The sequence below is a fragment of the Silene latifolia genome, chromosome 2 (genome assembly GCF_048544455.1).
Source record: "Silene latifolia isolate original U9 population chromosome 2, ASM4854445v1, whole genome shotgun sequence".
NCBI lineage: Eukaryota > Viridiplantae > Streptophyta > Magnoliopsida > Caryophyllales > Caryophyllaceae > Silene > Silene latifolia.
The window spans coordinates 54,520,807-54,664,985 of NC_133527.1; the positions used below are offsets into that span (position 1 = coordinate 54,520,807).

The window sequence follows — 144,179 nt, forward strand, 5'->3', positions numbered from 1 at the left end:
AGTAGGGAATGATATATCTTATCAAGGTGCGCATGAGAGACTTCCAAGAGAACCACCGTACTACTCCACTCGTCAGCAAGATATTGAGCAACAAGCTTAAGACCATGAAACTAACCGTTAGTGCTCAAAATATCATCATGAATAGTCTCAAATTGGTGGCATGAAAACTCAAAGAGGTGGGACTCATCAAAAATGGGGGGTTCATCCCACTTAACCTCTAAATTAGTATCACTAAGTCCTCCATCAACCTCAAATGGATTAACTACACCCTATGTGGAAGGATTTTCAAAGGTGTCTAAAGACTCGGACAAAACCTCATCCTTTTCACTACGATCGGGCTCAAGATCATCCATGGCTACTGTGTCATCTACTACAAGGTGGTTGCCTTTAAACATGAGTCTCTAAATGGTTAATTGGAAGCACAGTAGGGGGACTTTTAAAAGAAAAAGTCGGACCACCATCATCGTCATCCAATAATTCAAAATCATTAGGGGCAATAGACTCACATTGGAAAGGCGAAATAGTAAAAGGAGAGATAATAGGCTCGCGTTGTAACACCCCTATTTATTCAGGAGCCTTTAGCTAGACATTACCAAATAAATAGGACTGTTACCATCTCGGTTTCCCGAGGTAGTGAATAACAAAGTACAACAAATCAAAGTACTTTAAATTAAAACTTTAACGATTACATGTTTATTACAAATTTAATCAACTAAAACTTAATATATAATATTTACAACTCGCAGCGGAAATAAATAAAGTGATATAAATTGTTCTATGTGATCTAGACTTCAACTATGGTCCAAGTCGAGCTCTCTTCCCAATGCTCCCATGTCAGCTAACTCAAAACCTGCTATTTAAATCTGCTCCCCATTTAACCGGAAATATTAAATGGTTCACCACAGGATGCCATCAATTAAAGCAGGCATCAATTTTGTTTTGACACAGAAGCAAACACGTCAACCAATGGTTGAGTAGGAAACTAAACAATGAACGAGAATAAAACAACCTGCAATATCACTGGTACACAAATAAACTCTACCACCACAATCCCGTTCACTCCACACCACCGCACACAGCCACTTCTAGACACACAGTCATACTCCACTTCTAGACACACAGTCATACTCCACTTCTAGACACACAGTCATACTCCTCTTCAAGACACACAGTCATACTCCAAGACACACAGTCCAATGGACACACAGTCCCGCCTCAGACACACAGTCTGGATATACTGGACACACAGTCCCGCCTCAGACACACAGTCTGGATACACACAAACTCAACTCCCAACTCCAAGAACAATCAATAATATTGACATAAGGCAGAAAATCCAGAAAGATAACAAAAGATCGCCGTAAACAGTTAAATACAACCTTCACCTATCCACCGCCTCATACATTTAATCCATCTTTAGCAATAACAGAAATAAGACAAGATTAAGTAGTTTCCTACCTGGCGAGCAAATCCAAATAATTAAAGTAATCCGATCCGATTATAATTCTTCACAATCGTCATCTAACATAAAATATTATAATTCAATTATTTATTTATTATTACTTTTCATTTTTAATTATAAATTATATTCATTATTCAAATTGATTACTTATTATTATTATTAATTATTAAAGGTTACGATATTAAAAACCCGCTTACAAAATAAACCCGAGTCACCCAAGTCAAAACCCGTCACAAACAAATAAGTCAACCCATAACTAATACCCATAAACAAAACTCCACAAACACCCAAGTATCCCCGTGAAAAAAACCCACGACAAAAACCACACACAACCCGTCGAAACCGTGTTCAACACCCCCCCATAAAGACGCCCAAAAACGCCACCACAAGCCACCACGACCACCACCTAGTTCTGCCACCTCCTAGCCCACACCACGACGAGCACCCACGACCAAAACCACCAGCCAACCCCCTACCAACAGCCCACAAACACCCTGCTCTAACAACCCTCTTCAAACCGTCTCAACCAACACCACTCCCTCACTCACCATCTTACACCATCACCACGACCACTACAGCCACTCCCACACCGAACGGCCACCACTATTGTCATCCCTGGTCTATTATGGTTCTAATGGTACCCTCCATGCCCACTCACAGTCAGAAACACGGCTATAGTGCGCGTCTAAAAACAGCCGCGTCAAATCCTCTATTTTCGCGTTTTCCGGCCACCACCCGCAAAAACCACCACCTGCCGCCACGCCAACACCAACAACATGGTCGACTACCTCCCCCCATCACAACCCTACAATGCCCAGGTCAAGACTCGGCCAATTAAGGGTTCAATTACCCACTACAATTACCCACGACCTAACCCGCAACACCCCCTGACCAGCCACCTTTAGCCGCCTGCCACCGCCACCCTAGGCCATCCCTGACACCACCACTACACCCATTCCAACCCTTGAAACCCCACGAACCACCTCCCAAAGTTTGGTCTCATTTCGTCAAGGTTTGGGTCAGTTTCTAAGTGTCTTAAGATCGTCTGACATTCAGCTGTTTAAGAAAATAAAACAAGATTAGAAATTGTTACCTATTAATTATCGCTTGCTAATCCCGTCTCCAAAAGCTCCTCCTCTTAATTTGTGATTTATTTCTCAGATTTAATAGGGTATTTATAGGGTAGGATTATAGAGAATGCGAGTAGGAAACTATATAATTTACCTTATTCCAATTAATATAGGAATTACTATTATTATAATTATCATTATATTATTATTATCACAATTATATTATTATTATTACATATATCATAGGTAAGATTCCCTTATTTTATCTTTACTAATCTATTATTGTCATAAATTATTATTAGTAATAATATAATTACTACCTTTCCATATTATATTATAATTATTTTCCGATGCAAATCCCGATTATACTCTAAACTTTTTATACTAAATTTCAATCCAATTACTTAATGTCACATGGTCCAATACTCAATTATGAGCTAAGCCCAATTCCCGACTTGTTTTACTTATTTTATTATTTAATTATCGTCTTATTTGTAATTCATTATTAGAAATGCCTTTAATTAATTATTAAATTACATAAACTATTCTCATAACTTATCATTAAAATACGGGGTATTACAGTCTTCCCCCCTTAAAATGAACTTCGTCCCGAAGTTCGCCATAACTACAACCACAACATTCACAACATCACACCATTCAACATTACTAAGCAACTTCGATTATCAACTAAATCAATCTCATCAAAACAATAATTCAAGATTTATGTAGTATTACACGCGTACTCTAGCTTTCTTTTGAGAAATTTATTCCAAACGAGCCTGAACCACTTTGAGCTCCTCTCCGATGCGCCATAAAGCTTGTTGGCAAGCTACCTCTCGAAACTAGGCAGCCATAAACTTTAGGAAAACCCACAGCTCATCCCCACTCTTATAGTAAATACTCCCACAACTCATGTAAAGAGCCAAATCACGGGACTCAGAATCCATACCTTCAAGCATGACCTGAGTGATGAGGCTGTCGCAAACCTATCAAAAATAAACCAATCGGCTCCAACTAATATAGCAAAGGTAAGTTGGGTATCGTACTCCACAGGGAGGCTGTCACTATCTACTCATTAACTAGTCTGTTCACGGTCACAATTGGGGGTTTGATTTGATTTGTTTTATCTAAACTAAAAACTGAATTAAAAGCAATGAGAGAGATAACAATAAAACCAGCAGGAAAGAGATAAAAAATGTGATCAAATAGAGAGAGAGATGCCAGGATATCGGTTCACCATGATATTAGACGATTCGGTTAAGATAAGGTCAGTCGGTCTGATGTGAGAAGGGTAGAGGAGAGGTCCTTCCGGTCCGCTATCCGCCCTAGGTTCTTCCTAAATAGCTTTCGCTCTAATTTAGGGTAGTCTATTGCTCATAACAGGTCTATTCGTTCCAATCTTCCGATCTAGGCCTAAATTTAACCGGGTTAACTAGTTTAGAAGCGTGCACTCAACTAAACGATTACAATTAAATTGCTATAAAATAATTCTCACATTAAACCTCCTAATCTAATTATAACATTATTGTTTTACTATCATGGCTCCCCTAATCCTAGCATTAAGGGATTTAGCTATGCATATTCATGATGAAACTAATAACGGTAGAATAAATAATGGTAAACATGGTAAAACAGTGAATTAAACAAAGTTGTATAAACTGAATAACGATTCTAACAAACTAACAGTAATAAAAGTGATGTGACCATAATTAGCGCATATTTAGCCCCCGAATTAGCCTTGTTCCCATGCTTTTTAGTGCATATTTGGGTCATTTATTGTCTTTAGTTCTTTGTTTTGCATATTCTTTGAGATTTTGATCCCTTGGTAGGAAAGGAGTGCAAATCTTGCATTTTCATGGCAAAACGAGACTAAATTGATCGAATTCAATGACCAAGCATCAAGGAGAGACAAGATTAGAAGGCCTTTGTACATATTATAGTAGATGAGCAATATTGAGAAAGGATCCTTGAGTCCCCGAGGAAATCCCCAAGGAATTTATGAAGAAAAGGGAAGAAAAGAAGAAGAAATGTTGCTGAGGCACAATCTGTGCGGATTGTCTACAATCCGGCCGTCCTCCACATGCACAATCCGTGCGGTTTCATCCCAAGACGCTCGGGTTTGCAGCCACCAGAATCCGCCCGGATTCACCTGAAGCCGCTCGTGTTCCACCGCCAGAATCCGCCCGTCCCGACTCCAAAGCGCACGGATTCCTGTACAGCGCAATTTCGTCTTCTCCAAGCTACAAAGAAAGAAGCCCTTCCTTCGAAAAATACCGGCTCCTCCATGCTCAATCTAAAAAGTGTAATTACTAGTTTAGCCCTTAGTTAACCCTAATGCATCCCCCTAATTTCCACTATAAATACCCCATTAGTCTAATTAGAAGAGGATGTTCTTCTTATCAATAATTAGAGTAGTTAATATCAATCAAATCTCTCTTTAGTATTGTAATCAACAATTAATCAAGTTCTAATACAAGTTTTATTTCCTTAATCTCTCTTTTGTTCATCCTTTATTTTGGATAATTGAAGATTATTTGGGTTATTATTGGGAGATTGACAACCTCTCAATCAAGCATCAAGTACTTCTTTTATCTTTGCTTTATTATTGGAATCATTAGTAGGTATAATTCTCTTAATCCCTCTTTAATTATTGTTAATTACTTTCATTTATTCATCATGTTTCCTTTTGTTGGTATGATTGACAACCTTGCTAGCATGATCAACATGATAATGAGTGAGTAGTCTCTTAGCCGGGGTTAATGGTGTTGGGAAATGTGTCCTCAACAATAGTGCGATCATGTGATTTAAATATCATTATTAAATCTCATTTTAAAGAATACAATTGGGAAGTAATTTTGTTACTGTCAACTGGTCAACATATATCGGTAATGATTGGCTGACTAGAGTTTGACATTACTGTCGTGTGACGGTGGTGATCAGTTGACCCCCTAGGTCATACCTATAGGGCAATACTCTTAATTGATCATTTAATTAATCGTATAATGTTACGAGTTAATTAAATTACTTGAAAAATTGACGGACGATTTTGGAAGTAAAATTTACGTATCAAATTGAAATGTGATTAAATGAGATACGGTCTGAGTAATTGAATTGTATCATTACTCGGATGAAATTATTGTTTACAGAAACAATTAAATTTGAATGAATGATTATAAATACGATTTATAATTGGTAAAAATTTTGGTACAAGTAATTATGAAATTACTAAGTCGATTTTTGTATATGACGTATTTTTATTAATACGTTGATTTTTAATATGTTAAGAATACATAACAAATTTATGTTACATATGACATGTGACATATTGACAATTGACAAAAAATAATATGGAATCCATATTATCAAAAGTGCCGAAATTAAGGGGAGATTTAAGCAAATATTGTGTTTGTTTAAATTAGTGGTAAACATCATGATGACTTACTTTAGTAGCCATGCAACCCTAGTTTACCTTGTGAAGGCAAACAAGAGCATGTATTGGGCCTTTTTCTTCCTCCTCTTCCCACTTACACGGTTTGACAAAAATAAAAAGGCAAAGTGTTTTGTCTTATATTTTTAGTATACACTACATGCATGATAGTGTAAGATTTATTCATTATTCATTCATCTAAAATAAGAATTTTAGTAAGAGAAAATCCTCCATAATCTCCCTTCTCCTACCCGGTTTTAGGAGTGAAAACCAAACAATTTTTGGTTCAATTTTTCTACAAAATTAATATTATACTAGATCTTGTAATATTGATTTAATTAAGAGAAGCCTTGGGTATAAAGCTTAGGGAGAGATCTTATACTTAGATCTTGTTCATCCATTATTGGAAAGCTCAAGAACAAGAGAGAAAGGTGATCTCTCTTGTGCCCATTAAATCGAAATATCCAATGTAAGAATATGATTTCTTCTCTTTTATTATATTGTTTGCATGCATAAAATCCGTATTTAATTTTATGACAAATTAATTTTAACATATATGAGTATGTTAGTATGTATATGAATCTACTTTTCTTTCAATCGGTATCATGAGCCACGGTTGTTTGCATGCAAATTGGTTAAAAGTTTTTCCGAGTTATATGAATAACAAAATAAAACTTGTAAAATTTGTGTTATTATGATATATCACGAAATAATTACATGCATGTTAATATTTCTGGTCCTAAAGTGTTTTAGGATTTTTTGGTTAATTTTTCGGATTTTTATTGTTCATATTTAATAATAATGACATTTAAATGTGATTTTATGAGTAAAAATGTCATTTTTGGTCGAAAATTGGCTATACTTCGAATTTTCACTTGGTTTTTGGATATGTTGTTACATATTTTATTTTGAGATAACCTGTAAATTTTCATAATTTTTGCACTTGTTATGCTCGAAAAATGAATTTTTCATTATTAAATTCGGATTTAAGAGAAAAATAGGTTAATATGAGTTAAATTTCGAATCTGGTCATAGAAAATTTATATGTTGTCACATGCAATTTTACAAGATGTGTGTAAAATAATTGGCTATAAAGAAGTCTTTTAGCATGATTTATGAATTTTTGAAGAAAAATGGCATAAATAGTGACATTATTAATGAAAATTAATAAAATATAATCTATGACTTAGGAAAAACGTCTAATGTTGCATTTTATTATATTTTTCAGATCTAAAATTGAAAAGTTAATGAAAATAATTTTTCCATGTTTTTATGATTATTTTATTAAATATCGATAAACCGCAACATTGTTTTTCCGGAAAATTTTCGAAATTTTTAACCTAAGATTTTGAACATTATGAGAGTCATGGAATTTTTCCAGAATGTTCATGAATTTAAATTTCAAATTTTGAATTTATTTGAAATTTTTAGATTTATTTGAAGTTTAATAGCTTATTTTGTATTTTTGGTCCAATTATGAACAATTTTGTAAGTAAAAGTTAATTATGGTCAAATTACTAGTGGAGACTATATTTTGAGTCCTAAGAAGTTAGGGTAATTAACTTATGCATAAATATGAGTTTATGTATTTTTGTGATTATAAAATGTTGAAATCACGCAAATCCGTAAAAACCGAGTAATATACGATATTGGCTAATTAAAAGGCGATTTAGCATAAATTGAGCATGTTCATACATATTATAATGCTGCATTTTTCTTTATGATTGTCATAATCTTAATTTATGTAATTTTGAAATTATGTAATTTTACTTAGTATGGCCTTAGTTTTTTAATTGGTATTTCCCGAAATGTATGGGAATATCGATTCGGTTGTAATTTTATTGTGATCTCGTATCACCGTTTTGTAATTTAATAGATTTATTTTATTTTAGTTACAAATGTATAATAGGAAATTATGTAATTTATTATGTAATTTTATTCATTCCGGAGTTCCAAAAGACGGATTACTTCAAGAATGGTGATTCATAAAGACGGTGTTACCTCGAGATGCGTGTCACAACCGAAGTTCAAGGGACCAATGGAGTTGGTTTCCGAATATGTAATAGTTAAATAGTTTTTCTATTTTAGGAAGGCCATACTAGGATTTATTTATCTTTATGCTTGCATTTTATTTTATGTCACATGCATCGCTAAATCGCCATAACTAAAACATGCATTGTCATTTTATCGAGTTTATCGACCGTGTCAATTAGAATTATCGTAGTTCACCGCTTTAGTTCACTTAAAACGTGATAGATAATAAATTGACATGACCTCTCGCTAAAACAATTAATTGAGACATAGCCTTACCAAATAGTAGAAACCATGAAAACCTATTTCGTGAGGGAGTGCACTCGGCCCTACCGGGGTACAAACCTTGTTACGTAGGGGAAGTGGGTGATAAATGTCAATCCACCGAGTTCATGTTGATGAGGGTTTGATCGGCCATACCGTGCCCAAGTTGATGTGGATTTGGATCATGGACACATTTATTCGAAATTTGGATTGAGCTCAACGGAAGTATTCGCGACCGTAGTTGCATGTGTTCCGGGCTATAGATAATTATTAAAGTAATTTTATCGACCAAGAGTTCTAAAAGTAGAATCGATTAAAGCGTTAATCCACCGAGTTATATTGATAAGGGTTTCATCGGCCATACCGTGCCTAAGTCGATATGAATTTGGGTCTTGGAATCATTTATCATAGTTGGGTAGAGGTCACTATGTAAATGCTATACTTGTTTACAAGTATTAATAAAACGATAAATGTTAAGTTTTCCACTATTCCGTTGTTATTATTGTTCTATTTCTTTACCACAATTCATATACGATATCATTTCGATTTTTGATTCAAATCTCCATTAAAATATCGTAACTAAAGACAAATATGAGTTTGCTTCTAAAACCTCAAATGAACCATTGCTAAGGATCTCCTGTAAAGAGTATAGATTAAAGTTATTCATTATCAAACAGGTTTTTGATTCTTGACTAACACATCTACTTGCAATGGATTGTTTTTCATGTACTTAAATGCATTAAGTACATCGAAGCGATAAAATTGTTTTGGTAATTAGTTTTGTCAAGAACTCGTAATTGACCAAAATAACGCAACCACTTCAATGAAAGTTTTTAAGACTAAAACGAACAAATGAAGAGTGTTCTTCATGAATTCAATTTTGCTTCTCAAAGCAAAGACTCATTGAAATGAGTGGGAGCATTCTCTTAAACCGTTAAGATGAGGACGAGGTTCAAGAAGTAAAGATTATAATGGAATTGATACAAGGTAATGTTAAAGGTAAAGTTGTTGAGAATAACAATACTAAACCTATCAATCCCGACCGATAAAGTTTCCATTGTCTTAAAATGTTGGACACGAGAAAGGAAACTACCCCAAATTATTGAAGAATCAACAAATTAGTTGTGGGACATCTAATGGGACCTTCTTCTTTAAAGATGTTTATTTGATTAAACATAAAATTTTGCTAGTACTACTTCGTCTATATTAGAAACCAATGGAGGTTTTCATCATTATGTTTGACACATAAGATGATTAGAATATGACGACTAGCATCAATAATGGCGAGAGATAGAGTAATTGTGTACTCAATCTAGTTTTTGGATTTGGAGTTGTACTTAATTGTGACTATTAAGTACATAAACTCTAAATAAGAATACAAATTTGTTAAGATACAAAAGAGGTTTCACTTTTGTGACCCTTTACACCATGATTTGATGTATGGCTAGCCCATCATCAAGGTGATTATATTCTAAACCAAACTAGAATGATATATCATGAAGATGATGTAAGACTCAAATTGGTAACCCAAGATTAAACCTTAAATTTTGGAATAATGAACGCAAAGAGTTATCGAGTACTCTTGAAACCATTAGATTGTTAATGGTGTATGCGTATCTTGTATTCAAAGCAAGATGTCTCGTGCCTTTTGGTTGAAAAGGAGATCGAGTTTGTAAATCATCGATCCAAAATAGGTTGATCATTTTCTTTTACCAACGATTTAAGTTGACGATAATATGTTCACTTAATAAGGTAAATAGAGAAATCTTTGAAGAATTTCAAAGAGTTCAAGGAATCACGATTTAGTCGTGATGGGATTATCAAAGTGAAGACTTTGATATAAGCCAAAGGAAATGTGATATAGTATCACAAGTTAATCTCTCTTAGCACGCATTATGAAATAATGTGTGGATGGATAAGAAATCAAACGCTATTCGATATGGTTTGGACTTCAATCAAGTTACTTTGAGTTACTTGATCCTTTTGGGGATTTTATCATTTTTGTCTAAATTATTTTTCCACTAAATCAAATCATATGAGATATGAAATGGTAAGGGTACCATGTTTGTAAGCTTTCACAAGAAACAAATGCTCATTTTTCCCTTTCTATTTTCACGAGTACGACGGGTTTGCGGCTCATGAAGCTGTCTTTCTAAAATACAAGTTTATTTTTAGAAGACAGAGTGGGAGAAATTATTCAAAGAGCCACAAAGATATTATGTCGCAAGAAACTGGTCTTTCTTGGCTACGTGAGAAGTTTTGTGTAAAACGTTGTCGCAAGAAACTGGTCTTTCTTGGCTACATGAGACGTTTTGTGTAAGACATTGTTTCTTCAAAACCTAGGAGGTTAAAATTCGTCACTTGTTAAAAATGATGAATTCATGTTACTTTTAAGAAAGTAAAGAGCTTATAACTTACAAAAGAAATTGTTTGATTCAAGTTGATTACTTCTAGAAGGTAATCAACAAATGACTTACATAAGAGTGTTTAAGTCACAACTCAATACTAAGGCTTAGAGCCATGAAAATCCGAAATAAAAAGGCTTGATTAGTTGCAAAGGGTTTTGCAGTAATAAAGAGAGATTTCAAGGCTTGATTAGTTGCAAAGGGTTTTGCACTAATAAAGTGAGATTTCAAGGTTGATTGGTTGCAAAGGGTTTTTACACCAATTGAAATGCTTAAGTCTATTTGGATCTTCTTAGGGATTGTGTTTCATTATTATGAAATACATAGTGAGTGAATCTAAAACCCACTTCTTCAATTAGAAGTGATGTATTCAATACATGTCTTGAGTTTTGTAGATTCTTGCAATCCCAAGACAATGTGAAACTTAAGAGAGGGTCTTAAGTAGGACATCAATGAGTTGTAATCAACATTTTATTCATGTGATAAAACATTTCTCGATAAGTCAAGAAGTTGTGTTTATACATGGGTTTTAGTGGGAGTTACGGAAATTTTAATTAGTCCGATATGTGGATGACATATTGATCATTGAGAATGATTTAAGACTTTTGGAGTATTATAATACATCTTTAATATCCGGATCTATGAAGATAAATCCACATGATATTAGCGTCAGTAAGAAGTCTTATGTTGATAAGATTCATGACTAGTTCAATTAAATTGAACATATTTGATTGATTTCATTTGCTTCCGCTGCCAGATCAATTAAATGAGTAATGATGTATAACACTTCATATACTTTGAGTATGATGAATTGTTTTCAAAATCGAATTTAAGTAATCTTTACCTGGTATGTAAAGATTACCCTTAAGTGCTTGCAGAAGCATTAAGGAAGTAAAGCAAAGTGTTTATGATGCAATTTTGTGTAAGGGTGTTACACAAGTGACAATTGACAATTGAGATTGCGCATGGTTTCCGACAAAACCATAATCAAAACACATCAGGATGGTTAAGATACCATTGTGGCAATATTAATTAAGAAGTAGATTTTCTAGAATCGTTCTAGGCAATAAAGAACAATGAGAGATATTTATAACGGAAATTGAGTACACTTGCAGTCATGAGATGTGCAAGAGGATGAGTCCCGCACACTGAGAAAACAGTGGGAGCTATTCTTAGGCTAAGAGGGCCTATGTCTTGATTGGATCTCGACACGTACTCAGAAAGTTTTGTGATGCAAATGTATACATTACAAAGGAAAATGAATATGTAGTAAGGTTGAGTAAGGTACAAGAAGTTGATAAAACCTACTAACCGAAGCCTTCTCAAAGGCTAAACATGATGAGTCATGTCATTTCAATTGAATTGAAATGAACAACTACGTACAAGATCAAATTAGATTATAGAACATGAAATAGTAATCGAGCATTGACTATTCATGTGTGATAATCGCATTTGTCGTTCGAGTTTTATTTTAAAACTCTTTTATTATACTTTGTTACATCCAAACGGGTTGTGGAGACAATTGAACCCCGTTAAAGTGAACACGGATTAACATTGTATTCGCCCATAGTCACTTGTATGAGGTGACGTCTCGAAGTGACTAAAGTGTGATGCGATTGATGGCAAGTTCAAGTGCCATACAGTCATGTGAGATGACTAGTCGATCACATAGGCAGATGTTAGGAACACCTTGTCGGGCCTTATGACCGCTTATAGAGTTCTGGCAAATTTATATAGCCTGGTCGTGGCGAGAGCTGCTATAGTATTCTAATGAGTCGATTCTTTTGACTAAAGACTATTCACCTAAGATGGCTCGGTTTCGATTAACTTTGATTTGTGTTACTACGACCTTCGTAAATGGGGTCAAATGGGCATATTTTGGGTTATGATGGCTGTGGCTAGTCGAAGGGAATGAGTGCGATAGGAATTGTCCATCCCCTTGTCAGGGTTAAAACAATATCTCAGGGCCACTCGAGGAGTAATGAACTGGAAATGCGTGGCCACGCTCGGAAGGTATCCAGAGTGGATAAATCCGGTCAATCAGTTATTCTCCAGATCGAGGAAACCATTCTTGATATGATCACTTGCAAGTACGACCTGAAAGACACCTTGCATTGAGTGGGAGATAGTAATAGGACAAGAGAATTGGTGACGCACACTTGTCGAGGACAAGTGGGAGATTGTTGGGAAATGTGTCCTCAACAATAGTGCGATCATGTGATTTAAATATCATTATTAAATCTCATTTTAAAGAATACAATTGGGAAGTAATTTTGTTACTGTCAACTGGTCAACATATATCGGTAATGATTGGTGACTAGAGTTTGACATTACTTGTCGTGTGACGGTGGTGATCGATTGACCCCTAGGTCATACCTATAGGGCAATACTCTTAATTGATCATTTAATTAATCGTATAATGTTACGAGTTAATTAAATTACTTGAAAAATTGACGGACGATTTTGGAAGTAAAATTTACGTATCAAATTGAAATGTGATTAAATGAGATACGGTCTGAGTAATTGAATTGTATCATTACTCGGATGAAATTATTGTTTACAGAAACAATTAAATTTGAATGAATGATTATAAATACGATTTATAATTGGTAAAAATTTTGGTACAAGTAATTATGAAATTACTAAGTCGATTTTTGTATATGACGTATTTTTATTAATACGTTGATTTTTAATATGTTAAGAATACATAACAAATTTATGTTACATATGACATGTGACATATTGACAATTGACAAAAAATAATATGGAATCCATATTATCAAAAGTGCCGAAATTAAGGGGAGATTTAAGCAAATATTGTGTTTGTTTAAATTAGTGGTAAACATCATGATGACTTACTTTAGTAGCCATGCAACCCTAGTTTACCTTGTGAAGGCAAACAAGAGCATGTATTGGGCCTTTTTCTTCCTCCTCTTCCCACTTACACGGTTTGACAAAAATAAAAAGGCAAAGTGTTTTGTCTTATATTTTTAGTATACACTACATGCATGATAGTGTAAGATTTATTCATTATTCATTCATCTAAAATAAGAATTTTAGTAAGAGAAAATCCTCCATAATCTCCCTTCTCCTACCCGGTTTTAGGAGTGAAAACCAAACAATTTTTGGTTCAATTTTTCTACAAAATTAATATTATACTAGATCTTGTAATATTGATTTAATTAAGAGAAGCCTTGGGTATAAAGCTTAGGGAGAGATCTTATACTTAGATCTTGTTCATCCATTATTGGAAAGCTCAAGAACAAGAGAGAAAGGTGATCTCTCTTGTGCCCATTAAATCGAAATATCCAATGTAAGAATATGATTTCTTCTCTTTTATTATATTGTTTGCATGCATAAAATCCGTATTTAATTTTATGACAAATTAATTTTAACATATATGAGTATGTTAGTATGTATATGAATCTACTTTTCTTTCAAATGGGTGATTAGGGGAAACCAACATGGGGAATGATTCATGCTTAAATTAATATGCTTTCATGGTTTATTTGCTTGCTTGTTTTGATCTCAACTCATGCACATGTTATGTTTGATGAAATGCTAAGCCTATGAATCCTTGCATTTACCACCATCTCCTATCTTTTCAATGAGACTTGTAAGATATAACCCAACTCGAGTCTCATTAGACCATGCATGTTGTTGAGTAGGGAAGACTAAGTCGACTTGTAGGTGTTGTACAATCTAATCGATTCGGCTCTGGGACCCAAACTTTCCTAGGATTGTAAGATATAACCCAACTCAATCCATCACAACAATAATTGCTTGCTTATAATTTGAGAACATGTTTGTATGATCAATTCCCATGAATCCCCTATGACCCCATGACACCCTAGTGCTTTTTATCAATTGTTTACAACCTTTTTAATTCATCTTGCTTGTTTATTTCCATTGCTATTTAGTTTAGTGACCTTCTACATCAACCCAAATTGTGACACCCCTAAGACACCACTAGTTTCAATAGAAATCTCATTTCAATCCCCGTCCCTTGGGATCCGACCTTTACTTGCCTTTTTACTAATTGTAGAGTTGTTTGTGAAGCTATAAATTGTGTTTTGATTCGGACGTGACCCAACGACCACATCTATTTAATTGTGAACACGAAACGGACCGATCAAAAATGGCGCCATTGCCGGGGACGGTGTTTACTTGATTTAGATTTTCTTTTAATGTTATTAGTTGTGTCTTTCTTCGCCTTGGGGAAGTAAAACTCCTCAAGGTTTGTTCTAATTGTTTTCGAGTTGTTTGATATTTTGCATGTCTAGAAGGTCACAAGGTGATTTGTTACCTTTTGACCATGAAATTGAAAGAACCTTGACGAACAATAGGAGATTTGCTAGGAGGAATTTGAGAGGTATTAGTGAGGTTGTTCAACCAACTATTGAGTTCATCAACCCTTTTGCAAGAGAAGGAGAGGAGAATCCATTACAAAATACCCCACAAAATCAACCTACAATGCCTAAATTTTCGTCACATTCCGTACCCACCGAGGAGAACCTACCCAATGGTACTCCCACACCACAACATCTAACCGGAAATTTTATTGCCAAATCCGCCTTTATCCAATTAGTCGAAAGGAGCCAATTTGGGGGGATGCCTAGTGAAGACCCTCATTCTCATATGGAAACCTTTTGTGACTATTGTGATGCGATTTCTCAAATCGGTGTGACTCAAGACCAAATTCGATGGGTCTTATTTCCTTTTTCTCTAATCGGCACCGCGAAACAATGGTTGAAGGGCCTTGACAAGGCCACTCTCGGAATAGATTCTTGGAAGAAGTTGGCTCTAGCTTTCTACAAAAAGTTCTACCCACCGGAAAAGACTAACATGCTAAGAGCTCAAATTACGGGTTTTAAGCAAAGGGATGAAGAATCTTTGTAAGAAGCTTGGGAGCGGTTTAAGGGAATTTGTCGCTCATGTCCTCACCATGGACTTAGCGAATGGTTCTTGGTACAACAATTTTGGAACGATTTATATGAAGATTCAAGGAACATTCTCAACATGGGATCAAATGGAATGTTCACCGAAGTTGATGACAATCAAACATGGAACAAGATTGAGGAAATGGCGGTCCAAAACTCACAATATAGTAGACCTCGCAAGGCTACTAGAGGAGGAAGGCATGAAGTGGACTCCGTTACTCAATTGGGTGCTCAACTTAGTGCTCACATTGACACAATCAATTTGAAGTTTGAACAAGCTATGGCTAAACTTGAAGAAGCCTCAAAATCACCAAAGCATCATGTTAATGCCATGACGGCATCCTCATCAATCCCAAGTGGGATATGTGAGAATTGTGGAACTTTGGGACATGACCAAAGTGAATGTAGGGGAACAAATGAACAAGTGAATGTTTTCCAAGCATACAAGAGTGGTACCCCTTATTCCAATTATTACAATGAAAACACCAAGTTTCACCCAAATCTCTCATACAAAAGCCAAAATGTTCAAAATCCTCAAACAACTTACACTCCACCTCCCATGAGAAACCAAAATCAAAGACCCTTTTACAACCAAAACCAAGGTTACCAAAATCAAAATCCATACAATCACCAAAATGACCAAGGTTTTGATGTTCAAAAAGCGGTCCTCCAAATGCAAAAGAATCAACAAGAGTTTTTCACTCAAATGCAAAAAGATAGTCAAGCAAAGGAAACCACCATCAACAACATTCTAGCTCACACCAAGATGTTGGAAACACAATTGACTCAACTAGCATCTTCAAGCTCACAAAGACAAAAGGGGCAATTACCAGCTCAAAGTAATCCCCCAAGACATGAAACGGTTAGTGCCATTCACTTGAGAAGTGGTACAAGGTATGAAGCACCGAAGAAGCAAGTTGAGGATGAAGTTGTGGAGGCTAGTGATAAGGAAGAAATTGTGCAAAACTCCAAAGATGGAGAATCATCAAAAGAAGAAATTTCAAAGAGAAATGAAGACAAGGTCAAGGAGAAGGAGCCCATTGTGATTAGACTTCCTTTTCCAAGTCATCAAGCCAAGCCCAAATTTGATGACCAACTTGGAAAGTTTATGGAAATTGTGAAGAATTTGGAAGTCTCAATTCCCTTCACGGAATTAATCAATCACGTGCCGGCCTATGCGAAATACATGAAAGACATCCTCACAAAGAAGAAGTCGATCTGGAAACTTGAGACTATCGCCTTCACTAAGGTGAGTAGTGCAATACTTCAAGGGAGTTCACCTCCAAAACTAAAGGATCCGGGAAGCTTCTCAATACCGTGTACCATTGGCGACACCACGATCAACAAAGCCTTATGTGATCTAGGGGCTAGTGTGAGTGTTATGCCGTACTCGGTAAGTAAAAGGTTGGGAATGGGAGAGCTTAAATGCACCAATATCACACTCCAAATGGCCGATAGATCGACGAAGACACCATTAGGGATATGGGAAGATGTCCCCGTGCGAATTGGGAAGTTTTTCATCCCGGTGGACTTTGTCATTGTTGATATGGAGGAAGACTCCAACATTCCAATCATTCTTGGAAGACCCTTCTTACACACCGCGGGTGCGGTGATTGATGTAAAACATGGTGAGCTCACTCTAGAAGTGGGAGATGAGAGTATAACTTTTAATCTTGACAAGACTATGAGAGCTCCCCGTTTACATGAACCGTGTTTTATAATCGATCATTATAGTCGGAAGGATGAAAGGAAGAAGTCGGAACTCCAATGGAAGAAGAAAATTGAAGATGCTCCATTCAAAGAGCAAGTTAATTGTGACAAGGAGAGCTTGCAAAGCTCACCAAAATCAAACAAAGAAGAAGAAGATGGCCTCATTGGCCAAGAAAAGGAAATGGGAAAGTTGTCACCATCAAATCAAGAGATTTTCAATGATCAACTTAATGAAGTTTGTGGTCTTTGGGACGACGAATTTGAAGGGATTTTTAATCCCTACATTGGTAATGCCATCGATCAAGACCGACAACAAGGGCCAAGGTCTATTGAAGACCTCTACCATGACAATGAACAAGCTTTTGATTACTTTTTCAAGGTGTTGAGCAACATCAACAACAACTTGGACATGCCCCCTTGACATCTCATCAAGAATGAGAGTTTGGTGGAGTCCTCCCTAAACCACCATTTATAAATATTTCTAACTCCCTAACTTGCATTTCAATTCTTGTATTGCATTTTTGTTATTTTTGGATTTTTATACTTTGATCAAGTTAATTGTCATGTTTGAGAGAAGTGAGGGAGGGATTAATAATTTCAATTAATGTGTAGTGCTTTAGCTTAGTGTGGGGATGACAATTACCTAGGCTATCCATGCCTTAGTAGTGCCCCCCCACAATGAAGAACACAAGATATGAAGAAGAATGGAAGAATGGCAAGGGATATGCATTGTACACGGATGGAACTGAATCCGGCTACAAAGGGGTCGAATCCGAGCGGATTCAGGAGAATCCGCCCGTTTTCAAGAAATCCGAGCGTGTTGGGTAGAAGACGCACGTCCTGAATTGAGCTGAAGTTTTCAAATTTTTGACTGTCAGCAAATCCGAGCGTCCTACATCCTAATCCGCCTGTCTTTGAAAATCGCCCGTCTTGAAAAGAAGACGCCCGTCTTCTTAGCTGAGGAAAACAAGAAAAATTCCTGGACTGAAATCCGCCCGTCTTCAGGAGAATCCGCCCGTCCCGTGTCTGCGAATCCGAGCGTCTTCACTAAAAGACGCCCGTCTTTAGGCGATTTTTTCCCAACCCAGAAAAGGCAGAATCCGCCCGTCTTGAGCAGAAACCGCACGGATTGCCCCTGCAGTTCGAATTTTTCGGGCTTTATAAAACCCCTCCCACATTAATTTTTTCATTCCTTCATTCATAACACTACTCAAAACCCTCAAAACCCTCATCCTCTCCATCACAAAAACAAACTTCCTCAACTACATTCACCAAAATCAAATCAAAACATCCTTTTAATAACAAATCAATCAGTCCTTTTTCAATAAAAATCAAAACCAAGCACAAAATCTTCAACCTTTGAGTCGATTTTTGAATTCATAAAGGCAAAGCCTTTCATCTTTAAATCGATTTGGGTGCACTAGAAATTGAAGATTTTTCACTCTTTCTTAGTTAATTCATCAATGACAAGGACTAAGGGAGCAACAAAGGCAACAAAGGCAAAGGCACCAAAGGCAAAGACACTTTCACAAAGGCAAAAGACTCTTCAAGCGAAGAAAGCATTGGCTATGGTGGTAGCAAACCCAAACTTGGAAGTGCAACAACAACAACAACAACCTCCCATGGGTGCAACAACATCCACTACTCCGGAAATTGATCAACTTGCAAACTATCCGGAGGTAACTTTCATTTCCAAAACCCATAGGGACACTTTTGGTAAGTTTGCTAGAAAATCATTTCAATCCACCAAGTTTATATGTGAAGATACCTTAGAAAAATTGGGTGTCCTTGAGCAAACTAGAGCCTTTTTCAAAGCCATGGGGTTGGAGAAATTGTTTGAATCAAAAGAATTGATATACCCCTCCCTTACCTTAGAATTTTTGAGTTCTTTGAAAGTTAACATGGTTGAGACTATGGAGAACCTCGAGTTTCGTCTAGCTAATGTTAGTAGACGTATCCCCTTTAGGGGATTGGGTAAAGCTTTGGGTCTTAGTGATGAACCGAGTTATATTAAGAATGTTGGCAAATATGACCCCGACCCTCTTTGCGAGGCAATTTCCGGAAGGAAATTTGAAGACTTTCATGCGAGTCATGCTCTTTTAGTCCACCATCCGGGCATAAGAGTATGGCACAAGGTCGTAGGGAGCACCATCAATGCAAGAAAAGACACCAATCATTTCACCAAACTCGATTTTGTTCTCCTTGAGTCGGTTTTGAACATTGGAAGAGTACACACCAAGCCTTTCAACTTTCTAAGGCTATTGGTGGATAGATGGCTCAACATTGATTGTGGGAAGAAAGGCACTACCGTTATTGTAAATGGAGGCCTAGTCACTATCCTAGCTAAATACTTTGATCCTAACTTCAACAAAGATAACAAGTATTAGGCGAAAGAAGGTGGTCATCTCGTTGATTTGCATACTATGATACACAAGTACAAGTAGGTTGCCCATAACCCTCTTGACACCAAGTATGGATGGCTCACTAGTGAGGCTAGTTCTTTCACTTTGCCTTCAAAGATTTGTCGATTGAGTGTCCACCGGACCAATTATCTACTTCCCCTTTCAAAAGAGGCCGAGTATATTATCCAACAATAAAAGGGTGAACTTGAAATACCCTCCTCTTCCATTGTCACACCACCTTACCCTTTTGAGTATCAAGAGTTCAAGCCGGAAGGAGTTGAAGCAAGAAATGATTATTTGACTCTTCTAATGCAAGCAATGCATAAGCAAGCCTTTGAGGATCGGAAAAATGCTTACTTAGCTCAATATCCACCCCTCTTACACTTAGCTAGGCAAGGACTACTTGACCCATCATGTCCTTTGCCTAGTTGGGCGGATAAGGAAGTCCTATTTCCGAGTGCATCTAGGGTAGTTCCGGGTGACAATGAGGTTGTTGGTAATGAAAAAGTTGATGATATCATTTATGAAGAAGCTAGTGAAGAAGGAGAAGAGGATGATGAGCAAAATTAAGAAGAAGGTGAAGAAGCAAGTGAAGAGGGAAGTGGCAATGAGACCACTTCTAATGAGGATAATGATGATAGTGATGATATGACGGAAGATTAGCAAGCTTTGGAGGCTCCTACCCTCTCAAGGTTTGTCTATTTCTTTCTTTGTTCTATTTATTTATTTTTCTTGATCATTGTTGGAGTAGTCCTAGCACCATTAAGGACTCACACCTCGGTACTTTTTGAGGTGTTCTCATTTTAATGTTCCCACTTTCAAAATCCAAAATGACAAATTAGTTTCATGCATTGCATAGTGTGTGCATGAACTACACCCATCCTTGGACATTAGCAATAGTGTCTAACTCGGTTTGGGGAAATTAATGCATACACAACGGGAGGTAATCTAAATTATCCTCTCCGTCATAAACAAAAACCATGCATCATGTAGTGTAGACTAGTGTAGATTGCATCTAGTGTAGAATCATGCATCATGTTTGCATAATTTCCCATCATTTTGGCCATTGAGGACAATGCCCATATTAGTGTGGGGATGGGGAATTCTAACTTAACTCTTATTCAAAATCCAAAAAAATTGTAACTCTTATTCAAAAATCCAAAAAAAATTGAAAAATTTCGAAAAACCATAAAAATTTGAAAAATTGAAAAACCCAAAAACATGTTTTTTCCTTTTGTTGCATAGTTATATTGTATATATTGTATGTATTGTGTTTGTTCTATCCTTGTTCACATTGATTGACTACGCCACATCCGAGATATGAGGATCATGAAGACCGCATGGTATGATCTTTCCAATCTCCTTTTTCCTCTTTATGGTAATGACTATGTGGCTTTATTTTGATTGATGCGGTATAACAATGTGAATTTAGGACTTGCATTTAGTTTATATGTCATATTAGTTGATAAAATCACTTGCATTATGATGTTTATATTAGTTGCATCATTGCATGTAGTTGCATTTAGAAAAAAAGTTTTGAAAAGTGCCTAATTGAGAACTTTGACAAGAGCAACTAAGCCATTACAAATACTTTTTAAACTTAAGACTTTGCCTACTAGAATGGTTGTAAAACACCCTAGATAGTGTCATACTAGTGTCTTTTGACCCATGACCCAAAGCCTAGTCAAGGGTTTGCATGTGAGTCACCTATCCAACCCCGTGATGCGATGTGAACTTGGTTAACTTGTCTAGGTGACCTTGATTGACCTTGTGGTAAGGCAACCCAAAAATATTTTCTATCAATAAGCTTGAAGTGCTCATTTCAAAGAATTTTGTCATGTGGAAGTAATTTAATGCCAAAGAAACCTCAAATATTATGAAATGCTGAAATATTGAGAAATTTAATTGTTTTGATGGAGGCGTACCACTTCGATGTGCTTTGGAGCGGGATCCATTGAATTGGGCCCCCACACGGTTGTGAATTCGGCCGCCCAGAGACAGAGTGACTATCACCCCGAAAAGCTATTGTCTAGAGGTTAACCGGTTCCCTAATAAGCGATTGGCGAAAGCAAAGGACACTAGCCCGGAAGGGACAAACCCCATCTTAAATTTTTGAAATGTGAAAGTGAAATGAGGACAATTTTGAATACTAGTCATATCCACCGTTGTGTATAAAGATTTGAGCATTTCATTCCCAAAAAGCCTTTTGTCAAACCACTTTGTCGAGCTTGGGACGATCCATGACCTTTACTTTTGTAGAGAATTCGAGACTTGTCATGTCATATGCTACTAGCATCATAGGGATCATCATTCCACCACCATCCGATCGCTCTTGACGAAAGCATTTGGAAATTAAGGACAAAAGTAGTCTAGTTTAACACCATTTGGAGGTGATTTAGTGCTATCCTCTTAGCCTTAGTAATTTGTTGAACTAGTATTTGTGAAGGATTACATGCTCTTAAATTTGTTCTCTCTTAGTTTCCTCCGCCACTTGATGAGGAAGTGGCTATTCCTTTTGTAGATGCATCCATTATTTGATTTTGTGTGCTTAATGTTTGGATGTGTCGCCATTTTGGCAAGACCCACCTTGCCTTGCAAGAAGGCATCCTACCTCATGGTTGTCTTATTGTGAGTTGAAGGGGCGGAGTGAGACCCGCTAATTGTCTCATATCGGCTATGTTATTAGGTTAGTTTAAATAATGGTTCTAGTCTTTGTCACCTCTTTACTCGGGACGAGCAAAGGTTCGGTTTGGGGATATTTGATGTGACCATAATTAGCGCATATTTAGCCCCCGAATTAGCCTTGTTCCCATGCTTTTTAGTGCATATTTGGGTCATTTATTGTCTTTAGTTCTTTGTTTTGCATATTCTTTGAGATTTTGATCCCTTGGTAGGAAAGGAGTGCAAATCTTGCATTTTCATGGCAAAACGAGACTAAATTGATCGAATTCAATGACCAAGAATCAAGGAAAGACAAGATTAGAAGGCCTTTGTACATATTATAGTAGATGAGCAATGTTGAGAAAGGATCCTTGAGTCCCCGAGGAAATCCCCAAGGAATTTATGAAGAAAAGGGAAGAAAAGAAGAAGAAATGTTGCTGAGGCACAATCCGTGCGGATTGTCTACAATCCGGCCGTCCTCCACATCCACAATCCGTGCGGTTTCATCCCAAGACGCTCGGGTTTGCAGCCACCAGAATCCGCCCGGATTCACCTGAAGCCGCCCGTGTTCCACCGCCAGAATCCGCCCGTCCCGACTCCAAAACGCACGGATTCTGTACATGCAGCAATTTCGTCTTCTCCAAGCTACAAAGGAAGAAGCCCTTCCTTCGAAAAATACCGGCTCCTCCCTGCTCAATCTAAAAAGTGTAATTACTAGTTTAGCCCTTAGTTAACCCTAATGCATCCCCCTAATTTCCACTATAAATACCCCATTAGTCTAATTAGAAGAGGATGTTCTTCTTATCAATAATTAGAGTAGTTAATATCAATCAAATATCTCTTTAGTATTGTAATCAACAATTAATCAAGTTCTAATACAAGTTTTATTTCCTTAATCTCTCTTTTGTTCATCCTTTATTTTGGGTAATTGAAGATTGTTTGGGTTATTATTGGGAGATTGACAACCTCTCAATCAAGCATCAAGTACTTCTTTTATCTTTGCTTTATTATTGGAATCATTAGTAGGTATAATTCTCTTAATCCCTCTTTAATTATTGTTAATTACTTTCATTTATTCATCATGTTTCATTTTGTTGGTATGATTGACAACCTTGCTAGCATGATCAACATGATAATGAGTGAGTAGTCTCTTAGCTAGGGTTAATGGGTGATTAGGGGAAACCAACATGGGGTATGATTCATGCTTAAATTAATATGCTTTCATGGTTTATTTGCTTGCTTGTTTTGATCTCAACTAATGCACATGTTATGTTTGATGAAATGCTAAGCCTATGAATCCTTGCATTTACCACCATCTCCTATCTTTTCAATGAGACTTGTAAGACATAACCCAACTCGAGTCTCATTAGACCATGCATGTTGTTGAGTAGGGAAGACTAAGTCGACTTGTAGGTGTTGTACAATCTAATCGATTCGGCTCCGGGACCCAAACTTCCCTAGGATTGTAAGATATAACCCAACTCAATCCATCACAACAATAATTGCTTGCTTATAATTTGAGAACATGTTTGTATGATCAATTCCCATGAATCCCCTATGACCCCATGAAACCCTAGTGCTTTTTATCAATTGTTTACAACCATTTTAATTCATCTTGCTTGTTTATTTCCATTGCTATTTAGTTTAGTGACCTTCTACATCAACCCAAATTGTGACACCCCTAAGACACCACTAGTTTCAATAGAAATCTCATTTCAATTCCCGTCCCTTGGGATCCGACCTTTACTTGCCTCTTTACTAATTGTAGAGTTGTTTGTGAAGCTATAAATTGTGTTTTGATTCGGACATGACCCAATGACCACATCTATTTAATTGTGAACACGAAACGGACCGATCAAAAAGACAAGAGAATTAAAGGAGCAAAAGAAATTAAATTGAGTTAAAGAGAGTAAAGAAATTACAAAAGTAAGAGAAAAAGGAAACAAGACTTCCTTTATCTTCACTACTACAAATCCAGGCAACTACAACGCCCCTTTAACAACGAATATTCACGAAAATCACAATAGACGTTGTAGAATGTATGGCGCGAATTTTACTAAAATCAATTACAACGGGTATGGTTATAAAAACCGTTGTTATTCGTTTTAACAACGGGTCACACATGAACAACCGTTGTTAATAATTTGGCGCAAAATTGGCGCAAAGTTAGTGAAAAGTAATCACAACGGTTATTTTTGAAACCCGTTGTTAAAACTTATTTAACAACGGGTGTTTTCTACAACCGTTGTTAAAACATATTTCACAACGGTTGTTGTTTAATAACCGTTGTCAATACCTTCCATACTATAAACCACACAAACTCAAGTCTGCTGCAGCCACAAAACACAAACCTTAATACACAAACACAAACCCAAAGAAGAAACCAAACACAAACACAAAACACACACTTTCTCATCGTCTCTTTCTCTCTTTCTCATCGTCGCTTTATCTTCTCGCCGTCACTTTGTTGATTTCATCGTCTCTTTACGTACGTTCGTAATTATCGTGTTTGTTTCATCGTCATTATTTTATTGTTCTAATTATTTCATTTCAATGTATGTGTTTTTATCGACCATTAGGTTCCGTTCAGCATCTGCTAATTATTTCATTTCCATGTATGTGTTTCTAATTATTTCATTTCCATCTTCTTTGGCGTCCTTCAGTACGGATCGAGCATGTTTTAGCGATTAGGGTTTGGAGAATATATTGAGATAATGGAAATGCATGTTAGTTGAGATAATGCAATGTATTTATACTAATGTGTGGGTTGAGTTGTTTTTTAATTAATATATATGTTAGGAAGTTGTGCCATATATGTTAGGAAGTTGTGCCATAATCGGATCTTGATGATGACAGATAGATCTATGGAGTTGAAAAAATGGAAGCAAATCAAACAAGCATAACTCAACACTTTCAAAATGATCATTTTATTTAATTTTAAACCAAATACATTACAAAGAATTATCGAAATCAAAAGATGTATAATAAGCCGGAACAACCCCGGTTAAGCGTAAAAAGCGCTTCTCAACCTGCCACCAATCACGCCACTCTGGTATACCGCTAACTTCCGGGTCATTGGCTTCATATTTTGCAATAACAGATTGAATATATGCAAGGACACGACTTGCATGTGGAGATAAGGTTGGAAGAGTACAACTCAACATATCTCTGGGCTGCACCAAGTTGCGAGTAACAGGCTGACGAGGGTATGAAGATGATGATGATGATGATGATGAGGCTTTGTTGACAAGCCGGACCGCTTCACGCCTCTTAATCCAATAATTCCGTTGATGTTCAAGGGATGCTTTGATTAATGGGTGTTGATCGGCGGAAGCCCTTGAGAAACCTTCCCATCATCTTCAATCGTTTGTGTAAGCCATTCTTCGTTGTTGATAAAATTAGGGTTCATTGCCATGTTGTTTCAATTAATGAATGTTAGTAAAGGATGCTTTAATATGTTAGTAAAGGATGCTTTAATATTTATAGCTAGTAATATTTAATTTAATTTTTTTTATTTTTTAAGAACAAACAACAACGGTTATTTACAAACAACCCGTTGTTATAACTTTCCCCCCAAAATTGAGTTACACTTTCCACAACGGGTTTTTATACTTAAAACCGTTGTTAATATTTTTCACAACGGTTTCCTTAAGAAAACCAACCGTTGTTAAAACCTTTTACAACGGACGCTTTAACAACGTCCGCTTTTTTATATAACAACGGTTTTTGACCGTTGTTATAGGTTGTATCTGTAGTAGTGCTTGTCTTGTGTCACTCCCTTAGTAGCGGGAATGGTTGAACAATAATCTGTGAAGACCTCCATATGCTTCCTCGGATCCTCACCAGCTACTCCTCTGTACAGGTTTCTCTCCACCAGATTAATATAGGTTTCTCTGCAACTCGAACTTATCAAATCTTGCATTCATGGCTTCCAGTTAAGCCACAAGTGCACTATTATCTGTAGAGAATGTTCTAGTACAATTTCTAGGATTCCCATATTCAGCACAATGGGTATCCATCTCTTCTATAATACCCCAGCCCTTATCATCATCAATGTTCTTCTGAAATCTACCACTGGCTGCAGCATCTAAAATAGCGTGGTGGTCATCATACAACCCATTGTAGAACTGGTTGCACAAAAACCACTGGCTAAACCCGTGATGTGGGACAGACCAAACCAACTTTTTAAATATACCCCATGCTTCATACAAATTCTCAGTCAGAGTTTGCTTAAAACTTGTAATCTGCCCTCTCAATGCGTTAGTTGTCTGCGGAGGGAAGTATCTTTTGTAGAAAGCAAGAGCCAAAGTCTCCCAATCAGTAATCCCAGCTGCAGTCCTATCCAAATCAGTTAACCACTCTCAGGCTCCATCAGCAAGAGAAAAAGGAAACGGGACTTCCTTTATCTTGTCTTGTGTCACTCCCTTAGTAGCGGGAATGGTGGAACAATAATCTGTGAAGACCTTCATATGCTTCCTCAGATCCTCACCAGCTACTCCTATGTACAGGTTTCTTTCCACCACATTAATATAGGAGGGTCGAATATCAAAGGTATTCCCCTCATCATCAGTCGAAAGCTTGAAACCTTTTGGAATAGAATCAGTTGTCGGCTCAGAATAACTAGCAATGTTAGGCTTCTTCGCAGATTTGGTTGCAGAAATAGAAGTGTCTTCCTCTAAAGACTGATCTTCCGCAAATGTAAAGTTTTTTAGAACAGGTTCAAGAGTACTCAAGACTTCCTCTTGATGAATCTTTCTCAACAAGTTTTATCTACGGCGAAAAGTCCGCTTCGGTTCAGGATCAGCTGGTACTAATTCCGACCTGTTGGACCTGGACATACACAAAACTAAGAAAGAAAAAGAATAAGAACTGCCTCAAGGAATTAAAAATCCCTTGAGACTAAAAACAAACTAAATTAAACAAGCAAATAAAATAGTTGCCTCCCCGGCAACGGCGCCAAAATTTGATGAGGCTGACGCAACCCTATCAAAAATAAACCAACCGGCTCCAACATAACTAATATAGCAGAGGTAAGTTGGGTATCGTACTCCACATGGAGGTGATCACTATCTACTCATTAACTAGTCCGTTCAATGTCACAATTGGGGGTTTGATTTGATTTGTTTTATCTAAACTAACAACTGAATTAAAAGCAGTGAGAGAGATAACAATAAAACCATCAAGAAAGAGAGAGAAAATGTGATCAAATAGAGAGAGAGAGAGATGCCAGGATGTCGGTTCACCATGATATTAGACAATTCGGTTAAGATAAGGTCAGTCGGTCTGATGTGAGAAGGGTAGAGGAAAGGTCCTTCCGGTCCATTATCAACCCTAGGTTCTTCCTAAATAGCTTTCGCTCTAATTTAGGGTAGTCTATTGCTCATAACAGGTCTATTCATTCCAATCTCCCGATCTAGGCCTGAATTTAACTGGGTTAACTAGTTTTGAAGCGTGCACTCAACTAAACAATTACAATTAAATTGCTATAAAATAATTCTCACATTAAACCTCCTAATCTAATTATAACATTATTGTTTATCTATCATGGCTCCCCTAATCCTAGCATTAAGGGATTTAGCTACGCATATTCATGATGAAACTAACAACGGTAAAATAAGCAATGGTAAACATGGTAAAACAATGAATTAAACAAAGTTGCTGATGTAAGAAGCGAGTCGTTGGTCACTCCATCAAACACATTTATATTCTCAACAAACAACTAGTTAGTGGTTAAGTCGAGGTCGATCCATGGGACGGTGTGCTTTGGGTTCTGAGTCTATCTATCCCAATTTATGCTAGTGTCACAATTGATTCGGTTTGGAATTGGTTCTAAACTAATGCAAGCAACAAAGTAAAATAAGCAATAAAGCGAATAAAGATGTAGACAATTAATAAAGGATACTAGGATGTCATGGGATCATAGGGGATTCATAGGAGTTGATCATACAAACATATTCTCAATTATATAGCAAGCACTTATTGTTGTGATGGGATCGAGTTGGTGTATAAGCTTACAATCCCTAAGAAGGTTTGGGTCCTGGAGCCGAATCGATTAGATTGTACAACACCTAAAAGTCGACTTAATCCTGCCTATTCAACTCTAAGCATGGTCTAATGAGGCTCGAGTTGGTTTATATGCTTACAAGACTCATTGAAATGATAGGTCATGGGTAGAAAATGCAAGGATTCATAGGCTCACATTTCATCAAACATAACATTTGCATAAGTTGAAATCACAACAAGCAAGCAAATAAATCAAGAAAACATATTAGATTAAGCATAGATTAATCCTCATGTTTGTTTTCCCTAATTCTCCACTAATCCTAGTTAAGAAACTACTCACTCATTGTCATAGGAAACATGTCATTAATGGTTTCAATCATCACAACAAGTATAAACATGATAAGAGAATGAGGAAATAAACAATAAATAGTAGAGAGTAAAGAGATTATACCAAACTTAAGATGAATAAATGGAAAGGAAAGAATAATAGATGAGAACTTGATTGATTGATGAAGAGTTGTCAATTCTCCAATAATAACCCAATAATCTTCAATTACCAAATAAACTTTGAACAATGATTTAAGGAAAGATTAATATGGAATGGTTGAGATTTATCTATTCTAATCTACTCCTAATCTAGCCTAAGTAAGGTTTGCCTCCACTAAGAAGGCTCTCTCCTTTAATTATTATAAATGGAGTATATATAGTAGTACATCATTAGGTTAAGCAAGGGTGGGTTAGTAAATAACAATGCTAAGTTGTAACTAGGGAACTGCAAGTCTCGAGGGAGATGCGCATATTACGTGAAGGGGTCCACTCGTCTTTCTAGGGAGACGCTCGGATCAAGAGTCAATGATCCGCTCGTCTCAATGCTCGGGCCGCTCGGATCTTGATAGGGCAATCCGCCCGTCTTATGCATAAGATGCACGGATCCTGCAGCAGTTCGCCACCGAATTTCTTTAGGGCCTATGATCTACGTATACTCTTTATTCTTGCTTCACTGGTCATTGCTCTTGCCTCCTCTTCAGACTAGTCCATCTAGGATTGTCAACAAGCTTTCAAATATGCACGGGAGACGAGAATTCCGCCTCCTCTTCTCCTTTCCTATAAGACATATGAAATGCACTAGGAAGGCAAAATAGGAAGGAATTGACGGATAAAATGGCCATGAAATGCTATATTAGTATGAAAAATAGGTTCAATTAGGGGACTAAATATGCGCAATTAAGAGTCACATTAAAAATCCCCAAACCGAACCTTTATTCGTCCCGAGTAAAGAGGTGACTAGAACTAGACCTTTATTTAAACTATCCTAATAATATAACCGACGTGAGATAATTAGCGGGTCTCACTCCGCCCCTTCAACTCACAACAAGACATCCATGAGGTAAGATGCCTCCTTGTAAGGCAAGGTGGGACTTGCCAAAATGGCGATACATCCAAGAATTAAGCACACAAAACAAGTAATGGATGCATCTACAAAAATGAATAGCCACTTTCCTCATATAAGTGGCGGAAATTATCTAATAGGGAAGCAATCTAAGGGTACACACTCCATCATAGATACGGTTTCTTCAAGCTACTAAGCCTAAGAGGATACCAATAAATCACCTCCAAGTTGTGTCAAGCTAGGGTACCTTTGTCCTCAATTGTTACATGTTTTTGTCAAGAGTACACTCCCTATGGTGTTAGGAACACTGGAGGATCGCGGAATTCCCCTCCTTGCCTAGACAAGAAGAAGGGTCGTCCCCTATCTACCATGCACAAAAGTGGATTCGATGGAAAAGGGATCAATAGATTTTTGAGTTTCATGTGGGAGTTTGCTTTTGTTGTTGTTTTTATCCCCCCCCCCCCCCCCCCGCCCCAATTTCTTGTGGCATTTGACATTTTTGAGAACAATTTCTTTTTTCCGTTTCTTTGATGTTTGGCATTTGATGCTTAACAATTTCGACTTTTTGCATTTTCTTTTGAACATTTTCAAAGTCACCCCAATTAGTAACGAGGGTGCTTATATTTGAAGCATATGAGTTCTTATTTTGTACTACTCTTTTCTTTGATGCAATTTTGCAAACCTTTTGATTTCTTATCATTTCAATGCTTGAACTCAAATTTGATAAAAAAAAAAATTTGTGCCCGTTCCCTTTTTGATGACAAAATGTGGTAGAATATGGAAGATGGTTGCATGGTTTCAAGGGTCACCTTGGAATAAACGGTACCCAAGGAGTTATCACACCACAAGGTACTCTTGACTAGGCCTTAATCCATGGGTCAAAGTATACTAGCATGACACATCCTAGGGTGTTTTACAAGTATTCTAATAAGCAGAGTCTCAAGAAGAAAAAGTATCTACAAGGGCCTTATATACACTTGTCAAGCTTCCCAAATAGATGCTTTCACAAAAATTTTCCTATAATGCAACTATATGCCATGATGCAACTATCATTTATACAACCTAATGCATATGCTTCTACCAACTAGTATGCCAAATAATCTAAATGCAATCCTATAATCACATTGTTTTATACCGCATCAATCAAAATAAAGCCACATAGTCATTAACATAAAGAGGAAAAAGGAGATTGGAAAGATCATACCATGCGATCTTCATGATCCTCATGTCTCGGATGTGGCGTAGTCGATCAATGTGAAAAAGGATAGACAAACAAACAAACAAGTATATACAATATATACAATACTACACTATAAAGGAATGAACATGTTTTTGGTTTTTTCAATTTTTTAAATTTTTATGGTTTTTGATTTTATGAAATAAAAAGACATGTTTTTGTATTTTTCAAAATTTTTAATTAATTTTTTTGTATTTTTGGAATATAAATTCCCATCCCCCACTTTATTTTGGACATTGTCGTCAATGTACATGTAGGAGTAGGAACGAAAAAGAATGCTTTTGGATTTTTGAATTTATGGGAAAAAAATGCAATGATATGAATGAATGCATGCTCTAACTAAATGCAATTCTATATGACATATATAATAAATGAATGCAATCTAAACTACACTAGATGATGCATGTTTTCTATTGAGCTATGGGCACCTATGATCAAACCTCCCCAAACCGATTTAAACACTATTACTAGTGTAGAAAAGAATAGGATTGGTCATTAGTGACTATGCATGTATTCTAGTCTACATGCAAGTAACTATATGAATCATGTGAGATATATTACAATGCAACTATACTTATATGAACTAACTAATGTAAATGCAATATAATACAAATGCAACTAAGGTAATTGAAAGTGCAATGCAGTTAAACATGAGAGAAAGGGAAAAGAAAGAATATCTCACAATTAGAGGTGGTGTGGTAGACACCTCTTGCCATCTCATTCGTCATCATCATCATCATTGCGGTATCCGCGGCCGTTAGAACCGCCTTGGTCATATCCCCCTCCATGGCCAAAGAATCCTCCACCTTGGTTGCCAAAGTTCCCGTCTTGGTTCCCTTGATTAGGGAATAAAAGGTGCGGTTGGCCCCAAGATGGGTGAGGTCCTCTAGGGTTGATATACCCTTGTTGAGCCATGTTGTAATAGGAGTGGTATTGCGCCAAGTAGTTGTCAACTCTCCCATCGTAAACTCCAAGATCGACACATTGCATGAGCTCCATTAGATCATTCATGTTTGGAGCCCTTGGATCTTGGGGAACGAAAGGCACATGTTATGTCGGGTAGGGCGGAATGGGTACATAGGATGGTGGTGCATTACCCCGTTCCGGCAACTCACGAGGTTGACGAGGTGCTTCTTCTCTTTGTGATGGGTTGGGGTGAATCTCGATATCGAGGAGGTAGCTCGGTGTAGGTGAGTACCGACTCAACCATGGCTCGGTTGGTGGTACGTTCCACCCCATGAGGACAATTGAAGAACATCCCTTTGTAAACCACTCCACACTTCTGGTTTGAGTGTAGGTGTACCACCGGTGGTGCTTGAAGATATCATCTTCGTCAATTAAAGTGCCCCCTTAGAGCTTCTCATAGGCCCCATGAAGGTTAAACCCGGGGCAAAGATCATTTGCCAACATTGTGATTAGGCCTCCCATCACAAAGGACTTAATGTTAGAGTTCCCTTGAGCATAATCAAAGAGCCATGCAAGCATCTCAAGGGGTGTGTTGAAATTTTAAGCCCTTGTCCCTTGAACATTTAAGTAGGACTCTAAGAAGGTCAAGTCAAGAAGGGTGAACCTATCTTGTTCTATCCTCCCATTGATGGTTCCGGATATAAAGCGCTCGGCGATCCGAATCACCAGATGTTGGATGGCAAAGGTATAGCATTGTTTTAAGACAAAGAGTTCCCTCCCCAAAATGGCTCTCCAAATGTGGTTAACATTGAAGTCGGAGGGCTTATCGGTGTTGTCAGTTGGCACTACAAGACCAAAAATGTTTGCAAATTGGTCCAAGGTTAACCTATGGTCTTGATTATAAAGTCGGAACTCCAAACAAACACTTCTCAGTGTATTAGTGACGATTCGGAGGTTACACAAAACTCGAGGGTAAGGCTTAGGTGGGTATCCTCATGAGCATAGAATAGCTTCCCGAGACCCAAACCATCGAATAACATCCGGTCTGATACCTTATACCGAGAACTTCTAAAACAGCGGTATCAATAAATTGAGTGGGCTCGTAATGCTTACCTAGCAAATGAACGAATTTTTGGCGATGTTCATCGCAAGTGAAGATTACCTCGGGGAATTATTCGAGTTGTTCAACACCTTGTATCACCATATTGTGATGGCCCCTTGCCTCTCTTGGAGTGGATGAAGAAGTACCCTTGTGCTTCTTAGGTGCGGCCTCAGTGGATTTCTTGCCCTTGCCTCTTTAGTTCATCATTTTTTATTGAAAGTTAGGGTTTTAGGTTGGTTTTTGTGATGGGGTTTGTTGAGAGATGATGATATGATATTTTTAGTAGATAAGATAAGGAAAAAGAGGGATGGTGGGGGTGTTTATAAGGGAGACGGGGTGGGAGACGAGTAGACCAGGGTCGGGTTCGGGCGGACAGATCGAGGATCTAGAAAAAAGCCGTGCCAATCCGAGCGTCCCGTGTGAGAGACGAGCGTCTTGAGGTAGTAATCTGAGCGTCTTGTGCTGGAGACGCGCGGATGCATAGTCAAGGAGCTGTGTAAAATTACACCCGGCTGAAGACGAGCAGATTCCTGGGGAGACGGGCGTCTCTGATGGGACGAGCGGATTCTGGGGAATCCGCGCGGATTCTCATCCAGTGCAAGAATTTTCTTAGGATACTAGCCAGGATGAGCGTCTCAGTGCTAATCCGAGCGTCTTGTGCTGGAGAAGCGCGGCTTCTTAACAATCCGGGCAGATTTTTAAACAGTGCTGATTTTTGCTCGTAGCATGGCTCAAGACGAGCGTCTTGTTGTCGGGACAAGCGTCTTGTGCCGTTCTTCATCAATCCCTTGTTCCTTTCTTTTGAAATGTTTCCCTTGCACCCATTTGTGATTCCTTCTTATCATTTTCTTAAAATATATAAGTATAAAATGAAGGGTGTGGCCCCTCGGGTTGGATTACTCCTTGTCTAGCAAAATGATCATAAATTGGATGCAAAGCAAGTCGTTGGTCATCACGAATTGTATAAACACCTAAGTTCAATTCCCGCATCATTTCCATCATTTCCATGCTAGAAGGTGAATGAACACTAGAGGTGGAATGACATGATTGAGAGAGTTGACCTCTCTCACGCTGCTCAACGGTGGTGTTTGGCTCACCTCTTAGGTCCAAATGGTAAGTAGGTCTAGTAAAAGGGGCACTCCCATGATAAGGCTAAGTGTGGATTAAAGCCTTAAGTTCTTTCTTTTCTCCGGGTAGACTAATGGAGTCTTGCCTACCTATCTTCCAAACCATGTTAGGGTAAGAATCCCTAAACCAATTACAAGAAAGAAAATACTCATAATCTAGCCCAAACCCTTTTTCCCTAGACACAAGCAATGGTCTCAAGTTGGTGTTCTCTTGGTTGAACCTACACAAATGGTAAGCAATTTTTGTAACCAACCCTCCTAAGACAATACAACTATTCTTAGGGTTACATTGTTTGGTCAAGTAGACCGCAAAGTGGTAGGGGATATTTATTCCCCATTCATCATCACCATTAACATTCAAGAAAGCACCCAAAATCTCTACCTCAATTTTCCTCACCGAGTGAGGCTCATTTCTCCAAAAAAAGGTCCATCCCATAAACCTTTGCCAAACCCTTATATCGGGGTAATGTATAAATTGATGAGGGCAATGGTCCCAACTTTGAAAGGGGAAGTGAGAAATGGCATTCCATGTCAAAACGGGGTTATATGAGCCGGGTGATTCGGCAGGTAAGTCTTTATGGGGCAATTGGAAGATGTTAGCGAAATCCGCTAGGTCCATCCTATGGTCTTCATTAAACAATCGAAAGGTCACAAAAAGCACAAAACCGGGTTTCCTAGACCTATGAAACTCAAAAGAGCTTAAGAACTCAAGGGTAAGTTCGGAAAAGGTCTTATAATTCATTGTATAACAATGCTTCATGCCAAGATTTTTAAACAAAGTCTTAACATTTTTCTCAATTCCAATGTTGTTTAAAGAAGCTTGGTTGATAAATTTAGTTGGTTTTATACATTTGCTCTTTAGGATGACCCAATTGTTATATTGCTTTTGTGAATTGAAGATCACTCCGGGAAAATCCGAGTCTTGCCACTCCGGAACCTCTTCTATTTGCACCTCCTCCGCAGCATGGGAGGGTTCCGCCTCACCTCTTCTCCTCTTAGAAGCACCTTAGGTAGGTGGTTTTCTTGGTGCCTTTTTTCTGAAATTTAAGACAAAAATTCATCTTAAGGCAAACCAAAATCCATCCAAATAGACATAATATAACGAATTAGTGGACTAATTCATACTACAAACATGAATAAAGCATTGTACAATCAATTTCTAGTACTAAAAAGCACAAAATCAAATTTACCCAAATTGTGTTAGGGTTTGCATAATTCGATTTAATTGACTGAAATGGATGAAATTAAAGAGAAAAGGGAAGAAAACTTACCAATTGATGTTAATGGTTGATTGATTCTTGCAAAATTGATGAAGAAAATGATATTCCTTGTGATTGTAGGTGAAGAAATGAAGAAAAAATGATAGAGATAGAGAGGAGAAGGTACCGTCGGGTTTGGAAAGTGATAGGAAAATTTGTTTTTTTTTTTTTTTTTAATTACCCGTATAAAGCAGCTGCCAAGAAATTACGAAACCACGACCCCGATCGGGGTTGACCTGTTCTTCGGCTTTTTGACTTGCTTCCGTAGTACTTTTCAATTCCGTTCCGTTTCTTGAAAACCACATCCCCGAACGGGGTTCTTGCATGGAGAAGCGTGCCAGATTCTCTTCTAAGTCTCCTTTCTTCATTTTAACCTAAAAATCACAAAAAGAAACATCGTCAAGTCGAGTATTTTATTACTAATCTACGAAAAACATTAAATTGCAGAAAATTAAAAACAAAAATAAATAAAAGCAAATAAAAAGCTTGGGTTGCCTCCCAAGAAGCGCTGGTTTAACGTCCTGGACGACGTAAGAAGCTATTTGATAAAGTTTTGTCATTGAGCTTGCTACCAACCAAGCTCCATTTCATAGCTCCTTTTGCGTTCCGCAACCATTTGAAATTTTTCAAATAAAATTTCCCTTTCTTTTTGGCACTCTTAGCAATAGTGCCCTTAGCATCATCACCTATAAAACAAACAACACCAACATCGTCCTCCAACGGATCCATTAGTAAAGATCAAAGCGTAGTAGAGGCATTAGTAGAGTCAACAGTGCTAAGTAAATAACAAGACTCTTGTAACATTGGGCTTCTAATGGTATTGTTTTTGCTAAAGGAAACCCGGTCATCACCAAGTTCTAACGTCAACCTCCCATTTTTCACATCAATTAGCGCACCCACGGTGCGTAAAAATGGCCTACCCAATATAATTGGGGTTTGTGAGTCCTCGGCCATATCGAGTATGAGGAAGTCAACGGGTATGAAAAACTTGCCAACTTTGACGGGAACATCCTCCAAAACTCCCAAAGGCGTTTTATAAAACGGTCCGCTACTTGCAATGTGACACTAGTGCATTTTAAGACTCCCATATTAAGCTTAGCACAAATAGAGTGAGGTATTACACTCACACTAGCACCTAAATCGCATAAAGCTTTATCAATTTGATAGGTGCCAATTGTGCATGGAATAGAAAAGTTACCGGGATCTTTTAACTTAGGAGGGGACTTGTTTTGAAAAAGAGCACTCACCTCGGCGGTGAGAGCTATCGTTTCAACTTCATTAAAAGTCCTCTTCTTAGTTAAAATATCTTTCATGAACTTAGTATAAGATAAAATTTGAGTGATTAATTCGGTAAAGGGGACGGTTACCTGGAGATTCTTCACAACTTCCATGAACTTACCGAATTGAGAATTCTTTTGATGCTTTGCCAATCTATAAGGGAATGGCACTTTGACTTTTTCCGGCACCTTTCCTTCAACATATTTCTTTGGAGGAGCATCCTCCACATCATTGACTTTCTTATCAACAAGTGGATCATCCACCTTCTTTGGAACATCTTCACTTTCCTTATCATTTGGAGAAATCTCCAACTCAACAAGTATCTCCTCATCTTATTAGGGCATGGATGGCCCATCATATTTCGTACTACTTCTTAAGGAGATAGCATTAAGGGTAGCATGTGGTTGCTCACCTTGAGAGGGTAGTAGACCCGTTTTCCTTGAAGAGCTAGATGAGGCAAGTTGAGCCATTTGTTGTTCCAACATCTTGATCACGGCATTTTAAGCTTGCCCATTCTTTTGGATTTGAGCCAATAATTCCTTTTGCATTTGGAATATCAAGCCCTCTAGCTTACCTCCTCCTTGGTTGTTTTGTTGGCCATTTTGTGTGGGGGTTGATTTTGTTGGTAATTGTTTTATGGGGGCCTTTGTTGATTTTGATAACCCAGTGGAGGGTTATACTTTTGTTTTTGAGGGACATAGGCATTTTGTTGTGGTGGGGGTTGTGGTTGAGGATTGAGCACATTGTTGCTTTTATAAGACATATTCGGGTGAAATCTTGTATTTGGATTATATGTGTTTGAGAATGTACCCGATGGATAAGCATTTTGTCTTTAAGCTAGAAAGGCATTTACCTCTTCAATAGGAGCTTGGCAATGAGCGGTGTAATGACACGTACCTCCGCAACCGTCACAAACATTGATTTGACTTGTTGAAGACACGACATTGAGTTGTTGTAGGGAATCTCTAGCATCTTTATCCGCCAATTGTTGTTGGAATAAGGCAATTTGAGCTAGCAAGACGGAGTTGTTGGAGGACTCTTCTTTACCTTTGAGTGGCACAATGCGGGAATTGACATATTGTACATCATGGACCGCCATATATTCGATCGTGGCATGAGCAAGGTCGGTGTCAATTTGATCAAACCGCCCATTGTTGGCGGAATCAAGAATCCTTCAGGATTCGGCACAACATCCATTGTAGAATGTTATAGCTAGAAACCAATCGTCTAGCCCATGATGTGGGCATTGTCTTTGTAGCTCCTTGTACCTCTCCCAAGCTTCATATAAGCTCTCAAGAGCTTGTTGACGGAATCCGGTGATTTGGCTCCTCAAAGTTTGAGTTTTCTCCGGTGGAAAAAACTTTTGATAGAAAGCAAGAGCCAATGTCTCCCAATTGGTGATTCCCATGGCGGTGCGGTCAAGGCTATTTATCCAAAGCTTGGCCTTGTCCTTCAAAGAGAAAGGGAAAAGTATTTCCCTTATTTGGGCTTGAGTGACGCCCGTTTGACGGATCATAGAGCAATAATCATAGAAATTTTGCACACGCAAATTGGGATCCTCCAAAGGACTTCCCCCAAATTGCTTCCTCTCCACAAGGCTAATGAAGGCCGGTTTGATCTCGAATTCCGGCGCGGTAATTTGAGTAGTTGTGATACCGGCCGGAAGTATGGCCGCGGTGGGCTTTGAGTGATCGGAAAGTTTCACCATCTTTTTAGTAGATGATGGTGGTGGTGGTGGAGATGATGAGCTAGAAACCTCCTCCTCTTCAAGAACTTCTATATCGTCTAAGTAAGACTTTCTAGCACTTTCAACTTGTACGGGAGAAGTGGCTTCTTTCACTTCCTTCCAAAAACGTCATCTTCTCCTAAAGGTTTTCTCGGGGTCGGAATCCGGTGAAAGCAATTCCCCACTACGAGAGGACCTGGGCATAAGACAATAATTTCTAGGAAAATGATAAGCAACGGTCTCAAGGAACAAGTGTTCCTCAAGACAAAAGAAAACAAGATAAAAATCGACAATTTAAAACGTAATAAAACCGTGTCCCCGGCAAGGCGCCAAAATTTGATAGGCTTATCGTGTACCTATGAAAAGATAATTACCCTAAACAACAAATGAATGTAGCAATAGGGGTCGAACACAAGAAAACGGGAATTAAGTTGTGAAATGCTATGGGAAGATTTCTATCAAGATCGATTTCGTTTTTGGGTTTGGTTGTTTGATGACTAACAAAAACTATGATGTGAATTATATAATAAAAAGGAGTCTAAGGGGGTCGGGTCACACATGCAAAGGTAAATATATAATTATGTGAAACTCGGTATTAAAAAACATTGTCAATTGCTTAGGCTTAGAGACACCCACCTTACAGCATTAGTATAAACCATAGACCGGGTCCTAGAGAAACTTTCGTCCATGACTAGGTCGTCCTACTACACATGCTTTGTCTAATTCGATTCCGTGCCTCTCGACTTTTAGAAAGAATGAACAAACTTAACCAATGGATAAGTCCTTAAACAAAGATTAGACATTACGGTGCAAACATGTGATAGAAACAATTGAACAATATTATTATCAACCTATTTTAACATGTTATATACTTGATTTTGCATTGCTCCCCTAGCCCTTGGACTAGGAAATTTAGCTACTCATATTAAAGTGTAAATTATAAACTATATTGTAAGATATGCTAAACATGATTGTGTGATTTATATAAACTAAATGATATAATATGTAATATAAATAATGCTAATGAAATGTAAATAAAGTATTAATAATAAACTATGCGTGAACTAAATAGAAATGTAAAATTGTGAACTAGAAATAGAAATACCTTAATAGAAAAGAACTTGTATGGAAGAAACAAATAGAACCAAATGCTTGAAATGTATTAAGAACCAAATGTTGATAGCTACAAGCTTAACTTATATTGAAATCTAACATTAAAACTCTTGAGAGAATTATAATGCTTAAGGCTATTGTAAGTATATGAGACGTAAAAATTTGATGCCTAAACTATGAAGTGGCTCCCCTTTATATAGGGGAGGGGAGTGAAACGTAAACGAGCTAGAGACAGCCAACCCCGATCGGGGTTGGGGGCCCCGATTGGGGACGTGTGATTCCTGATTATTTTCCTTAATTCCTCAATTAATTGCTCGAGGAATCTCTATGTTTATGTTTAATGCTCCTTAATCACCCGGTAATGCTCTAAATTCATAGCATCCTAAGCTTCTTGGTATATAATGCTTTCCACCTTGACTTGGACTTGAACTTGGGCTTGACTTTGATTGTTGGCAATATTTGCATTACACACATTAGTCCATCAATTTCTTCATGCAAAACCCATGTCAATACTTCGTGCTAGTCCAATACTTGGTCTTGTTTAGCCATTGCACTCTAGTAGCTCATCTTGTAGCATTTTAGTTCCAAAAAGCTTAAGTATCTTACAAAACATGTGGAAAGTAGCAAATGCAACTAGAATAACAAATATTAGCTCAAAACACTATGATAAGTGCTAAATGTCATGTAAAATGGAGCTAATATAAGGGGTGAAAATATATAAAATATGCACTTATCAAGTAGAGCGAAACGGGATTGGTGCAAGCACCGTTTGGACATGTAGAGTTCAAATCAAGAATTGCCGACACATCACATCCCACTTCTTATTGCAACACATGAGACACGTCTATGCCCTAACATATAATTGAAAACCAACACTATGCAAAAATTGCATAAACCCAACTCAAATTGGAAAAATTTGAAAATACTCCTCTTGTTTCAACAAATGAGCAACGTCTACACCCTAACAAAAACTCGGTTTCCCAAATTATGCAAAAATTATGTAAACCCGACTCACTTTGGAAAAACATCAAATTGCCCCTTTATTTAGCAACGACTTTTGGTACCCCTTTTTATGATGAGGAGGGGTGTTGCTTGCCTTTTTATTTTCCTAACACACACACACACACACACACACATATATATATATATATATATATATATATATATATATATATATATATATATATATATATATATATATATATATATATATATATATATATATATATATATATACAACACAACTAGCTCTTTTTGGATTTTTCAAAACTTTTTCACTTTTCTATTTTGTTTTTCATTTCAACATTAATACCTCTTATTTATATACAATGCCAAGCACACATCGAATTTCGACCCAAGTGGATATGTACACTATCCACCACTATGACCCAAATCACCTCCTAAAACACTACTACAAAACCGACCAATTCTTGATCAAGGAAGGGGGATATGGATTGTAACTATTTTGGTGGGTTTGCCAAATGGAAAGGCTAAGGCTCAAAGGGGGTGAATCAAAAAGGGAGATAATGGAAGGGACAAAACAAGGCAATTTGGTTATGTGAGGTTCATCTGCATGTGAAAACAAATTTTATTTCATAACTTGTGCACAAAAAAAAATGAAATGCAAATCATGGTCTAAGGACGGAATGACACACTTATGCGTCTAAACATAACACGACCCGCGAGGAGACCTACTCATAATCCTAAATGAGGGTTGGGTATGAATGTACCAACCCTATGAGGCTCTAATCCTCACATATGAGTGGCTAGGTCGAGACTTAGGTCTAGCCTACGGCCAATGGTCTCACAGGACGGCCTAGACTCGTTAGTCGGGTCCCAAATTTGCCACGGCTAACCTATGGACACGGGTGCACGCCACGGGGAGGGGGAAGGCACGATTGGGACTTGACTCATCCTTGGGATATATGCTTCCCTCCCTTGACCACATTTCAAGCACAACATTATATACAAACTAAGTGCAACAAGATAGAAACACGATATATATATATATATATATATATATATATATATATATATATATATATATAGTATTAGGATCATATGAGTCCACCTCTGACATGTAAGTCCATAAGTTCTCCTTAGAGCCCTTGGATGAGGGAAAAGGAAGGCTGAGATTTACACAAGAAAAAAGGAGATTAAAGCTAATTAAACCACTCTCTCACTACCCATACTAATTAATTCTAATTAATCACTAATTCAATATATATACATTTTCCTCCAACCTAATTATCTCTCATCCACACAATTTACTTCACACACTCCCTCTAAAATCCTTTCACTCTCAAAATCCCTATAATTCAAAACCAAAAAAAAATAAAAAAAATTACCCCCATCCCCCACGGCCACCACCACCTACCCCACGACCACCACCACCTACCCCACGATCACCACCACCCATCCCCATACCCCCGCCTAACCACAACAACCACCGCTGCCACCTCACCCCACCAACTTGTCCCTCTTCATCTCTCCCCCTCGCCCAGATCTGCCGCCATCCACACCACCTGCCCCCACTACCGCCACACACGACCTGCCGTCCTCCCTCCGCCACACACGACCTGCCGTCCTCCTTACCTCCATGGTCTGACCCTTCCCCTGTCGCTCCCTCCTCATGCTGTCGTCTCCCTCCTCCCTCCTCCTCTGCCGCGCGGCTGCTGCTGACACCACGCATTTCCTCTTCTCCTTTTCTTCTATTTTTTTTCCAGATCTGGAGGTGTTTGGTGGTGTTGTGGCTGTCGTGGTAGAGGTGGTGGTAGTGGGATGGGTTTTTGTTTTGTGTCTAGAAGATAGAGTTCATGAATTATACGAGTCATCGAAACAAACTCGAAAATACTTCCTATGCAATATATGTACTCCGTATCTAAATACCCCTCCTCACCCACCAATATGTAACTTTTTTTTTAATTGGCTTATAATATTTGACATTGATGATGCTAAGTTTCTTAATGTCGATGATGGTGTTTGTTGTGTTACACCCGATGCTGTTGGTTTTTAAATAAAAAATAACAAAAACGATTCCACATGAGTCTTGGTTTCAGATCTGCTTTTGGTCATTCTTTTTTATTTTTTGAAGTTTTTTAGATCTTATTTATATTTTATGACATCTTTTTATTCTACTCTTAGATCTATCATATAAATCTCATTGTTTCTAAATAAAAAAAACGACTACCACACACCCCTCATATCTTAAATCTCATTGTTTTGGTGGCGACGGAATGTGTTGTAGTCGGGGGTGCTAGAGATCGGTGTTCCTCAATGTTTTTAATTTTTTTTTATTTTTTTTGGTTATTTTTGTTTATAGATCTTCAACAAATGAAGATAAATACTAAAATCTAAGTATATTGATGTTTATGTGTAGATCTTCAACAAATGAAGATGAAATACGCATGCCTCCTCTCCTTTCATTTTGTTTTGGTTTTTTATGTGTAGAGATGGGTGTTCCTTACACCTTTTTCTTTTAAAATTACACTTTTCTCCATTAAAATTGCACTTTTTTCTGTTAAAATTTCACTTTTTGTTGTTGTTAGAATTACACTTTTTTCTGTTAAAATTACACTTTTCTCCATTAAAATTACACTTTTTCTGTTAAAATAATACTTTTTTCTGCTAAAATAAAACTTTTTTCGGCTAAAATTACACTTTTTGTTGTTAGAATTACACTTTTTTCTGTTAGAATGACACTTTTTTCTGTTAAAATTACACTTTTCTCCATTAAAATTACACTTTTCTGTTAAAATTATATTTTTTTCTGCTAGAATAACACTTTTTTCGGCTAAAATTACACTTTTTGTTGTTAGAATTACACTTTTTTCTGTTAGAATTACACTTTTTTTCTGTTAAAATTACACTTTTCTCCGTTAAAATTACACTTTTTTCTGTTAAAATTATACTTTTTTCTGCTAGAATAACACTTTTTTCGGCTAAAATTACACTTTTTGTTGTTAGAATTACACTTTTTTCTGTTAGAATTACACTTTTTTCTGTTAAAATTACACTTTTCTTCATTAAAATTATACTTTTTTCTGTTAAAATTATACTTTTTTCTGCTAAAATAACACTTTTTCTGCTAAAATTACACTTACTACTATTGGACTAATGTTACACTCTCCATGGACTTGGTCATATTCTCATTGGACTAATGTTACACTCTCAATGGACTAAAATTACATTTTCAGTGGACTGAAATTATACTTTTCTGGACTAAAATTACACTTTTCTGGACTAAAATAACACTCTCATTGGACTGAAATTACATTTGCCTGGACTAAAATAACACTCATTGGACTGAAATTACACTTTCCTTGACTAAAATAACACTTTTTTTCATTAAAATAATACTCGTAAAATGCTAAAATTACAATAAGTTGTGATAAAATTACAAAAATTTAAAATATTATTCGTCAAAATCAGTCAAAAAAGACTGAAGTTAAACTCGTAAGACGCAAAATTCTCGTAAACATTCCTTAAAATTACAAATTTCAAAATAATATCCGTCAAAACCGCTTCGTAGATTAAAGTTACACTTTTTGCTGTTAGAATTACACTCGTAAAATCCTAAAATGTCGAAAACTTGTCTAAAAAAAACGAAAAAAAAATGAAATTGGAAAAGTGTTAACAAAATTTTCATAAACTTTGAAGTATAAGATAAATGATGGTGTTAATTGTGTATGATAATGAATTAGTAAATGTATTATTAAAACTAGAGAGAGAAGTGAATTAATTAGTGTTAAGTGTGTTTCTTACTTTCAATCTCAAGCATCCACCAAGCATGATCTAAGGGATATGAGAGTGACTTATGGACTCAAAAGATATAAATGACTTATAAGAACTTGACACTATATATATATATATATATATATATATATATGGTTGAGATCCTATGAGAACCTTTTTCCCATGAGAACCATGAGAACCTCAGGTTCAGAACATTTGTTCCAAAGATCCAGAACCAGTATACCAAAGGTTCATAACCTTTGTACCAAAGGTACGGGTAGAATCAGATAAAACAATATGAATCATTCCTCTTATTATTTGTAGATTCTTTTACTTAATTACGAAAAATACTCTCAAATCGAATATTTTTATTAATAGGGAGTAGCATGACGTAATTCATTGATTGGAAAGGAACAAACAGGAAAATCTAATGGCAAGTATAAAGACTATATATCAGATGAATTTGGAGCAATAAATTAGTAGAAGTATGTGGGCGAAACTCCATTGACCAAACCATCTACTTTGATCGAAATATATCTTGGTTTCGAGTAATGTTTCACCAAATTGAAAGGGTATAAGTACTAAACTTATGATAAGTGGTTGGTATTATTTGGTTATCCAATTGTAATGTGCAACGAATGTGTATGTATACAAAACGCATGTAAAAATAATATCTCTTGTTATTGTTGCTCCACACTCTTCTACATTACATTATGATATGATTCATGACACATCGATTTTTATACTACTCATTGTTTGGTCTTTTTTTAGCAGATGTCCATGTATTTTTAGTACAAAAGTTCTGAACCATTAATATAATATTATTGTATGTTTGATACAAAGGTTTTGAACCTGGAGTTCTCATGGTTCTCATGAGAAGAGGGTTCTCATAGGATCCTTAATCTATATATATATATATATATATATATATATATATATATATATATAGAGAGAGAGAGAGAGAGAGAGAGAGAGTGTGAGAGTGAAGATCAAGTAAGTCCACCTCCTAAGTGTGAGTCCATAAGTTCTTTTTAGGGCCTTTGGATGAGGGAGATGGATGGCTAAGATCAAAAAAAAAAAAAAAGGTTTAATAGGCTAAATTAAACCCCCCCTCTCTCTACTCTTCCTAATTAATCTCAACATCCGAATTAATCACTAATCTTAACATATATACTTTTCCACCCAACAACTTCTCTCTCATCTCACACAATTTCAATCTTTCTCTCCCTCTCTAAAACCCAAATCTCTCAAAAACCCAAAAAATCCCAAAAATTAAAACCCAAAAAATCCCTAAAACTAAAAGACCCCTCTCTTCCTCACCGGCCACCATCACCAGCCACCACCGCCAGCCACCACCGCCGGCCACCACCACTAGCCACCACCGCCGGCCACCATTTGCACCGCCAATCTACGTTTTTTTTTTTTTGTGTTTTTTTCCTCCTTCATATCTCTCCTTTTTATTTTAGTCTTAGATCTACTAAATAGATCTTATATTATTTTAGTCACATTTATTTTTCGGTTTCTTGTAGTTGTTGGTGGTGGTATTGGTTATATTTATTTTTTTTTGGTTTATTTTTTGTAGTCATATTTTTTTTCTTGTGGTCACATTTATTTTTTTCGATTTCTTGTAATTGTTGGTGGTGGTGTTTCTATTTCTTGTAATCACATTTATTTTTTCGGTTTCTTGTACTATTTTTTTCTTCGTATTTTGTGTGTTGTTTTTATTGTCGGTGAAATTATGAAAAAGTTAGATCTAGTTTTGAAAATTAAACCTAGATCTATTACACTTTGAAAATTAAACCTAGATCTATAGTAATGTTACACTTATATTCATCTTTATTAAAGTTATACTTTTATCCATTAAAATTACACTTTTTTTTATTAAAGTTACACTTTTTTCTATTAAAATTACATTTTTTTGTTAAAGGTTACATTTTTCACTATTATTAAAATTGCACTTTTATCTCTTAAAATTGCACTTTTTATTATTAAAGTTACACTTTTTCTGTTAAAGTTACATTTTTCTCTATTATTAAAGTTACACTTTTATCCATTAAAATTACACTTTTTTTATATTAAAGTTACACATTTTTCTATTAAAGTTACATTTTTTCTGTTAAAGTTACATTTTTCTCTATTATTAAAATTACACTTTTATCTCTTAAAATTATACTTTTTCTGTTAAAGTTACACTTTTCTCCATTAAAATTACACTTTTATCTATTAAAATTACACTTATCTCCATTAAAGTTACATTTATCTCTATTAAGGTTACCATCTCAAATGACTAAAGTTATACTCTCAATGGACTAAAATTATACTCTCAAAGGACTAAAGTTACACTCTCAATGCATTAAAGTTACACTTTTAATATGGACTAACGATACACTCTCAATGGACTAAAATTTTAATTTAATGGACTAAAATTACACTTTAATGGAATAAAGTTAGACTTCTGGACTAAAATTACAATTTAATGGACTAAAATTACACTTTAATGGACTAAAGTTACACTTCTAAAAGATTAAAGTTACACTTATAAATCACTCAGTTTACAATGAGTTGTGTTAAAATTTTAAAAAATTTTAAAAAAAAATTCTCAAAATTTGTCGTAAAATTTGAAAATTCCGTCAAAACCGCTTTCTTTTTGTTAAAGTTACACTTTTTTTTTGTTAAAATTACACTTTTAAAAGAGTAAAAGTGTCATAAAATTTGTATAAACTTTTTCTCTACAAAAAAAAATTTGTATAAACTTACAAGTTTCAAAATAATATACGTCAAAACCGCTTTGTAGTTTAAAATTACACTTTTTTCTGTTAAAGTTACACTCTAAAAATATTAAAATGTCGTAAACTCGTCTCAAAATTACAAAAAACAAAATAAATTACGTCAAAACCGCTTTTTTTTGTTAAAGTTACACTTTTTCCCGTTAGAATTACATTCGTAAAATTTGTATAAACTTTGAAGCATAAGAAAACTTTTTTTTTGTTAAGTGTATGATAATGAATTAGTGAATGCATAATTAAAGCTAGAGAGAGAAAGTGGGATTAATTAGTGTATAGAAAACTCATTAGTGTTAAGTATGTTTTTTTGCTTTCAATCTCAACCATCCTTAGTGGAAGATCTAAGGGATGTAGAGATAACTTATGGACTCAAATATTTAGGTGGACTCATAAGAACTTGACTTTTTGAATATATGGAATCTCATTAGTGTTAAGTATGTTTTTGATTTTTTTGAATATATGGAATCTCCTCCCCACACTTATCTATGTACATAGTGTATGGAGGAGATTCGGAAATTAAAATGTGTGTTTTTGTGAAATTTTCAATTTTTCAATTTTTTTTTTTGTGTTTTTAAATGGGGATGCAATGCATGAACTAGGCTACATGCAATATGGAAATAACAATGCAAACTATGCTAAATGAATGCAATTCCTATATGTGACAATATTTTACAAAATTGAAATCTAATGCAAGCTTAAATGAATGAAACTACATGATTCTATGATACATATCATACAACTAACTAAATGCATACAAAATGAAAATATGGATGAAAAGGTTTGGATTTAGGGAATCATACATGTCTTTAGATTGGAAAGGAAGCAAAGGTAGGCCGAATGACTAGGCCTCCTAGGACTCGTTGTCCTCCTCCTCCTCATCATCATCCTCTTCCCCGGTTCCGAACTCGGTTTCCCTAAGGAAGTCATCGGTGCTCATTGGGATGGAGGGGTCGCCAAATCCCGTGGTAGAGTCGATGAAGACTTCCGTGCCCCCTCCCGAACCACCCCCAACCTCGAGTCGCCCAAAAATGGAGGGTGAGCCTCCATACCATTGCGCATCATGCCCCTCCCCTTGAGAAGCGGGAGGGGGGAAAACCGGGGAGGCGAAGTAATCCGGCCGAAGATTGATATCGGCATAAACAAACCTCCCCTTATTGTGGTACCCACCATCCGGCTCGAGGTAATAGGAAGGGTAGAGTCTGGATGGGTGGTCGTAGTTCCTCCTTCTATAGTCATCGTAGACCAGAAATTGACCCACCGATTGGTCATAGTAAATCCGGTCCAACCGTTGCTCTATACCGTGCGTCTCACTAGCGACGGTTTGCATACCCAACCGCATATCATTCATGAAGGTAATCAAGTCGGCGTGGAGTGGGGCCAGTGGAGGAGGAGGTTGGCTAGAGGAGCCCTCACCAAAGTTGCCACCCTATGCTTGAGATTGGAAGGGTGGTGGTTAGAAGGGTGGGTTGGGCATGGAGTATTGAAGACTAGATGGGGTCTCCGTCCGGTTGTCCCTCCGGTAGACAATTGTGTGAGTCGGGGGAGGTTGGGACTCGTCGGCCTCTACCTCAAATTCAAGGAGGTAAGAGTCTTGACCGGGTGTAATTTTAAATTTGGATGCACTAGGAATCGGGACCGAATTCTTCTTTTGAATTTGCCAATAGTCAATCCCATTGAAAGGATTGGTTTTAATCCACTCAAGTTTCTTCGTCAACCAATCCTTCGTGATATAAGTCTCACCACGAATCCAACGCAAGGTGGACAAATCCACCGGGTTGTCAAGACATTTGGCAATTCGGGTGATGAGGCCATCCACATGAAGGGGAACTCTTTGCCCCAGAGATTTTGAAAGTTTGCTCAAGTGAAGGGCCAAATGATGATCCACATTTATCAGGTAAGGGGTTGGGGCCGTGAGGAAGTAAGAGCCCAAAATTTGGAGCTCAAAACACGGAACACCCACGGTTCATTAGTTGCAAAAACCGTATACCCCATGAATCGGTGCCATATTCTCATAGGGGCATTATAGCAAGCAATTTCCGGTCGTTTTAATCCATTTCGGTCCTCTAACCCCGAGATGGCCTTCCAAACAATAGAAAAGTGCATGTTCTCGGGTGGCTTGTGGTTTGGGGAATTTTTTAAACCAAAAATTCGGCATAGTCTACCAAGAGACATGGAGTGGTGTCGGTTCATTAATCGGAAATGTATTTGGTGTTTGCCGGTGTTTGTCAAGGCAAAAACTACTAAGGAACTCCCAAGTGAGACGGGGATAGGTTTCCTCATATAAGTCATATATCCCTTTTATCCCAACACCTTTAAACAGCTCATAGCTCTCCGTATCCAGTCCCAAACTTCGCATTGCAGGGCGACAAATAAATCTAGTTGGGGTAAGGGAGTGATTCTTGAATAAGATAAATTTACCTTTCTGTGCTTGAGTTGCAAACACCACATCCGGAAATTCGGGATCCGGGTTGGTGTCCGAAGCCGCCTCCTCAACTAGCCTTTATTGAGCCAATGCCATTTCCGCTCTAGTCCTCTTGTTAGCCATAATTTTGGTTGAATGGAGGTTGAAAAAGGAAGGCGGAGTGATGGATTGATGGTGGGTGAAGGTTTGATGGTGGTTGGTGGTGATTTGATGGAGGTTTGAAGAAGGTTTGAGGTGTTTGGATGGTGATGGAGAGGAGAAAGGAGGGTTAGAGAGAAGAGGAATTGAGAAAGAATGAGTAAAGGAAGGGTGTCTCACGGGTAGATTAAGGCTGTAATTGTGCGTCTCTGCCGGTGAGCTAACCGGCAGCCGGTCTGCCGGCAGAGAACACATGCCTTTTTAAAAAAAATTCGATTTTTCCTTTAGAAAATTTCAACTCGCTGTCGGTGGAGGGCACTGGCTGCCGCCGGTCCACCGGCAGAGAGCACCCCCAATTCTTAAATTTTGATCTTCAGTGTAATCCCCTGCTAGTGGGCGGGCTGCCGGCATGGACTTCCTCTCCTTGCTTTTTCTCCTTTTTCTCCTAAGTGTTGGGTTGCTCTAGCTCAAGAGGTAAATGGCAAGACTTGCCATAGACCAAATGGTAAGGAGTAGTGCCAATTGGGGTCTTGTAAGCGGTTCTTAGAGCCCATAACACATCATTGAGCTTAGCACTCCAATCCTTCCTAGACTTGTTCACAACCCGCTCCAAAATAGCCTTGATTTGTCGATTCGACACTTCCACTTGCACGTTGGTTTGGGGGTGGTATGCAAGAGCTAATTTGTGCCGGACGCCATACTTTTTAAGAAGAGAGTAGATGGTGCGATTAATGAAATGTGATCCACCATCACTTATAACGGCTCGGGGCACTCCAAAGCGGGGGAAAATGTAGTCTTTAAATAACTTGGTCACTACCTTCGAATCATTGGTAGGGGCGGCGATTGCTTCAATCCATTTGGACACATAATCCACCGCAACCAATATGTATTGGTTGCCAAATGATGATGGAAACGGTCCCATGAAATCCACGCCCCATACATCGAAGAGCTCCACCTCCAAAATGTTGTTCAAAGGCATTTCATCTCTTCTTCCTATATTACCTCTTCTTTGACATGAATTATAAGAGTGAATCATGGCATATGCATCTTTGAATAGGGAGGGCCAATAGAACCCATAATGAAGAACCCAAGCTTGGGTCCTAGAGGTGGACAAATACCTTCCATAACTAGTAGCATGGCAAGCTTTAAGAATTGCTTGACCTTCTTCTTGAGTAACACATCTTCGATAAATCCCATCATTGCATATTCTATATAGGAAAGGATATTCCCATACATATCTCCTAGACTCATATCTCAACTTCTTCCTAGCTTGGTTGTCAAGTTCTTCCGGGATAAAGTTAGAGCTCAAGTAGTTAGCTATATCCGCATACCAAGGGTCGGAGTGCGTGATAGCTAAGATAGAGTCATCGGGAAACCACTTATCAATGGGGATTCTATCATCATCATCCCCTCGGGATTCTCTAGTCAACCTTGACAAATGATCCGCAACAAGATTCTCGAATCCCGGCTTATCCTTGATTATGACATCGAACTCTTGTAACAACAAAACCCAAAATTATGACTTGATCTGAGTACGGAAGATAAGCAACAAACGTTGTGGTGAAAAAAATGCCTTAGAGATAGAAAGAGAAAGAAAAGGAAAAAAAAGGCGATAGAATCTTCATCGAAGTTAGGGTTAGTAATGACGATCGCAAAAAATTCATCTTCGTTGTCTAAAAATCATAAAAGTTTTAACAAAAATAGATTTTCTCCTCTTGATTTCACTCTGGCAAGGCCATCTTCGTCTGGTATTAAGATTGTTTCAAACCCAGTTGATATTGAGCCGCTGGAATTGGATGATCTTATTATGGACGAGGAAACTGAAGAATGGATTGTGCAGAATAAGGGGAAGAATAAGAAACCGCTTGAAATAATTGAGGAGGAACCTACAGGTATGCTCCAATTTACTGCAGCTGATGTTAAGCCTGAACTTGATTTTTGAAAAAATTCTGTCATCTGCTTTATTCTTGGGGCGAACCCTCCCTGGGATGTGGTGGAGGATTTCATTTACCGTCTCTGGGAAGCACATAAGTTTGATAGAATTTTTTTCTTCCCTAGTGGCGTGTTTCTGGTCAGGTTTGGGAAAAAAGCGGACCAGGAGGCTGTGTTACAACAAGGTCATTTCCTGTTTGATAACAAGCCATTGATTGTTCGCCCATGGTCTGAGCAGGAACCACTGACTAAGGCGGAGGTAAAAGTTGTGCCTGTATGGATTAAGTTGCTGAATCTCCCTTTAAAATTTTGGGGCAACTGTATACCCAGAATTGCTGGTCTAATGAGGGACTTTGTGAAGTGTGATGGAGCTACTAGTGATAGAACAAGGTTGGGGTTTACATGTGTTATGATTGATGTTCCATTTGGGAGCCCTGTACCTGGTGAGGTGAGGTTTTTGGATGAAGAAGGACAATTGGTAGTGATTAAGGTTGAAGCTGAATGGAATCCTATACTTTGCCATGTCTGTAAAGGTATTGGACATGAGGGGAAAACATGTGTCAAAGTTAAGAGTAAGCAGAAGCTAAAGCAGAAGGTAGTTCAGAGGTGGCAACCTAAACCTCAGGTTCCTCCTAGGACCCAACCTACTGTTCAGGGTACTCCTAGGCATCCTTCAGCTGCTCCTATTCCTAATCCTAATCCTTCACCAGCCTGTACTCCTGTTGAGCAGCAATATAATTTGCAGGTGTCTGAAAATAGTAATGGGACTTCTCGTATGGCTACTCCTACAAGACCTGTTATTAGACTGAGTAGACAGGAGCTTCTTGATAAGGGGTTTAGTTCTGTTAAATTTGGGAACCAATCCTTTCTAGAAGCTTTGAATAATGCAACACCAAGATTTGGTATTGAGATTCAGGTCTTACCCCCTGATAGGGGGGGGGCATCATGATAGGATTTTGGAATGTTAGGGGGTTAAATAGTCCTTCCAAGCAGAAATACATCAAATGGTTTCTACATCATCATAGTATTGGATTATTTGGCCTCCTTAAGATGAAGGTGAAACCTTCGTCTCTAAATAGAATAAGAAGTGATGTGTGTGCTGGTTGGTGTATATCCACTAATACTCAATGGCATTCTGGGGGAAGGGTTTGGATTCTGTGGAAACCTAACCTTTATAAAATCCATTTTATTGAGTATAATGCTCAATTTATTCACATGTATGTGGATGAAATTGGTAGTGGTTTTTCCTTTTATTTTACTATGGTTTATGCGTTCAATGATGTTCAGGAAAGGAAAGTGTTATGGAGTAAGTTGTGTAGTTTTGCAAGCTTGATTCAGGGACCTTGGATAATCTGTGGTGACTTCAATACTGTACTTAAGCATGCAGAGAGACTGGGGGATCAGAGTACTGAAGAGGAGATGACTGACTTTCAGGATTGTATTGATATGTGTGGTGTTCTTGATATAGCTGCCATGGGATCCTATTTTACTTGGAATAACAAGCAAGAACCCAGCACAAGGGTTTATAGTAGATTGGATAGGGTTTTAGTCAATCATGATTGGTTAGTGTAGAGGGAGGATACTTATGCCATGGCAGCTATATCAAGAACACCACACATATCAATACAATCCTGAAAGTCAGTCATCTCCTCTTCAGTACTCTGATCCCTCAGTCTCTCTGCAGGCTTAAGTACAGTATTGAAGTCACCACAGATTATCCAAGGTCCTTGTTGAGGGTTATTTTGACCATACCCCTTGCATCCTTCAGAGTCATAATTCCAATCCTGTGAGAAAAAGAAACTTCAAATATTTTAATTTGTAGAGTAAAGTGGATCAGTTCTTACCTTGTATACATGCAACTTGGAGTTCTGATATCCAGGGTACCCTAATGTTTAAGGTTGTAAGAAGGCCGAAGTTACTTAAGAGGCCACTGAAAGAACTTAATCAATCCCTCATTGCTGACATAGAAAATAATGCTATTCGAGCCTGGCAAAATCTGGAGTCCATTCAACAACAATTGAGTACTGATCCTTGTAATCATGATCTTATTAACATGGAAATTCATGCCGCCAAGGAGTATAGAGAGTTACAGGAAGCTAGTGATAGTTTTCTATTACAGAATTCCAAAGCTTCTTGGTTGTGTGAAGGTGATTGCAATTCTAAAATGTTTCACAATTATATTAAAGGTAGGCAGGTCAGAAATAAAGTGCTTAGAATTGCTGATGAACAAGGGAATTGGGTTACTGCTACAGGGCAAATTCAGCAAGCCTTCTTGAACTTTTACCAGAAGTTACTGGGGAGGACTGTTGATGTTAGACCTATCAATTTCCAGGTGGTACAGAGAGGCAGGGTTTGTAGTCTTGACCAGTGGACTCTTCTTCTTTCTCCTATCACTTCCCAGGAGATCAAAGAAGCTGTGTTTTCCATTCCTAGCCATAAAGCACCCGACCCTGACGGGTACTTTAGTGCTTTCTTTAAAGATGCATGGAGTATTGTGGGACCTGACCTGTGTTCTGCTGTCCATGATTTCTTCAGGACTGGTAAATTACTCAAACAAGTTAATCACACAATGGTGACTTTGATTCCTAAAGTGGCTATTCTTGGAAATGTTACACAATTTAGGCCAATTTCCTGTTGCAATGTGGTGTACAAGGTTATCTCAAAGTTGCTGTGTACTAGATTGGCCATGATTCTTCCTACTATTATCAGTCCAAATCAGGGGGGCTTCATCAAAGGCAGAAATATTGTTGAGAATATTCTGGTTTGTCAGGATATAATTAGGCTTTATAATAGGGCAGCTGTCTCTCCTAGATGTCTAATCAAGGTAGACTTGATGAAAGCCTATGATTCTGTTAATTGATGGTTTCTGGAGCAAATGATGCAGGCTCTCAACTTTCCTCCTCATTTCATTAAGCTAGTAATGGAATGTGTGTCCACTGCTTCATACTCTATAGCTTTGAAAGCCATTTGGTTTCTTTAAGGGACAAAAAGGATTGAGACAGGGGGATCCATTGTCTCCACTCTTATTCACCATAGCTATGGAATATTTGTCCAGAATTTTACATTTCTCTACTGAAGTGTTGGACTTTAAATTTCATTCCTTATGTGGAAAATTGAGACTTAGCCACCTAATATTCGCTGATGATTTATTATTATTCTCACGAGGAGATATTGATTCTGTTATGGTCTTGCTCAGATCGTTTGCTACGTTTTCTTGCTCTTCTGGCTTAAAAATGAACAAGCAGAAATCCAATGTGTACTTTAATGGGATGCAAAGGATCAAATCATTGCTCTCTCTGGGTGTGTGGAAGGGACACTCCCTTTTAAGTACTTGGGGGTTTCTATAACTACTGGTAGGCCAGCAAGTAAAGACTGCAATATTTTGGTTGAGAAGATAGTGGAGAAGATCAGAGCCATTGGTGCTAGAAAGTTAACATATGCTGGTAGGTTGGTGATTGTTAAGTCAGTGTTAGTGTCCCTTTATACTTATTGGTCTAACATTTTCTTAATTCCTAAGTGTGTTTTGAAGAAAATTGATAATATTTGTCGAAACTATATTTTGGATGGGACTAGTGATTATATGAGGTCCCCTGTGGTAGCATGGCAACAGGTCTGCCTTCCTAAGACTGAAGGTGGGTTGGGCATACGTTATAGCCAGGACTGGAACATTGCCACAATGGGTAAACTTGTTTGGTGAATATATATTAAGCCAGATAATCTTTGGGTTAAATAGATCCATCAAATATATATGAAAGGGACTGATTGGGGTTCTTACTCTCCTAAGAATCATATGAGTGGCAACTAGAAAGCCATTTGTAAGGTTCGTGACATTTTCCAAGCTGGGTACTCGTCTGGAAAGTGGCTTGCTAATGGGAGTGGTTATATTGTGTGTTCAGGGTATGAGTGGTTGAGACATAAAGAACAAAAGGTTGGATGGGCAAAGTTGATCTGGCACAAGTGGATGCTGCCAAAGCATAGCTTCTACTGTTGGCTGCTGTTTAAGAATGCCCTAAATGTTAAAGACAAGTTGTTTCGCCATGGGATTACAACTGATGATATATGCTGTGTTTGTCATGTTGCTCAAGAGACTGTGGTTCATTTATTGCAGCATTGTCATTATGGACAACTTATTCTCAAGGGTGTATGTCAGAGACTCCATATCTCTGAGCCTGCAGGTAATGCTATCATCTGGATTGGCAGGAGGAAGTGGTCCAATTTGAAGAGGAAGACCTGCTTGTTAGCTATAATGGCATTCTATTACTATATTTGGCAGCAGAGGAATTCTGCTAGATTGAATGCATTATTGTGTAGTCCTGAAGTCATCATTGAGCAGATTATGAAGTTAGTTAAAAACAGAATGCAACAGCATTGCATAGGGCAGTCTGATAAACTCTTGTTCAATAGTATAACTTAAGATCTTTTGTAATGTAGCTGTGGTTAAGTTAATAGGTGTTGGTAGTTTGTAATAGACTACTTTGATCTTAATGAGAACTGACATTTCACCAAAAAAGAAAAAAAACAAAACCCAACGAATCAACCTTGGTTTAGCATATTTCTTGACCATGAGTTGCTTGATGGCGGTATGATCCGTGTAGACAATGACCTTGGAACATAAGAGGTAAGGCCGGAACTTCTCAAAGGCATACACCACCGCCAACATTTCTTTTTCTGTGGTGGTGTAGTTGCATTGTGCATTGTCTAGGGTCTTTCTTATATATGCTATCACATGGAGCTTCTTATCATGTCTTTGGCCCAAAACCGCACCTAAGGCGAAATCACTCGCATCACACATTAGTTCAAATGGGAGATCCTAATTAGGTGGTTGAACTATCGGAGCTGACACCAAAGCTTTCTTAAGCCTACAAAAACTTTCAAGACAAGCATGATCAAATATGAAGGGAGTGTCTTTAGCCAAAAGTGAGGTGGGGGGTTTACCGATTTTCGCAAAGTCTTTGATGAAACGTTGATAAAACCCCGCGTGGCCTAAGAAACTCCTCACACCCTTGACATTTGTGGGTGGGGGAAGTTTCTCAATCACCTCCACTTTTGCTTTATCCACTTGGATCCCCTCTTTAGAAATTACATGTCCTAGAACTACACCCTTTTATACCATAAAATGGCACTTCTCCCAATTCAATTTCAAATTATATCGGATGCATGTTTGGAGAACAAGGGAGAGATTCTTTATGCAATCCTCAAAGAAGGTGCCATGGACACTAAAATCATCCATGAACACCTCCATAGACTTCTCTATGAACTCGGAAAAGATAGACATCATGGCCCGTTGAAATGTCCCGGGAGCGTTGCACAAGCCAAATGGCATTTTTCGATATACGAAGACACCGTAAGGCCAAGTAAAAGTAGTATTTTCTTAGTCATCCGGGTGGATGGGTATTTGGAAAAACCCGGAATAACCGTCAAGAAAGCAAAAATACTCATGTTTTGCAAGTCTCTCTAGCATTTGATCAATAAATGGTAAGGGAAAGTGATCTTTGATTGAGGCGGAATTAAGCTTCCTATAGTCGATACACATTCTCCATCCCGTGACCGGTCCGGTGGAGATGAGTTCACCATCCTTATTCTCAACCACGGTCATACCGCCCTTTTTGGGGACGATTTGAACCAGGCCAACCCATTCGCTCCCGGAGATGGAGTATATAATTCCGGCCTCAAGCAACTTATCAACTTCCTTCCTTACCACCTCCTTCAATTTCTCATTTAACCTTCTCATAGGTTGAGCGGAAGGTGTGAATCTATTCTCAAGTGTGATGCGGTGCATGCACACTCGGGGATCGATTCCCGTGAAGTCATCAAGGCTATACCCAATGGCTTTCTTGTTTTCCTTAAGAAATTTCAAGAGTTTTTATTTTTGGGAAGCCGTTAGATCCGCATTAATGATAACGAGGAAGGAGTGTGCCTCATCAAGATAGGCATATTCAAGGGAAGGGGGCAAAGGTTTGAGATCTACCTTGGGAGGGCTCCGACCCTCAACTTCATCCAAGATAGGTGGTAGAACTTCATAGTCTTCCTCCAAATGCTCCCCCGAGCACTTGTCTTTAGCTTCTTCAATAGCTTCTTCCAACATGTCGATGGAGTAGACACTTTCAGACATAGGTTGTGACATGGCCCCGGTCAAAGAGAATTCAACAACATTCCCTCCTACCTTGAAGGTGAGTTTCCCCTCCTTGACACTAATATTAACATCCCCGGTTGCTAGGAAAGGCCTTCCTAGAATTATTGGTGTTTGTTGATCCTCCGGAATATCAAGTACAACGAAATCCGCCGGGATATAGAAGTTGCCAACCTTGACCGGCACATCCTCAATCACACCCATCAGTCTTTGTACCGATCTATCCGCAAGTTGTAATGTCATGGATGTGGGAATCATGTCATGTAACCCAAATTTCTTTGCAATGGGAAGAGGTAGAATGCTAACACTAGCACCAAGATCACAAAGGGCCCTTTTTATGCTCACATTACCCATCGTGCATGGGATGGAAAAACTACCCGGATCTTGTAATTTCTCCGGCATGGGATTGAGTAAGATTGCACTACATTCTCCTCTAAGAGAGACAAGACCATCTCCTTCAATGCTTCTCTTCTTGGTCAACACATCCTTCAAGAATTTTGTGTAGAGCGGCATTTGTGTCACTACCTCGGTGAAAGGCAATGAAACTTCAAGCTTCTTCAACATGTCCAAGAATTTGGAGAATTTCCTCTCCTCATGGCTCTACTTCTATTAGGAAATGGGATTGGAGGGTTAATGGTCTTTTTAGGAGATGAGGCTTGCTTGGTGTTAGCCACTTCACTTGCTTCTTCACCTTTCTCTTGGTTTCTTTCAACCACTCTCTCTTGGTCTCTTTCAACCACTATCTCTTCCAACACAAAATTGTCATCATTCTTAATATAGTCACCCAATTTCCCTTTCTTGGTGTGGTCAACCCAACTTGATGGTGAGGGAGGTGGACTCTCCTCACCATCTCTCATAACAACTCTATTTCTCTTAGCTTCATAGTCCTTGTAGGGATCCTCCAAGTCTTTCCCACTCCTCAAAGTCACCACATGGGCTTGTTGGTGCGGTGGTGTTCCATCCCTAGGATGGGAGCCTTGAGGAGGCAATGAGTGAGGAGCCCTTTGAGAAGAAGAAGGGTTTTGGTTTGCCATATATGAATCAAATGTCCTTTGATGTGCTTGGACATTTGACAATTCGGTCTTAAGGCCTTGAATTAATTATCCACTTTGGCATCCATGTCTCTTAGCAATTTCTCAATGGAAGAGTTAGGATTAAGTGGTTCTATGTATTGTTGGTTTTGTGGAGGTTGGTTGAAATTTTGTTATTGTTGATACCCTTGTTGTTGGTATCCTTGTTTTTGGTTGAATGGTTGATGAGATTGTTGATTTGATTGGTAGCCTTGTTGTTGGTATGAAGGGTTTTGGTTTTCGTTGCGGTAGTTGTCTCTTTGATGAGGTGGGATTTAGTTTGGATTGTCATATTGTCTTTGGCCTCGGTAGTTGGAGCCTTGGCCTTGGTTTTGATGGTATTGCCTAGAGTGACCGGGTTTGGGTTGAGGCATATATTGAGGTTTTTTATATTTGGGGTCCAATGGTTGCCCCGCGTATGAAAGCTTAGGGTCTTGATTAGGGAAGGCACGGTAAAGGGTCTCATAACGTTGATAGGAGACCCTTGGTGCACCTTGCTCTTGAAGAAAAAAGCACTCTTGTTGATCTTCTTGAGGAATAGATGAACAATACTCAATAGTGTTCCCCACACCGCCACAATAATCGCAAATCATTTGAGGAGGATAGTGCATAGGTGGAGACTTAGGTTCTTTTACGTAATAAACCTTGGAGTGTCTAGGTCCTCCTTCATTGGCATGCTTCGAGTCTCCATGCTTCTTTGCCAATTTGAACTCTTCAAATTCCTTTGTCAAATTATCCAATTTTGTCTTGTACTCCAACTCTATCTTGGAAGGTCCTTCACTTTTATAGTCAACATCTCTAGCATAACTACTCTCCATCTCGGAAATGTTTTGAATCATTTCCATGATTTGAGCGCCATTCATTCCATCAAAATTTCCACCCGATGCCGCCACGATCATGTCCCGAAACCTTTGCTCAAGCGTTTGGAAAAAGGTTTGGGTGGTCATCCATTCAGGATGCCATGGTGTGGACAAGATGTTATAAGGTCTCTAAAATGCTCCCAAGCTTCACTTAGAGTCTCCATTGGTCTTTGTTTAAAAGTTTGAATCTCATGACCAATCCTTGCGGTCTTAGAAGGTGGGTAGAACTTGTTGATGAAGGCCTTGGATAGAGCTTCCCAAGTAGTGAACGTGCCTGGCTCATGGGAGTTCAACCATTTCTTAGCATTGTCCTTCAATGTAATGAGGAAGAGTATCAAGAGAATTTGCTCCTCCGTCACATCGTTATGCTTAATGGAACCCGCTTTTTCTTTGAAGGAGGTAAGATGTTGGTGTGCATCTTCATTCTTCATACCATGGAAAGTGTCTTGTTGGATGTAGTTGATTACATGATGCCGGAGTTCAAATGTATTGGGAGCAAGGGCTCCATAGTTGATAGCCGAACATGCACGGTTGGGGTCCGGTCTATTGTAATAGCCCATAGGTTGGTCCGCCATGTCTTCGTTTATGAGATTGTTTCGTGGATATTCGGTTTCGTTTGTGTGGTTGGAATGTTGTGAGTGAGTTGGTGAATTTTGTGGTGAATCAATGGGAGCGTTTTGAGGTGGAGAGTTATGTGGAATGTGAAGGGGTGATAGGGTGGAAGAAGAGGGAGGTTGTGACACCCTCATTTTTAGCGATAAATAAACACGTAAATTCTACAGAAAAACTGACAGGATATGTTTGTAATTGGTTCAACTAGATAAAACCTGTAATTTCAAAAACTTTTCTAAACCAATCACAAACACTTCCAAAGGAAGAGTGCCAAAACCTGCAAATACTAACACACTAATTTACATAACATAACTAAAGTCACGAGAATAATGTGATACAAACCAAAGTAAGAGAGGGAGACATATGTCCCTTCAAAATATAAACACAACCAAATTTTTAAAGGTTTACTACAAAATAACCAAACTAAGTCCAAGTTTCTTTTGCTCACTAGCTCGTCTGTGACCCCATCTAATCATCATCAACCTGTCAATCGCATTTTATACAAACACGAAAGCCACAATTCAGTGGGGAGTAACTTCGAGTCCTCCCAGCCACGAAATGTCATATTTAATGTAACATGTAATGTAACATGTAAACAACATCATAAACAATCTAGATATCAAATATTCTAACAAGTGAACTCTAAACTGACCAAATTAAACTATCATGTGAAACATATAACAAGCAGTAATCCAAACTTTATCAATTGTAACCGGCTTGCATCTCACCTATTACAATTCATAAAATCACCATACAAGAAAGGACAATATATCAAAGACAGGCATAAGTTCTTAGTACGGTCAATAGTCACTCAGAATCTCGAGTCTATACCACGAGGTAGGGAAGGTAATCGAACCGGTATCATGGCTCAGAGGTTCTATCAAAACATGGCCAAGACACAACACAACCCTAGCCTAAAATCTGCGCAGACCTAGACATGCGGATACACACCACCGCACCCAAGACTCACAATTTTTCTAAAACAAAGTGAGTACCCTAAGGAGTCCACCAAAGGGTTGGCTAGTACTTAAGCTGGCCACTTACTATCAAAATAAGTAACGAGGTCATGCCCCAACTTGGATATAATCCCACCAAGTCAGGAACACAGAGGCTATCAAGCAGTGAACATACACTCGTCAAAGACTATAATGGCCTATCTATGATGAAGGCAGAAACACTCACCTAGGACCTAAATAAAACCAATCTAGGTCCCAGCTTGAATACTTTAGCCCACACCACACAAGACAAGTAGGACACCCAATTAACCAAAAGAGAGGCAAAGAGTCCAAACTTGACAATATTAAAGGTTCCAGGGAATCTAGGGCCGTTTCTACAACATAAGAAACCATTCAAATCAACCAACAACATATGTGAAATAAAAACATAATAAATGGCCTAAAACAAGAATAAGGCCAATTATCCATTTTCCACAATAATTTACATCCAACCGAATTTTTACCCGCAACCCCGGTCTGCGCGACAGTGCGGTTAAATCGTGGTGACCAATCACACAAACATCGACATCGATTCAGTCAAAGGGACCAAGGCTCAGTTTTCGGCTTAATCACCAAACATTGCAATTATCGTTATAAAATTCATTTTAAGCCTATTCTTTACAATTTCATATCATCCTAACATATGCAACTACCAATATAAACATAATTTTACCATCAACATTATATTTACTACTAATATGATTCATTTCAAAAGATTACCCATTTGTTACTTATACTAAATATAACATTAATAAACCCGAAACGACAAATAATGCATGAAAAACCGCGAAACAAGCAACGGGCCAACCCGGGCCAACCCAGGGCCTGCCGTGGGCCTGCCTGGGCCTGCTGGCCGCCACCCCAAACCCTCCATTTTTTTCCATTTTTGTTTAGTTTAACATCGTCTGAAGCATCAATTAATCATTCCCATTTCATTTCCATACTAAAAAGTGAACTTAACATACAAAAGACATGAATTTAACCTATATTTTCATGTGAAATAAACTACTCAAATAACCTTCACAAAAATCATACAAGAAGCAAAGAATGTGACATTTATTCGTCGAGTAACCTGAAATATGTTACCTTTAACAACAAAATGAGCAACTAGCACCTTGAACACCAAACCCTAATATACAACTAGCCACTATCTTCAACTATATATGAGTCTCCAAACTCATCTTCCAAATCTTCACCTAAACAAACAATAAAAACACAATTATAAGTACAAAAACCGAAATTATGCCCAAAATCAGCCAAAATCGACATAATTAAAACTGAAATTAAAACATACTAGGATGTAGATCTTGAAAAGAGGATTCCGAAAATATAAATTTTGCGAAAATCGGACTAGAAACGAAGAAATTATGATGAAATTACGATTGTAAGATTATTATTTTTTTTTTTTTTGAGGAATTCGGTCAAGAGCACCAAAAGAAGAACAAAAGAAGTTTTAGGAAGAAATGGGAAGGAGGAAGAGGAGGTGTGCCGAGAAAGGAGAAAGAGGAGCGGGATTTGGCGGAATTTCATTAGTCGGTTTTGGCTCGTTTCGACGATAATTAGAACCGTTTGTCAAATACAAATTCCGACAATGCCAAAGTTCTTAAACACGAGATTACAAGAAGATTGAGTACTCATATGACCCATTTCCAAAATCGTTTGCCCAATTTTCAAAAGAATTGCCATTTTTCCCGATATGCCCTTATTTCGAAATAAAAGGTTTTTACATGGTTTAAACTATTTTTAAACATTTCGAAACTATCAAAATAAATACCTTACTTCAAAATATAATAGAATTATATTTCATTGAATTATTATTACTTCAAATACATTAATATTAAATTCAACTTGATTAATAAATTACTTTCGCAATAAAATAACGGTCCGAAATTACGGGGTGTTACAATCACCCCTCCTTTTAAAAAGTTTCGTCCTCGAAACTTAGAAAGAGAAATTATAGTAAACAACATCTTAATAATATAATCATAAGAAAAATATAGGTATCTTTTCAATGAAACGGTGATACTCTTGTTGATAAGGCAGGAACATCCACATTTCATATCAAAGATAAGGTAAAAAGGCAAATCATTTGTAAAATTCGAAAACCAAAATACCTTCAAAACATTAATGAAGAGTTTTCCAAGAATGTAAGTCTCATTCATGGAATGGAATTGATCTTGTCGTGCACACAAGAACGCTATCTTTCCAAATCAGAGACAAATTTTAAACAAAAACTATTCGCCGATAAGCGGTAGGACAAGTTATCAAATGTCTCCAATAACTAGTTCTAACATCCGATCAACGCTAAAATCAAAGTAAGAGAAAGGTAGTCCACTCAAATTTTCTTTTGCAAAAAGCCAAAATAGAAATGAAGGTTTCACTTTTAAACCCAATTGGGGTCAAATCCCTAAAAATGTAACATTAAACCTTGACAAAGAAGTCATAAATGGATCAAAATTAACAGAAATTGGACAAATCTTAACGAAAACTCGGGTTTAGAAATTAAAATTACGATAAATGAGTTTATATTCAAAAAAGGAATAGGGAACTAAATCAAATTTTCATTTTCAAGTCTTCAAAAATAGGTTAGGTTTGCAGAAGTGACATAAACTTTCAAGAATGAAACGAAACTGGTAGTTTGAAATGTTTAGAAATTCCTCGAAGTGAAAAGTAACTTAGACATCATAGGAGCAAGTATGCTAAGCGGATTCAAGCTTAACTAATCAAAAGAGCTGTATGAATATCATGGGGTAAGAATTGAAGTCGAACCTAAAAGGGTGTCAAAGATGGAGTTTCATAGGTTACCAACATCAAACTTATGAGAGGAGTATGATGAAGTAAGGAAGAGAGGTATGAACGATAACGCTCATGATCAAGGAAGAAGGGAAATTAGTCAACAAGGAAACGCCAGACACCTTTATCACAAACAAAAACACTCAAAACGGTTCCAAAAACTTCCTAACAACAAAACTCATAACCACATCGCTCCCAAGGGTTTCCTCAATCGCTTATGTTACCTCATCCTAATCTGTTCCCTGAAACAAGGTACTCCACTATAAGTGTGATCTCATCGCTCCAAATCCTCAAACATCCAGAAACAACTTTCACAAGTCTAAGGTCAAGGCTTCCAACAAAGCTATATTCGTATCCAACTAGTGTCAACTATGGGTTCCTCAAAACAAATAAACCTTTAATCAAGAATCCCAATACCAAGCTATAAACTCCAAGAGAAAGTTCCTCAAATATACCACAAGATTCTCATTTCAAAACAAGGTAGCAACATACCAACCCCAAAATCTGAAAAATCAATAGGATCTCAAGTTTCTCTATCCTTTTACTTATTAAGGATTTCCAAAAGCGGATTTACACTCAGCTACAACATCATCCCAAGGAGTATTCTTTCAAATTTGACATCCTAAAACTTACTTACCATCAAATTCCCAAGAAACAAGGTCTTAATTGTAACAACACTTTATCACCTCAGAGTTCCTAAAACCATAAATTGAAACTATGTTCTTTAACCTAGCAATTGGTGTCAACCATACCATTACCCTTTCTAGTTATTAAAACAAGTGCTAAAACTTCCCAATAATGTAGCTTACTCTCACTCTCATACCATAGCTCAAGTAGTAATCAATATCACTCACTAAAACCAACTAATAATCCCACATTTAACATTTCTCACACGGTAACATATACATTATCAAACCCTCATATCCAAAGTGATTATGGAAGCCAATCAAAAACTCGTCTACTTAGTCAATCCTATATCCTCAAATCCACCATTCAGTTTCATCCATTTTAAGTCAAGTACTAGGCACTAGTACCCAAACATAAACAACAATGCCATGTTCCATAACCTTAGTAACCAATGCAACTCACATTTGACACACAAAATCCACCAATCCAACGTACTCACTTTATCAAGGATCTATAGGTATAAGAACCATCAAGTATGTCTCATCACACTACCTAAGTCTCTCCAATATCAAATCCTCTCAAAACCAGGAAAGGGTCAAACACAACAATCCCTTCAAAGGTCATGATGTCCAACCAAGGCCAACATTTCTCAAAAGAGATAGTATTATAAAAAGGCGTTAAGGAAGGATAAGCAAGGAACAAATGACATGTTAGGAAATAAGGAGCCGGACCGTAAAGATAACGGTTGACAAAAATAAGAGGTATTCGGGTTAAGAAGATATCTCGGGCAAGAAGAAGATACGTAAACTTTGGCATAAGAACAGGGTTCAACGAACGTTAAAGAGAAGGAAAGGAGAACAGAAGCGGCATAAAGAAAGGGTTACCGCTTACCAAACACTCATCAAAGCTTATGATCGATATGATAAGGTTACATCACTAAGGTGCTCAACAAAGCCCCAAAAGTCTACCAAATCATAGGACTAACAAGGACTCCACAATGGTAGGTATTCCTCAACTCAATTGGTTCCAAGAGCCAAAATCAATTCACCACACAAATTCATTTGTTACCATCCATGTCCCAAAGTATCTTCTTTACAATTCTCGTCATTGAACTTCACTTACTATGTCATCCCCAAATACCATAGCTGGTTTACTCCATCATCTCACCACTTAATACTTCTAGTCTCCGATACCATAAATTAGAATCACATCTTTGAACTAACGAACTACATCGAACAACATTCCACCAAAATTCCCAAATTCAGATATGATTAATAAGGTCAACCACGTGTTCTCAAATTTCAAAAGGTCAACATATACTAGATTTGGTCAACTCGAAAGGTTTAACAAACTAACTAATTCCAAAGTACGATACCAATCCATTAAGCAACGTCAACGTCCTATTGTATTCCTTTCAAGGCCTACAGGGATTAGGGCTAACTATCATTCCTTTAATTCTCCACAAGAAACATCGAGACTCTCAAATGAAGTAGCTTAGGTTCATTCCATCTTATGTGCTAAGGTAGTACCCATGCTCAATCATCTATAACGAACAAGCTCTCAATAGACATAAATCCCAAGGTGTTTCTCAACTCACTAGGCTCTCACATCAAGCACAACTAACAAGACTAACCAAAGGATCCCAAGTTATCTTCTCATATACAACTCAAACCTTAAACAATCAATTTCTCAACTCGTTCACGCCCTCTAATGATACATTCCCTCAAAACCGGGTTCTCTGGAACAAGGGGACTATCCCGCGGAATAAAAGGAAGGTGTCCACAAGGACTCTTATTATAAGAAGAAAACGAACCAAGGATGAATCGGGAGAAAGAATTGAAGAGTAGTTACCAAGGCGAGAGAAGAGGAATTTGAAAGACGAATAAACAACGAGTTTGGAAGATTAAGGTAAGATACACTGAATACGGAAAGAAATATCGAGAAAGTGGAAGCATTCTTCATTTGGCATAACCAATCTTTAACAAAGACCAAAATTAATAACTAACAATCAACAAACCTAGCTTGTAAGATTGCATTATCTACATTTCTTGGAGAGCCATCTTGCAAAAGAGAACATTGGTTAGAACCTAACAAATAGCAATCACAAACAGACTACCACATAAAATCCTAAATCTACCCATCCTACCCATCTCTCAAGTTTATTATTTAAAGGTCAAGTGATTTATATTGGGGTGCACAAACGTGCGTCGGGAGCAACAAGCTCTGATACCAACTGTGACACCCTCATTTTTAGCGATAAATAAACACGTAAATTCTCTGAAAAATCGACAGGATATGTTTGTAATTGGTTCAACTAGATAAAACCTGTAATTTCAAAAACTTTTCTAAACCAATCACAAACACTTCCAAAGGAAGAGTGCCAAAACCTGCAAATACTAACACACTAATTTACATAACATAACTAATGTCACGAGAATAATGTGATACAAACCAAAGTAAGAGAGGGAGACATATGGCCCTTCAAAATATAAACACAACCAAATGTTTAAAGGTTTACTACAAAATAACCAAACTAAGTCCAAGGTTCTTTTGCTCACTAGCTCATCTGTGACCCCATCTAATCATCATCAACCTGTCAATCGCATTTTATACAAACACGAAAGCCACAATTCAGTGGGGAGTAACTTCGAGTCCTCCCAGCCACGAAATGTCATATTTAATGTAACATGTAATGTAACATGTAAACAACATCATAAACAATCTAGATATCAAATATTCTAACAAGTGAACTCTAAACTGACCAAATTAAACTATCATGTGAAACATATAACAAGCGATAATCAAACTTTATCAATTGTAACCGGCTTGCATCTCACCTATTACAATTCATAAAATCACCATACAAGAAAGGACAATATATCAAAGACAGGCATAAGTTCTTAGTACGGTCAATAGTCACTCTGTAACTCGAGTCTATACCACGAGGCAGGGAAGGTAATCGAACCGGTATCATGGCTCAGAGGTTCTATCAAAACATGGCCAAGACACAACACAACCCTAGCCTAAAATCTGCGCAGACCTAGACATGCGGATACACACCACCGCACCCAAGACTCACAATTTTTCTAAAACAAAGTGAGTACCCTAAGGAGTCCACCAAAGGGTTGGCTAGTACTTAAGCTGGCCACTTACTATCAAAATAAGTAACGAGGTCATGCCCCAACTTGGATATAATCCCACCAAGTCAGGAACACAGAGGCTATCAAGCAGTGAACATACACTCGTCAAAGACTATAATGGCCTATCTATGATGAAGGCCGAAACACTCACCTAGGACCTAAATAAAACCAATCTAGGTCCCAGCTTGAATACTTTAGCCCACACCACACAAGACAAGTAGGACACCCAATTAACCAAAAGAGAGGCAAAGAGTCCAAACTTGACAATATTAAAGGTTCCAGGAATCTAGGGCCGTTTCTACAACATAAGAAACCATTCAAATCAACCAACAACATATGTGAAATAAAAACATAATAAATGGCCTAAAACAAGAATAAGGCCAATTATCCATTTTTCACAATAATTTACATCCAACCGAATTTTTACCCGCAACCCCATCTGCCCGCGACAGTGCGGGTTAAATCGCGGTGACCAATCACACGTTGATCGACATCGATTGATCAAAGGGACCAAGGCTCAGTTTTCGGCTTAATCACCAAACATTGCAATTATCGTTATAAAATTCATTTTAAGCCTATTCTTTACAATTTCATATCATAACCTATCCTAACATGTGAAACTACCAATATAAACATAATTTTACCATCAACATTATATTTACTACTAATATGATTCATTTAAAAAGATTACCCATTTGTTACTTATACTAAATATAACATTAATAAACCCGAAACGACAAATAATGCATGAAAAACCGCGAAACAAGCAACGGGCCAACCCGGGCCAACCTGGGCTGCCGTGGCCTGCCTGACCTCGCCGCCGCCACCCCAAACCCTCCATTTTTTTCCATTTTTGTTCAGTTTAACATCGTCTGAAGCATCAATTAATCATTCCCATTTCATTTCCATACTAAAAAGTGAACTTAACATACAAAAGACATGAATTTAACCTATATTTTCATGTGAAATAAACTACTCAAATAACCTTCACAAAAATCATACAACAAGCAAAGAATGTGACATTTATTCGTCGCGTAACCCGAAATATGTTACCTTTAACAACAAAATGAGCAACTAGCACCTTGAACACCAAACCCTAATATACAACTAGCCACTATCTTCAACTATATATGAGTCTCCAAACTCATCTTCCAAATCTTCACCTAAACAAACAATAAAAACACAATTATAAGTACAAAAACCGAAATTATGCCCAAAATCAGCCAAAATCGACATAATTAAAACTGAAATTAAAACATACTAGGATGTAGATCTTGAAAAGAGGATTCCGAAAATATAAATTTTGCGAAAATCGGACTAGAAACGAAGAAATTATGATGAAATTACGATTGTAAGATTATTATTTTTTTTTTTTTTGAGGAATTCGGTCAAGAGCACCAAAAGAAGAACAAAAGAAGTTTTAGGAAGAAATGGGAAGGAGGAAGAGGAGGTGTGCCGAGAAAGGAGAAAGAGGAGCGGGATTTGGCGGAATTTCATTAGTCGGTTTTGGCTCGTTTCGACGATAATTAGAACCGTTTGTCAAATACAAATTCCGACAATGCCAAAGTTCTTAAACACGAGATTACAAGAAGATTGAGTACTCATATGACCCATTTCCAAAATCGTTTGCCCAATTTTCAAAAGAATTGCCATTTTTCCCGATATGCCCTTATTTCGAAATAAAAGGTTTTTACATGGTTTAAACTATTTTTAAACATTTCGAAACTATCAAAATAAATACCTTACTTCAAAATATAATAGAATTATATTTCATTGAATTATTATTACTTCAAATACATTAATATTAAATTCAACTTGATTAATAAATTACTTTCGCAATAAATAACGGTCCGAAATTACGGGGTGTTACAGAGGTTGGTCTAAATTATCAATTGTGGAATTTTGGGTAATAGGTGGGTTAAGAAAGGCTGGAGATCCTCGAATTCCCGAACACTACAAGGGAAAATCTATATAGCTACTGAATATTCCGTAGCAAACCGTCTCTTTTCGGTAGCTAATTAGGTTAGCGACAGAATTGGAGACAAATTTTGGTTGGTAGCTAAACTCCTTGTCGCTAATTTAGAGACTAACTTAGCAACCAACAATAGCGACTGACATAGCGACGAAATTGACAGTAGCTATAATAGCTACACATTTAGCTACTGATATTGTAGTAGATATATTAGAGACTCACTAGATATGGTTGCTAAAATAGCTACACTTATAGCGACTAATATGTTGGTAGCTAGATTAGAGTCGGACAACTTAGTAGCTAAATTAGAGTCAAACTACTTAGTAGCTAAATGCTTTCACATTAGATACTGTTTTTTAGTAGCTAAATAAGTGTTAAAAGGTTCAGTAGTCAAATAAACGTGATCAAGAAATTAGATACTGTTTTACCTATTGCAAAATCATGTGGAACATTGACCAAACTATTCGGTTTCTACTATATAGACCAAGATAATATGCTAAATAAAAAGAAAATATTTCATAAATGTGTGGTTAATTTACAAATTTTCTGTGTAATATCTAAACAACATAAGGAAGTACATAATGTGAATGAAAACGTATTACAATGTCGGTAATTCTCTATAACGTATTACAATGTCTACTCTTATCTTCCATTCTCTATAATTCCGCATCATTCTTTAATTTAAAGTTCTGATCTATTCATTCCTCCTCCTCTTGTACTCTTCAATTCTTGTAGTGTTGCCTTGAGCTGAGTCTTGTGCTCTTCTAAATGTATTAAAATGTCCAGCAAGAGGTACACCAAATTAGCCATACCATTCATTATATACACATACACATGATCTTAAATCTACAAGGTTGTCTATTCTACAATGTGTTTTTATAGCTTAAAACATAGCATTAGGAAAACAACTTATATACATCATCTAACAAGTTCTCACATAGACATTTCAACAAACACCGTCCATACAAACTATATTTAAAATGTCGTTCAGCAATTAAATGGACTAAAAGCGTAAGAACTACTTATTTAAAATGTGAAGCAACTCACCCATCACCATTGTCGCACCCACTCCAACGTCCCCGGAGATTGAAATGGTGTAGACGACCTGAGTGCAAGCAAGTACTATTATTTCACAGGCCCGTCCAACTCGAGCATATTCCACGAGATGAGGCTGTAACAAGATCATTAAGACCATAAACATGACATTGTAAGCAAAGAGAAAAGGTTAAAAACACAAGAAGCAAGAAAACCTCCGACATATTTACGAAACATTCATAAATATTGCAACATTCATTTCAGAAAAAACATAAGCATAAAGACTTTATGAAAATCAAGCCAATAATCACCCAATGGTGTTGTAATTCGAACGAAAGGCAGGCGAAACCGAAGTGCAAGAATAAGGCCGGTGACGACGGAGGATGATGGCGATTTTGTAATAGAAATAACTTGCGGGAATGTACTTGATTACATACGAGGATGAAGGCGGAGGCAAGTACAACTATGGCAGTTAGAGGGAAGCAAGATTGAATGAAGGGAAGGAGCGTGATTCGGTCGAATTGAAGAAATGGAGATGCGGCAGTTTGTTTATACGCAATTAGGGTGGGGAACACGGGTTTAGTCTAGGTTATTTACCACTATTATATACTATTATTATATTATTAAGTATATTAAGTAAGTCTATATTAGTTGCAATATTATAAAATTAGCTACCGCATTATCAGAGGTAGCTAAAATAGTGACATATTTTGCTACAGAATTACTTTGGTAGCCGCTTTAGATATTGAAATGGACACAAGTCTCTAGTTTAGTCGCAAAATCATATAATTAGCTACGAGCGTATAGGTAGTAGCTAAGTTAGAGACAACGTTAGCTACTGGTTTACTTTTGTATCCAAATTAGAGACCGTTTAAATCGTTAGTCTCTAAATTAGTAGCTAAATTATATAATTAGCTACTACCTAATCACTAGTAGCTAAATTAGTAGCTAATTCACTCTTCTCTTGTAGTGGAAAGAGCTAATCTTCTTAAACTTCTTCTTGCCCTGGAATGTCTTCTCGATCTCGTGATCAAGTGGATAAAGAGGTTCGATGTAGCACCTATTCATGCACTCAACAAAATATCAAATGGTTTTAATGCAAGAGTTGCACTAGGACAAGGGGAGAAAACAAACAAGCAAACACAAATAAAAGAACTAAGCCTAGATGAAAACAACTAATCCTATCCAATATTGTCGTCCCCGGCAACGACGCCAAAAACTTGATGTGAGTTTTATATTTACTCCTCTCGCAAGTGAACGAAGATTTGTTGTAATATGCAAAAGGGTCGAACCCAAAGGACGGAAATTAAGGCACTAGGATTACTCGTTTATAGACTACTTTAGTTCAATCTAAAAAAGGGTGGTTTGAGTACTAAACTAATGACTAAAATGCAAACTAAAGCAAGTAGGAATTAGACAACACTTAAGATGGTTTAAAACGATGATTAATAAAGACTAGGATGGTCGGGTTCACCCAAATAGCATGGAGAAGGGAAATAGGCAGACTAATGATTATCTAGGTTGTCACAACATGTAGGCTTTAATCTTTCAATGTAAATTCTACACTTGAGCCAATATCAATCAATTTACTCATTCAATTAATCTAACTCAAAACTTGTTATCAAATCCTAGATACTGTGACACCCCCATACTCCAAGTGCCTTACCAGGACCACTCGGGTATAAAGATGTCACCATCTCGGTTTCCCGAGTCAATGATAATCATAAGACAATAACGAAATAATATTTAAATAGTATAAGTTTAGTGAATAAATACAATCCATAACCAAATACCCAAAATACGTGTTACAAGTACCCAAAACACTTGTCTAATCAACTAAACAAAAGTCTGATAAACTACTCAAGCTACAGCGGAAGACTTTATCATCTGAAGGTGACACATCCTAGCTAGCCCATATGTCTCAACTCATACCTGCTCAACAACTGCTCACCATCCCCGAATGGATCACCACAATTTTTAAAACAATAAACGGGGTCAGTACTAATCACACAATTTATATAACTCAATAATACAACAAACAACACATCTCAATCGTCACAGATATACTCCGAACTCCATCATCAACTCCACAACAAAACAAAGACATACTACTACACTCCCGACACAACAACCAAAACAAAACTCAACATAAAAGCATGCTACTAACCAAATTCAACCCGACTCAACCACAACAAAACATACCGACACAACACAAAAAGGGTGTAAAAACTCTTAAAAACTCTTTACGATCATCTCCTAACCCCCTAAAAGAAACAAGGTTACGTCCCCGTAACCATACATACCTGATAAAAAAGAAAAGGGTATCGATGTGGTTGTTGTGCCTCGGGTGGTGATCCGGGCACGGTACTTAGTGTTGTGATGCGGGTATTTTCGCACTGCGGTGTGGCTGTTGGTGGCGGTGTTGCGATGCCGTCACCGGTTGTGGTGGAGTAGGTGGGATGATTATGATACGAGTTATCAAAAGTACATACCAGTCATACATAGATTGTTGTTTTGTTTACTGCTACTTCATGAGAGTTTCACTTTGTACAGATAGACAGTTGTTTTGTTTATTGATGTTTCTTACCAGTTTCAGTTTGAGAATGAGGGTACAGTATGATATAAAAGAGAGTTGGGTATGTTTTCATTGTTGTCATGGCATAGTAATTTTCTGTTGATGGGACACAGTTGTGAGAAGTTGTTATAGTAATTTTGATCTTGTTTTAAGATGAGGAATCAGTAGACATAGTCATAGCAAGTGATTTATGGAACATGTATTGTACTGATATGGACGCTCCAGGTGGTTCATAATCAGATTTTGGGACAGTGAGTGTAGGGTGTTGGGAATTAGTGTCATGTTAAGTTATGTATGAGTTTTGTGTAATGAAAGAAAAGAACTTGAGGATCTAGTGTGAGTGTATGTAATAATTGTGAATCGTGAGTTATGAGTATGGAGATAGGTGCAGGTATAGAGGATTATGTCGTTTTGGCAGTAATAAGGAACAATTGAAGTTTTGGTTAAGCTAAAGATTTTGAGGTATAGGTTAGGTAGTGTGACGAGTGAATTGAAGTATGAGAATTGTTTAAGTAAGAGAGTCTTAGATATATGCATGGTGAGTGTTTAGATTATAGGTGGTTATCTTTGACATGCGGTGGTGATGAAGATAATGAGAAGATATAGCTAGGATTTAGTATTAGTGAGTTACGAGGGCGTAACATTTATCTTAAGAGCAGTAGGATGCGGCAACGAGAGTTTGATGGTTGTAGATGTTGTAGTATATTTGGAAGTTTGAGTCTTAATGGAGAATAAAGGATGGTTTTCTGTTGTGGTTGATTTTGTTAAAGGTCATGACCGTGCTTGTAGTAGTGTGATGTCTAGGAGTGCGAGAATATTTCGATAGTGTTGACAGTTGGATGATGATGATTATGAGTTCGATAGTTTTGGCAGTTGGATGATGATGTTTATGAGTGTGAGTAAATTTCGAGGACGAAGTTCCTTTTAAGGGTGGTAGAAAGTAACATTCCGTTTGATGTTTATGAGCGTCCTGATATTTGATTTTCTAGTGGATAATATGTTAGTGAAACGGAGCTAGCGACGTTTGTGGATGGTAGTTGGTAGTGTATGAAGTTAGTGTCGAGAGAGGCTATAAGGTGGTGGATACGTTATCGTGAGCCATGTTGTGGAGGTAGGAATAGTTTGTGGAGTTGGTGTTAAGAGTTTATGTATATAAGTTAGGGTTTTGTTTTGAGTTCTTAGTTGCGTTGTTGTGGTTTGGTCGAGTTTGTATGTTTGTTTTGAGTATGGGTTGAACTTCGGGGATGAAGTTCTTTTTAAGGAGGAAATACTGTAATACTAGGGTTTTATGAGTAGGTTGGGTACTCGATCGAGTAAGGGGCACTCGATCGAGTAAGTGCCTTACTCGATCGAGTAAGTGGGTTTTACGGGCTGAGTTTGACGGGTTTTGTTAATGATACGAGAAAAGTATAAAAGGTTGTCCGTCACTCTTCTTAGTTTCTTTTATCTATTCTAAAACCTAAGTGAGGAGAAAAGGAGTTACGTACTTTGTTTGTCATTGCATCATTAGAAAATCCCGGAGCTAGAGATGTCAGATTTCATTGTTCTTTACACCGTTGTGGTCCTTGTGTCGAGGGTAAGCTTTACATATAATTTTTATACTGTTTTGTTAAAGTTGGTTGAAACCCTAATTGGGTAATTTGGGGGTTTTTATGATTATGTGGTTAAGGTAGTAATTGTATGCATGTATGTATAGGAAGAGGGTTCGTAGATGAGAGATTTTGAGATAACTGCTAGATCGTCTGATTCTGTGATTGCTTTCCAGGTAGGGTTTCCCTACTCAGTATTAGTTATATGATGTGTGTGGTGATTGTGCTGTAGTTAGTGGTTGTTGATTGATTCAGACGGTTGTGATTTCAGATTGTTGATTGATTCAGACAGTTGTGATTTCATATTGTTGATTGTTTCAGACGGTTGATGATGTTGTATTGTGTTTACTGTTTATCTGTCTGTGATCTTCGGGGTGCGTCCCTGGTTGAGTGGAGTCACTTGCGGGTGTGGCTTCACGCCCTTGATTCGCCTTCTGTGGAACCCGCCCCAGAAGGGATATGCACATTAATGAACATGGGTTTATCGCTCGATGGAAATAAGCGGGGCCTAGGTGGGAACGGCCGCGGTCCCCCACTGGCGGTGTGGAGTATCTGTTGCGATGGGTACTCTGGTAGGACTACACACTTTAGTGTGTAGTCAGTAGTGTGGAGATTGATTATGGAGACTGGGGTTTGTTGTGTGTTGAGCTGTTTTGGCATTTGATTTATTGTGAGTTGTTCTTGTGTAATTAGTACTGACCCCGCTTAAATGTTTTAAAAATTGTGGTGATCCATTCGGGGATGGTGAGCAGTTATTGAGCAGGTATGATTGATGCGCATGGGATAGTTGGGTTGACTCATCACGAGCTGCTTAGAAGTCTTCCGCTGTGTCGAACTTTGTTCTTAGCTAGTTGGTTTAACATTTGAGGGCCTTTGTATTTTCTTTTACCAGTTTCGGTTTTGGTTGTATCACTTTAAACTTTATTTTTATTAAAGTATGTTTCGTTATTGTCTATTTGATTATCATTGCCTCGGGTAACCGAGATGGTAGCATTCTCATGCCTTAAGTGGTCCTACTAAGGCACTTGGAGTATGGGGGTGTTACAAAGGAGATGATCGCAAAGAGTTTTTAAGAGTTTTTACACCCTTTTTGTGTTGTGTCAGTATGTTTTGTTGTGGTTGAGTTGGGTTGAGTTTGGTTAGTAGCATGCTTTTATGTTGAGTTTTGTTTTGGTTGTTGTGTCGGGAATGTAGTAGTATGTCTTTGTTTTGTTGTGGAGTTGATGATGGAGTTCGGAGTATATCTGTGACGATTGAGCTGTGCTGTTTGTTGTATTGTTGAGTTATATAAATTGTGTGATTAGTACTGACCCCGTTTATTGTTTTAAAAACTGTGGTGATCCATTCGGGGATGGTGAGCAGTTGTTGAGCAGGTATGAGTTGAGACATATGGGCTAGCTGGGATGTGTCACCTTCAGATGATAGAGTCTTCCGCTATAGCTTGAGTAGTTTATCAGACTTTTGTTTTGGGTACTTGTAACCCGTATTTTGGGTATTTGGTTTTTGATTGTATTTATTCATTAAACTTATACTATTTAAATATTGTTTCGTTATTGTCTTATGATTATCATTGCCTCAGGAAACCAAGATTGTAATACTACGGATTTTATAGGCTGGTACTCGACCGAGTATGGCCTACTCGGTCGAGTAAAGTGTGTTGGGTATTCTGTTTGGCTACTGCCCAGGAATACTCGGCCGAGTATGGGTAATACTCGACCGAGTAGACGATACTCGGCCGAGTATACTCTATACTCGACCGAGTATCCGGTCTGACGGGTAATATTTTCCGCGGTTGATTTAGAAAGGATTAGAGTTATATCGAGACGCATTTTACAGTTTCTAAACATTTTACAAAACCTAAACTACACAACGTAACTCTAATCCTCTCCAAATCTCCCTCTCATTTGCGTGTATTGTTCGTGAGTCTAACAAATCTTGCCTTGCGTCGATTATGTCGGTAAGTCTCTGATTTCATGAGTCTCATTAAGTTGTCCTTTAGGGTTTTGCCCTAATTATTGTTTTGGGTTAATTTGGGGGTTTAGGGTTTGGTCATTATATGTGTGTTGATTGTTGATTATAATTGTTGTAGGTGACGATGTGGTAATTGCTATGCATATTGTATGATTGATTAGAGCATATCGGATTGCGAAAAGGTAGGGTTTCCCTACTCAGTTACTGTTAATTGATTAGGGAAATTGTAATTGTTGTTATCTGTTGATCATCGGAGTATGGGTGTCGTGATGACGGTGGTGATGTGGTTGTGTTGTGACGGTTGTGGTGTTGTGATAGCTGTGATGCCGTGGTGTTGTGTGATTGTGGTGGAGTCACTTGCGGGAGTAGCTTCACACCCTAGTTCGCCCTCCGTGGAACCTGTCACGGGAGGGGATGTGCACATTAAGGGACAGGGATTGTTAGTCGCTCGTTGATGAGCTGGACTTGGTGGGGATGGGCTGCGGTCACCCACTGGCGGAGTGGATTACCCGCGATGGGTAATGCGGGGCTACACACTTTGGTGTGTAGTCGGTTACTATGGAGGATGATCGATCGTTACATTGTTTGTTTGTCTTACATTGATTGAATGGTACGACCCGTTGTTGTTGTTTTGTAAAACTGCGGTGATCCATTAGGGGATGGTGAGCGGACTTGACGTATTGCATTTGGTGAGCTTGGGCGGTCATGGGGAAGTCGTCATCACCGTTGTAGTGTCACGATCACGAGTCTTAGCTATGATTTTTTAGTTGTCCTCGATTGTATTCACTTTACTGGTTTTGGTTTGGATTTGGATTGTTGTAAACATTAATACATTACAGTACTTCTAATAAATGTGTTTAGGACGGATGCTTTTGGTATATACTAACCTCGGGCAACCGAGATGGTAACAGCCTTTCATGCTTGGGTAATCCTCTTACGATTCTAACGATAGGTCACACGCTCAAAATGACCAAGTAACGAGTGAGATATGACTGTTTTTAAAAACGGACGGTCTTTGAGAATCGCGCCGATACTCAACCGAGTAGTCCCTACTCGGCCGAGTATCTTTTATATCTGGACCGAGTATTCCATATTCGGCCGAGTAATCTCTCCGTGATAATACTTGTTTAGCGTGCGGAGTCGTGAACTCGGCCGAGTAGTCTCATACTCGACCGAGTAAGGTCTACTCGGCCGAGTATTCCCAATACTCGACCGAGTAATCCTTCTGCGACAATTGAGTTTGCTTCTGGAGTCGAAAACTCGACCGAATAATATAGTTACTCGACCGAGTACCTTGTACTCGACCTAATATGTTATGTACTCGACCGAGTACCTCATTGGGCGGCCACTTTGAGTCGGTGGCTATGTTCTTACTTTTGTTTTGAGTCGGTGGCTATGTTTTTACATAGTTTTGAGTCGTAGGGTATATACACATGTATGTTTTGAGTCTTAACGCATTATTTTATATGTGAGACGGTCTTGATACGTAAGTTACCGGAAGTTATGACATGGAGAATGACGGCTTATGAGGGACATGTGTTGGGTAAGGAAGACATGTGAGAGATAGTGGAAAAAGAAAAAGGAAGAATGTGAGCTAATTGAGGCAAAGAGCATGTTTTGTGAGATATGATGAGTGATATAGTCGTGTGTTGAGTAATATAAAAGTAAATATATATGAGCAAGGGTGATGTGGGTGTAAAGAAACGTGAGAAAGAAAACATTGAGATGAGGGATATGAATAGTGATATAGTGGTATGTGTAAGGATTTATGGAGGGGAGACGGTTAGGATTGTGTTGGTTAAGGATATATGTGGGAAAAGGCCGTTATAGAGGGATGAAAACAAATGGTGTATAGTGAGATCGAGTTATGCCGCGATGGGTAGATAGTGGTCGAATTTGGGAATTGGTGTTATCAAGAGGTGAAACTAACGTGTGATTTCCTTGGGCAATTAACGGTATAAAATGAATTTTGATTTCTGGAGATGTAAAAAGGGAGATGCAATTGTTTGAACAAATAAACGTTGATTCTATGGATGGATTGGTGACAAGGGTGAGTGATAGTATAATAAGAGAATATTTATGGTAAGAAAGAGTTAGATGATATCGATATGAAATAATGAGATGTGAGTTTTGGAGCAATGAGAAGGTAACCGGAGCATTAAAGAGTTAGGTAAGAGGTAATAAGGAGTTGAGTGGTTAATTGCTTTTGTCGAGTGTAAAAAGAAAAGAATGAGGGGAGTAAAACTAAGAAAAATGTTCACCGGAGTTATGTGATATAAAGTAAGGAATCGTCGAGATGTATGATACTATCATGAGGATTTGAGTTAATGGTTATATAGGAGTTTCAGAACAACATGATTAGTCAGGAGTTTCGAGGAATTAAGTAAAGTAAAAGTTGGGTAGAGAATTTGCACGATATGAAATCTTGGTGGTGAGTCGGGTAATAATACAATTAAGAATATTATTGGGAAGAACGTTGAGGTAATTTTGTTGATGGATTTGATGTTCGTTATTAGGGATGTTAACCAAAGTTAGGAAAGAAATCGTGAGGTTTAGAGATGAGTGTAAGAGGTTGATGTCCGGACAATGGTAGTGTTATCGTTTGTGACTAGTGGTTAAGGGTAATGGTATATTAGAAAGGTAGCAATTCTAAAGAGGTTGATTTTATAGAGACCAGGTTGATATGTATGGTTGTGAGAGAGAATAAGATGTGGTTATATGAGGCGGTTGTTAGTAGTTGAGTATAAATGGTATGGTTACATTTGGCAGGGGGTGATGGGTATGCGAATGGGAGAATGTTTTATGAGGGGCATACGAGTTAAACTCAAGCGATAGGTAACCTTTATCGGGGGTAACTTACGTGATCAGGATTGGCTAGTTGGATGTGATTACGGGTTTATGATATGTGTAAATGTTTGTGTGAGGTTCTGACCTCACAAGAAGTGGTATGGTGTGATAATTATAAAGTTGTTATATGAATGTTTTGTAATTTATGTTGGGTACGGTATACTAATGAAATGAGGTTCAAAAGGTAATAATTTGATTGATCTGGCATGGATAGTTAAAATTGTATGTGTATTGATGATACATGTTTATTCCGTGGAATGGTAAGGATGATATTCATGAGATTCTTGCCAGTTTATTCCGTATAATATGTTGTGTTATAATCTAGTAAAACGGTTTTGAATGAGTTTTCTTGTTCGAAATGTCATACTGAGTCAGTGTTTATGGGAATTATATGTGATTGTGATGTTTATCGATGTGGTTGTTGTGCCTCGAGTGGTGATCCGGGCATGGTACTCCATGTTGTGATGCGGGCATTTTCGCACTGTGGTGCGGCTGTTGGTGGCGGTGTTGTGATGCCGTCACCGGTTGTGGTGGAGTAGGCGGGATGATTATGATTCGAGTTTCGACAGTACATATCAGTTATACATAGATTGTTGTTTTGTTTGATGTTGCTCCCTGCGAGTTTCAATTTGTGCAGATAGACAGTTGTCTTTTTTATTGATGTTTTCTTTACCAGGTTAAGTTTGGGAATGAGGGTAGAGTATGATATGAAATAGAGTTGTATATGTTTTCGTTGTTGTCATGGTATAGTGATATTCTGTTGATGGGACACGGTGGTGAAAGGTTGTTACAGTAATTTTGATCTTGTTCTAGATAAGGCTTTAGTAGACATGGTAATGGCAAGTGATTCGTAAAACATGTGTGGTAATGACCTGAAAGATGCAGGTGATTCATAATCCTTTGTTGAGATAGTGAGTGTATGGTGTTGGGAAATTAGTGTCATGTTAAGTTATGTATGAGTTTTGCGGTAATGAAGGAAAGAACTTGAGGATCTAGTGTGAGTGTACGTAACGAGTGTGGATCGTGAGTTATGCTTTTGGGAGATAGGTGCTTTATATAAAGAGGTATGTTGTTTTGCAGTAATAATAGAGAGTTAGTATGGTGATTTTGCTACGATTTTTATGGTATAGATCAGGTGTTGTGCCGAATGAGTTGAGGTATGAGAAATGTTGAAGTAAGAGAGCCTTGGATATATACATGACGAGTGTTTAGATTATAGGTGGTTATCTTTGACATGCGGTGGTGATGAGGATAATGAGACGATATAGCTAGGATTTAGTATTAGTGAGTTACGAGGACGTAACATTTATCTTAAGAGGAGTAGGATGCGATAAAAGAGTTTTTGATGGTTGTGCATATGGTAGTATAATTGGAAGTAGAGTGTTGGTGTAGCATAAAGGACGGATATTTGTTTTGATTGATTTTATTAAAGGTCATGACCGTGCTTGTAGTAGTTTGATGTTTAGGAATGGGAGAATATTTCAATAGTGTTGACAGTTGGATGAGGATGTTATGAGTGTAAGTAAACTTCGAGGACGAAGTTCTTTTTAAGGGTGGTAGAATGTAACATTCCGTTTCGATGGTTGATCTTGTTTTGTGGATTGTCTTGGTATTGAGTTGCTAGTGAGTGTTATATAAGTGAGACAAGGTTGGCAACGTTATATTGTGGTTATTCGATAATATTATGGAGTCAATATCGAGAGGATATGTTATCTAGTAAGAGTGGTTGGTGGAGTTAATGTTAGGTGTCCATGTTTTATAGGTTGGGTTGGAACTTCGGGGACGAAGTTCTTTTTAAGGGGGGAAGACTGTAATACTACGGATTTTATAGGCTGGTACTCGACCGAGTATGGCCTACTCGGTCGAGTAAAGTGTGTTGAGTATTCTGTTTGGCTACTGCCCAGGAATACTCGGCCGAGTATGGGTAATACTCGACCGAGTAGAGGATACTCGGCCGAGTATACTCTATACTCGACCGAGTATCCGGTCTGACGGGTAATATTTTCCGCGGTTGATTTATAAAGGATTAGAGTTATATCGAGACGCATTTTACAGTTTCTAAACATTTTACAAAACCTAAACTACACAACGTAACTCTAATCCTCTCCAAATCTCCCTCTCATTTGCGTGGATTATTCGTGAGTCTAACAAATCTTGCCTTGCGTCGATTATGTCGGTAAGTCTCTGATTTCATGAGTCTCATTAAGTTGTCCTTTAGGGTTTTGCCCTAATTATTGTTTTGGGTTAATTTGGGGGTTTAGGGTTTGGTCATTATATGTGTGTTGATTGTTGATTATAATTGTTGTAGGTGACGATGTGGTAATTGGTATGCATATTGTATGATTGATTAGAGCATATCGGATTGCGAAAAGGTAGGGTTTCCCTACTCAGTTACTGTTAATTGATTTAAGACTGTGCTTGTGTTGTAATTGTTGTTATTTGTTGATCATCGGAGTATGGGTGTCGTGATGACGGTGGTGATGTGGTTGTGTTGTGACGGTTGTGGTGTTGTGACAGCTGTGATGCCGTGGTGTTGTGTGATTGTGGTGGAGTCACTTGCGGGAGTGGCTTCACACCCTAGTTCGCCCTCCGTGGAACCCGTCACGGGAGGGGATGTGCACATTAAGGGACAGGGATTGTTAGTCGCTCGTTGATGAGCTGGACTTGGTGGGGATGGGCTGCGGTCACCCACTGGCGGAGTGGATTACCTATTGCAATGGGTAATCTGGCAGGGCTACACACTTTGGTGTGTAGTCGGTTACTATGGAGGATGATCAGTCGGTTACATTGTTTGTTTGTCTTACATTGATTGAATGGTACTGACCCCGTTGTTGTTGTTTTGTAAAACCTGCGGTGATCCATTCGGGGATGGTGAGCAGACTTGACAGGTATTGCATTTGGTGAGCTTGGGCGGTCATGGGGAAGTCGTCATCACCAGTTGTAGTGTCATAGTAACGAGTCTTACCTATGATTTTGTAGTTGTCCTCAGTTGTATTCACTTTACTGGTTTTGGTTTGGATTTGGATTGTTGTAAACATTAATACATTACAGTACTTCTAATAAATGTGTTTAGGACGGACGCTTTTGGTATATACTAACCTCGGGCAACCGAGATGGTAACAGCACTTCATGCTTGGGTAGTCTTGGTAAGGTACCTTGGTATGAGGGGGTGTTACAAAGATGGTGACATCTTTATACCTGAGTGGTCCTGGTAAGACACTTGGAGTATGGGGGTGTCACAGATACTACTCAATTTACTCACTCAAATAGTAGATAGATTGTTAGAAGAATTACTCAACTTACTCATTTGGACAATTCATCAAACACCTTAAGTGCATAACAAGTAGTAAATGTAAACAACCCAAGAATTACCATTAATCCAAGCCAAATCCCTCTCCTTAATACTACAAGGGATTCCCCTACCTCCTAGTAAGGCACTACTCACACAGAGCTATAATAACAAACACAAAAGATGGAGAATTTAGCATAAAACAACCAAGGAGAAACATGTTTGCAAATTATACTAACTAAACAATTCAATAGGTAAACAAATGAAAGATGAACAGCAATAGAGAAGAGATTATACCAATATTGAAGACAAAGTTGCAACCTTTGATTAAATAGAAGAATAATCTTCACCAATCTCCAATTTACAACCCAATACTAAATGTAAATAATCCAACAATACTATTTCTAAGCTAAAATAACAAGTAATTAATGATTAATTAGGGAAAGATTAAAGTTTTGACTAAGGGTTTGCATAAGATTAAAGTAGTAATCAGATCTAGGGTTTGTGTTTACAATTGATTAGGGAAGGGGTATTTATACTATTTCATTGGATTAGAGGAAATGAGGAAATAAAGCCCAAATCTCGCAGCTGACGTCCTGTGCCGGCACACCGGCTGCCTCAGCCGGCAGCGACATCTCCAATTTCTGGCAAAATTGTGGCTTTGGGATCTCTCTGCCGGTGGACCAGCTGTCGGCCTGCCGGCAGGGAGTACTCATTCTTGGATTTCTTCTTCATATCTTCAAAAGGAGAAGCCTGTGCCGGTTGACCGGCCGTCGGCTACCTCTGCCGGCAGCGAGCTCTTCTAAATTTAGCTCCAAAAGTTTCCTCAGATTTTGGCTAAGTATGGCGTGTGTTCCCTGACGGTGGGCCGGCTGCCGGCCTACCGGCAGAGAACTCTTTCTCAGCTTTTTTCTTTCATCTTCTCACCTGGCAGTGTTCCCTACTGGTGGACCGGCTGTCGGCAGAGAGTACTGCTTCAGCTTTTCACTTCCCTTTTCTTCATGCTCGATCCTCGAACCGCCTCTCTTGCCCCGATTCCTCTATAACTGCCTCAAATCCTGTAGGAGGGGCACAAAATCATAGATACGGGTATCGGGCACAAAATGCAAGGTAAGGCGCACAAAACTAACTCGATAGGAGTCAGAATTCATGAAAGAAGAAGGGAAATTGGTGCAAATGAATCATATATCAGTAGTGAATTTGTGTCAAAACTTATTCCATCGTAATTTTAGGATATATTATAGAAAAATGTATTAATTACAACTGTGGGCATGGAGTTTAGGTTGTGCAACCTAGACCGTAGTCTTTCCCTTGATCAATTTGCCTACATTTTCGGTCTTGAAGTGCCCAACAACTATACCGATAAACCCGATAATTTCGATGTGGACCATCTTTGGAGGGCTATTTCCGGGAGGAATTTCACCGGTTTAAAGAAATGCTACACCTTCGCCATCCAACATCCGGTGATTCGACTCACCGAGCGCTTTGTGGCCTGTACCATCAATGGGAGGTACGAACAAGATAGGTGTACTCTTATCGATTTAACTTTTCTTGAGTCCTATTTGAATGTTTGAGGGACGAGGCGCTATAACTTCAACACACCCCTTGAGATACTTACTAGGTTCAATGATTTTGCTCAAGGGACCACCCAACTCAAGACCTTCGTAATGGGAGGTCTAATTACTATTTTGGCCAACAACCTTTGTCCCGGGTTCAATGCCCAAAGGACCTATACTCCTCTTGAGGGAAGGACTTTGATTGATGAGCACACCGTCTTCAACCATCACCGGTGGTGCAACTACACTCAAGATGGGAGTGTAGAATGGTACACCAAAGGATGCACCTCAATCATCCTTGAGGGTTGGAGGATACCGGGCATTGACCCAAGATTGAGCCCATATTCGCCTCCACCAAGCTACCTCCTTGATATCCAAATTCTTGACAATCCCCCTCAAAGGGAAGAGCCACCCCGCCAAGTACCTCGTGGAGCGCCGGGAAGGCCTATTCGCCCACCCTCCCTCCTATGTACCCATCCCAACATACCCTACCCCATATACCGAATTTGAACCGGCAATCCCCAATACCCCGAGCATTAATGATTTGATGGCGCTCATGAATAGAGTGGACCTCGTGGTATATGAAGGGAGGGTCGACAACTACTTGGCCCTTTATCTCCAATATTATAATATGGCTCAACAAGGGTATGTTGACCCCAATGGTCCTAAGCCCTCTTAGGCCCAACCGCAACACTTGTTCCCCAATCAAGGGAACCAAGCTTGGGATCGCCAAGGTGGCGAGCATTCTAGCCAAGGTGGAGGGTACTCGGGTCAAGGAGGAGAATTTGACCAAGGAGGGTATTGGGGCCAACCAAGAGGGTATGACCAAGCCGGGAGCTCTCACCAATATGGCTACCAAGATGAGGAGGATGACGAGTGAAAGAGGCCTACCTCACCACCTCCATTTGTATGATAACCATATCTCCCTCTCTCTTTTGTATATACATTGCATTTAGTGTAGTTTTCGCATGCAATTGTATCATATTTCATTTGCATTAGCTAGTTCATATAGTATAGTTGCATTGTAATATATCTCACATGATTAGATTAGTTTACATTGTATTTATCCCACATGATTCATGTAGATAATAGCATATAGATTAGAATTCATGCATAGTTACTAATGGCCAAACCTATTCATTTCTACACTAGAAATAGTGTTTAAATCGGTTTGGGGAGGTTTGTTCATAAGTGACCATAGTTTACTAGAAATCATGCATCATTTAGTATAGATTAGATTGCATTCATTTGTTATATATGTCATATAGAATTGCATTTAGTTAGAGCATGCATTCATTCATATCATATCATTGCATTTGTACTTTACTTCAAAAAAAATCAAAAATCCAAAAACATGTTGTTCTTTTTCATTCCTACTCCTACATGTACATTGAGGACAATGTCCAAAATAAAGTGGGGGATGGGAATTTATATTCCAAAATGCATAAAAATTGAAGAATTTCGAAAAATCACAAAAATATATCTTTTAATTTCATAAAACAAAAATCCATAAAAAAATTGAAAATTTGAAAAATCAAAAACATGTTCTTTAATTTAGTAGTGTAGAATTGTATATACTTGTGCTTTTGTTCTCTTCTCACATAGATACAACACTACATTTGAGGCATTAGCAAGGGAAAATGAAGACCGCTTGGTATGATCGTTCTAATCTCTATTTCCCTTCCATTTCTTTTTCATTATATGAGGAGTATGGGCTTATATGTCAAGGAGGATGTGGTGTATTTTGTTGTTGCGGTTTGTGTATCTATATGTTGTTAGGAGTTGCATTTAGTTTATATGACATATTAGTTGGTAAAATCATATGCATTGAGATGTATATATGATAGTTGCATCATGGCATGTAGTTGCATGTTAGAAAATTTTTGAGAAACTGTCTATTTGGGAAGCTTGACAAGTATATATAGACCCTAGTAGATGCTTTTTCTTCTAAAGACTTTGCTTGTTAGAATACTTGTAAACCACCCTAGGATGTGTCATGCTAGTATCCTTTGATCCATGGATTAAGGCCTAGTCAAGAGTACCTTGTGGTGTGATAACTCCTTGGCTACCGTTTATTCCAAGGTGACCCTTGAAACCATGCAACCATCATTCATCCATGTTCTACCACATTTTGTCGTCAAAAAGGGAATGGGCACAAAAATTGTTCAAATTTGAGTTCAAGAAATGAAATGAAAAGTTGAAAAAGTTTGCAAAATTGCATCAAAAAGAAAAGAGAAGCAAAAATAGACTCCTAAAGCTTCAAATATAAGGCACCCTCCCTACATATGGGGTGACTTTGAAAATGTTCAAAAAGAAAATGCAAAAAGTTGAAAAGTTGTCAAGTATTGAAATGTCAAACATCAAAGAAATGGCAAAAAGAATGTGTTCTCAAAAGTCAAATGCCACAAGAAGTTGGGGGGGGAAACAAAAACAAAAGCAAACTCCCAAAGTGAAACCCAAATATCTATCGATCCCTTTAACCATCGTATCCATTTTTGTGCATGGTAGAGAGGGGACGACCCTTCTTCTTGTCTAGGCAAGAGGGGGAATTCCGCGATCCTCCAGTGTTTCTAACACCATAGGGAGTCTACTCTTGATAAAAGCATTTAACGATTGAGGACAAAGGTACCTAGCTTGACACAATGTGGAGGTGATTTATTGGTATCCTTCTAGGCTTAGTAGTTTGAATAAATTGCATCTATGAAGGAGTGTGTACCCTTGAATTGCTTCTCTTGTAGATAATTTCCGCCACTTAGATGAGGAAAGTGGCTATTCTTTTGTAGATGCATCCATTACTTGATTTTGTGTGCTTTAATGCTTGGATGTGTCGCCATTTTGGCAAGCCCCACCTTGCCTTGCAAGAAGGCATCCTACCTCATGGTTGTCTTGTTGTGAGTTGAAGGGGCGGAGTGAGACCCGCTAATTATCTCATATCGGCTATGTTATTTGGTTAGTTTAAATAAAGGCCTAGTTTTTGTCACCTCTTTACTCGGGATGAGTAAAGGTTCGGTTTGGGGATATTTGATGTGATCATTATTTGCGCACATTTAGTCCCCTAATTGAGCCTATTTTACATACTATTATAGCATTTCATGGGCATTTTATCCGTCAAAACCTTCCTATTCGCTTTTCTATCGCATTTCATATGTTTTGTAGGAAAGAAGATAATAAGGCGGAAATTCCCGTCTTTCGTGCCTATTTGGAAGTTATTTGACGATGTTTGATGGACTAGTATGAAGAGGAAGCAAGAACTAAAGTCCAATCCCGCAAGAATAAAAGGGAAGTGAAGAAATGGGATGCTGCCACAGAATCCGAGCGGCTTACCCACAAGACGCCCGTCCCGCAGTGACAACCCGTGCGTCCCATCAACAAAGACGCCCGGATTCCTCCAAAGAATCCGAGCGGATTCCCACGAAGACGCCCGGGCTCCACCTCAACAATCCGCCCGTCTTCTTCCTCGGACGCCCGGATTCCCTTACAGCAAATTTCGTTTCTTCTTCCTCCGTGAAAGATGCCCATCCTTCCAAAAAAGGCTAGCGTTTCCCTGCTCTAAACTCAAAAGTGTAATTACTAATTTAGCCTTAGTTAACCTAATGAATCCCTACTATAAATACCCCATTTGTAATAATCAAAAGAAAGGGAAGGAGGAGAGGAAAGGGAGATCTCTAGGAGCTAGAACAAATCCTTCCTTAGATTAGATTAGGAGTAGATTAGAATAGATTACTCCTTAATCTTTCCACAAATCTCACATTAATCTCTCCTTAATTATTGTTCAAGTTTATTATTCAAGTTTATTATTGGTTAATTGAAGATTATTGGGTTTATTTGGGAGATTGACAACCTTCCATCAATCATCAAGTTCTTCTATTATTCTTTGCTTTATTATTTGGATCATCTTAAGTTGGTATAATTCCTTTACTCTTTACTCTTTATTGTTTATTTCCTCATTCCCTTATCATATTTACACTTGTTGTTATGTTTGACACCATTAATGACATGTTCTCCATGATAATGAGTGAGTAGTTACTAAACTAGGATTATTGGGTAATTAGGGGAAATAAACATGGGATTGATTAATGCTTAATCTAATATGTTTTCATAATCAAATTGCTTGCTTGTTGTGATGTCAACTTTATGCACATGTTATGTTTGATGAAATGCTAAGCCTATGAATCCTTGCATTTACAACCATCTCTTATCTACTCAACTTGACTTGTAAGATATAAACCAACTCGAGTCTTATTAGACCATGCATAGAAGTTGAATAGGAGGAAAGTAAGTCGACTTGTAGGTGTTGTACAATCTAATCGATTCGGCTTCGGGACCCAACTCTTCCTATGAACTGTAAGACATAAACCAACTCGGTTCCTCCATAACATTAATTGCTTGAAACTTTGTGAACATGTTTGTATGATCAACACCATGAATCCCCTATGACCCCATGACATCCTGGTGCTTTTAAGTCATTTGCTTACATTTCTTAGTGTATTGTTTGCTTTACTTTATTGCTTGCATTAGTTTAGAACACAACTACAAACTCAAACAAATTGTGACACTAGCATAAATTGAGATAGATATACTTAGAACCCAAAGCACACCGTCCCATGGATCGACCTCGACTTACCACTAACTAGTTGTATGTTGAGTATTATAAATGTGTTTGATTGGATGTGACCCGACGACATCGCACCACATCAATAGATATATATATATATATATATATATATATATATATATATATATATATATATATATATATATATATATATATATATATATATATATATATATATATATATATATATATATATATATATATATATACGTTTATCAACTTTGAACAATACCACCGCACGTTATGTTCCTGCAACAATTCGTTTTATCGTTCCGACTCACATGCATCGCATTGAAAACTACATCCTTAACACGGCCACATGCAATTATATAATCAACGGTGAAGCCAAACAATGTTACTACATACCCACAACAAAGATTAACCTAACAACATTCAAAAATAAGATCATTCAAACAAGTCTTAACTCGAAAAGTTCCTGTAACAGTGACACTCGATCGAGTTGGTCAAGCACTCGATCGAGCTGGCCTTACTCGATCGAGCTCAGCAGCTTCTCGATCGAGTAAGCCGAGATCAGATTACTCCTTCTAGGGTCACACCTGCAGCTACTCGATCGAGTGAGGGCCACTCGATCGAGTTGCCACAGGTCCAAAAGTCCTCTAAATGCCAAGTTAAACCAAACGAACATATAAACATGAGTCGGGTTACTCTCCCGACCCTAAAATCCTGCATAACATGTCTAAAACTATCAAGTACGGCCTTCTGGCCAACCATACAACCAAAGATCCATAAAAGTACCTACCGAAAACCAAAGTAATATCCACTACAACCATGAAACAAAGAAGAAAGAAAATGGAGTACATCACTCCTCCTGCTGCTCCTCCATGACCTCATCATCACCGCCACCAACAGAAGTGCCTGCTCCGCCGTGTCATGACCCGCATCACCACCTACTCCAGCTCCTGCTCCCACAAGCCAAGGGGTCAAACAACTATAAGGGTACGACTGAGGTTCTCCCCAAGTAGACCTATCCACACCATAAGAGTGAAAGACCCCACTGTCGTCCCCGACACCTCTCCACCAAACCGGCTGAGGTCCCGTGGTCCCAATGCCCTGTACGTAGGCCATCTCGTACAGGTTTCGGAGTATCAAGGTAGAAGACACTCTCCTTGTAAGGTAGCTCTCATGCATCTCTGGGCTATCGAAAGAAGGGTAACTAGGAAACTGGTATTGTGGGGCACTGGCTGGTCCGGCTGCACTGGCTGAGTCTCAGCCATCCTCTCTCTCACTCGGCGTGGTCCCTCCCCAATCTATGCTGGGCTTCCTTCGGTCTCACATTCTCCCCCTTCCTCGGCTCGGACATCGCCTGTAGGATCTCAGGATCAATGAGGTACATCTGTCTCGCTAGACGCTCCTCCTCCTCCTCCTCATCAGAATCGGTAGCTATAACTGCCGGTGGTAAGGGCTCAGTCGCAGGTAGGTGCTCAGGAGCTGGTAGACGCATCCAACTCATACCCCCACACTCTCCATGCCAAACTGCCATCCTCCAAGGTTCTCAACCATTTCTGGTCGAGGAAGTACTCACGGTCCAAAGTAGGTACAGTGGTGGTTAAAGGAGTATAGGCAGAGGAGGCCTCAAACGAAGTCATCCTCTCTGCCAACCGAGTGGAAATGGCACCACAACTCAGGAATCGGGTATCAAACGAGGCCATAAGGGCTAAACTAGCACACACAAAGGCAGGGGCACTAAAGGCGACAGGCGGTGATCGGGCGGGGTTAAGATAAGACACTAGGAGCATCAACTCATGTAAGTTTAGCTTACTCACATCCTTCCTCTTGTGGAGCAGACATGTCATAGCACGGAGAAAGATCTTCAAAGGGACATGTTGAATATCATTGATCAACATATTACTCGAAGTAGGACCTGGTTTACCGGTGAAGCATGGCATGAGGCTACTAGCCCCACACTCAGAAGGAATATCACAGAGATCTCCCTTGGCGGGTTTAGCCAAGCCAAGGTGAGTTGCAAACATATCCATTGTCAACAAAAAACTTGTGTTCTTCAGGCGGAACTCAACAATTTGTTCCACCGCATCGTACTTAAACGAACTCATAAATTCAAGTGTCAAGAAAGCATAAGAATGTTTCCGGAGATGGTATAACCCAGTTATCCCCAGAGTCTCAAAGATATGCCTAACATCGGTCTCAATCCCCAAGTCAGTCAAGAGAGTGGTGTCTATACACCGGGTAGGTCTCATCTTTCGTTTTTGCAAGGCCACAAAATTACCCCTTTAGGTAAAGTCCACAAAGACTACTGACGGGTACTCCGATACTGCTGGGACCGTATGTTCACTCCCCTCTCCTACCTCGGGCTCAGAAGCCCTCCCCCTCTTGCTCTGTCGGGTTCCCACGGATGGTCTCGGCACCTGTTTCAACATATGACTTAAATGCACAAACCACATATACTTGAAAGAAAAAACATGCAAGGCATTCATGTATAAACATAGAAAGGAACAACTAAGTACACACTTTCACCAACAATCCAAAATTATAATCATACACTCTAAATTCTAAGCATCAGACGGTCTCAACAGCTGTAAAGATTTTAACATCTATGGTACCAATTATCATCATCACCCTTACTTCCGAAAATCATACTTTCAAAATGACTTCATAAACAACCAATTTTCAGAACAATACAGAACGAATTTCAGTTTGAGGCACTTTTAAGACGGAGTTTTAAGGCAAATTTTTGAGGGAAAATCATCAAAATCAACTCTAAACATGATGTGTATAACACATGTTACCCAATTTTCATCCTTTTATATGCAAAAGACAACCAAAATTTAATTCAAAATTGCAAACCCTAGAAAATTCGGGTCATATAAACTCCCAATTTGATTCGATTTTTGCACAACTAAAGTCAATATTCAACAAATTGAAGCAATTAGATCATATCACAACAATTATAAGCAAGATTTAGCCCACATAAATCGATTTTCTAGCAATTTTCAACATCCAACATGATTCTAATTAATTAAAAACATCAAAATAAGATAGACATTCATACCTTGATTGATTAGCAAGCAAAAAGAACGAACTAAAGAAAGAAATCACCAAATTTCAAGCACAAAATCAACAAGAACAAGAGTATATAGAGAGACTTGGGATTAGGGTTTGCGGAAAAGAAGAAAGAATAGGAAGGAAAGAATTAGAAAAGGGTATATGAACTCGTGCTTCAGCGACACTGGAGCAGCTTACTCGATCGAGTAAGTATATTACTCGATCGAGTAACATATACCAAGGAGCCTTAACAAGACCTTCCCTAGCATATAAGGGCATCACCATCTCGGTTGCCCGAGGACAGTAATAATCAAATGTCGATAAAAGAACAATTAAGGTTTATTACAAGTGATTAAACAAACTAAAACGCAAAAGGTACAACTCAGTCTACTATCTGATATAAGAAATACACTTCTGTCATGACTCGTGAAAGACTCATCTCGCTAAATGTCCAGCTATCATCCATGACATCACCTGCTAAGACCGACTGCTCACCATAAGGGATCACGGCAGAAACAACAGAAACAAACAAGAAGACAAAACCACACAAGGCCAGTAACTGAAGAAACACACCAACCACTGACAACACGAAACATATACAACAAAACACACAAAATCCACATCTCTTCCAATCAATCATCGTCACCGACTGTCCACTGGACTAGCCCTGCCAGTGGGGGACCGCAGCCGTTTCCACCTAAGCCCCGCTCATCATACCGAGCGATAACCAAGTCCCATTAATGTGCACATCCCCTCCCGTGGCGGGTTCCACGGAGGGCGAAACTAGGGCGTGAAGCCACTCCCGCAAGTGACTCCACTCAGCCGAGGACGCACCTCGAGAACTAGAGACAAACAACCACAGACAGCTGTACTACAACAACGACAATCAACACAACACAATCCAACACAATCCAACTATTTACAACAACCAATCAACCATATCGACACAACAACAATCAACCCATAAAAAAAGACCCACTAGACAATCAACAGTACTGAGTAGGCCAACCTACCTTTAGCGCACCGCAGCGATTCCACTTCCGATCACAAGATGGCAAACAACCAAGCAACAAACCTATACAAACAGTACAATCATCTATCACAACCCCTATAACCCTAATTGAAAACAACAACAACAACAACAACAACAACAATGATGATGACGATGACATACCTACGCATAACTATCCGGCGTCAAGGCCGCTACCCGACTCAAGCAACCTATCCCCATGGCCTAAGCATCTTCAAGGACCTCAAGGAAGGAACTAAGGTGAAGGGAAGGAGGAAAGGCGGCATTTGGGTTTAGAGGAAAGAGGCGGAAATGATTTGCGGTTATGCGAAACACGATATATAATTTCCCGCTGTAAACACGCTACTCGATCGAGTGGCCCCTACTCGATCGAGCCTCGAAGCTACTCGATCGAGTAGCCTCGACTAGATCAAGTACCACACACACAAAGCTTACTACTTCACAAGGCATCGCTCGTAAGGCTTCCCAAAGGCCAAGACATGTTACTAAGGTCGGTCAACGTCAGTCAACGGGTCCCTAAAAAGACGGGTATTACAATCCATCCAGATAACAGAAAAACTTATGAGAAGCTAACCTTTCTACCATTTGATCAATGAAAGGAAGGGGAAAGTGATCTTTCTTTGTGGCGGCATTCAGCTGTCTGTATTCTATGCACATCCGCTAACCAGTTACTACTCTAGTAGGTATCAACTCGTTTTTGTCATTCTTTACCACAGTAGTCCCTCCTTTCTTGGGAACTACTTGAACTGGACTCACCCACTTAGAATGACCAACAGAATAGATAATACCCGCATCAAGCAACTTTATTACCTCAGCCATCACAACGTCCTGCATCTTCTAGTTCAGTCGGCGCTGACCCTGTCTGCAAGGCTTGTGATCTTCCTCAAGCTCAATTATGTGCATGCAAATGTCGGGACTAATGCCCTTAATGTCATCCAATGAATAACCCATGGCTTTCCTGTTTTTCTTAAGAATAGCTAACAAAGCGGTCAGCTGACCATCATCCAATTTGGCACTAACAATGACTGGATATTGCTCTATATCATCTAATAAAGCATATTTAAGATGAGAAGGAAGAGGCTTACGCTCAGGTACCTTTACCTCTAGAACGCAAAGAGTATTGATCATTTGTTCCACTCTCTCCCCTTCAGTGTCGGTGAGTTCACGCTCATCTAAAGCAGTTTCGAGCAAATCCAACACAGCATCATTGTTCTCAGGGTGTTGAAATCTATATCTCTATACTCAACATATTCATATTATGTAGTATTTTAATTTAGTCATAAAATTAAAGGTGATCTTATGCATGCAAACTATAGATAAAATAAGGAAGAAATCTTCATTCTTACAATGCTATTTCGGATCTTAAGGGCACAAGAGAGTTCTCCTACTCTCTTGTTCTTGTGCTCTCCTTAATGGATGAACTAGGATTCAAGTGTAGAATCCCTCCCAAAGTAAAATACCCAAGGCAAACTCTTAATCAAATTAATATTATGATTACTAGAACAATATTAATTTAGTGTAAAATTGACCCAAAATAATATTTTGGTCTCTCTATAATTCGGCCAAGAGAGAAGGAAGAGGAAGGTGTTTATCTTTCTAAAACTTCTTATTTTTAGATGTGTTGAATGAATAATAATCACTAGTGAATATCATAGTGAATATTAGGTAAATAATAGAGCAAAACTCTTGGCTTTTCTCCATCAAAAACCGGGTGGGAGGGGTTTGGTATGGCCAATACATGGCATTTTCTCTTACCCATAAAAGTAGGCATGTAAGGCTATAAGTTAGGGCTTATGATTATGCCTTCCACTTAAACAATATTAACACAAATATGCCTAATATCCCCTCCTTATTTTCGGCACATATGAAGGTAAAATGGGTTCCATTTTATCTTTGTCAATTTGTTATATGTCACATGTCACATAAAATTGTTATGTATTTTTAACATATTAAAAATCAACGTATTAATAAAAATACATCATATTCAAAATTGACTTAATAATTCATAATTACTTGTACCAAAATATTTTATCAATTATAAATCACAACATCTTGTATTTATAATAATTTATTCATTCAAATGTAATTGTTTCCTTAAACAATAATTTCATCTAAGCAATAAACAATTCGATTACTCAGACCGTATCTTATTTAATCAAATTTCAATAAGACACGTAAATATTACTTCCAAAATCGTCCGTCAATTTTAAATATTTTAATTGACCCGTATCGTCATACGATCGATTAAATGATCAATTAAGAGTGTTGCCCTTTAGGTATGACCTAAGGGGATCAACTAGTCACCACCGTCTCTCACGACGAATGTCAAACTCTAGTCGGCCAATCATTACCGATATGTGTGGACCAGTTGACAGTAAAATATTACTTCCCAATTGTATTCTTTAAAATGAGACTTAAACATGTGATCATCATGATCAACAGTTGAGATAGCATTACTGTCGGAGGACAAATATTCCAACACAGGGTTATCTGCACACTCATCTAAAAGCATCAAAGTTTCTAGTGGATCCTTTATAAAAGAACCCGACCAGAAGTCATAAACCGACTAGTCAACAATATCAATTGAATAGCAAGTATCCTCTATCATTGGCCGAGCAAGTGTATCATGGAGGCTAAAAGTGATCGCATCATCCCCTACTGCAAGAGTTAAACGCCCTTGTTTGACATCAATAATGGTCCCACCTGTACATAAGAATGGTCTTCCTAGTATAATTGGGGTCCGGGTATCCTCAGCTATGTCTAAAACAATAAATTCTACTGGTATAAAGAACTTGCCTACTTTAACAGGCACGTCCTCTAAGATACTCAGGGGTCATCTAACAGATCTATCAGCCATCTGTAAGGTGATGTTACTCATTTTAAGGTGACCCATATTAAGTTTATTGAAGATAGAAAGAGGCATGACACTGAAACTGGCTCCTAAATCACAGAGAGCCTTATCTATCACTTCATTCCCTATGGTACAGGTAATAGAGAAACTACCTGGGCCTTTTATTTTCGGTGGAGCTTTATTAAGGAGTAAATTATTAGACTCTTCCATAAATGCAACAATATCGAATTCACTAAACTCTCTCTTACGCGTCAAAATGTTTCATAAATTTTGCGTAAGTAGGTACCTGGGTAACAAGTTCAGTAAAAAGGACGGTTACCTGAAGATTCTTGACCACGTCCAGAAACTTACCGTACTATCGCACGACCTTAGCATCCTTCAGACGTCCCGGATAAGGAACCCTGGTAGCAATAAGCGGGCCTGCAACCTTCTCGTTACCTTTAGAATTACGTGACGTCTCCGCAGCAAGGGAAGATGACACGGTAGCGGAATTAGGCGTTGAAATTGAACTTCCGCTAGCACAGGTGTTCGATCGAGCACTAGTCCCATTCGATCGAACTGTTTCTTCAGGCATAGTACTCGATCTAGGAGTATGTAGCTCTCGATCGAGATCTTCAATTTCTGCATACTTCAATCGAGGTCATGAATCACTCGATCGAGTAGTCTTTCTGGCCAAGTTACTCGATCGAGAGGAATGAGCTCCTCGATCGAGTTCGCCGATTTGGGCATCTCTCGATCAAGCAGAGGCATTGTTCGATCGAGTCGAGTTAAAAGATCACTCTATCGAACTGCTGGACAATGTTCAGCAGGGACATCGTTACTTAACTCTGCATAATCAATATCCGGGGTCTCATCAGCTGTCACAACCCCGTCTTCCGTCATTTTCGGTCCATCATAAGTAAGACCGCTTCGGAGATTTATGGCATTGATCGGGTCGCATGGAGGTGGGTGATTGACTTGAATTTGCGCGAATGAAATACACGCAACTTGATCTTGCAACTCCTCTATAGCGTTGTCATTTTTATCGCACTTCTTTCCAAACTGAAGTGTTAAGTTTAACACTAGGGACTTCAATTCTGCGAGCTCCCCATTTGTAGAGGGTCAATCAACTGGTTGTGGCATTGGTTTAGAAGGAATAGAGGTACCTGTCATTGTCAAATCTTCATATAGCTTAGAGAATGGAACTCCTTGCTTGAATTTTTAATAGGCACGGACGCGCTCCACATCCGCCATACAAGTAATAGGGTCATGCCCCTCCGTACCACATCTACCACAAAATAAACTTGTTCATGCGTACCCATAATTTGTGAAATCCCCGGACTATCTAACCTTCCACTAGGACTTTCCACCTCAGCTACCACAAATTCATTTACGCGCCTACCTCCTCTGGGATTTCCATATTCAGCAACATGGATGGCCATTTCTTCAATACGGTGCCATCCTTGATCATCCTCAATATTTTTCTGGAACCTCCCCTTGGCCGCGTTGTCAAGAATAGCTCTTTGATTAGGATATAACCCATTGTAGAATTGGGTACATAAAAACCAACATTTGAAGCCATGATGAGGTACAGAACGAACGAGTCTCTTGAACCTAGTACAAGCCCCATTCAAATCTTCAGTAGGCAATTGCTCAAATGCTGTAATTTGGCCTCTCAACGCATTAGTGCGCTGTGGTGGGAAATATCGTCTGTAAAAGGCTAGAGCAAGGAAATTCCAGTCAGTAACACCGGCAGGTTCCCTGTCCAAATCTCTCAACCATTCCCGGGCATCATCAGTCAAAGAAAAGGGGAAAAGAACTCCCTTAACTCTATCCTGCGTCACCCCAGCAGCTAAAGGAATGGTGGAACATTACTCTGTAAACAGGTCTATGTGCTTACATGGATCTTCGCCAGGTATCCCCCTGAAGAGATTTCTCTCAACCAGTTGTATATGAGATGGGTGGATCCCAAAGGTCCCCGAATCTGTAGTGGGTAGCAAGAAACCTTTAGGCAGAGAGTCCACCGTAGGTTCTGAGTAACTGGCGATATTCGGCATCTCAGCAAATAGACTCTACAGAAAAGCAGGTATGACAATGTTCTCTTCTAGAACATATTTCCTGCAAAAACTAATTAAAGCACTAGAAAAATATGAGATCAGTCCTAAGAAATAAATCCCTTGAGACGAGAGACAGACTTAAAATAAGCAACAAAATCACGCCACCTCCCCGGCAACGGCGCTAAAATTTTGATACCGTCGTTTTAGTATCAAAAATAAATACCTAATACAACTAACAGAAGTTAGTGGAAGTAGGGTCGATCTCCACATGGAGGCGGTCACTATATACTCGTTAATTCAGTTCGTCTGAGGTCACAAGATGGGGGTTTGAGTATTGTTCTAATCTACGGAGATTAATAGAAAGAAATAAAGCAAGAGAAAGAAAGAAGAGAGTCTCATGGAAGCCAAGTAAAAGAAACAGCAAAGACAGTCGGTTCACCATGATCCCTAAGGAGTGTAGTCTAGGGTCTTAGGTCAATGCAAATTCGATCTACAAAGTAATGAAAAGGTCCTTCCGGTCCGCTATTCGCCCTAAGACAATTCTAGCTTAACTTCCGCCCTCACTAGGATGCCCTAATGTTCACTGCAGGTCTTACCTTTTCCAATTTTCCGATCTAGGTCAAGGTGTACCATGATTAATTATCTAATTGTGTCAACTCAAAAAGACAAGAACAGTTAAATGCAGCGATTAACAACATAGATCTAGTTTGCAATTAATCTAATCACCTAAACATAATTCCTTCAAATCATGGCTCCCCTATGTCTTAGCAAGAGAGATTAGCTATGCATAATTTTTGGGCAAACAACAATAATTCATGAACTATAGGAATTCAACATGATTAAAGATATAAAAAGATAATAACAACAATAATGATAAAGAGAAAGGGAGCAGTAGAAACACAATAATTAATTAAGAATAAAGATTAGAGCAAGCGTACCGATTACAAAGAAGTGAAATCCAAAGTTAGGGTTCTAAGAGAGGAGTAGAGAGAGTCGAAGGAAAAGAGAGAGGAAGAGAGAGAGAGGAGAGATGTGTATTCTATCTCTGCCGTCATAACATATACTCTAATTACAAAGGCCAATCTCGAAAATAGCTCAAAGCACGCATAAAACACATAGTCTCTCAATCGAGTATAATGAAACCATTTGATCGAGGATAATTCTTGAAAATCCGTTCGATCGAGTGAAAATGGAGTTAGATCGAACACTTTGAATGGTGGTTAACTCGATCGAATGAATGAAGATTTTGATCGAGTGATTCTTGAGGGATAAAGCATTCGATCGACCATAATGAGTAGCAAAACTGGTCGATCGAGCTATATAAGCACAGGTAAACTCCTTAGCACCTTCAGAGGCCACTTCACGCATCTCTAAGTGACAGATTCCGGGCTCCGATTCCTTATTCTCCAAAATGCATGCGATTAGGAAAAGTTTAGGCTTGATTTTGCTCCTTTCTAGTCCGTACCTACAATTTATACAAGACAAACCCAAAGTAGACTAATCAGGAGCATTTGTAGCTAGATGCCACATAAATAACACAGAAATACGTGTAAAAACGAGGTAAAAACCTTATATAAAATACACGCATCAATAGTCCCTAATATCAACTCTGTATTTGCTAGGCTTCCAAATAACCCAAATTCGCCGCCTCTATGCTAAGTGGAATTGGTGGTGATGCACTAGCTATCGTTGAAGCTATTAACAACTTTATGAACCCATACCAGGTCTTATTTTTGTCTCCAATAAAGCAAAAATTCCTATATCGTTATTATGCATAAACTTATTAATAGTACGTTGCTTATTTATATTGTTCATGCCACATACATTCCAAAACCCTAGATTATGAAGATTAATCATCATTAAAATTTAGCCCTTCACTTCTTATAACCCCAATACCTGCCCTTAAGACTTTATTTCTACTAAAAACCTGCATATATGTAGGCCCTTGTACCACATGAGTGCTAAGTTGATTACCACAAGTTGTTATGATCTGTCCTGGTGGAGTATTAGGATCAGGTTCCTTGTTCTCTCTAATGATACTTGCTTCTTTCTCAGATTCAAGCTATAACACCTGCTCCTCAATATCCACTGCTTTCTGCACAGCATTATTGGCAATCATAGCATTCTATTGTTGCTTCCGCTGTACAGGTCTCCATTCTTTTGTAGCTTGCTTCTGAGGATGTGCTACCTTATTGGTATTTCTGTTGCAATTTTTCTGATCATGTCCATAGCCCTTACATTTAGTACAAATAATTGGCTTCCATTCGTAATCAACTTGTACTGCTATAACATGATCATCCTCATCCCTAAATCTAATCTGATCTGGAAAAGATTGTCCAACTTGTAACTTTACCATCACCCTAGAAAAACCTAGTCTTGTTCTTGCTCAGTGGCTTCATTAAGTTTCACAAATGTTCCAATCAGGCTTGCTATTTTTGGTAGGCATTTACCCCAAAATTTAATGGCTAATTGTTGAAGACGTATCCATGCTGGAACAATTTTCACTTCCTCCTTGCATAATGGAATATTATGGTGCCACACCTTAACAATTAAAGGTTTATTGTCAAATAAAAAATGACCCATGTTAAGTACCTTACTCTTCATTTCCATGCTTTTGAATCGTACCAAGAACACTCCTTTAGGGAGAATTGAGACTTTATCAATGTCAAATTTACTCCCGATTCTTCTAATAAAACCTTCAATAACTTTCCATGATGGATTGGCTTCGAGTATGTAACAATGTAGAGTTTATGGATTCAAGTACCTAAGAGGGGGAGGGAGTGAATTAGGTACTATTTTAAAATTTTATAACTTCAACCTTATTGAATTAAAGTGAGTTATGAGGACAAAAGAAATGAGGAGATACTTTGAATAATATTGAAAGACTAAACAAGTATCACGATAAATGTTTGCTGAAGTATGAAAGTAACAATCGTTCTGACTGTAGCTATTTGTCTCAGTTTGTGGAATACTACTGCAGACCAAATGTGACAAAGATGATGAATCACTTTCAAAGGTTTAAGCAAAGCACGACAAACAAACAAAGTAAATTGCAGCGGAAATAAAGAGAGACAATGAAACACGAGTTTTTGAATTGGTTCGGCAAGAAACTCAAGTGCCTACGTCCAATCTACCTTTTTATTGCTTTATTTTAGTGATCTACTCCGACAACTAAAAGACCCTTACAATAAAAGACACCAACCTACTCCGGTTGTAAAGCTAGTACAAAAACTACTCCGTTCTTATGACAAGCTAACTCGCAACCTACTCCGGTTGCCAAGAGTTAAAGACTACTCCGTCCTAAACTCTACTAACACACTTAGAATGATATAGGATCAAGTTTCCACTAACATATTCTTAGCAAAGTATAGAGATGAACAACTTTTACAAGATCAACAATTCTTAAGCAAGAGAGTTTAGTATTATAAAGTAACAGTAGCCACGACTGTAACAACTTGAAGACTCTTTAAAGGTTTTGCAAATGTGACACGGTTTAAAGCTTTGAAAAAAACTTTTGCAAACTTTGAAATTAATTTCAGAAAGAAGTCTTGAGATTTTATGAAGGAGAGACACGGTTTATATAGAGGAGGTGAGTGAAGGGGTTGCTAGGGTTTTGAAGGGTCAAAGACCTCACATGTGAAGGGTATTTGCAACCACCCAAAACTTGCACCAAAGAGGGCTCTTTTGCAAAGGCAAGAATAGGGAAAGATAGTTTGAAAGATATCCTTAAAAGCTCATGCAAATTCAGAAAACAAAGAGAGAAAAGACAAGTCACATGATGACAAGTTAACACCAAAATGGTAAAAAGCATTCTTTGTTTTCTTAAAGAACCAAAGGGTTGAATTTGCATAAAGAGGAAACATTTTGAAAATAATAATTCAAACCACTCTTTATTGAAGACCATCTCCTTAATAAAAATCTGAATTTTATCTTTGAAAAATAAGAGTCACGTGAAAGGCTTTTGAAAGATAAAAAGGGACTTCAAGTTTTACGAGTTGTGGCAATAATCCAAGTAATGCTTATCTCGTAAAAGCAACAAATGATCCTGGATTTTTCTATTACTCTAAGATACTCTACTTTCTTGCTTGTACATTAGATGACACTTGACTTAATACAATGGGATGATTAACAACTTCAACACTTCTTAATCCATGCTTGATATGATCAATAAACCTGAAAAGGTAAACTAAGATGACACAAATCAAATGGGCATGTTATCATCAACATAAGGAACCCAACAAACAATACACCGCATTTTGCCATTAGGTTATCTCTTCATGTACTTCTGTTGGATCCATTTGTATAAGATCTTTAGGGTCCTCCTCTATAATTGCGTTCTTACCCTGCTTCTTATACCATGGCCCTCCATGTTCATCCTCTTGCTCATCCTCTTCACTCTTTAATTCAATCTCCGGTTGAGGAATTCCCATAAGATTATGCGTAATTTTCTATTTCTTACCTTGTTCTTCTAAGGGGTGATTCCTCCTTCCTGGTTCATAATTAATCATATCATCTTGTGAAAGTGTTCGTAGCAACTGAGTTATTGTATGCTTCTTAAAACCTTGTCCCTCGTTGATTTCCTTGCCATGTTTGCAGAAAATCGACGAGAAGATCAGCCTAGGGAAAGAGAAGACGACTCTCTTCCTAGGTTTTGAACTGACGTGTGTTTCCTTTATGAAGTCTCCTCCTACATAAAATTAAGAAATTCCTATCACAAACATATCCTACAAACAACATAACAATTATAATCCCTTATTATAACTATTTAACTAGCTTAGGACCCGTGCAAGATTACACGGGCATAAATAAATAATGTATAGATTGATATATAAACCAATCTTAAAAAATTATATTTAAGAGTATAATAAAAGTTAGAATGAACAAATAGGAAAGGATAACCATATATCATACCACTTAGAGTTCATGATTTTTTTCTAAATTATATACTCCATATGGTGTACTTTTCTAAATTACACCAATCAAGTAAGTACAATGGAGCCTATTACGTTGAACTTATATAACAAATAAAAATTGTCAAATTAGTAAATACTATAGATCTTTTTTACACCGTATCTTTTATTAACATCGACATGACACAAATTAGAGAGAGTGCTTCTTATTAGGCCATCTCTACATTATGGTTGACACGGCATAAATCAAGTCTTCTCTATGCATTTACTTATGTCAACAGGATTTCTATTGAAATTTCCTTTGAAATGTTGCATTATGATCAGAATATTACACTGTATAATCCCATCATGAACCTGCAATCCTGCATAGACAAAAATAAAATAAATGTAATTATGTAAATGTAATTCAACCTTCAAACAAAATATTACCAATTTACAGTCATTTTCATTGTTCTCGCAAAGTATCAGAAAATCAATCACCAAATGCATAGTAAGTAACATGGTATGACCAATAAAAAATTGAAATGGTATATTGAAGAACTTTTACTTGAACAATTCAGCTCCAATAATACTATTTAAGAATTAATTTTACTAAAAGATGGAAAATAGATCTGGCAAAATGGTACCATATATAAATTCAAAGACAGAGGCAATCATAACAAAAGATAGCATATTAATTAACTGAAAAAAATTGAGGTATCATAGTAAATTAGTGTCATTAATGATCAATCCAACAGATGCATGGTCAGAAATTTTCAGGTATGCGAGTACTATTGAACAAAGTGTCTACTTGTTGATGAATGTCATGAGAATATGATATCAAATGAGTGATAATCTATAAAAAATATATACAAATGTCTCCAGGGAAGATTGAGAATGCATTAGTGTATGACATTTGTCCTTCTTCAGCTTGTGACGAAATAGGATTCATCTTTAGCAAGACTTATTAAAAAAGTATACCTGATAAATTCAGGAATAGATATTTCCATGACAAAATGACATAATAATTACTTCATACTTCGAATGAATTAGAGAGATAAATATAAAGATTAAAAAAGACGGGTACTCCACAATGACACCAAAAGTCCAACACACTCTTTTAGTCTGTATAGTTATATCTTATATGGGTTTAGTTTTGTAATCGAAGAACTTGCCATGAAATAAGCCTGTATACCCTCATCATATAAGCCTGTATAGCATAACTATTATCTATAGACTTTAGTTTTGTAATCGAACAACTTGCCACCGTGAAAAATTCAAGAGGACACTCTTTTAGTCTGTACAGATTACGTTGTTTTCTATATACGTTACAGAGCTGGCCAACAGCACGGGCCGACCCGGCCCGGCCCGGACCCGGCCCGTCTTGGCCCGTTATTTTATGCAACTTGGCTGGCTCGACCCGCCCGCCTTAGCCGTTAACCCCCGGGCCTGGCTCGGTCCCGAAATTCGCCCCGGCCTTGGCCCGCCATTTTAACAAAAAAATAAAATAAAAACAATAAAATGGTAAGGCCCGCCACCAACCGCCCGCCCCTTAGCCCGCCTCCTCCCGGCCCGGTCAAGCATATCCCAGCCCGGCCCGGCCCGGCCAAACCCGTCCCTCCCCCCTGGCCTGGCCCGGGTTTGACCAGGAGAGCCCGGCCCGCCCCCTTGCCAGCCCGGCCCGGCCCTAGCCCGGCCCGAGTACAGGTCTAATACGTTATACTTTGTCATATGGGAAAGTCGGTCAATTGTAGATTAAGTTACAATTCCGAGCGAGTAAGAGTTCCAATTTCATTTTGAGGAATAGGGCAACGACTTAGAGTAGCTAGCAATCCTACCATGGTTTATAAAAGACCAATATGTATCTTGAAATAAATCGACATACTATTAGTGCCATATCTAGAAGTAAAAAATCTTTAAATTAAATAGTTAGAACCGGGGTAGTCAAGTGCTCCAATAATCAATAGAATAACAACAAAATCATAAGTAATGAGGCAAATTATATCCTACTCCCAGGAGTAGGAAGTATGATACTCCCATTTAGTTATTTGTATAAAAAAAATTAAAACAAAACAAAAGAGAGTGAAAAAAATAACTACCCACTAAATTGTAAGCTATTCTTATTCTCTTCCAATATTCTCAAATTATATAAATACAGTGCTTCCAATTAATTCTACTCAAGTTAATATCTCTACACTAATTTCTTCATCTTCTCCTTCTGACATATTTTTTTATATTCAAACTCGTACCAACTTCACCATCTTCTAAGACATCATCGGTACTATTAGGTTCCTTATTTGAAGTCCGATCTTCCCTTGTATTGCTTCAAAGATCACTATCGTTGTTCTAGCACCAACACTGCATCATAAATCATGAACAAATAGACATATTCAGACCATACATTTGTGGTATTCACAAACTTATTGATCTCATATTCATACCATTTAGTTGTTATATTCACAAGCAAATTGATCTCATATTCACACCATATATATAACTATCATATTAATAAAACTTCAATCAACTAACTCCTGCAATAAAACCCGATGATAATAAAGTATCCTTCATATTTGCAAATGTTCAATATATTCACACCATATGTGTGTCATATTCATACTAATAACTATCATAGCCATTATTCACAGATCTGTATGTCATATTCACAATAAAGAACTATCATAGTCATAGAACTTGATCACCTGATTCACAATATGTTGATGACATATTCACACCTTATATCATTCATATCCATAGTTATGTGATATTCAAAACATATATTTGTCATATTCACGTCATACAACTATCATTGTCACGGAGCTTGCTAACCTAGTTAACATTAGGTTGATGACATATCCACACGTTATATCGTTCATATTCACATTTGTTTCATATTTACAACATATATGTGTCATATTTACACTAAATAACCATCAAAATCACCAAGAGTACCTCATTCACAATAGGTTGTGTACATATTCACATCGTCAAATCTACCTGTTATTTGATATTCCAAACATGTACTAGTATATGACAAATTCACCTTAGTTTTAATGACTCATTCAGTTCATTGATTACATATTCAAGCTATTTGCATGTCATATTCACTTATTCACAATTTATAGCTATACTAAAAGCATATGCACAGTTCATAGGTCTATAAAGATAATTATTGTCGAAAAATTCATCTTTTTAATCTTCCGAGATTTTTCATTTTAGGATAACCCATAATCACCTAATATGTCAAATTAACAATCAATAATGAAAGAAAAAACATAAATTAAATTCAAATTAACAATCAATATTGATAGAATATACCTGATTAACCGATTAAAAATGATCACAAGTACATAGATTGTTGGATTTTTGTCAATATAGGAGGTAGGGATTGAAAGTGAGTAAGAAATTAAGGTTTGGGTTTTGGTAACCGTTTTTGGAGAAGGGGAGTCAAATGAGGAGTGGGGTTGTGGTTTCCAAATCTTACGGAATATGATTTTTATTTCAATTTTTTTTTTAAAAAAAAGTGGATAAAGAGCATGGAGTATCATACTCCTGGGAGTATAGTCTAAGAATTGAAGTAATGACATCAAATTTCATCTCAAAGTTCCTACAAAATACTCCTTGGAAACATATACACTTGTGATTTAATATGTTCATCCAATTACTGAATTACGCAAAAGAAAATACTCTAGAAGTCTCAATAATCGTCAAGAATTAACAAATATGAAATAAGATCACGGTAGAGAACTCACAGAAATCGGAAATAGAAAAACCAATATCATAAAAATCGTGCAAAGAAATAAAGATAACAAATGTAATTGATAAGTCAAAATAATCTTTAAAAAAAATCAATGATAATTAAAGCGGATTACCTGAAACAATATCCTCATTTCATGAGTAGTATGTAATTAAAGGGTATAAATTCTGAGAGAGTAAAATTGAGATAAGAATTCAATGATAAAAATGAACATAAGGAAGAGAGGAAGAGATTAATAGTCTTAGGGCCCGTGAATACAATGAATTGAATGTATTTTTAGGGGAGAAGGTTTCCTGCATTGTGTGGTTTTGAGTCATAATCGAGAGATATAGAAAAAATAGGGTTTTAAAGATGGGTTAAGCATATGGGCGGCAAAAAATTTCATCAGGTTGTGATACGTGTACAAAAATATGTTTAATGATTATTCTTTTATAATTGTATATAGATTATACAAATCCCCAATTAAAACATCCAAAAGACAAAACCCCCAATTTTCCCAAATTCTAGGGTTTGGTCAACAATTAATTGAAATAGAAGTATGAATAGTAACTTACAAATGGAAATAAACAATAAAGGATCAAACTTGGTTCACAAATCCACCAAATCCAAGGCTAGTCTTCTTGCTAGGATTTTGGGAAGGTTATAGAGAGTTTTGAGAGGTTTATGTTTGTTTAAGAGAGAGAGAGAGAGTGTGTGTGCGTGTGTGTTACTGTTCACGGGTATATGTAGCAATACGAAAATGAAATCCGCATTTCTAGGTCTGAACCGGGTCACTCGGTCGAGTGCACCATCCACTCGACCGAGTGCCACCTAAAGAGGACCTGGGTTAAACCTATAAGATACTCGGTCACATGTGCTCGGTCGATTGAGTGCCACTTGGTCGAGTACTCTAGTGTACTTGACCGAGTGCACTACAAGAAATCAGGGGTAATATGTAGGTTGAGCAGGTACGATTTGTACGAAAGTGGGGGTATCTGATGGATTATATAATGCTTATGATAGGTTGTTAGGCAGTTTGAAAGAGGCAAACTAGGCATGTTTGTAGGAGGGAGGTGAAATTCCACATAAGTTAAGTTAAGGCAAAAGATGTGATATGAGAGATTAGGGAGAAGGAAGCCAATGAGAGGATGAGTGAAGGAGGGGGCAATGAGACACAAGGTGGGAGAGACCAATCATAAAGTCCTGAAAATAAACGTCAATGCGGGAGTGTAATAGGGTGTTAGAGCGGATTAAGGGTTCTTTGTTAGGATCATATAGGGAGGGTTAAAGGGTTGCATCTGCTACCCATACTATCAAAAAAGTTTGAGAAAACAACCTATTTGATACTCCATTTACGTAATCAAAGGAAGTTAATTTTAATTAACGAAAACTCTTATTGCCTGCTAATGATACATAGAAAGTGTAAAAAGAATTTGATAACCGTTTAATACTTATTAAATAAGGTAACAATTTTCAAAATTAAAACTACTTCTCTCTCTCTAGTTTTCTCTCCCCCTTCTCTCTAAAAAACAAAACCCTAAATCCTCCCCTTTGCCGCCGCCGTTCCCCTCCTTCCTCCCACCGCCACCCATCAACCCCCTACCATGTCGCCGGGGATGGGGTCTCTCAAGACCTTTCTCCGGCGACCAGTCTCCTCTCTTCCGATTAACCCTCCTCTCCTTTCTTACCCACCCCCGGTTCTGGATCGTACGGGTCTGCCCATTCCTCCCGGTCTGCGTGGTGTATGTGGGATGTTCGGGTCTTATCGGACGAGTTTGTTGAGGTGGTGTGGCAGGGTGGTGCTTGGATATGGCGGTGGTTTCCGTCTTTTTTTCCTGTGTTCTGCTTTGTTTCCTTTATGTTTTTGTTTATTTTCCGCTTTTGTTATTGTTTCGTCTCTCTTTCTGAGGGCTCTGTCCCCGTCTATCGGTGGTGTCCGTCTATCCGTTTGAGAGCTTTCGTTTTCTGGTTCGTTTGCAGTTTTCTAATAAGTCAGCAGAAGACCAGCGTTGTTATAGATCGTTATATGGTTTTACATATTTTGTCCGATTCATAGCTACAATCAATCACGTCAGAAGAAATGCATACTCGTCAAGGAAGATTCGGAGACCCTCTTATGGATGAAAGCCTTTTGCGGCGAATCGATGATAGAGACTCTTTTGCAGTGTTTCATTTTTTGAACAAGAATTTATTTCCTATGGTTGTAATCGATTTGTATCCGATTGAGCTTTGCATATGTTGTAGTTGTCGTATGGCTTTTTATTAATGATAAAAAAAAAAAAAAAAAAAAATAATAATAATAATAATAATAATAATAATAATAAGGTAACAATTTTCAAGACATAATAATTACTTAATCCTTGTTAATTTTTGATGCCATGACTTTCTTTTTCCTCCATTTTTTGGTCAGGGCAATTTTCCTTATTACGAATATTTTCCTTGGTATTACTTTTTGTATGGTACCAAAACATGTGAGATTTTTATCATCATGGTTACCGAATTCACTATCAATATGTCCTTACCAATTCGCAATTCACTCCTATAGAATGTGTGTTATATGTATTTTTAGTAAGCAATATGATAGAATTCGCTTTTAGTAATTCGCGATTCGCAGGGCACCGAGCGAATTCGGTAACCATGGTTATCATTGAGGTGCTAGATTATGCAATAATTTTTTATTTTGTTTAATTTACATTGTATTTTCTCTAATGTTTTTTTTAAAAAAAAATATAGTAAATGTTATATTTTTTAAAGGTATTAGAAAATTATTTGTCTTTTTTGTTTTTAATAGTTTGGGTGTCATGAAATTTAATAATTAATTTAGACTTTTGGATTAATTTTAAACGTATATAAAACAGATTTTCTGAATGTTGTAAAAAAAAATGTTTCCAACGGATATTAGAATCATGAATTGAAGAAGAAAGTAAAATGTTAAATTTTGGAAAATAATAAATAGAATTACGCTTGAATTTTAAAATAACAAAACATATACTCAGAGGTATATGTTTCCAGCTGTTTAATACTTTACAGTCTTTTTAAATTTATATGATCACCTTATTTTAATAGTATATGTTTTGATTTATAACTATCTTTTTATGACTACTTATATTTTATTGGACCGAATCCTTGATTCAATTTTAAGAGCGCAACTTAATTCATCAATTAATAATAACTATCTTTTTATGACTACTTATAGTTTAATACCACACCCTTTTTCCTGTCCTCATGGTGATTTGGTTTTGCCGTCATTCCATTCTTCATCTCCCTAATAATCTAATAAAACTTAGTTCTCCTTTACATAAAACACGGTATCTGACCATGTCCTTACTTCCCTCTTTTGGTCACATGGTTGATGTATCCTTATCATTTTGGTGAGAAATGATCATAATCTACAATTAGTGCTTCCGTAATCATTGCTCCCTAATTTTCCTATGGTGTTTTGGGTAGATTTAATTTCGATCAGAGGGTTTCTATAGGATCGCTATATCCTATCATCATTATTATTATTATTATTATTATTATTATTACTATTATTATTATTATTATTATTATTATTTTATTTTATTTTAATAAAAAGATGCGCGCAGCTTTCATTAAAAAAATAAAATAAAAGTTTACATGAAATTGGTAAGGAGCCGCGAAACAATCTGGGCCTCCACACCTTTAGCAACAGCAAAGCTAAGTCTAGTGAAAATATAAGCGGCTATTATTATTATTATTATTATTATTATTATTATTATTATTATTATTATTATTATTATTATTATTATTATTACTACTACTACTACTACTATTATTATTAATATTATTATTTATTTATTTTATTTTTTATGGAAGGATGCGCGCAGCTTTCATAGATAGAAAAATAAAAGTTTACATGAAATTGGTGGGAGCCGATAGACAATCTGGGCCCCCACCCCCTTAGCAACAACAAAGCTAAGTCTAGTAAAAATATAAGTGGCCACCCGAGCCCCCGCATCCTGAGATACCGAGAATTTATGGATCCGCTTGAGCAAGGCAACAGCATCCGAACCAGGTCTCCAAGCGAAGAGAAAGAGAAGGGAACGAAACCATAACCAGCTGTCGCGCATAAATCCCATACTTATCACACTTACGCTGAGCATCATCAGCGACAACCCGCCCAGGCACAAAATCGGTCATCCTAGTCTGAGTCAAGGGGAAGACCCTGTCTAATCGACACACACATACGCCCTCTGTCCCAGGAATAAAGCAGCAAATCCGCAGGACGAAGAGAGCCACCTTGTCCGTCAACCAAACCGATATCAACCTCCTTACCCGTAGAAATACCAGACCTATAGCAGATGTCGAATGGTGTGTCACGAACGAGGTTATGCCCATGCTTAACACCCACGGTACCAGTACAAGAAACAGCGTGGTCCCCATAAACATCATCAGTAAAAACCCGAGAGCAAGCAGGACAAGGCCTAGATATCGTGAATAACGGAACACCCAATCGATATCCAATCACACTACGGTAAGTCCTCCCGTTCATAGTCTGACCCAACCCAGAGATAGGAACCATACGCAACCAATCAGAGGAGTGGGCACCCTGCTGAGACTTCCACAACGCAAGCTGATGCGGTGTCAAGGAGAAAACAAATTCTGAAGCAGCAACAACCGTCGCGAAATATATATCTGCAATTTCTTCATAAGTTTAGGGGCAGCGATTTCACTAGGATCACGTAAGAAAGCAGAACCTGTAGTCTCAGAAATCACCCGCAAGGCATTGTCAAAAGTAGGACCAGCATCTACAATACCATAAAGTCGTATGAGCTTAGCCTTCAAATCTGCAGAGTGCAAACGGGACGCCAGAAAAGCATAGTGTAAAACATCTCCCGCAGCATAAACACCAAGCCCACCAAGATGAAAAGGGAATGTAGGAAGGCGCCACTGCCAATCCCCAAAACCAGGTCCAGACGCGGTGACAATACGTTCCAAGCTAGAACGAAGGCGGCATCGAAAGGAAGATGGACCGAACCAAACACACGGGGGGAGCAAGTACGAAGACAGAAATAGAGCTTAGAAATACCAGTACAAGCTCTAAGCAGAAGCAACTCACATTGCGGGTTCTCAATCCTCGCGACTAAGTCCATAAGCTCAATGGTCTTAGTCACTCTCGTCGCCACAAGCTCACTGCCAAAAATAGGACAAGTACTGACAGGTCCACCCAAAACAGAGACACCACGCAAGGACAGAGCAATAGAAGGGGGGAAACACCGGGAAGCCGGCTCCGAGGATCCTCAATAGGCCAAAAGACCTATGTCTTAGTGACATTAAGATAGAGTCCAAAACGAGGGCCATCCGCCATAATCAAATCCAAAACCCTCTCCACCTCCAAAGTGTCCCCAACAATGGTGCCATCATCCAAGTACCATGCCTGCATAGTAAGGTCAAAAGAGTCCCGAATTTTGCACACTAAGGGATGCAAAACCAAAGCGAAAAGCAAAGGGCCCAAAGGATCACCCTACTGGACACCCTGACAAGACCACAACCAATGCTCTCCAAAATAAAGACGGGCGGGGCCAGAGTAACAAAACTCCACCCAACGGGAAAGAACCGGGCAACGACGGCGGACTTCATGTAGCATGGTTGATAATGAGTGAGTAGTCTTCTAACTAGGGTTAATGGGGAATTAGGGAAAACCAACATGGGGATTGATTCATGCTTAATCTAATATGTTTTCATAATTAAATTGCTTGCTTGTTGTGATTTCAACTTATGCACATGTTATGTTTGATGAAATGCATGCCTATGAATCCTTGCAGTTTTTACCCATCACTTATCTTTTCAATGAGACTTGTAAGTTTATACACCAACTCGAGTCTCATTAGACCATGCATATAGTTGAATAGAAAGGACTAAGTCGACTTGTAGGTGTAGTACAATCTAATCGATTCGGCTCCGGGACCCAAACCTTCTTATGGATTGTAAGCTTATACACCAACTCGATCCCATCACAACAATAAGTGCTTGCATCTAGTAGAGAACATGTTTGTATGATCAACTCCCATGAATCTCTTATGAACCCATGACACCCTAGTGCTTTTAATCAATTGTTTACATCTCATTTTAATTGCCATGCTTACTTTCATTACTTTACTTTTACCTTGTTAATTAGTTTAGACCAATCTCATCTCAACCCAAATTGTGACACCCTAAGACACAATCATTTACGATTGAGAATCCTACATCAATACCCGTCCCTTGGGATCCGACCTTTACTTACCTCTTTACTAAGAGTAGTTTGTGAAGTTATAAATATTATTTTGGTTGGTAACTTTTGACGACGAGTTTAAACTGGACCAAAAATGGCGCTGTTGCCGGGGACGGTGTTAACTTGATTTGATTTTCATTAATTGTTTTTAGTTGTGTCTTTATTTACCTTGGGGAAGTCAATATCCTCAAGGTTGTTCTAATTGTTTTCGAGTTATTTGATATTTTGCATGACTAGGAGATCACAAGGTAATCGATTACCTATTGACCTTGAAATTGAAAGAACCTTAACCAACAATAGAAGACTTGCTAGAGGTACTTTGAGAGGTATTGGAGAGATTGTGGACATTCAACCAAATAACATTGAGTTTACCAACCCTTTTGTAAGAAAAGGAGAGGACAACCCAATACAAAATCCACCATAAAATCAACCTACAATGCCTAAATTTTCATCACATTCCGTACCAACCGAGGAGAACCTACCAAATGGTACTCCGACACCACAACACTTAACCGGTAATTTCATTGCCAAATCCGCATTCATACAACTAGTTGAGAGACGTCAATTTGGAGGGATGCCTAGTGAAGACTCTCACTCACATATGGAGACTTTTTGTGACTATTGTGATGCGATTTCTCAAACCGGGGTTACTCAAGACCAAATCCGATGGGTATTATTCCCTTTTTCTTTGATTGGTGCCGCAAAGTAATGGTTAAAGAGCCTAGACAAGGCTACCCTTGGTATTGACTCGTGGAAGAAGTTAGCACTTGCTTTCTACAAGAAATTCTATCCTAGGAGAAGACGCTCGGCTCCATGGGCTGCAATCCGCTCGTCTTGGCCGAAAGACGCCCGGATGTTGATTTGATTTTCATTAATCATTTTTGGTCCGGTTTAAACTCGGTGTCAAAAGTTACCAACCAAAATAATATTTATAACTTCACAAACTACTCTTAGTAAAGAGGAAAGTAAAGGTCGGATCCCAAGGGACGGGTATTGATGTAGAATTCTCAATCGTAAATGGTTGTGTCTTAGGGTGTCACAATTTGGCTTGAGATGAGATTGGTCTAAAATAATTAACAAGGTAAAAGTAAAGTAATGAAAATAAGCAAGGCAATTAAAATGAGATGAAAACAATTGATTAAAAGCACTAGGGTGTCATGGTTTCATAGGGGATTCATTGGAGTTGATCATACAAACATGTTCTCTACTAGATGCAAGAACTTATTGTTGTGATGGGATCGAGTTGGTGTATAAGCTTACAATCCCCTAAGAAGGTTTGGGTCCCGGGGCCGAATCGATTAGATTGTACACTTACAAGTCGACTTAGTCCTTTCTATTCAACTATGATAGGGTTATTTTCAGTCGTTTGCCTTAATCAAAATAAATCCTATACTACTACTAACAAGATAGCCAGCGGTAAGTCAGGGTCGAATCCACAAGGAGGCGGTGTTTATCTAGTTTGTTTATATTTAATTTTGTCTTAAAGTAACCAATTTTGGGGGTTTTGATTGTTTGTATGCTAACAGCTAATTGCAAGTAATTAAAAGACAAATAACAATAATATTAAAGAGTCTAGGATTTCCGGTTCACTAGGTCAATTATATGGGGTCTATTAATCAATTGCTATATCTACCAAGCTGTCTAAGGTCATAAGATTGGTCGACTCTATTATGCCCTTTAGATCGATTCTAACATGCGGTCGCTATAATTAGATACAATCTATTCGATTATCGCAGCCTATATTAATTCTAACCCGGTCGATAAAGGATTAATTCGCTATACTAATTAACAACTCAGGCCTAAGTTAATTAACTAGAATAAGAACAATAATTAATCAGCAACTTAAACGATTTCACTAGTAATTAATCAATTTCCCCTTTCTAATTAACCTAGATCCCCTTTTATCCTAGATGAGGAATTTAGCTACTCATGACTAAAGCAATAACAACAATAATAGTAATGGAAAGCATGACGAACAATAATAAAGATGAACAAGTAATTGAAATAGTAGATATTGAAAGATTAGAACAATACCGTAAAATAACAATGTTTAGATCCGGAAGGAAGAACAATAAATAAATTAAACTAAGTATTTGAGAGAGTTTTCTAAGGTAGCTATATTAAACCTACTGAAAATAAAGCATAATTATAACCTAGAGTAAGAGTTTAGGTATTTATAGTAGTCATAACCGACTTAAGGAAATTTGCGGAATATTGCGGAAACATGAAGTTCCTCGATCGAGCAAAGGTTGACTCGATCGAGGCACCAATTCCCAGATACCCCAACTCTCGACATTTCAAAGTTTATTGATTATCTTGGTTACTCGATCGAGCATGAAGTTCCTCGATCGAGCCAAGGTTGACTCGATCGAGGCACCAATTTCCTACTTCGCGCACTGAACGTCAAACGGCCGCCATTTCTTCGTTACTTGTCAGAAACAAGCAATTTTTGCGGCGTTGGAAAGCTAAGAAGATAGGCTTTCACCTCCAATTAGAATCACTTAAAAATATGTTGTAGAACTAGAGATATGGCTCTTCAAAGTAGGCACTTATAATAAGAAGCTCTTTTCTTCGTGTTTTCTTCTTAACTTCTCTTCCTTCATTCTTATGGATTCTCATGCCATGCTTCGTGTATCCCTTCATGCTCACTCCACGATGCCCATTTCATTCCTTTGCTCCTCAAATGCATCATTCCTGCATTAAACATCAAAAGGCGGAAGTATCAACATTCTAACATAAAAGGCATGTAAATGATATAAACTAGTACGAAAACCGTATCAAAAGTAATTAAGGGGAGGCATAAATATGTATATAATTATGACTCATCAAACTAAATTTGATAGGGTTATTTTCAGTCGTTTGCCTTAATCAAAATAAATCCTATACTACTACTAACAAGATAGCCAGCGGTAAGTCAGGGTCGAATCCACAGGGAGGCGGTGTTTATCTAGTTTGTTTATATTTAATTTTGTCTTAAAGTAACCAATTTTGGGGGTTTTGATGCTAACAGCTAATTGCAAGTAATTAAAAGACAAATAACAATAATATTAAAGAGTCTAGGATTTCCGGTTCACTAGGTCAATTATATGGGGTCTATTAATCAATTGTTAGATCTACCAAGCTGTCTAAGGTCATAAGATCGGTCGACTCTATTATGCCCTTTAGATCGATTCTAACATGCGGTCGCTATAATTAGATACAATATATTCGATTAACGCAACCTATATTAATTCTAACCCGGTCGGTGAAAGGATTAATTCGCTATACTAATTAACAACTCAGGCCTAAGTTAATTAACTAGAATAAGAACAATAATCAAACGGCAACTTAAACGATTTCACTAGCAATTAATCAATTTCCCCTTTCTAATTAACCTAGATCCCCTTTTATCCTAGATGAGGAATTTAGCTACTCATGACTAAAGCAATAACAACAATAATAGTAATGGAAAGCATGACGAACAATAATAAAGATGAACAACTAATTGAAATAGCAGATATTGAAAGATTAGAACAATACCGTAAAATAACAATGTTTAGATCCGGAAGGAAGAACAATAAATAAAATAAACTAAGTATTTGAGAGAGTTTTCTAAGGTAGCTATATTAAACCTACTGAAAATAAAGCATAATCATAACCTAGAGTAAGAGTTTAGGTATTTATAGTAGTCATAACCGACTTAAGGAAATTTGCGGAATATTGCGGAAACATGAAGTTCCTCGATCGAGCCAAGGTTGACTTGATCGAGGCACCAATTCCCAGATACCCCAACTCTCGACATTGCAAAGTTTATTGATTAGCTTGGTTCCTCGATCGAGTCGAGAGTGACTCGATCGAGCATGAAGTTCCTCGATCGAGCCAAGGTTGACTCGATCGAGGCACCAATTTCCTGCTTCGCGCACTGAACTTCAAACGGCCGCCATTTCTTCGTTACTTGTCAGAAACAAGCGATTTTTGCGGCGTTGGAAAGCTAAGAAGATAAGCTTTCACCTCCAATTGATCTCACTTTAAAATATGTTTTATAACTAGAGATATGGCTCTTCAAAGTACGCACTTATAATAAGAAGCTCTTTTCTTCGTGTTTTCTTCTTAACTTCTCTTCCTTCATTCTTATGGATTCTCGTGCTATGCTTCGTGTATCCCTTCATTCTCACTCCGCGATGCCCATTTCATTCCTTTGCTCCTCAAATGCATCATTCCTGCATTAAACATCAAAAGGCGGAAGTATCAACATTCTAACATAAAAGGCATGTAAATGATATAAACTAGTACGAAAACCGTATCAAAAGTAATTAAGGGGAGGCATAAATATGTATATAATTATGACTCATCAAACTATATGCATGGTCTAATGAGACTCGAGTTGGTGTATAAGCTTACAAGTCTCATTGAAAAGATAAGTGATGGGTAAAAAATACAAGGATTCATATGCTCGCATTTCATCAAATATAACATGTGCATAAGTTGAAATCACAACAAGCAAGCAATTTAATTATGAAAACATATTAGATTAAGCATGAATCAATCCCCATGTTGGTTTCCCCTAATTCCCCATTAACCCTAGCTAGAAGACTACTCACTCATTATCAAGTTCAACATGCTAATAAGATTGTCAATCAAACTAACAAAGCTAAACATGATGAATAAATGAAAGTAATTAACAATAATTAAAACAAGGGTAAAAGGAATTATACCTATGAAGATGATTCCAAATAATAATGCAAAGAATAATAGAAGTACTTGATGATTGATGAAAGTTTGTCAATCTCCCAAATAAACCCAAATAATCTTCTAATTACCCAAAATAAAGGAAGAACAATAGAGAAATTAAGGAAAGATTAAGATTTAATTAATATTGATAAATTGTATTACAACTATGGACTAATTTGAGAGTATTAGGATGACATTACAACTTGATTAAAACTTAATTCAAGCTTGATCCTAATCTAGGTAGTAAAAAGGGGTATTTATACTAAAAATTAGGTACAAAGATTAGGGTTACTAAGGGCTTAAATGACTATTAAGTCCCTAATAAAAGTTGAGGAAATGCTCCTCTCGAAGGAAATGAACATATCCATGTGCTAGTCCTACCATAATCCGTGCGTTTTGAGCTGTGGCACGGGCTCTCTGACTTGCGATCCGAGCGGATCCTAGGAGAAGACGCTCGGCTCCATGGGCTGCAATCCGCTCGTCTTGGCCAAAAGACGCCCGGATGTTGATGATGGGAGACGCCCGGATCGTCTCTGATCCGCTCGGATCCCTGGGCAGTCAGCTAGTCTTCTTTTCCTCATTCACAATCCGCAAGGATCATCTCGGGGATGCAAGGATCCTTTCATCATTGCCTATTTCACTTTATTGTCTACTTAGGCCTTCTAGTGTTGCCTTCTCTTTGATGCTTGGTCATTAGATGTGATCCATTTAGCTCCATTCCACCTCATAAATGCAAGGTTAGCACTTTTTTCCTACCAAGGAGACAAAACCTCAAAGAATATGCAAAATAGGAAACTAAAGGTAGTAAAGACCCAATTATGTGCTATAAATCATGTGAACGAGGCTATTTCGGGGACTAAATGTTCTCAAATATAAGTCACATCAAACATCCCCAAACCGAACCTTTGCTCGTCCCGAGTAAAAAGGTGACTACAACTAGGACCTTTATTTAAACTAACCTACTAATATAGCCGATATGAGACAATTAGTGGGTCTCACTCCGCCCTTTCAACTCACAACAAGACAACCATGAGGTAGGATGCCTTCTTGCAAGGCAAGGTGGGGCTTGCCAAAATGGCGACACATCCAAGCGTTAAGCACACAAAAGCAAGTAATGGATGCATCTACAAAAATTAATAACCACTTTTCTCATCTAAGTGGCAGAAATTATCTACAAGGGAAGCAATCTAAGGGTACACATTCCATTATAGATACGGTTCTTCAAGATACTAAGCCTAAGAGGATACCAATAAATCACCTCCAAGTTGTGTCAAGATACGGTACCTTTGTCCTCAATCATTAAATGCTTTTGTCAAGAGTAGACTCCTTATGGCGTTAAAAACACTGGAGGATCGCGGAATTCCTCTTCTTGCCTAGACAAGAAGAAGGGTCGTCCCCGCTCTATCATGCACAAAAGTGGATTCGATGGATAAAAGGGATCAATGTATTTTGAGTTTCATGTGGGATTTTGCTTTTGTTGTTGTTATTCCCCCCAATTTCTTGTGGCATTTGACATTTTTGAGAACAATTTCTTTTTGTCATTTCTTGATGTTTGGCATTTGATGCTTGACAATTTTTTTGCATTTTTTTTCTTTTGAACACTTTCAAAGTCACCCCAATTAGTAACGAGGGTGCTTATATTTGAAGCATAGGATTCTATTTTTGTACTCCTCTTTTCTTTGATGCATTTTGCAAACTTTTTGATTTCTTTTCATTTTAATGCTTGAACTCAAATTGGATAATGTTTGTGCCCATTCCCTTTTTGTTGACAAAATGTGATGGAATGTGGAAGATGATTGCATGGTTTCAAGGGTCACCTTAGAATAAACGGTAGCCAAGGAGTTGTCACACCACAAGGTACTCTTGACTAGGCCTTAGTCCATGGGTCAAAGGATAGATACTAGCATGATACATCCTAGGGTATTTTACAAGCATTCTAATGAGCAAAGTCTTAAGAAGAAAAAATATCTACAAGGGCCTTATATACATTTGTCAAGCTTCCCAAATAGATGTTTTCACAAAAAATTTCCTATAATGCAACTATATGTCATGATGCAACTAACATATATACAACCTAATGCATATGCTTCTACTAACTAGTATGCCATATAAACTAGATGCAATTTCTACAATCGCATTGGTGTAAACCGCATCAATCAAAATAAAGCCACATAGTCATTAACATAGAGAGGAAAAAGGAGATAGGAAAGATCATACCATGCGGTCTTCATAATCCTCATATCTCGGATGTGGCGTAGTCGATCAATGTGAAAAAGTATATACAAACAAACAAACAAGTATATACAATATATACAATACTACACTATAAAGGAAATGAACATGTTTTTGATTTTTTCAAAACATTTCAAGTTTTTATCAATTTTTTTTGATTTAAAGGTCAAGTTAGAATTCCCCATCCCCACACCAGTATGGGCATTCTCCTCAATGGCCAATACGATTGGAAATTATGCAAGCTATATGAGAATGCACGATTTCTACACTATTATGCAAACTACATGACATATATACAAGAGTGATGCATCCTAAGCTATACTATATGATGCATGAATTTATTGGTTGGAGAGCTAATTTGAATTAACTCCCATATCTTGTGCTTAAACTTCCCCAAACCAAATAGGACACTATTGCTAGTGTAAAAATTGGGGGAGTTCATGCACAATGTTGGATTCCTTTGATTGATGATAACATGCCCATTTAATGTGTGTTATCTTAATTTACCTTTTCAGGATTTATGATCAAATCAAGCTTGGATTAAGACGTGTTGAATTGTTGATCACCCAAAGTATTGAATCATAGGCATCATCTAATGTACAAGTTAGAGAGTAGAGTATCTTACAGCAATAGAAACAGTCAAGACTACTGTTACTTTCACAAGTAACAATAGTCTGGACTGTCACTATGATCCGTAACACTTGAAAGTTATTTTTATTTTTCGAAAATCCTTTTTACTATTTTAAAGCAACTCGGATTTTATAAACAAACTTTCAGATTTATCTTTGAAGAATTGGGCTTCTAGAAAATAAGTTTAGCTAATTACCAATTCAAATTGTTTCCTCTTTGTGCCAATTTGACCTCTTGGTCTTTTATAAAACAAGGTTTGCTTTTTGCCATTTTGGTGAAAACTTGTCACCTTGTGACTTGTTTTCCACCCTTTGTTTTCTGAAAAACCAAAGGCTTCTTTTGGAAAATTACAAACTCAATTTTCTTGCTTTGCCTCTAAATAAAAGTACCCTCTTTTGTGCAAGTTTGGAAAATGTTGAATCTCATCACATGTGATGATCCTTGACTTTCAAAAACCCTAACACCTACCTTGCTAGCTCTCCCTATAAAAAGCGTGCCTCATCTCCTCATTTCCTCAAGACTTTTTCTCTGAAATTTCATTCAAGTTTGCAAAATTGTTTTCAAAGCTTAAAAACCGAGTCTTTATTTTGCAAAGTTTTAAAAGTCTTCAAGTGTTACAATCATAGCTACTGTTGCTTTAACATACTAGACTCTCTCACTTATGAACCGTTGATCTTGTAAAGTTGTCCATCTCAATTCTTGTTAAGAATAAGCTATGGAAACTTGATCCTTATAATGTTCTAAGTTTGTGTGTAGAGTTTAAGACGGAGTAGTCTTTAACTCTTTGGCAACCGGAGTAGGTTGCGAGTTAACTTGTTCTAGGACGGAGTAGTTCTTGAACTTGTGTCACAACCGAAGTAGGTTTTTGGTCTTTTTATTGTACGGGTTTTTAGTAGTCGGAGTAGATCACTAAAAGTGATCAATAAAAAGTAGATTGGACATAGGCACTTGTGTTCTTACCGAACCAATTCAAAAATCTCATGTTTAATTTTACTTGTTTTATTCCGCTGCTCTTTATTATGTTTGTATTTCTTTTGCTTAACTCTTGAAGTAACAGTTCCACATACTGTTACATTTGGTCTGCAGTCTGTACTTCATAAATTGAGACAAATAGCAACAGTCAGAACAATTGTTACCTTCATACTACAGCAAACGTCCATTTTAATACTCGTTTAATCTCTCAATATTATTCGAAGTATTCTTCTATCTCTTTTCATCCTACAACTTACTTTAAGTCAATAAAGTTTAAGTTAAAATTTTAAATAGTACCTAATTCACCCCCTCCCCCTCTTAGGTACTTGAATCCATAAACTCAACAATTGGTATCAGAGCCTCGTGCTCTTGATCGAGGGTAATCGCCTTAGAGTTTGATTCGTGGGTAATGGATTCCGAGAAACACTCCAAGATCCCAGTCTTTACCGGTGCAAATTTTGGATGGTGGAAACTCAAAATGGAACTTTACATAAAAAGTATAGACTATCAATGTTGGAATATCATCCAAAATGGACCTCTTGTTATTGAGGAAACCGATATCTTAAACGGTTTCACCAAAACGAAAGAGGAAAAAGATTACAATGAAAATGACTTCAAACTTGCCGAAAAGAACTCCAAAGCAATGTCGATTCTTCAACGTTGTGTCGGTGAGGGGGAAGTTAGTCGAATCTCTGGATGTCCTACGGCAAAATCTATTTGGGATTCTCTTGTACTTGCTTATGAAGGGATTTCCCAAGTGAGAAAACACCGTATTGACCTTCTCATGCAACAATATGAGATGTTTAGAATGTCAAAGGACGAGTCCATAAATAGCTTTTCCTCACGTTTTTCTTGTATTATTAATGAGCTAAAGAGTCTAGGAAGGAATTTCTAGTCCGAGGACATCATACGAAAGATCCTTCGTAGTCTAACCTCTAAGTGGCAACCCAAAGTCACCGTCATAGAGGAAGCTAAAGACTTTTCAACCCTATCTCTTCATGAACTAATGGGATCACTAATGGCTCATGAGTTTAATCTCGACAAGAATTCTAGTGAGTCCTCAAAGGGAAAGAGTCTCGCCCTCACATCCTCTCCAAGTGATGGAGAATATGAGGAGGAAGACAAGTTTGCTATGTTCTCAAGGAATCTAGCCGGGTTAGTCAATGGTCAAGGAAACAAAAGGTTCACTAATAATTACTCGAAAAAACGCTTTCCTAAGAAACGACCTAATTCCACCGTGGGATGCTTTAAATGTGGTGATAAAACTCACCAAATTAAAGAATGTCCCAAGTGGGATGATATCAAATCAAAGGAAAGAAGAGAAAAGGTTAAAAAGGACTATAAACATAGAGTCATGAGTGTAATTTGGGGAATGTCCGACTCCGAGGAAGATGAGGAACTCATCGAAGAGGAGCTAGAGGCCAAAATGTGTCTTACAAGTCATCTTAAGGACAAAGTCTCAAAAACTTCAAAAATTGAACACCTTAGATGTCTCATGGCTAATCCCGATGATTCCGATTCCGATTTCGACAATGAGGTAAATCATCTAAAGGCCAAAGTTAGAACTTACTCCAAGGAGAAAGTATGTCAGCTTCTTGACCAACTTTTTGATAAGTGTCGGTTTCAAAATGATAAACTTGAGGTAATGCAAAATGAGATTGAGGAAATTGCACAAGAGAGCTTTAACCTTAAAATGAACTAAAAGCAATAGACAGCGTCACTGTCACCTCTGAGGCTTATGATGAAGTAAAAAGAGTCAACAAGTTGAACAAACATTTAACTAAAGAATTAGAGCGTCTTAAGATGACCCTAACGGACGTCTCTGACCTTGAAAATGTCAACACTACCTTGGTGATGCAAGTTTCCTCACTAACCAAGGAGCGTGATGATCTTTCGAAGGACCAAGATGCTCTCGAAAATGAAGTCTATGACCTTGTGGTTGAGATTGTAGACCTAAGAGAAACAGTGTCTGAGAGTGTTGCTTCTAACAAACATTTAGACGAGTCCAATGAGAAAATTGAGTGTTTGGTCAATGAAAATGAGTGTCTAAAAGGTGAGGTAGTTAGTCTCAAGAAAGAAATAGAGGTTATTCATGAGAAGCTTACCTTTCTTCAAAAGGGTATGCCCGAGTGTAGCACTTCTAGATCTACTCCTCATCATAGATCCGATGAATTCGTTGATCTAAACAAACGTCTTGATGAGATGACATCTAAGTATGAGGAGTCCAAAGAAAAGATCGGATATCTCGTGTCTAAACTCAATAATCACACCCATGACTTCATAGTTGAGAAAAGATTGTCTATAGAAAGTGTGAACAATGATGAACTCAAAAGGGAAAAAGAAAAGAATTTGCATCTTCTTGTGGGGTAATATCCGTATAAAACCCTTAAAGATTAGGACTATAACGCAAAATTAACATGTGATTTATGGTCATAAACGAAAATACAATAGAAACGATAAAGGTAAAGAATCAACCTCGGGTCCTAGTGCAATTCGGCAAAATGAACAGAAATCAAAGTAGATTTCCTCCTAATTGTTGCACCCAAGACCGTCTGAGACTATGCCCTTGTGCTAGAATGTATTCTCTAATTGCCTTGCAATATTGAGAGAATTGTTGTGTGAGTTTTGCTAGATGTGAGATCTAGGTTTTTCAGAGAGAAAATGCTCCTCAAAACCCTAATATTTTTTTCAAATGAATGATTAGCTTACCAAAAGAGAGAGAGCCTCTCTTTTGTTTGCTCTTGCTCGGCCAGCCGTGAGCCCTCATGGGGAAGTGGGCTTCCACTTCCTCTTAATTTTAACTCGTGGTCCGGCTCGAAAATGCTAAATGTATATGACGGGTTTTATTATAAATCGTCATCGGTTATCGGTTATTAATATATCGACTAATAACACGGATTAGTTGAAATATTAATACATGTCCGACAAAGACAATATTGTATAATTAATTCAATATACATCAATTAAATATAATCGTTTATATTCGTCTTAGCCATTTTTATTTAATCCGTATTAAATAAAATATCTCAACATCGCGTTTGACTAATTATTAGTCAATGACTCCGACTAATCGCTTAGTCAACTTTGCATCAACATGACTGTATTTTCATACCGTCACATCTCTCAAACGTATCCTACAGGTGTGACTTTTAGGGACCAGTTGATCACCGCCATCAGTATGACAATAACGTCAAACTTATCTAGAAAGCCAACCGTTATTGATAAACGTGGACCAACTGATAATAATACAAAAGTATACCCTTTGATCCTTTTAGAGATTTAAATGTTATTGCACTAACCAGAGGACACCAGCCCCAACAAGCTCCCACTTGTCCGTACAAGTGTATGTGTAATAACGTTATCCGCACTAACTGGAGGACACAGCTCCAACAAACTCCTACTTGTCCGTACAAGTGTATGTGCGATAACCGATTCTCATATTCATTTAAAATTTCTCCCACTCAATGTAAAACAATTTGCAGATCCGGATCCGCAAAGGTCGTATTTTACAATCGATCTGTATCAAGAGTGGTTTCCCCGACTAGAGAGTAACTTAACTGATAAAACGAATTCGTATTCGAGCATGGCCATGCATTTCGATTCTGACTCCTCGAGTGGCCCCGAGAAATATCGAGTACCTGATAAAGGCTGAATATTTCCTTCAACTCGACTCCTTCCGAACTAAGCACAGCATGAAATGACCCAGAAAAAATTTACTTGGCCCCCTGTTACGGATGACCGTGAGAAAGAAACCAAAGTCACCCAAAATCTGCCTTAATCTCAAGAGACAGTCGATAGTCAAAAGAATCGACTCTTAGGATCACCATGGAGGTCCTATCCACGACCTGGCACCGAATGTTATAAAACATTTAGGACTCCACGTCGATGTCACAATTGTGTCCTACGAGATATCCGTATAACTCGCCTCTGTGATTGGTTAGTCAACCGGTTGACTTATGGCTCGTTGAACCCACCATCAACCAACGTCACAAAATAATTGCCAGAGTTATCAGCTCACGTGGGCAATTAAGGACTAAAATATAATGTTTGTTCAGTTCACTTTGTGGTGTTCAAAATTGTCGTACAAATCCACATGAAAAACAGAATATATATAAATATCAAAACGATGATGTTGTATAGAGTACACAAGAAAAAGAATCTAATCCATAAAAGAGTACTACAACTTAGGAACACGTTTAATTCCCATGGAATTAACATGCCCTTCATGCTTATCTTGTCGTAATGGTTTAGTGAGAGGATCTGCTATATTATCATCTGTAGCAATCTTTTCTATCACCACTTCCTTTTGCTCCACGTAATCTCGGATTAGATGGGCTTTCTGTTGTACATGTCTAGACTTGTTGCTAGACTTGGGCTCCTTAGCCTGGAAGATGGCACCTCTATTGTCACAATAGATGGTGATCGGGTCATTCGAACTAGGCACTACGGATAGTCCTTGTAAGAATTGACGCATCCATATCGCTTCCTTTGCAGCTTCAGACGCGGCATAGTACTCGGACTCAGTCGTAGAATCTGCTGTAACACTTTGTTTGGAACTCTTCCAGCTGACTGCAGCGCCATTAAGAGTAAAAACGAATCCAGACTGAGATTTTGAGTCATCTCGATCCGTTTGGAAGCTAGCATCTGCGTAACCGGTTGCGCATAGCTTTTGTTCGCCTCCATAAGTCAATGCCCAATCTTTAGTCCTCCGTAGGTACTTAAGAATGTTCTTGACAGCCATCTAATGTGATTCACCTGGATGCTGTTGGAATCGACTTGTCATACTCAATGCATATGCCACGTCCGGACGTGTGCATATCATGGCATACATGATTGATCCTATAGCCGAGGCATAAGGAATCCGTGTCATGCGCTCTTTCTCTTCCGGTGTCTCTGGTGCCTGAGACTTGCTCAAATGCACCCCTGGAGCCATAGGAAGAAACCCCTTTTGGAGTTAGTCATACTTTGAATCTCTCTAGGATCTTGTCTATGTAAGACTCTGACGAGAGATAACATCCGACGTGATCTATCTCGATAGATACGGATGCCCAAAATTCTTTGTGCCTCACCCAGATCTTTCATCTGGAAATGGTTCTTCAACCATACTTTCACCGAAGTTAAGAGAGGTATGTCATTCCCAATCAGGAGTATGTCGTCAACATACAATATTAGGAAGACAATCTTGCTCCCACTCGACTTGATATATAGACATGGTTCCTCGACCGATCGAGTAAATCCATTTTCTTTTATCACTTGGTCGAAGCGATGATTCCAACTCCGAGATGCTTGCTTAAGTCCATAAATGGAACGCTTAAGCTTGCACACTTTCTTAGGATGTTCAGGATCGATGAAACCTTCGGGTTGTACCATGTACAACTCTTCCTCCAAATAACCGTTTAAGAAGGCGGTTTTCACATCCATCTGCCAAATTTCATAGTCATGAAAAGCGGCAATCGCTAAGATAATCCGAATGGAACGCAGCATGACTACGGGTTGCAAAAATTTCATCGTAGTGCAAACCTGGCACTTGGGTGAAACCTTTAGCAACTAGTCGTGCTTTATAGATATCTTGTTGACCTTCCACAGAATGCTTTATTTTGTAAAGCCATTTGCATTGAAGGGGACGAACCTTAGCGGGTAAGTCAACAAGATCCCATACGTTGTTCTCATACATGGAGTCCATCTCGGATTGCATGGCCTCAAGCCATAGCTTTGAGTCGGAACTAGTCATGGCACCTTTATAGGTTGCGGGTTCACTACTCGTTAGGAGTAGAATGTCATCTATATCATGTTCCTCGACCATACCAATGTATCTGTCCGGAGGAATAGAGACTCTTCCCGACCTCCTAGGTTCCTCAGGAATATTAACCGCAGCCGGGATTGAGGGAACTGGTTCCTCCAATGGTTGCTCGGTATTTGGTTCTGGAATCTCCGACAGGTCGAAGGTTCTATCACTCTTTGCATTCTCGAGAAATTCCTTCTCTAAGAATGTCGCACTTGCCGCAACAAAAACACGTTGTTCGGTTGGCGAATAAAAGTAATGACCAAGTGTTCCTTTAGGCTAACCTATAAAGTATGTCTTGACCGATCGCGGGCCGAGCTTATCCTCGTGTCTCCACTTGACATAAGCCTCGCAGCCCCAAACCCGTATAAAGGACAAGTTAGGGACCGTTCCCTTCCATAGTTCATATGGAGTCTTGTCACAGATTTTAGACGGACTTGGTTAAGTATTAGAGCAAATGTGACAGAAGAGCATAACCCCACAATGAGTCAAGCAACACGGTGTGACTCATCATGGATCGAACCATATCAAGTAGTGTTCGATTTCTCCGTTCGGACACACCATTCAACCGAGGTGTTCCGGTGGAGTTAATCGTAAGGCAATCCCACCGTCTTTGAGGTGTTGATCAAACTCGTGAGAAAGATACTCGCTACCACGGTCCGAGCGCAGTGTTTTAATCTTTCTACCCAGAGAGGTTCTGTGCCCGATTCTCGGTATTCCTTGAATTTCTCAAAGGATTCACTTTTGTGCTTCATTAAGTAGACATAGCCATATCTACTTAAATCATCCGTGAAAGTGATGAAATACCTATAGCCTTCTCGTGCGGTGATTGACATAGGTCCACACACATCCGTATGTATGAGTCCTAATAGGTCAGCAGCGCGCATTCCAACACCTTTGAAGGAAATCCGAGTCATCTTGCCAATGAGACATGATTCACACGTGCCAAATGATTGAAAATCAAAGGCCGAGATAGCTCCATTCTTTATGAGCTGTTTTACGCGTTTCTCATTAATGTGTCCCATACGGCAGTGCCATAGATACGTTTGATCTTTGTCACCAACCTTTAACTTTTTATTCATTACGTGTAATATTTCGGTGGTCTGATCTAAAACATAAATTCCGTTCATGGAGACTGCCTTGCCATAAATCATATCGTGTAATGAGAAAATGCAAGAATTATTCTCTATTACAAATGAAAAACCAAGTTTGTCAAGTGCAGAAACTGAAATAATGTTTTTAGAAAGACTGGGTACATAATAGCAGTTATATAAAAATAACTCAAATCCGCTAGGAAGCTGGATCACGTATGTTCCCCTCGAGACGGCAGCCACTCGTGCTCCATTCCCGACACGCAGTCCACCTCACCCTTTACGAGGGGTTCGATGTTTCGGAGCCCCTGCACATGATTACACAGATGAGAACCACAACCAGTATCTAGTACCCAAGTTCCGTAACTTGCGTGGTTAATCTCAATCATATGAATAAAAGTAGAAGAGGAAGAAAACATACCAACAGGTTTAACACGACCTGCTTTTATGTCCTCATGGTAAACAGGACATGTACGCCTCCAATGCCCAGTCTTGTGGCAGTGATGGCATTCCATGTTTTTGGTCTTACTCTTTGTCGCGCCTGATGAGTTACTTGCCTCACCAGGCCCACTCTTACCTGATCCCAACTTCTTAAACTTCGGTTTACCTACCGCTAGGTCTGCTTGAGCTTTGCCCTTACCCTTGCCCTTGTTTGACACAACGAGAACATCCTGTTTCAAGCTCCAACTGAACTTCATGTCCTTCTCGGTCTGTACGAGAAGGGAGTGTAGTTCATGAGGACTTTTCTTCAAATCATTCATATAGTAATTCGCTCTAAAGAGCACAAAACCATCGTGGAGTGAATGAAGCATGCGGTCAATCACAATGTTCTCGCTGATTTTTTAATCAAGCACCTCCAGTCTCTCGACATTCTCAATCATGCTGAGAATGTGTGGGCTAACCGGTTGGCCCTTCTGGAGTCTCGCATCAAAGAAGCGAGTGGTATGCTCATAGGTCACGATTCTCGGTGCTTTCGAGAATTCCTTAGTGAGCGTGGTGAAAATCTTGTTTGCACCTTGGGCTATGAAGCGTTTCTGCAAATTGGATTCCATTGCAAAAATGAGTACGTTTTTAATCTCACCCGCTTCCATGACGAAGTCGCTATACTTGGAGACCTCGTTAACTCGAGCCGTGGGGCCTGGGGCTGGCGGGAGGGGCTCGATCGGATACTTGAGCTTCCCGTCGGCGGTGGCGGCATTCCGTAATGCCGCCTCCCATTCCACGAAGTTTGATCCATCATTCTTCAGTCTAGTAGACTGATTCATCTGATTCATGAAGATCCGAAGCCAGGACTCACGGTCCAATGTGGCACTTGGCATTGGGTCATCGATGATGCCAGCCATTATGTTATTAGCAGTTAATAAATTGTGATCTACGCTGAAAAAGAAAGAAAAAACAAAAACGAAATAAGCAACTCATCGAGGTGATTTAAGTCTATTTAAAATTCATTTTAATCGTGTAGACTCATTGCACTTGCATAATTGATCTCCCTCAAGAATAATACAAGTGATCCCAAGACTCAATTTCCGTAAATTGATAAGCCAACTGTTTAGCTAGTTCTTCCGTAAGAACTCTTGGTCGATAGATTTCCGTAAATCCTATCTATAGTCCACCATAATCACAGGATCGTACGAGTGACCATAGTGTTGAGATAAAATAAGTCAATCAGTTCCAACTTACCCGACGTAGAAGGGGTCATATTATGCCTACCGACGAAGAAGGGATTCATTGGAGTTTGACCTATAAAGACTATTCTCAATTTTTGGTTATACGAGGAAGATCCCATCATCTTAGTTTTAATTCATTTTAAGTGAACGAATAACTAGCATTACGTGAATGAATTAACTTAGGTGATGGCTTAAAATGATCGTGTGACATAAGAATGTCATAGAAAACTAACGCGTGACCTCTATATGAGTCAGTTTTCATGCAATTATTAGGTGGTTTGGTTTTTAGGCGGAAAATGATGCAATCTATCGTTACGATAAAATAAATAAAAGAATGCAAAAACGTAAATAAAAATTCCTAGTGTGGCCTATCCTAGTAAAAAGAACATAATACAACTTTGGAATCCACCGTTGGACCCGAGAAGCTTGTCTTGATGTTCCATCTTTGTCCATGCAGCGGGAGTGAGCATCCGATCTCCATCTTTAGTCTTCTCAAAATTACAATTAAAATTTACAAAATATAAACCTATTTACATTCTAAATAAAAACTGTAATTACAAGTGAAAAAACCAAAACGGAGATGCGAGATCTCAAAATACAACCAAGACCGTGTTCCATCATTACGGTAACACGTTCTACTAAGGCCACACAAAGTTACAACTGTTTGTAAATAAAATAAATACGTAATAAAAACATTCAAGGCATTCAAAATAACGATAAATAAAATGCATCAACTAAAAACAAATTCATTCGTGACATAATTCCGTAATTATGTTAAATTTATCCAAACCACCTTTTAACAATTAAAATTATGTGACAAAACGGCTTCTATCAACTTAATTTTAATTCATGATAATCCGTTACTTTAAATCGCTTTAAAATAACTAAATGGTACGTGAGTGAACCGTTTCACTATCAAGCGAATGCATAAAATCCGTATTATGCATAAAACATGGCCAAAAAAATAAAACATGAATTTTTTTTTTTTCTTCTTCACGGCTGAACCGTGAATAGTGCAGCAAAAAAATATTTTTTTTTATTGGCTGCAAATGCCGAGAGCTCAAAAGAGCAAAAAAAAAAATTTTTTTTTTTTTGCTGCGGCTCAAAAACCGAGAGCCTCAACAATAAAACAAAATCGATTTGTTAAAAACCAATTGCAATTTGAACATAATCCGTATTAAAACAAAATTACAATTGACAGGATCTTAACATATTGTTATAATTATCGTTTAAAATAACAATACGCAAAGAACAAAACGAAAAACAAAAAGATCGTCTGATCTAGCAAGAACCGTGTAAACTAGGCACGGTTTCCAAGGAAAAAAAATGCAACAGCCGAAAAAAAATTTCCAGCCGAGACAAAAAAATTGCCGCACGTTTTCTTTTTTTTATGCAAAAATTATCGATTTAAATCCGTTTGATGAAAATCACAAAGAAAAATTTACGTGGCCTCGCTCTGATACCACTTGTGGGGTAATATCCGTATAAAACCCTTAAAGATTAGGACTATAACGCAAAATTAACATGTGATTTATGGTCATAAACGAAAATACAATAGAAACGATAAAGGTAAAGAATCAACCTCGGGTCCTAGTGCAATTCGGCAAAATGAACAGAAATCAAAGTAGATTTCCTCCTAATTGTTGCACCCAAGACCGTCTGAGACTATGCCCTTGTGCTAGAATGTATTCTCTAATTGCCTTGCAATATTGAGAGAATTGTTGTGTGAGTTTTGCTAGATGTGAGATCTAGGTTTTTCAGAGAGAAAATGCTTCTCAAAACCCTAATATTTTTTCCAAATGAATGATTTGCTTACCAAAAGAGAGAGAGCCTCTCTTTTGTTTGCTCTTGCTCGGCCAGCCGTGAGCCCTCATGGGGAAGTGGGCTTCCACTTCCTCTTAATTTTAACTCGTGGTCCGGCTCGAAAATGCTAAATGTATATGACGGGTTTTATTATAAATCGTCATCGGTTATCGGTTATTAATATATCGACTAATAACACGGATTAGTTGAAATATTAATACATGTCCGACAAAGACAATATTGTATAATTAATTCAATATACATCAATTAAATATAATCGTTTATATTCGTCTTAGCCATTTTTATTTAATCCGTATTAAATAAAATATCTCAACATCGCGTTTGACTAATTATTAGTCAATGACTCCGACTAACTGCTTAGTCAACTTTGGCATCAACATGACTGTATTTTCATACCGTCACATCTCTCAAACGTATCCTATAGGTGTGACTTTTAGGGACCAGTTGATCACCGCCATCAGTATGACAATAACGTCAAACTTATCTAGCAAGCCAACCGTTATTGATAAACGTGGACCAACTGATAATAATACAAAAGTATACTCTTTGATCCTTTTAGAGATTTAAATGTTATTGCACTAACTGTAGAGGACACCAGCCCCAACACTTCTCTCCAGAGTCAATGACTTGACTAATAAACTTGTGAATGCCAAAAACATCACTGAAAAATGGGAGGGAAGTCAAACTGTGTTAAACTTTCTCACGAGTCAAACCGAGAGATGTAGCAAAGTTGCTGGTTTGGGCTTCAAATGGAACAGTTAGACAGACTGTTGCATCCGAAGCCTAAAACGATTTCGAAGAAGAAAAATACGTTGGTCTTCCCGAGTACATTATTTGCAACTATTGTGGTAAGAATGGTCATGTCTTCAATGCTTGTAGAAAAAGCTTTGATGACATTAACAAGAACATCAAAGTAATAAAGCAAATATGGATTAGGAAAGACACCGTAAGATATGTTGATCACAAAAGGGGACCCAAGTTTGTTTGGGTTCCTAAACTCAAAGTTTAATTTTGTGTAGGGCTTGGTGAGAGGCGGCCGCAATTGGTACTTGGATAGTGGATGCTCTCGTCACATGACGGGTGATAGAAGCCAATTCCTCTAACTTAAAGCATACAATGGTGGCACGGTAAGGTTTGGTGACAACAAAAAGGGTGAAGTAATTGGCATTGGAAAGGTTGGTAAGTCACCATTACTTTGTGTCAACAACGTGCGGCTTGTCAAAGGTTTGAAGCATAATCTCCTTAGCATTTCTCAACTTTGTGATAAGGGCCATATTGTAGAATTTAGTGCTAATTTGTGTCGGATAATTGATGCCACTACTCATGAATTAATTCTCGAAGGAAGACGTGTCAAAGACATTGTAGATACCCAGTATCTGCTGAGACTCCAAAAAACACCCGATGATTATCGGACTATAACATGTTTTGGAATCGCGGAGTTTGATCGATAGTTTGTGTACAACTTTACGTTAGAAAACTTAAAAACGATTTCGGAAATAAAACATTTCGAAACATTTCAAAAATACTTAGAGTGTTTAATGCACGACAACGGGGTCGCAATGACACTAACTAGAGTCAAAACCGACACCGGACCAAAAACCGACTCAAAAATTCAAATCCCGACTCCAACAACGAGTCAAACCGAGTCAACCACCAAAAACAAAACATTTCAAACCTTCTACCTTAAGTTTTCCCGAATTCATGAATGGTCAAGTACCAAACATGTGACTACAAAACCTAGGATAGAACAAATTATGATTGCGTTTGTGTGAAAGCGACAACACACCTCGAAGAACCACGACGTGGCTCGCGCCTCTTTGAGCAGCCCAAGTGGCCACGTCGCTCAAAACTCACACAACCACTCATTCTCCTATAAATACCTCTCAAATGCCCCCATTTGAGACTTACGCGAGTGTCCGCCCCCTCTTTTCTCCCTTAAAATTCTCGACTCGACTTCTTAAGTCACAATCCGACGCGTGTTTACGACCTCCCGATCGTAAATACGAGCCTTACACATTGTTTGGTACCGTCATCGTGCATTAAATCACTTGAACGACCACTTCGACCACTACACCGTCACTAATATTAAAACTCTCTTTTTTACTTACCAAAACGGTTTTAAACCGAGTTTTTTCCGATCAAACGAGTTGTTACACTTACGTCGGTCACTCGCCATAACCAAACATGTAAGTATGAGGGTGTAAAAATCCTCTTTTATTATGTTTTCATTTGTTTTATGACTATAACATGCTAAAACGTACATAACATGAACCAAAACATGGGACAAACGAGCCAAAACTGATTTTTGGCCTGAGACAGAAGCCCCTTAGGTTACAGGCTTACCCGCGCCTAAATGGGGTGTCCAGGTCAGAGATCAACCGTGTTTGTTCTCGTTTTTTCCCTTTAATTCATTTTCATATTTGTAATCGGTTTTTACCATTTCAAATATTTTCGAACCCTTTTTATTTCATTTTATTTGTTTTAACCATAAAACATTTTTTAGCCCTTGGTTCCTCATACCATGACGGTTAAATCCGTGTTTCGGTGATAATATTTGTTTAATGACATTTAAAAGGTATTTAAAACCTTTTATTTCATTTCTTTACATTTTGGGAGGTATTTTAAAGCCTTTCATCATTTGTTTACATTTCATATTAGTCACCAACACAAAGTCATCCTTGGTTCTACATACCACGCCAGATTTTAACCCGGGTACGATGATGAATATCGACTAATTACATTCAAATGAACTTAAAACAATTGGTTCATAATTATTTTCAAATCTACTCATGTCAAGTTTGTCAAGTCGAACCCGACACCGAATATTATCAAAATAATGATGATTATTCGAGTCTAGTTCTTCAAATCAACAAATGCGGTCTAAAAGACCCTTTCAAATCAAATCGGGTTCAAATACCCATTTTTTATACGTTTTATATCGTTTTTCGAATAGTCGGAACACGGCATACAACCGTTGGTTGACTCGCGCCTAAACTGGCCCTTCATTTCTCACTTTCAAAACCAGAGGGAGGCCCCTTACACCGCCGGCTGGCTCGCGCCTCATATAGCCGTCTGGTACAGGGCCTGTTCCCGTCCAACATTAGTCTAGGACGATCTCGACTCCGGTTAACCCGGATATAGGACGGATCAGATGACTATTTGATTATCCAAAACCATATTTGCAAAATGCCTTACTAATAAAAATGGATCACGTTATGCACCCTAAACCTAATACGGTAAATGGATGTTTAATTTCCGTCTTGCATGCAAATATACCATTAATCCAACTCGACATCTTATACTTGATACTTGGATTAAATCAACCGACTTAGAAAGCACTCACATGTTAGGTTTAAATCATTGGACGCGCATTCATGCATTTAAACCATTTTATCAACTTTTGCATTCAACCAACTAAGATCGATCAGTAGAGGCCGCTAAATGCGGGGGGGATTGGGTGTCTGATTAAAGGGCTTCCCAATACGTACCTTCACCTCTTACTCAGAAACTTTGGATAGTGGACGACCTTATCCAGGGCGTACGAGAGTCATTCTAGAGATAGGATGCTAAAGAGGGACGATTTCCTTATCTTTAGTACCTATGTCAAACGCTGCTTTGTGCTTCGATTTGACCGAGTATAAAGTGGAATTCGAACGGGTTCCAAGCATCCCACAAATTCTTGGTGGCGACTCCGAACATCTCTAATCGCTATACGTCCACAGATTGGTTTGGTGTGTAGGTGGCTATGTCCACAGATTGGCGACTCCGCTGGGGAAAACTAGGACACTTACGTCTTTGTGATCCCTAGATGGTGAGACTCGAACGAGGTCTTGGTTGGAATGCATTAATTGATATTACGGTCACGGTCGGGTTCCTCGTCGGGGCCCCTAACCTAACCCTTTTCGACCAATTGGCTAGTCTCGTCGGCGTGAGTTTTCTCATCCCCGCGTTTCGAATCCCGATTGAGTCAAGCATACCGTTGACGTTACACATTTCTGTTTCGTCAAAGAGCTTTCATCACATTCGAGCACGAGGCTAGGGCACCCTCCTTACACATTTTGTTTGGATTGGTATCCCTCTCGCAAATCGAGGTTTGATCGCTTGGTGTGTAACCCACCCTCTTAAGCCAAAACCCGTGTCAGCATAATGCATAATATAATGAACTGCGAGTGCTTATGTGCTACTTGATCATAAGTCCTTCCGTGTCATTTTCAAACTTTCAAAATCACCTTTTGCGCCGTCATAATGGTCGTTTCAAACCTCGGTCTTTTGCCGACCGTTGCATTTTAGCACGCCTTTCTAGGCCGTCGTAATGACGATTTTCAAATTCCAAACACGCCTTTCTAGGCCGTCGTAATGACGATTTTCAAATTCCAAACACACCTTTCTAGGCCGTCGTAATGACGATTTTCAAACCCGGTTTTTATAACCACTTCAACACGCCTTTCTAGGCCATCCTAATGACGATTTTCAAACTCGGTTTTTATAACCATTTCAACACGCCTTTTTAGGCCGTCGTAATGACAATTTTCAAACTCGGTTTTCTACAACCATTTTAAAATCACTTTTTTTGCGCCGTTATAATCGCCGCGTCTAGACACGGTTTTTAATCCATTTCGCGCCGACAATGGCTCTTTCAAAACCCGAGAGAAGCACACACCCTTTTCTCGAGACATTTTCGAGATCCCGAGGACCATGCACCGTCCCCGAGACCTCTTCAAACATTTCAAACCCGATTTTCAAAACATACAATTTTGAATTTCAAAACCGTATTGGGAAACAATACACTGTTTTCCGAGCCGATTCAAACTCAAGCCGTCTGTTGCAAATAAAATTAAGACAACTCTTTCAATCAACCGACTTGCGAAGATCTCTATCTTCGGAAGCCGTTCACAAAGCGACGAATGAATCTTTTTGAAAATTTCTATTTTCGAAAGCTTCAGCCCACCATTCCAATTCCGCCTCGTGTCTATCGAGTCGAAGCAAACGTACTTATGTGTCTTTACTTATGAGTCGTCTCACCACGAGACCCGTCCAATGGAATCGCGCCATTATGTTGGACTCGTGTCAAAGGTTCGGTCAAACACCGTCACGTCATAAATCGAGTCAACACCGAGGAACCACACACGGTCACCTTCGTCTTGTCGAGTCTGATCTTTGTCTCGTCCTTTGTGTTGTCTGCGTTCAGTCTTTGAACCGTGTCGGATTGAGTTGTAATGTGAGCCGTTTGTCTTCAGTTTCGTCCAACAACAACAATGATAACAACAGAAATGTCACGACTGATCAGCTAGCCAGCCTGCTTACCGCTCTTAAGGTCACCCTGGATCGCGTCGAGACCTGTATCGATGCCCTGGAAAACAAAGAAAATGGAGAATATAGTACTCCACCTCTGACTGAAACTGAGAAGAGGCTAAAGCTCTTGGAAGAACAGCTCCTAGCCTGAGGAAACAATATCCATCTTGAGAACAACTGAAGGTTCGAACCCGTTGGGGATCAATTATCCGACAACTTTACCCTAACTGATGTGCCTAAGTTCAAAGGAGTGGAGGACCCGCTCAATCATATTCGTGCCTTCAAAGACTATATGGCCATTAAAGGGGTCAAACAGGAACTTTTCACCCGGATCTTCCCCTCCTCCTTGGAACTGATCCCTCGACAATGGTACTACTCCCTTGATCCGAAAAACCTTAATACTTGGGATCAGGTCGCAGTTGAGTTTGCCAAACAATATGCCGACAATGTCGAAATCCAGGCCAATACCCGTACTCTCGAGGTGCTAACCCAGAACGACAAGGAAGAGTTCACCGAGTTCTTAACCCGTTGGAGGAGGGTAAGTACTCAATTGGTCAGTAAACCGAGTGAATAACCTTTGGTGGAAAAGTTCGTCAACAATCTCCGCCCAGTGTATGCCAACTTACTGAGGTATCAAAATATCAAGACCTTCCAGGATCTGCAAATTCTGGGGACACGCATTGAAGATGACCTCCGGAAGGGTGTCCTGGCCAAGACTACTGGCAGAGGCTACCAAGGATCCACCTCAACCAGATCTCGCCCTTGCGGCCAGACAAACAAAATCGATGGGGTTAACCTCGTTGAATCATCTGCTAAGAGAGTTGAGCGCCCTTAGAGAGTGTTCACTAATATAGGGTCGACTTATGCAAATGCTCTGAAGAGGCTCATGGACCAGGGGAAGTTACAACCAATCGGACCCACCCCGGATTCGACCGATGCTAAGAAGTCCCATCGACTAAGCCGAACAACAAAACAAATCCGAACAACCATCAAGGGAAGGGGCATGATACTGAAACCTGCTTCAAACTCAAACACATCATCCAAGACATGATTGAGAAAGGAGATTTGCCTTTACCCTCACCGACTAAGCCGAACAACAAAACAAATCCACTGGGAATCCACGCCATCTCTAACGATGAGCCGACTCTGGACTGCTCTCACCTCATCCTACCAGTTGATGAAGAGGTGAATGCCTTGGAGAAATATCCGCCGGACGGGGTATTCGTGTTTAGTGCCGCCACTATACTCACCATGTTCCAGCAGGTCGAGAAAGCCATAGCCAGTCTCTCCGAAAGGATCACCCGACTTGACGATGTCCACCGTCGACTTATCTTCAATCCTCCACCACCGCGCCCAAGGGAGAGTCCCCCGAGCGCCCAAAACTACCCACACCAGGACGGATTGCTCCCGCGACCATTCTGGCATGCACCTCACGAAAATCACCCTCACAATAACTACCCTCACAATAATCACCCTCACAAAAATCACCCTCACAAAAATCACCCCCACAAAAATATCCCTCACAAAAATTACCCGCAAAGGAATACCCCTTCAAGGTCCCTTCGAGAACCTGAAATTAATGGCATCTGGAGAGATGATGTTGAGGATGTCTATATCATCCCGGGGAAAGAGAAACGGGCGAAAGAGATCGGACACCTCACCCAATCCAGACGCCCCTATCAGAACCCGAACAATCCAACGATCGTTCCAACAATGAATGACCAAGTCGTACCGGAAGTAGACACTCAACCAAAGGCTCCTGAAAATTTGATCCTCAAACAGCTTCAGAAAGCAAAAGCCGAGATCTCAATTTATAAAACAACAAAGTTAACTGGAATGAATAATTTCCTCACTCTGACCGGAACATCCTCCAACACACCCAATGGATGTTTAATAGATCGATCAGCCATCTGCAAGGTCATATTAGTAACACTCATTTGACCCATATTTAACTTTTTACATATAGAATAAGGCATGACACTGACACTAGCTCCTAAATCATAAAGAGTTTTACTAATAGCAATATGACCGATATGACAAGGAATAGAAAAACTCCCTGGATCCTTTATCTTAGGTGGTGAATTAGCTTGCAACACAATACTGCACTTTTGAGTAAATGTAACCGTCTCCACTTCATCAAAGGACCTCTTCCTCGTCAATATCTCTTTCATGAACTTCGCGTAAGCCGGCACTTGAGTGAGCAACTCAGTAAAAGGAACACTCACCTGCAAATTCTTCACTACCTCCATGAACCGTCCAAACTGCTTGTCCATCTTAGACTTTTGTTGTCGATGTGATAAGGTAGTGTAATAGTAATGGGCTCAGCTTCCTTTGCTTTAGAAACACTTTTTGAAACACCATCATCATTCTCTGGGGGTAATCGATCGAGTCCAGGGTGTACACGATCGAGTACAGGGGATACTCGATCGAGCCTGGGTGTACTCGATCGAGTATTCTCAGCAGTAGCATCTTTCTCGCTTTTCTCGCTTTTCTTCTTACCTCGTGTTTCAGTTTTATTATCTTCTTTTTCATCATCACTTAACTCCAAATTACCCAATGCCTTAGGATGCATATAGGATACTTCATCTTCATTAATAGGCATCTCCGTATTTTGATATGTGGTACCGCTCCTTAATTGAATTACATTAGCTTGCTCATGAGCCGGTTTACCTTGAGGAGGAAGATTTCCGGGCTGTTTTGAAGGATTGGGGACCGCCATCTCAGCAACCTGCGTAACTAACATCTTATTATGGACAATAAGCTCAGAAATTTGAGCCGTCTGCTTTTGTTGTATCAACAAAGTTTGTTGCAATAAAGCCTTCATCTCTGCCATCTCATTACTTGGAGTTTGTTGATGATTTTGTTGAGGAGCTTGTTGAGGAGGTTGTTGAAATTAATTATTGTACTGTTGACCTCCTTTATTCTGCCTTTGATAACCTCCTTATGGTTGATTACTAGAATTTTGAGGAACCACATATGTTTTTTTTAGTGGTTGTTGCTGCTGTGGATTTTGCACATTCTGACTAGACCATTGTAGGAAATAATGTTCCTTTTTTCTTTCATTGTAAAAATTAAGAAAAGGTGTACCTTGCCTGAAAGACTAATAAGCATTAACCTGCTCTAATGTGCTCAAACACTCAGCAGCACTATGACCATCCATACCACATCGTGCACAAGACTTCTCCTGCTGAACCATAGCATGAACTACCTACTTATTACCCAAAGATTGGGTAGTCTTTCTCTCAGCAATTTGGGCAGTTAGAGCCTCAAACTGCACCTTATCTGATCTAGTCCCCCTTGTACTACCTCTGGGTTTTCATACATAGCAGTATGGGTAGCTATCTGATCAATCAATTGTCCTGGAACCTCCCATTAGCTGAAGAATCAAGCAAAGCTCGATGATCATCATATAACTCATTGTAAAACTGGTTGCAAAGAAACCACTTTTGAAAGCCATGATGGGGAACTGAACGGACTAATCTCTTAAAGCGAACCCATACCTCATTCAAATCTTCAGTGGAGCCTTGTTTGAAACTGGTGATCTGACTTCTTAATGCATAAGTCTTCTGTGGTGGAAAGTATCTCTTGTAGAAAGTAAGAGCTAAAGTATTCCACTTAGTGACCCCATGATCCTCCATATCTAAATATCGCAACCACTCCGCAGCACCATCTCTTAAGGACAAAGGAAAGAGCACCTGTTTAACCTGATCTTGAGTCACCCCAGCAATTAAAGAGATCGAACGGCAGTAATCAATTAATTTCTCCGTATGTTTCGCAGGGTCTTCATTAGCTCCCCCTCCAAATAAATTTCAATCCACCAGATTGATGTAAGATGGACGAATCTCAAAAGTACTATTATCAGTGGTAGGGAGCTTAAATCCTTTAGGGATGGAAGCCAAAGTAGGCTCGAAATGACTTGCTAAAGTAGGCATATTGATCACCATAGGAACTGGAATATCAAAGTCAAAAGTATTATCCTCTTCACAGGACGGATTTTCAGAAGTAGTTGAATGCTCTGTCTCAACGTCAAGTATACTCAAGTCTTCTACTTGACCCACTTCTTTCTGAAACTTTCGTCTGTAGCGAAAAGTCTTCTCTGGCTAGAATCTCGGACCTTGTTGACCTGGGCATACACGAAACTAACAAGAAAAGTGTGAGAATGGTCTCAGGGAACTAAAGTTCCCTGAGACAAAAGACAAAATAAACAAAAACAAACAAGAAAATTGTTGCCTCCCAGGCAACGGCGCCAAATTTGATAAGGCTAAAGTCGTATCACCTTAATCAAAGTAATCCTATCTTAGTACTAACAAAATAGTTAGTGGTAAGACAAGTATCGAATCCACAAGGAGGAGGTAATACTCAGTTTGCTAATATTTAAAGTGTCTTAAAGTAACCGATTTTCTTGGAGATTTGGTTTGGTTTGTTTGCTAACAACTACTTGCAATAAAGTAAACATCGTAAAACAATAATTTTAAGAAGTCTAGTGAGCGGGTTCACTAGGTTAATTATCCGGGGGTGTATTTTAATCAATTGTAAGGTCAATCAAATTATCTAAGGTCACAAGATCGATCGATTCAGTTATGCCCTTTAGATTCAGTTTAACATGCAATCGCTATAATTACACTTTACTTATCTGATTATCGCAGCCTATATTAATTCTAACCTAGTCGGTAAAAGTATTAATTCGTTACACTAATTATCAATTTAGGGCTAAATCAAATAATTAGAATAAGAACAATAATCAAACGATAATTCATGCAATATTACTAACAATTAATTCATTAACCCCCTTCTAATCAACCTAGATCCCTTTTATCCTAGATTAAGGATTTAGCTACTCATATTACTACGATTAACAACAATAAAAATTGAAAATATGATTAAAGACATATAATAAGAGCAAAGAGACAATAACATAAACTAGATTGAATAATTAATGAAGAAAGATTAAAGTACCTTAACAAATTAATGAAGAACGGATTATAGATCTCAAAAGTATGCTAGCCGACTAATACAAAGAGTTTTTAGAGTTCTTGAAGAAAAGCAAGCCACGATTTTGAGCCCGTCACGCAAAACGGGGTCGAACCAAAAATCCGTCTAAGAACTCATGTCGAAAAACGTTACTAACGTTACTACTCAATTCTAGGGAGAATTTGGAGTATTTTTGTCTAGGGAACCTTGCCTAATAGAGCCACCAATAATGAAACAAAATGCAACAAACCGAGTGTGATAGAGACATCTACACGGTTTGTGAGGCTTAACAAGGGGTCACTTTCAACCTTTCCTCTTTTGATCAAGCAAGTTCTAAAACACCTTTGGAAGGCTACCAAAAGCATGTGCCGGTTTTTGAGAGCTTCTAAGAGGTCCATTGTAATCATAAATAAGTTAATAGAACAAGCCAAATGAAGGTTGTATTTTTATGCTTTTACTTTTATGTCATTTTCTTGTGTAAGAGTGTGCAAGTCATGTAAGGCCTAGAGGGCTGTTTTCTTTGTTGTTTTTTCAGCTCAATTGTGAGCCTTAGATCTTAGTTAACTTTTGAGGGTCAATATTGTATGGCTTGTAGAATAAAAGTCAAGGTTTGGACATGGAAAATTCAGATTTTCGAATGATAAAAAAACCCAAGATTGAAACCGAGTTTCCATCTAACCATATTCATTGCTTAGTGCTTGAATAGCCCTATTTTCTTAGTGCTTGAGGTTGGACGAGTCTTTTACTTAGTGTTGGGATTAGTCTTAGTTTTAATCTATTGCTGTGTACTCGGATTAAAACATATCTTGTTCAATTTACGCCCATCAAAAGGTATTTGTTGAATCCAAAACCGGGCTCAAGATAATTGTTTTTCTTTTAAGGTTCTCTACAAGAATTGAACAGACCTCTCGACCGTTTAATTCCCCCTTTTCCGTCCAAATTTTAGTCCTTATTTCACAATCAGACAGTCCGTTGTACTGTCCAATTTCGAGTCTTAGTCCAAAATCTCGAGTCTTAGAGGTTTTACTTCAGTTCTGAGAGTAATAAAAAGCGTAACCTAATAATTCTTACGAGTTTAGAATATATAATACAAATAAGACGTGTTTTAGGAAAATTCGGAAAAGTGTTGAACAATAAGAGTACTCGATCGAGCCTGCTCATACTCGATTAAGTACACACCACTCGATCGAGTACAAGCTAACTCGATCGAGTACACGGTCTTCTCAGCTTCTCTTCGTGTAATCTTCACTTCTCATCTTCTAATCTTCTAGTTTCCCGTGCCATGCCTCGTGTATTCTGCTATGTCAATTCCGCGGAGCTCAACTTCACTCGTTTTACCTCATAAATGCGTCATTCCTGCATTTTAACACAAAGTAGCGGCAGTATCGACATTCTAATGTAAAAGGCATGTAAATGACATATTTAGCACGAAAACCGTATCAAAACCAACTAAAAAGGAATCATAAAAGTATATATAAAAGTGATACATCAATATATTAAGTCAAATTTGTACATAAATTCACGAATAATAATCAATATAATTACTTTTCATTTATGAAATAATTATAATAATTTACGTATAATATTTTACATGCTACCGTATTACATTTGTATTCCATGTCATTATATAAATTGATACAAATGTCTTTAGAGATATCTTTTAAAGAGTAAGAAGTAAAAGATTTTAATATTAAACGGGCCTAACGCGCTGCCCGTGCTTTTCTTATTGTCCATACCCGCTCTTTTAACTTGACGGGTCTAATTCCGTCCGTTCTTTTAACTTTTTCTTTCCTTGAAATACTTGTCCAAGACTGCTAAAAAGCAGCTACTTAACTACATTTAAAAATGTTAAAATCATATATTATTTGAATTTTACCTGAAATGGATTTCATCACGCGGTTGTTCTCCTTTGTCCAAGACGGTCTCCTATTCTATGTTCTTCATTTGGTCTTGCATACAGCTCCAGGGTGTGTTCCCCGACCCCTAGCCCCTTCCCCCCACCCCCGGTAAGGCGT

The 144,179-nt window shown here is 38.2% G+C and overlaps 2 protein-coding genes and 3 non-coding genes across 5 annotated transcripts; 3 read left to right on the plus strand and 2 right to left on the minus strand.

Annotated features, from left to right (window-relative positions):
• Window positions 1-15,504: 15,504 nt before the first annotated feature.
• Window positions 15,505-15,611, minus strand: LOC141644533 (small nucleolar RNA R71). Its single transcript, XR_012544147.1, has one exon. It is a non-coding gene; the product is annotated as a small nucleolar RNA R71 (small nucleolar RNA).
• A 22,292-nt stretch (window positions 15,612-37,903) lies between these two features.
• LOC141644640 (small nucleolar RNA R71) lies at window positions 37,904-38,010 on the plus strand. The gene has a single exon (XR_012544252.1). It is a non-coding gene; the product is annotated as a small nucleolar RNA R71 (small nucleolar RNA).
• Window positions 38,011-51,232: 13,222 nt separating this feature from the next.
• On the plus strand, window positions 51,233-55,936 carry LOC141640806 (uncharacterized). The gene is made up of 8 exons (XM_074449487.1): window positions 51,233-51,482; window positions 51,615-52,438; window positions 52,810-53,084; window positions 53,207-53,258; window positions 53,345-54,283; window positions 54,407-54,492; window positions 54,880-55,210; window positions 55,328-55,936. Exons 1-8 carry the CDS (start codon window positions 51,233-51,235, stop codon window positions 55,934-55,936), a joined length of 3,366 nt encoding a protein of 1,121 aa, XP_074305588.1.
• Window positions 55,937-57,385: 1,449 nt separating this feature from the next.
• Window positions 57,386-58,165, minus strand: LOC141640807 (uncharacterized). The gene has a single exon (XM_074449488.1). It carries the CDS (start codon window positions 58,163-58,165, stop codon window positions 57,386-57,388), a length of 780 nt encoding a protein of 259 aa, XP_074305589.1.
• A 1,513-nt stretch (window positions 58,166-59,678) lies between these two features.
• Window positions 59,679-59,785, plus strand: LOC141645094 (small nucleolar RNA R71). Its single transcript, XR_012544685.1, has one exon. It is a non-coding gene; the product is annotated as a small nucleolar RNA R71 (small nucleolar RNA).
• Window positions 59,786-144,179: the final 84,394 nt, after the last annotated feature.

Bases quoted from the DNA above. Each gene is read 5' to 3' on its own strand.
- LOC141640806 (XM_074449487.1), top strand. From the start codon at position 51,233: ATGACGATCGCAAAAAATTCATCTTCGTTGTCTAAAAATCATAAAAGT. The intron at 53,259-53,344 runs GTTATTTTGACC...TTTAATTTGTAG, and splicing joins ATCCAAGGTCCTTGTTGAGG to AGTAAAGTGGATCAGTTCTT. The intron at 54,493-54,879 runs GTTTCTTTAAGG...AACTACTGGTAG, and splicing joins ATAGCTTTGAAAGCCATTTG to GCCAGCAAGTAAAGACTGCA.
- LOC141640807 (XM_074449488.1), bottom strand. From the start codon at position 58,165: ATGCCGCTCTACACAAAATTCTTGAAGGATGTGTTGACCAAGAAGAGA.